The sequence below is a fragment of the Maylandia zebra genome, linkage group LG7 (genome assembly GCF_041146795.1).
Source record: "Maylandia zebra isolate NMK-2024a linkage group LG7, Mzebra_GT3a, whole genome shotgun sequence".
NCBI lineage: Eukaryota > Metazoa > Chordata > Actinopteri > Cichliformes > Cichlidae > Maylandia > Maylandia zebra.
The window spans coordinates 25,360,036-25,504,214 of NC_135173.1; the positions used below are offsets into that span (position 1 = coordinate 25,360,036).

Sequence of the window (144,179 nt, forward strand, 5' to 3'; positions counted from 1 at the left end):
TGTTTAAGTAAATGGCATTTTTTTTGCATCTATACATTATTTCTTTTTGTCTAGATACAAATGGTATTTTAGGTAAAAAAAACAAAAACAAAAACAAAACCCATCATTGTGGGTGTCTTCCCCCCCCTCAAATTCTGCAATTCTTTACATGTGGACAAGGAAGCAAAGTTTTTTATTTCTGAACTGAAAAGTGATTGTGTTTTCAAAAAGCTCTATTGGTCCTTTTAACAGTCAAAACACATCAGAGCAAGATGGTGTGTTATACTGAGTTTATATCTGCTGTAAGATGTGTAGAGTGAAGTTGGGTTGTAACTAAAAAGCTAGCACTCAAAATCCCAACATCCAGCTCTCTCTCTCTCTCTCTCTCTCTCTCTCTCTCTCTCACACACACACACACACACACACATACACACACACAAAGCTAAACTGAAACTAGAGCTGCAAACTCCTGTCACAAAAGTCAATTAGGATTTTCTTAATCCTCAAAAGGAGCTGGTAATAAAGTATACAACACTGTAGGCTGTCTCAAGGAAGCAAAATCGTTGCAGAGCTTTTGCTTTTCAACAGAAGTTGTCCCTAATTTTGTTCCCTGTCTTAGACCCTTAAAAGTAAATAAGATTTGATACATTTTGTACATTTTAATATTGTGCCTTAGAAAATACAGTTTAAAATGGTTACATTACACTCAAATACAGTTTACTTATGTTGGATTATAACCTACTTTCTCTTCTCAGCAGGAAGTGGAACTGCTCATGTGGTAGTAGAGCAACAGGATTAACTGCACAAAAATAAACCACACTATCTTAAGGCAACAACATGCAGAGTTGGCAAAAGTACACACATTTGTGACATAAATAATATTTGTTACACTACGTCTAACACTTCACTTGGACACGTATGTTGTAAAAGAAAAAAACTCTTAATCTCTGAGTGAAGTTATCACACGTTCTTTTCTCTCCTTATGTAACACAGCAGCTTGCTACTGCTATGTTATGCTAGGCTATGGTGCTATATTAAGCTACAGCAGTTAAAACTGTGTGACAAACTGCACAGAATTTTGTGTGTTCGCTGATATTTAATGAGCTATTACGAACATTACAGTTGAAACTGCCTGCCACTTAAAAAAGCATTACTTTTAAAAATATAAGCAATAGAAAGTATTAGTAGTAAAAATAAAAAAATAGTTATCATAAACATAAACATTTAAGGAAAGCATGCAAAATTCTACTAAAGTACAGTAATACAGTATTTGTACTTATTTCCTACTTCTTATATCAGGTCCAACTCGGGATCAGTGCCAAATCTTATAACATGTACGGTGACTGAATGTATACATTTTGGCAAACTCCAAAAAAGAGCTGGTTCTCATGAGTTTTAGAAAGATTACACACAGTATAATTATTGATGCTGTGAAAAAAAGTGTCTGTTAGATTGTTTTCTTCCAGTGCAGCAGTGTAATATTATCCAGATTCAATTCTTTATCACAGTGACAGGAAAAAGCATCTGTCGTTTGTTGTGTTATGTATTATTTGTGTGTAACCAGCTACAGCCCAAACTCCACCTGAGAGCAAGAATAATAGCAGGATAGAGAGAGAAAAGAGAAGAAAGAGGAAAGAGAAAATAAAGAGGGCCCAGTGGGACCATGACAGAATTAACCATAACCAGTTAGTTCTGAATAATCAGTATTATGGTATGCAAATTGAGCATATGGAGGTGAGAGTAAAGAAAAAAGAGAACTTTTTTGTTAAGGTTAGTGTTTCTGAGTTTTCGGGTCGAAATGAAAAGATTTTGTTTTGATTTTAGGAGGACTTTAAAGATAATCCAGGCCTGTTTGCTTTTAATACATGTGTCAAGTTTTACTAGCTGATTTGTTTTTTCTGGGTGGATGTTATATACATAAATATAAACACATGTCTAATAGTATTGCCAGTGAAAAAAATGTAAAACAATGAAAAACATTTCTTTCTGTCAGAACTGTTTATTGTAGAGAGGACCCAAAATTCTGGAAGTGAGAACCCAACAATCAAATGATGAACAAGCCCTTATTTTGGCTTACACAAAAATAATAAAAAAAAATATTAACAAAAAACATAATCAACGTTTGCTTTCTCTTTGCAAAAAAACGTCACTAATCTTTGCTTAAGATGAACAAAATTGCAATGTTGTAAACAAGGCCTTAAACCAATAGATGACATCAAGTGGGCTATGCTCATATTTTATTTTGTATAGATTCAGATTTACCACAAATATATATATATATATATATATATATATATATATATATATATATATATATATATATATGCTGGGGTAATAGGCTGGCCAAAGGAGGAGATAGAAGCCACTGACATAAAGACAAGAAAGCTCCTTACCATGCATGGAGGGTTTCACCCCAAGTCCAGCACCCTGAGGCTGTATGCTAAGCGGAAGGAAGGGGGCCGGGGACTGGTGAGTGTCAGCACCACAGTCCAGGATGAGACAACGAACATCCAAGAATACATTGGGAAGATGGCCCCAACTGACCGAGTGCTCAGTGAATACCTCAGGCAGCAGAAACCCAAGAAAGAGGAGGGAGACGAGGAACCATCATGGAAGGACAGGCCCCTGCACGGTATGTACCACCGGCAGATAGAGGAGGTGGCTGATATCCAGAAATCCTACCAGTGGCTGGACAAAGCTGGACTGAAAGACAGCACAGAGGCACTAATCATGGCAGCACAAGAACAAGCTCTGAGCACAAGATCCATAGAGGCTGGGGTCTATCACACCAGGCAAGACCCCAGGTGCAGGCTGTGCAAAGATGCCCCAGAAACAATCCAGCACATAACAGCAGGGTGCAAGATGCTAGCAGGCAAGGCATACATGGAACGCCATAACCAAGTGGCCGGCATAGTGTACAGGAACATCTGTGCTGAGTATAACCTGGAAGTCCCGAGGTCAAAATGGGAGATGCCCCCAAGGGTGGTGGAGAATGACCGAGCTAAGATCCTGTGGGACTTCCAGATACAGACAGACAAAATGGTGGTGGCTAACCAACCGGACATAGTGGTGGTAGACAAACAGAAGAAGACGGCCGTAGTGATTGATGTAGCGGTTCCGAATGACAGCAATATCAGGAAGAAGGAACACGAGAAGCTGGAGAAATACCAAGGGCTCAGAGAAGAGCTCGAGAGGATGTGGAGGGTGAAGGTAACGGTGGTCCCCGTGGTAATCGGAGCACTAGGTGCGGTGACTCCCAAGCTAGGCGAGTGGCTCCAGCAGATCCCGGGAACAACATCGGAGATCTCTGTCCAGAAGAGCGCAGTCCTGGGAACAGCTAAGATGCTGCGCAGGACCCTCAAGCTCCCAGGCCTCTGGTAGAGGACCCGAGCTTGAAGGATGAACCGCCCGCAGGGGCGTGCTGGGTGTTTTATATATATATATATATATATATATATATATATATATATATATATATATATATATATATATATATATATATATATATGCAGAGGGATTATGGTAAATGCAACTGTTTGTCGGAGGACAGATGGGGTATGTTTTATCCACTGTGGCTAATTTATTGAGATCTTGAACCTTAAGGTCATGAACTTTTCAATTCTGATCCGTTTAAATGATGAGTCCATGCAGGTTAAAGTCACCACCTTTGGTTTTAGGTATTTAAAGTCTGAGCTGGGATTGCATACAGACAGTGTTGGGAAGGTTACTTTTAAAATGTATTCCATTACAGAATACAGAATACATGCCCCAAAATGTATTCTGTAACGTATTCCGTTACGTTACTCAATGACAGTAACGTATTCTGAATACTTTGGATTACTTAATATATTATCATGCTGTTTACAACTACGTGAATGTACTGTTGCTGTGTGATTTATTACTATTACTGAAGGTCCGCGGCTCCGAACCGTAGTAAAGGGACCTCTGGCTAATGCCGTGGGTTCCGTAGCCGAAAAATAGCTTTACTTTGTTGTGTGGGTCAACTTTGCTTGCGAGAGACAGAGAGAGGCGTTGAAAGGCTGCTCCAACGGAACTTATTGTTTTTGGAGGAAAACACGAGCACAGTGTACAGTCGAGTCTTAATAACTTACTTACAACTGGGCTCGTCAGGCACTCTTCTTGGCTGCAGTGGTTATTATTATATTTACATGCTTCCAGCTCTCGTTTCTGCTCGATGACAGCTTGTACTTTTCCTTTTTCTTCCTCCCTCGCTCACAGACACATAACGGGTGTGGCAGTCCATTCTCCCTGCAGCACAGACTACACTGCCTATGATGCTACATTCTTTAGAGCTATATCTGTAGCATTCTGCCTGTTAGCTTAGCACAACAACAACAAAAAGGGCTCTCTCACCCAGGAAACACGCAGAGAGAGAGTCACTCTGTAACCATGGCAACCGTAACGCTGCCGCCTGGAACAACAGAACACAGCTGTCAAACAAAACCCAAACAGTCCTGACCCGCCACAATATGAAACAGGAAAGTACCGTCCTGTAATCAGTTTATTTCAACAAAGTAACTGTATTCTAAATACCACCTTTTTAAACGGTAACTGTAACGGAATACAGTTACTCATATTTTGTACTTTAAATACGTAACGGCGGTACATGTATTCTGTTACTCCCCAACACTGCACACAGATTTGTTTTGTCTGGTTTAAGTTATGACTTCTTTAAAATAATTTTATAAAAAACATTTTGCATTGGTTCGTGTTAGCATGAGTGTTCTGCAGTATTATCTTATATTGTCTTTTACTGGTAAAGTGGAAATAATCCTGATTTAGCTTTTTTGTCTAAATCCAACAAGGTTTTACCACTAAAAACCTACGTTGAGAGCAGGCATAATCACATTTCTAAGAAAATAGAAAACATTAACTGGGTCTGACAGACAGCTGAGAGCTCAAGTGGGAGCTCTCAGCTGCTGGAGGTACTTAGGTATTTTGTTAAAGGATGTCAGACTTTATAGGATAGTAAACGTGTAGTTACAGAATGATATTCATTCTTACTGAAACCTTTATTTGATCTGCATAAGATGACCCTGTGTCCATGATCATATGGCGGAAATAGTTTAGGAAGATGAGGCAAAGAGTGAGAGAAAAGTAGCCAATAAGTGCTCAGCATAAGGCGTTCTCTAAATCATCTTCATAAGGCAGTAAACTGGAAGGTTTTTAAACGGGAGTCCTAAAGTGTGACAATGAAAAAGGTTGATTTATTGAATTATTCGATTTTTTTGTTAATTTATTTCAGTATGAGAAATCACCATAGACTAAATCGTCAATGCATTTGGTTGATTACTCCTATGTCATTAGGAATGGCCACGCTTCAGTCTGCGGTGACCATGGCTACCACACACCATTACTGGCTCTGCCTCTATGCCCATAACTTCCTGAGAGTAACTTACTTCCCTAACAGCAGGCTGCTGTAAAACACACACACACACACACACACACACACACACACACACACACACACACACACACACACACACACACACACACACACACACACTCTTCTGGAAGCTAAGACTGAATGCAGATAACTAATTGTAATAACTGAGACTGTGAGAAAATCAGTTTCGTGGTGTTTACTTTCCCCAAAAGATTGTCATGATATGTTATTGGCTATGACCACATATCGTAACCACATTTCCCTTTTGGTGATTTATGCAGTGCAATGCATAAATCAGAATGCTGAATTTACATAACTTTAAATGACTAGTTGCCCCAAGGAATGAAACTAGTTTGGAAAATTGACCATAGCCGTTCATATACAGTAAACAAATGCAAATTTGATAATGGGGTATCTGGGCAACAAGGGAAGTTAATTCACATAAAAGAAGTTTCAAATAAATTAACTGACCATAACAAAATGCTGTTTAATCACTCTGAGTCAAAAGCTGGATTGGAAGCAATTGCGACTCGGGTTGTAGAGCACTTTGTCCACTATTTGGAAATTCTAGATAAGGTTGCTCCCAAGGACTGCTTTGGGCCCTGAATGCCACAAGTGCTGACACTTGTGTATAAGTCCATGTGTTAGAAACAAAGTGTTTTGTAGAACAAAGGAGCTTGCAAAGAAAAGCGTCTGGACTTCTTTAAGTTGCTTGAAGATGTTTCACCTCTCATCCGAGCATTATTATTATTATTATTATTATTATTATTATTATTGGTGGTGGTGGTGCTTTTGCTGTTTTATTTGTACATTTTTGTATTTTTATTCTATATAATAATGTTTTGGGTCTGAAACTCTACTAGTGGCAAAGTGCATGCCATCATTATCACTTTCTACTTCCTAAGAGCTTCAAACTCGATGACCCAGAGTTGGACCATTTCCAAAAAGGGATCATCCGATTCTAACCTCCTGTCGCAGAGCTTGATTCTTGAGTGTGTGGTGATCAGACGGTCCACACTGTTAGAAGAATGATACACCAGAAGGCATTTCTTTTGTTCGATGATCATTCTCACACTGTTGATAAGCCTTTTTAGTGTGTTATATTAAATGCAATGTTGTTATCCAGAGTGTTGCTAAATCTGTGTGGAAATATCAGTGTGAGCAACAGAAAATGCCAGGCTGGTCAGTGCCAGTATTCTAAGTAACACAGTTTGATGAAAGAAAAAGTTATGTCTTGTGCCTTTGTGCTAATTGATGTTATTTGGAGTTCGCTGGATAAGTGGCCAGGAAAATTGATACATTGAGGAGTTGAACACTTGCTTACCAGCATAGCTGGACTGGCCATCGGGCATTTGCTCGGTGGGCTGCTGGCGATTTTTTGTTTTTATGGGCCGATCGATTTTTTTTTTTTTTTGGAAGGGTATAAATAATGAAAGGTTTGGCCAATTGGTCATGATCGACTCTGGGCTGGACCAATTACAGCCGAGGAGGTCGGATGCACCCTCCCCCTTGTTTAGCAATCTTATAGACGAACTAAAGAAAATGGAGAACAAAAAAAGGAAAGGAGGTGCAGAAAAAATTAGGGCCAAAAAGAAACAAGCCCTTCAGGCAGACGCTGCCAAATGTGTAAAAATAACTGAATTGTTTGGCGGTAGCTATGGCATAGCTTCCACAGATTTAGCAACATCAGCAAGTGGTGGAGGCCAGCAGGTGGATAAGGGAAAGGGGAGGCAAGAGGAGGAGAGACCCGAGGCGGCCGCCGGTCATAGTGGCAGAGGAACTGAACTTCAGGTAAGAAGTAATGACCTGCTGTCTATCTGTGTCAGATATAAACCAAGTTTAGTTGTAGTTTGTTTTCGTTGTGCTGACTTTTTACAGTCGCTTAGAATAACTGGTACTGCGTACTAGCTAGCATGATGGAGTTTATATACTGCTGGGCGGATGCTATGAAGTTACTGATAGTAAATTTTATTTTATGCTTAAGGTTAGTTTCTCAAACTCCTCAAAATCTTAACAAATTGTGCCAATCCTTACATGCTGCACCAGGCTGATTTATCATCAAAAGTGGAGAAGTCTGTGACAGAGGAGACAGGAGAGCAGCAGAGAGAGATGGAGCAAGAGAGAGACATAAAAGAGCAGGAGAGAGAGATGGAGAGATGACTTTATGTCATCCATGAGGGATGCATTTGACATATGTTTCACATATTATAGCCCAACAAGTTACTTATAGCAATTTAAATACGAGCAATCAGTTTTTGGCAAATACCGGAAATCAGTTTTTGGCAGACAATCACTTTTTGGCACAACACCGGCTATTGCAGTTAATAATACAACAGCTTCTTGCCATTTTTTGGGTTTCTTTTTATCGCTGTGTAACTGAGTTCAATTGAAAGTCTGCATGCGCTAGTACCTCTTGCCACAAGTTCCCAGAATCCTTTGCGGTTTTACCCATGAATGACGTCACATTTTTGGTGGGTCAAAATGCCCGGGCCGATTTTTGGTCCCAGTCCAGTCCTGCTTACCAGTGACACTATAGTCATGATCCTGATTATGCATCATCAGTGATTGTATAGTTTCAGAATGTTGTTTTAATTAAGAAGGTGGACTACATATTCAGTGTGAAACATAGTTTCTATCATAAACATGGACGTCATAAAGTATCCCATTGGGAAAATCAATTACTACCACATTCCTTCTGATGAATTAATTCAAATGTTCTCTCTCTCTCCCTTGTCAAGAATTCCACAACAAAAATAATTCCTTAGAAAAATTTCTTGGAACAGCATCCATATCTGATGCCTTGTAGTCAGTCTGCCAGACAGATCAGCATGTGATGCAGAGCAAAGTAGCAGTTAAATTGAAGGCATTATAGGCATTTCAGTTCTCTGGAGCCAGGAGTGATTAGATAAAGTAGATCACTTTATGAGGCCTAAAATTGGTTTAAATGATTAATGAATCTGGCCTTCAGTTACCCTAACCCATTTTTTTGTAGTTTTGCTTCGGTACACTAACACAGGGGGCTTTTAAATCAAACAATGAAGACTGATGACTGAAGGGCAGACTTTCAGTTTTAAATTAAGGAATTTGCTAAAACTAATGCATTAACTATAGTTAATAGGGTTAGGGTTAACCCTAACCCTAACCCACTGCTGTGTATAAAAATAGCTGTAATTGGTAAATATATTTACCAATTACAGCTATTTTTATACACAGCAGTGACCATGTCAACATTCTTACTTAAGAAAAAGGATTGAACTGCTGGCCAGTTCAGCGAAACCAAAAGACCTGAAAGATCGCAAAAGACAACTGATGAAAATCATCATAAATAAAAAATAAAATGCATTCACAACATGAAATCAAATCAAGAACACTCTGGAGGTAGTATCATTGTCAAATTCTGCAATGAAGACGCCTTCAATGATTTCAGAGAGAGGAAGAACAGGATCGAAGGATGAATTTATGTTCTTTGCTTAGATTCAGCCAGAGGTAAAACCGATTAGACAACACCTCACAGGAATAGGAAATGATCCAAAGCAAACTGACAAGTTAATGTCCACGGGTTTTAAACTTAAACTGACAACAAATCATTTTCTTCCCAGTATTGAAAATAACCCTTGTACTTCAGTTATGTTAGTCTGTCCAATTATATTTGTGACTCTGAAAATGGAGGACTGTGTATAAAAATGTCTGTAATTCTGAAACAGTTATTGCATTGTTTTTTTATTAAAGCCTTGAATTAAACTTAAAAATCTGCCCCTCAATCACCACTGTGGTGGTGTACCAATAAAAATCGCTGGTAAGAGTGCATACCATTGCCTTGCCGGTATAGGAAACAAAAAGACACAGACACACATGAATTAATTTTAACACAAGCATGTGTTAATAATAAAGTGCTCTAGCATGAACAGAAATTAGCAGAGACATAAAATATAAATAAGGGACTTAAAGCTCTATCAAAGCATTCTCAGTACTTCATCTTTTTTCACCCGGGGTGTTAATGTTGTAAATAGCAAATCCGTGAAGGACTGTAGAGCAGGAAGCAGGGAAAACAGGCAGTTTTATAACAGCAGCAGACCTACAGGGATCAAGTACAAGGAAAAGAGAGACAGAGAGCCTCTTTATTTTGTGCATCCTCATTTGCTCTTTCTTCTGTCCTCCTGTCTGTTACCTATAAATCAATCTTGTTATGCCGTGTTGAAGGATATCTTGGTTCTTAAAATATATCCCAAAGAGGAGAGAGGCTTGCTGGATGAGGTATAATTTTTTGTATCTTTGAGACTTAAATGAGGAGGTCCAAACTGCAAGAGAGTACAAACCACGGTGAGAGAAACACCACAGAAACACCTTCTTTTTAGTCAAATGCTGTTTTCAGTTATTTAAAATGACCATATATGAGATCAAACTTTCAATCTATCTCAAAAAAAGGAAGCTGCAATGTCTCATTTTCATCATTTATTGTTATCTTGACTTCTCTCTCCTTATGTCTCTTTTTCACCTCCTCCATTCTCAACTTCTTTCTGGAGGGACTAAGACTAAAAGAGAGAAAGTAAGGAGAGGATGTCTCCTCTGGCCTCCATTCTCCTGCATGTGGCCAATTTAAGGCAATCTTCACACTGCAGGTCTTAATGCTCAATTCCCATGTTTTGATCAAATCAGATTTTTTGCGACCACAAATAAATGTGACAGCAAACGCGCTCTAGTGTGAACGGTTCACGGCCCTCAAAGTAGCCCGCTTGAGCAAAAGAAGACGTCACACACAGCGCGCTCTGTTTACGGAAGTAAAAATGGCAGCTACAGAGCTAGTAGGTGTTGCTGCAGCAGTCTATCAATGTCTGCACAGTCGTAACCGGCAGAATTTTGACAAATTTATTAGAGAAAGAAGGACACTGAGAAAATAGAGAGCCCGTGCTTTAACAATGGCCATCTTGTTTGTCTTCTCCAGCGCTGATAATTAGCGTCTGTCTTGTGTCAGTGAAGTAAAAGACGGATTTAATGTGACATGACCGTTCAAACAGCAGTTGCTTTCTAAAACATCAGATATGTATCGGATTCAGTACCACATAGGAAAGTGACCTAGGTTGGATTTGAAAATATCAGATTTGTGCTGTTCACACTGTCATACCATGATCGGATATGGGTCGCATAGGGTCAAAAAAGATGGATTTTATTAAACTATTATTTAATATTTGATCATAAATATTTTGATCCATAAATAAAAAGGATCAAAATATTTGATCCTTTCATGTTTTTAAGATGGTTACTTTTTCTTCACAATTTTTTATGTGTTTTATAAGAAGTTACATTAACTTGTCACATTTAGTTAAAAATGACCTTATATAGAAAAGAAAATTATATGTCATGACCACTGTTACAAACGAGATCATCTGTAGGCTAAATTATTCATGTAAAACTGTGTAAAAAGTGTCAAAGCTTAAATTTTACTGACACCACTCAGAAATCAAGTGTGAAAGTCTGTCTTACTTCATTAAATGTCTGATGCCTCTGCTCCTTTCTCTTTGTGCCCCTTCCTTGCCTCCTGCACTCACACAGTTAGCAGGATGGACTAAACACAAGGAGAGAATTAGAGGAGAGGAATTATGCATAAGCAATTTGGGAATTGACAAAGGAGTAAATACACAGAGGTAGGAGACAACTGTAAATGGGCAAGACCACATTGCCAGGAAACATATGAAGGTAGTCCTTTGCAGTAAAACACATATGAAATTATTTAACAATAAATAAGATAATGTCTTTACATTACTTTAATGATGGTTAAGGAATAAGAAGGTTTACTTTTGTTACTTTTCTCAGAAAGGGGCTCTGTTTGTATTTACATTCATCTAATACCATGCTGTTGAGCTCAGCAGTATCAGCCATCAGAAATTTAATATACCAAAATATTTTGCAAATTCCCCGTCAAGGGAAAAAGCGTTCTTGAAAAAACTTAGATCATTCTTTTTTCCTGTAACGTCTACTGCTTGGCAACAACAACAATGCCAGTGGTACATGTTATTGTATGGATTCTGTCTAGGATTTTATGAAAAAGGGACATCAGGTTGCTGCATCTGATATCTCTGGGTTGGTGTTGCTCCTGTATTATCATAATTACGTCCAACATCAACATTGCAACTGACAATCACTTTGTTATTTTCCACATCGCTTTGGAATGTGATGGAAAAAGAGAGAAATGCCCTTTTTTATTTAAAATGATCTTCTAGGAAAAATGGCAAACATTACAAGTGCAGTTTTTACTAATGTATGCGATATAACAAATATATAGTAAATGTAGGTTACCTGCAAGCCAAATATAGGTTACTCGTGTTGATTTGCTTGAGATAGTTATCTAATACTAACTTAATGCTCAAAAAAGTACACCTACCTAAATCAACAAAAACTATTGATTAACAGGTAAAGGTGGTTCTTATTTATTTAATTTATCAGAACTTGTATCCTTAACCAATGCTAAGGACAAGTTTTAGGGAACGACTTTAAAGCTGGAATATAAGCCAATATACTGATGTTTGTCAAGACAATGGACCACTTTGATTCTCTACATATGATTCACTAATGTCTAATAAATTTAGTCGAGTTGTAATATAATGAATCATTGCTATAATTCGTTTTTTGAATATCTCTATACCAGGACCAGGATCAGGTTACCTGTTGACTTCTATTAAAAATGGTTTCAGCATGAGTGGAGCACTTAAACACAGGATATTAGAGGCCAATCAAAATCCACAATCCAGATCTTTATTGTCAGGCAACAAATCATACAATGGTCATACAAGTGAAACATGAGCAACAAATAAAAAATACACAAATAAAAATTACATCTGAAGGGAAAACAAAATCAAACTACAAAAACAAAAAGATGCAAAACTGGATGGACAGGTTACCTGTAAAGAGTAACAAGGCAACCTGGCAGCTGGAAGAAGGTCAAAGGGTTGAATATATACTGAAGCGAGGATTGTCTGACTAGACATTGTTGTGGCAGAAAACTTTCGGAAATAGAACAAAGTGTGGAAGTAGAGCTGACAGGAATAAAATAAGGTAAGTAGTTCCCAGATTAAACAGGAAATGACAGAACATCAAAACTTCAGAATCGAAATTTTAATGAGCATTTTATTTTTCATGTCTTTTACATTATAGCCATAAGAAAACATGCATTTATTCTAATATTACATTATATTTAGTAACATGTAAATAAATTAGCGAGGCATGGTGCATGGGTGACATAGAAACAAGCATGTTATTAATAATGACCAGTTGCAGTCTTTGCAAAATCACTAAGGCTCAGGGAAAACTAATAAATAATGGCTTCCAATCTTCTGGCCTCCATTGGATTAGTTCAGTATGGTGTACCTTAGAGTAAAGCTGTATAAAGTAGCTTAACTAAGGAGAAACTAACCTGCACCATCTTTTGCCCTAAGCCATGATCTGTTGGTCTTGGTTATACTGTATTTGCAGATTAATTTCCTTTGGTCTGTGTAGTTAACTTGGGGGTACGAACAAAAAAAGAGTAAAGTTCATCCTACTCGTTTTTGAACATAAACATTGTGTAGACATATTCATGCAGCCTTTGTTATTTTTCTCTTTTTTTTCTCTTGTTTGAAATAAACTATTCTTAAAAATCTCTGTTCTGAATGTTCTTAATTTTAGGACTTAATAAAACAAAATTATTTGTAAAAAAAAAAAAATTGGTACTTTTTACTGGTACATTTCTTTTACTTTACAACTTTTTTTTTTTAACTTCCATGGTGGGATTCAAGCAAAACACACACCCTCCCCTCCCTACATTAAAAAAAAAAAAATTTAAACCCACAAACGAGCACCTGTATCTCACTTTCTTAATGACCCTACTACTAATGCAAGCTTGCATAGAGTAGACAGGCTTAGTTTACTATTCTCCTGCATTTAGGAGACCTTTGAGCTCAGAGATGGCATGCATTCAAGGCAGGTCACGTTTCAAAGGGTTGATAAACCCTGGGGCAGGTAATACCCTGACAGACTTTCTGTAATGCCTCACGTTTGGAACATTGTGTCTGAAGGTGTCTCTTCACATAATGAATGCTCACATCTGTCAATTCAACTCAATCCTGATTAGGATTTGGTAATCATGTTAGCTTTGCGCCAGTGTAGCTGCAAGGGTTGCCCACCATTTTAAATATCTATCTGTGCCACTGGCTTATTCCTTGACCAGGTGACTTGCTGACAAACTTGGCACTTTTGCTAGCCACATGGCTTTTACATATGGTACTCACAGTGTGTGACCTGATTTGCACTTGCTATGCCACTGAAGCTGTTGGTAAAACATGTTACACTACTTTTAACACCTGTCTTAGACTACGTCCACACTAATGCTTTTTCGTTTAAAAACGCATCGTCTTCTCTCCGTTTTGACGTCCCGTCCACACTGAGATGGCGTTTTCGCTGAAGGAAAACGCAAAAAACACATACATTTGAAAACAGTGCTTTCGCATATATGGACAGCAAAAACTGAGACTTTTTGAAAACGATGACACATTTTAGTCATGTGTTGCAGTCATGTGACCAGTTAAACTAAGATAGCGGAGGGCATTATACAGCAGTCGTTTTGTTTGCTCTCAATTTTGACAGCCCTATTACAGATTAATATCAGTTTGTACATGCTCCAGAAAGCTTTTCTTCAAATTCTTTAATTCTCACTCACTTTTGCAACTTTGTACTTTTGTGTTACTTGCAGCAGCAAAAAACAAAAAAATACTTGCTGCTTTTCCTCGACATTCTGCCGCAACATTTCAAAGAGCCGGAAAGCAAATAAAAGGCAGACAGAAATGAGGCAGGTCGAATCTTCTTGCGTTTCACGCATGCGCTGCACTGGAACATAAGCGTTTTCGGCCATTGCAATGTGGACGCACAACTCTGTGAAAATGACTGAAAACGAAAACACATTTTCAAATCTATCCGGGCTAATGTGGACGTAGCCTTAGATACCAATGTTCTGAAAGAAGTGACAAATTACACACCATGAGCTCCCTTTAATTGATCCTACACTAGTAACTGTCATTCATCCCTATTCTCTGTTCATAGTGCTTGGAGCTGGATAATGAGTGTCTGCTTTTTGGAATTTCATTCTTTTTACTGAGTGCTATGGATATTTTTTGTAATGCACCTGATCAGAAATATTAAACATCACACAAAATGTCAGATCTCCAAAAATGTCTTAAACAACACGAGAAAACGATGCAATGCCAGTCCTTACTGTAGAATGTATCATAGGTTGTATTTCTGAAAGAGGAAGAGATTTCAAAGATTCCTGTTCAGACCAGGGAGGGGTGAAGACAAAACATCAGTCAAAAATAAACATCAAAGAATTCAGAAATACCAAAACATGAGATGAGAGATGAAATAGCCTTTATTTGTCATTTGCAGGCCTTTTGCCCACAACCGAGATGACAGACCTTGCCGACTGTACGTACAATACACAAACATCACATTGGGGAGACAGGTCAGGCTAGGTAGCGAGGAAAAAAACATCGAAATGTGTAACACAAAAGGGTAAAGTGTGTCAATAGCATTCAGAGACCAGTTGATCAAATCCATAATTCTCTTTAGGTTTTAGAAACAGACTGTGAGAGAGTGTTCCAGGGAAAGTAATACAAAAAAACACAAGACTAGACAAGGACATAAGAGCTAAGCAGGAAAGATAAGGGAGAGGAGAGGAGAAAAAGTGCGTCCGCCTCCCCCGAGAGCCAAAAAGAAGTGCAGACACATACTGTAAGTACTCGGGCTTTATGTTTGAATCCACTAACAAAAAGATTTAAGCATTTAAGCACATGTTTATACTGTGAGACCCTGATGGGAGTCTCTTATGCTGCATAAACCTGCCTTAATCATTGGCTCTAGAAGCTCTCCATGTTTATCTTAAAGCAATTAACCTTTGCCTCAGCAGTTGCCCTGTCTCTGTAACTGGGCAGCATGCTGTGAGACAGACATGCATGTAAAAGGTTACTGTAAATGCTGCTACACATATGTTCAACCCATTTTCTTTGTTTTTAACATTTTAGCATAACGTGTTTAATATCTTTTTTAGCATTTAAAAAATAATGTAGCATATTTTTTAAAAAACTAGATGCTGTGCAATTATTGCTGTTAACTCAGTAAAGTTCTGCCAACTAACAATGGACTCTACATGAGGGAAGTTGACTTTTAACTGGGATAAAAAAATAAATATTTCTGTTTACACATTAATTCTTATAATCCTACTCTGACCTTTGTAGTTGGTGAGGACTGGATGTCTCTCTGCCCCTGGCGCCGATTAAAATATCAACCACTAATTCACAATTAGTTGTGCATATTGAATATTGCACAGGAGAAGTACTGGAATCTTTAACTGTTAATCTGTGCCATTTTCAAGATTTTGAATATTCAGATTTATTAATTAATTCTATATTCTGCTGTATTCGTCACTAAATATCATCCCCCTAACCTTAGACATGGTTCAGAGGAAATTGATGGATTTCTTTCCAAATATACAACATAAATTGCCCTATGTCTGTGAAGGTTCTCAGTCATCCAGGTCATCGTAGTCAAAGGAGCTTGCAAAGAAAAGCGTCTGGACTTCTTTAAGTTGCTTGAAGACGTTTCACCTCTCATCCGAGAAGCTTCTTCAGTTCTGAGGTCAAATGGTGGAGAGTTGGGACCCACACCCAGTTTCACACCTTGGCTCAGGCGATTAGAGGATCATCAGGGGGTCCTTTTGTCCCTCTGTGGGGGGATACTCCCACTAGGTTTATATCTGGGACTCTCCACCATTTGACCTCAGAACTGAAGAAGCTTCTCGGATGAGAGGTGAAACGTCTTCAAGCAACTTAAAGAAGTCCAGATGCTTTTCTTTGCAAGCTCCTTTGAATAAATTGGCCTAATTGACATAATTTGATGTATCATTAGTTCAGGGGATATAAATATTCACACTGACAACAGCAACAATGAAAAGTGATATAAAACAGACAATCCCTTTATTAGAATGTTTTGACTTTAAATAGCATGTGAATGGACCCATTCATACAAAAGGTCACACACTTGCTCTAATTGTTTCCAAACGCCTTGATGTCACATTTACAAATGTTCAAAATGTTGCTCTCTCGAATCATTATTGTGTGTTTTATTTGTCTTGTCAAAACAAATACCAACCGATTAATTAACGAGCATTACATCAATGGCATCACAGGTGACATATTTATCAGCGAACTTTCAAAGCACACATTACAAGTACTGTTATCATATCATTAAATGCTGCATAATTTCTCCGATGCAATTTCTCAAATAATTAATTATATTGATTTTGCCAGAAATGTAGATATACATAATCCACCTAAAGTTCCTGGAAGAAACAAAGGAAAGGTAAAGATGGCAGAAATAAAATGCTCCAGACCTTTTATTCAGCTCACAAGTCAATTGGTTTAAGAGTTGGTCAGGTCATGTTTTTCACTGGTACTCATCATACCAAAAGTGCAAACGTTTTTGTGTTTTAATTCGTAGCTTTGGAACTGCTCAAATAAAAATTCAAAGGATTTTCCTTTGGGTCTATCACCGGTCTGTTACACGTTAACCTTCACATAGTCCTGCTTGGTGCTGTCATAAAAAATCTCAATATATCCCATCATTCTTATGCACATGACACTGCTTCACCTAACCTGAACCCTTTTCCTAACATGATCTAACCTTTTTTTTTTTTAACAAACTAATAAGCTGCACTGATGACATTAACTCTGGATGTCTAGAAACTTTATAGAATTTTTTTTAGAACAGAATTATTTGTAGTCAGTTAGTTCACATTTATCTTTCCTGCCTCTGAAACACAGCAAAGAAGTCAGAAACCTTGGCATCATTTTGAACAGCGATCACAGTTTTAATAGTAATAATAATAATAATAATACATTTTATTTAAATAGCGCCTTTCAAAGCACCCAAGGACACTGTACAACAGATAAAAACTGGAAATATACACAATGATAAAAATAGAAGATAAAAGTTAAAACATACAGAAATTTAAGAATAGGCAATTTTAAACAGATGAGTTTTGAGGGTGGACTTAAAAAGAGAGAATGAACTAATATTTCTGAGGTCCGGGGGTAGGGAATTCCAAAGTCGAGGGGCAGAGCAGCTAAAGGCCCTCCCTCCCATTGTGATCAGACGAGCAGAGGGAACAGAGAGAGAAAGAGAAGATGAAGATCTGAGGCAGCGGGATGGGACCTTCATCTGTAATAAGTCAGAGAGGTACGGTGGAGAGAGAGAATGAATAGCCTTGAATATATACAGAATTATTTTAAAATGGATGCGAAATTTGACCGGGAGCCAGTGAAGTTGCTTCAGGATTGGGGAGATGTGGTGGGTAGAAGAAGTCCTAGTAATAATACGGGCAGCAGAGTTCTGGACACGTTGGAGCTTGTTGATAGATTTTTGTGTAAGGCCAAATAATAATGAGTTGCAGTAGTCAATTCTAGAGATAACAAGATTATGGATGAGAATGGCAGTGGCGTGAGGTGTGAGGAAGGGGCGGAGGCGATTAATGTTACGGAGTTGGAAATATGCTGCATGTGTAATATTATTGATATGTGAGTTAAAGGATAATGTGCTATCGAGAATGACACCCAAGCTTTTCACAGAGGGAGAGATAGGGACCAGCGAGTTATTGATGGTGAGAGAGAAATTGTTAATTCTGGATAGCAGTCGTTTAGTGCCAACCAGAAGAAGTTCCGATTTATTGCTGTTGAGTTTAAGAAAGTTGGAGGAGAACCAAGAATTAAGTTCAGCTAGACAGAGGATGAGGGAGGGTGGAGGAAGAGTAGAGTCAGGTTTGGTAGAGAGATAGAGCTGGGTGTCATCGGCGTAGCAGTGGAACTGAATATTATATTTACGAAAAATATGTCCGAGTGGAAGAAGGTAGATGATGAAAAGAAGGGGCCCGAGGACAGATCCCTGGGGCACCCCAGTGGATAAAGGAGAAAGCTGAGAAGTGAAGGATTTTAATTGAATGAACTGAGTGCGGTCAGATAGGTATGATTTAAACCAGGCTAGTGGAGTGTGAGAGAGACCAATAGAAGCTAATCTGCTAAGGAGAATGGGATGAGAGATGGTGTCAAAAGCTGCACTCAGATCAAGAAGGATAAGGATGGAGAGGAGACCAGAATCAGCTGCTATAAGAAGGTCGTTTGTTATTTTTATAAGAGCAGTTTCAGTGCTATGTAGAGGACGAAAGCCAGACTGGAACTGTTCGTAAAGGTTATTATCAGTTAGGTGAAGATGGACTTGTGAAGCAACTATTCTTTCAAGGATTTTTGAGAGAAATGGTAGATTGGAGATAGGACGAAAATTATTAAAGTTGTTGGGATCTAGACCAGTTTTTTTCAGAATTGGGGTAATAGCAGCAACTTTGAAGGAAGCAGGAACAGTTCCAGTGGTGAGTGAAGAGTGAATAATAGCAGATATGAGGGGAAGGAGAGGGAGTAAGCAGGCTTTGACGAGGACAGTGGGGATAGGATCGAGCTGGCAGGTAGAAGGCTTTGATTTATGGATGAGATCAGCAATATCAGCTAAGGATGGAAGTTGAAAAAAAGAGAGGAAGTGAGAAGGGGGAGAAGTTAGGACAGAGAAGCTACATTGAGCATTAGGGTCCAGGTCTAAGTGTATTTTATGAATTTTATCAATAAAGAATAGCATTAGAGCATCACAGAAGTTAGATGAATAGAGATGAGCAGGGAGAGATAATAAGGTCTGCTGCCAGAGTCGTTACACGTACATGGAAATTTGAACATGTGCTGAAGTGCTTAACTACTTCATTGGCTCCCAGTTCAAAAAGTTAATTTTAAACTTTATGAACTAAACGTTCGCTGCCTTACTGCTCACTGTCTGCAACCCAGTTAAACAACATCAGGTGTCCCCCGAATTAGAGCTACATGTCGTGAGGGTGGTTTCTGTTACTGTGCTCCTATATTTGTAACAAGTTGCCTGCTGACCTGAGGTAAGTTACAGCTGTGCCTGCATTCAAAAAACGACTCAATAAGTCAAAAGCTGAGTGTCTGTGAGTGTGTGTGCATGTTAGCTGTTTTAACTATTATAAGATTTCTTTTTCAGCTGTCATTATAAACCTATATAGATTTGTGTTTATTTTTACTCTTTGTAGTAAGCAGATTGAATTTGAGTATGACGAATTCTGCAACATGACTAAAGTTGCCATTACCATGATTTGGTCAAACATTGCAAATATTTTAGTATTTCTAGTATGTTGTTTGTATGCCCACAATTTTTTCCTTGTTGCTCCTTGTTTGTTGTGTGTCTGAACATCTGGATTGTTTTTTGGACTTTACTTTTGCCATATTTGGATTTGTTTGCCTCCTCTGCCTTCCTGTGTACAGCTTTCTGGATTAAAGATCTGGATTTTTGGGTGTCCTGCTTGTGGGTCTTGCTCCTTCATGATCATTATAATTAACTGTTTACTCTTAAAAAGCTATAAAATAATCACTAATATAAAAAACATTAATAAGCAACAATCTCAACTCGTCACATTTTAATACAACCTGTTCAAGTTCAAACAAAATGAAACAGTGAAAATGAAGCAGGACACAAACATCAGCGATATTGCAAAAAAAACAACAAAAAAACATCCTAATGTTTATAAATGCACTACCTATAAATTGCTATTTTAATTGCAACCATCCATATAATTAATTAATTAAACATAATATAAAAACAAACTAGTAACCAATTAGCACAAATATTGTTTCAGTGTTTGTTTTCGGTAAGTGCGATTATGTTAAAGAATCAGCGGCTTTATGTCTCCACTGGGTTTTCAGTCTAAAAGATAGTTTCAGAAGCACGATGACAGTTTAAAGCCGCAGCAGCTTGACCTCTGCCTATTGATGCCAATGTACACTGTATGTCTGTGAAGGTTCTCAGTCATCCAGGTCATTGTAGTCAAAAGAGCTTGCAAAGAAAAGCGTCTGGACTTCTTTAAGTTGCTTGAAGACGTTTCACCTTTCATCCGAGAAGCTTCTTCAGTTCTAAGGTCAAATGGTGGAGAGTCCCAGATATAAACCTAGTGGGAGAATCCCCCCACAGAGGGACAAAAGGACCCCCTGATGAAACTGGTTCACCCGAAAGACAAAACGCCAAAACACAAACTTAATAATGTGGTGTATGCTGTACAGTGCAGCGAGGAATGCTCAGACCTCTACATTGGAGAGACCAAACAGCCACTTCACAAGCGCATGGCACAACACAGAAGAGCCACCTCCACAGGACAAGACTCAGCAGTCCATCTGCATCTTAAGTATAAAGGACACTCTTTCGAGGATGCCAATGTTCACATTTTGGACAGAGAGGACAGATGGTTTGAAAGAGGAGTGAAAGAAGCCATCTATGTCCACTGTGAGCGACCATCTTTGAACAGAGGCGGGGGTTTACGACACCAACTGTCTGCCATCTATAATCCAGTTTTGAGATCCCTTCCCAGACGCCTTAACGCCCACTCATATCCTGGGCCATCTGACCTCAGGAATTCGCATGATAAGGTGGGGCCAGGTTTCACAATGAACACACCCGAAACTCTGGCTGATTGGGACCCACACCCAGTTTCACACCTTGGCTCAGGCGATTAGAGGATCATCAGGGGGTCCTTTTGTCCCTCTGTGGGGGGATACTCCCACTAGGTTTATATCTGGGACTCTCCACCATTTGACCTTAGAACTGAAGAAGCTTCTCGGATGAGCAAGCAACTTAAAGAAGTCCAGACGCTTTTCTTTGCAAGCTCCTATGTACACTGTAATGTGAATTTGAAATTCTGTAATGTGAAACACTTCTATTTGTTTCAAAGATTCAACTCTTTAGAAATAATTAACCAGATCAACAAAAATGGGAAACTGAAACTTCAGCAGAAAGGTGACACTGTGAAAACACTGTCAGCAGTGAAGTTTAAAATGAACCGTAATAGCACTGAAGAAATAAGGTAAGTGTCATGTACACTTATTTTGTCATTGAGAATATTCCATCCAATTAAGACTTCTTTGTTCTAATGGGGCTAACAGGCCAACATTAATGTTGCACACTGAGCTACCACATCATTACATGGTTGCCTCCTACTGGGTGGTGTTGTAAGAAGGGAGGAAGGGGAGGCACTGGAAACATCTAAACCTTTTCAAAACCTTGTTGCAGAAAGGTATATCATAGCATGACTGGTCATGCATGTTTTTGCTTCCATCTTGCACCTTGTCCTGCCAGCTCTTGATACCTCTCTCTTTGTCAGTACCTGAAAAAGATGGGATGAGGTTAGATGATAGAGCTTACTTTATAATTGATTGTCTTTAACACAAGTATTCTGTCATTCACCTGGAATGGTGTTATCCAGTATGAATCCAAAAAATCCACCGATGAACATATGTGTGGTAAAAAGCACTACAATCAATTGGTCCAGCTCTTTTATTCCTTTAGAGACAAGAACAAACAAAACAAGTCGTTAACCTTTATTAGCCAAAGATAAAAGAACTATAAATCTTGTACAAGATTATCGTTGCGCTTGCCTCTTCCATATGAAGGCAAGGATTCATTCTTTTTAAAACTAAATCAAGGCTTAATCATCCATCCACCCATTTCCTTAACTTCTTATGCAGTTTAGATCACAAGGGTGCTGGAGCCTATCTTAGCTGACATGCCAGTCCAGCATAGGGCCAACACAGAGAGACAGACAGCATTCACTCTTACTCAGTTTACTGTGTGAGGAAGCCAGAATGCCTGGTATGCACTTTTACCACGGTTGCTGAGTTTACCATACACATTTTTTTTTGTGTGGTGTTTGGTTGTATTCAAGCATCTTAGAAGCAAACGGGTGAATCCCTATATGTCTGACTGAGATGGATTTGTCTGAGATATTTTATATTTTATCAGTGGCCTGTAAACTGTTTGTGGTATTTTTTGACAGTTAAAAACTTTCTTTGTTTGAGGTTTTCAAAACATTCGACTTCACATAGACACAAATAAATGAATATATTAAAGTATCTTAACTTGCTCTTCACTGGGAGTTGCACTGTGCTCTTGTTTATATAAAATTTTTAACTGGAGAGTGGATCAACTTGGTGAGGTTATCTGGTTATGGCTTACCGAGAAATGTCTATTTCAAATTAATTAATTGTATTCACACATTAGGCTAAAAACTTGATAGTGCCAAGAGAAAGGATTTTTAAATCTTATCAAACCTTATTAAAACTTAAAAAAAATCACATTTAACAGGATATTTTGTATAAGTAACTTGTATGTTCCCTTGACCACTGAAATCAAAGACAAGCTAGATAATGCTTCCAAATAACTATTCAAATCACTTCCCGGATACAGTTAAAAATGGACTGACTTTTTGAAGCAATCTGGGTCAGTACAGAATGTGATGTCACTAGGTTGTTTGGTTGCTAATAGATTCCCATTAGTTTATGTTAGCTAGTTAGTGACAAAACCAATAACGCCATGGAAAGTGTTTAATTCAAGTCAGTTCTATAGAAATAAAACTAAAGTGGCTTCATGGTGCTTCATATTGTAAGGTAAAGACCCTACAACAGGGGTTCTCAAACTTTTAGGGGCCAGGGACCCCATACAGGGGGTAAAATATTTCCAAGGACCCCCTTATAACTCTCATGCTTTGAGATGAGATGCCACTTTAGCTTGGCTGGCTTCATTGCTTCATTTTCTAGCACTTGAAGACACACAATGCATTTTGGTCTTCCATCAACATTCTCGATAAAGCCAAACTCGAGGGGACTGTTGTCACTGGCACATGTTTTTAAGTGCCACTATGCGCCAGGTGACACTATGTGTTTTCACAGACCCCCAATCTGCACCTTGCATACCCCTAGAGGTCTGGGGACCTCACTTTGATAGCCACTGCCCTACAATAATAGAGAGAAAACCCCAACAATGAAATGAGCAATCACTTTGAGCAATCACTTTGAGCAATCACTTGGCAACAGTGGGAAGGAAAAACCCCTTTTAACAGGAAGAAAAGTCCAAGAAGGAAGTGGCTGCCTGCCACCACTGGTTGAGTTTAATGAAAGGAAGAGAGAATTAAAAAAAGCACACTGTGAAAAGAGCCAGAGATTAAGTAAATCAAGGTGAACTCAAACTTAAAAGTGGTCTGATACTGTCCTTCCTGTGTTTTTTCTTTGTCTGGTGGGTAAACTGAGAGGGGCAATTAACTAGCAGAGCAGATGTCCACTAGATGTGATCAGTACCATTTTATGCCATAAAATACTTTCTTTACCCAAGCACATCCAAACATAACTAAGTTTCTTACCAAAGCACGATCAGGAATCCTACCATCCAGTGATATGTTCATCTAAGATAACTCTTTATTGTCATTGCACAGTCATACATAGTACAGTAGTACAATGAAATCCATCCATCCCTCCATTCATTTTCTTTCGCCTATCAGGAGCAGGGTCATGAGGGCAGAAACCCAAGCAGAGAAGCCCAGACTCACTGTCCTCAGCCTCCTCCTCTGCTTATCCAGGGGAATAACACCAAGACACTTTCAGGCCAGCCAAGAGATGTAATCTCTCCTGTTTGTCCTAAGTCTGCCCTGGGGCCTCCTCTCAGTGGGATATGCCCAGAACACCTCAACCAGGAGACACCTAGGAGGCATCCTTATCAGATGTGCAAACCACTTCAGCTCGCTCCTTTTGATGAGCATGTCCACGGAACAAAAAAAATCTCCCTGTGGACATGCTCATGCATTCTAGGATTATCAGTTATGCTTCAGTTTCTTGTGTGATATATAAGTAGTAAACTGGTTGGATATGCTTTTGAGAGAAGAAAAACTATTTTATTGCATAAAATAGCACTGATCGCATCTTGTAGACATATATCTGCCAGTTGATTGAACTGCTCAGTCTGTCCACTCAACCTAACAACAAAAATCACACACAGAGGGGACAGTGTCGGACAGTTTGTCTGTGTGGTGAATCAACCGTGAGCCTGACTCAAACAAGCTCTTTTGCACATAGTCTTCATTTATTAAACTGCTCGACAAACTCTAACACTACAGTCAGCAGGAGAATTTTCCCATTACAGTGCAGCTAGCCAACAATAAAGAACAACTTACTGCTTAGGAGACAGAGAGTAAAGTTGATTGTAAAACAAATTAGTTTTTTAACATAAAAGTTATTGCTACAGCCAGGGGCGATTTAAAAGTGACACCCCCGAGACTGCTTTTTACTTTTAGTTTCCCTGTTTTCTATTGAGTTATCAATTCTGTTACTAGCTAGCTAATGCAAGACTATTAGCAGCAACCAACCAACTTAGTGATCTCACATTCTGTACTGGCACAAGATGGTGCTACGCATGCTCTAAAAATTGTAACTCTAAATACTTATTTCTTAAATCAACATTCACAGATAGTGCTAAATCTTAGAGTATTTTAAGTTGGGCTCCATGGTTTATTACACATTAATACACAACCACAGCAAAGTGTGTAATAGACAGGCTGGTCCAAATCGAGAACTGGATACACATGCAGAATCTGCATTACCAACAGGGGGAGATAATATATTTAAAGTCAGGAAGTCAGTAGTGAGCACAGAAAGGTATGATTTACATTCTTGGGTCGTTAATCGACAGAAATGATAAAGCTAGTTGGCTAATATGTATTTACATATGAATAATGTCTGTTTAAAATGTGTTCCCATGATTATTTCAATGTTAGTTTGAAATAAAATATCTCACTCTGCTGGTTCTGCAGCTTACTGCAACTTTGCATGCGTCTCCATTTCATGCTTTGGAGAGGCAAAGTATAAAATGGCGAACTGGCGTGTCTGTTGCACATTTTGCCGTGATACTGTCATGTCCACTTTAAGGTGATTGCTTTCTTTATTAACATACAAAAAGTCTGCCTTTATAATAATTTTATAGTGGCCAGGAAGTCATGATGATAAAGCCATGATGTAAAATCTGCTTATGTATTAACCACAGTATATGTGACAGTATGTGTGACTGATTACTTCTTTTTGCTGCACTGCCCCATTACACTGGACCTTAGGGTTCCCCCACCTACCAAATCCTATTTTAACTCTTTTTTTTTTATTAAGATTTGTACCATATCAACCCTTATTTATTTTCTTAGGATTGGGGTATAGAGGAAGGACATGACTTCCAGAAAACAGTTTGGAGAAACATGGTGCAGCGGTGCACAAGGAGATGACCTAGAAGGGGACAACGTCAATGTAAAACTAGCTACTATCTGATGCCAATAGTAAAAATACATATATTTTTGTAACTGATGAACTGATGTAAATTAATCTTTTACATGGAGACATTTTAAGTGAAGTGGATAATAAGAAACAGAACATGTAGTAGCATTCTAAAAGTGTCATGAATCGCTGTGCGGCAGGCAGGAGTTGGACCCAAAATGCAAGACTCACAGACTCAGGGGATGAACTCAAAAATCACAGCTTTATTTGCTGGTAGGACAAACATACAAACTAAACTAAACTAAACTAACCTAAACTAAACTGGGGAAACAACAAACTAAGAACTCACAGAGAGACACAGGGCGATCCACACAGCATGAGGGACGACACGACACTGACTCAGAGAAACACAGGGTTTAAATACAATGGGAAGTAACGAGGGGAATGAGACACAGAAGGAGAGCACAGCTGGGAGAAATCAGAACTGATGAGACAAGGGAGCAAAGTAGGATACACTCACATGAGACACAGACCTTCAAAGTAAAACAGGAATTAGCACAGATGCAAACTAGACTAGGGGAGACAGCAACTAAGAAACACAGAGGGCAGCTACTAAATAATCAGAGAACTAAACAGAATACAAGAACACCAAACTAAGACACTACACTAAAGAACAAGCTAGGACAACAACGAGAACTAAGAACATAATACAGAAAACTCAGAGGCACAAGAAACTCAAAACACTGGGTCACTGACCCAGGACCGTGACAAAAAGAGCAAATTTGCTGGTAGTTTAATAAAAGCCACATTGTTGAAACAAAGTGGTAACATAGGTACAATTTGCCTGTAGCACCTCACAAGAGTGTCCTGTGACATTGACAAAAGAGCCACGGATGTTTAGATATATGGATTTGTAAAGGTTTCTGTTGACCAAGGGGCACCGTTTTTAATCACTAGAGACCACTAAGATACTATAAAATCCTGAGTCAGAGTTGGCTTTTCATGTGGCATGTGTGACCATGAGCACATGGTGGAATACAGAGGGCCATTCAAAATGGAAATGCCTGCAAGTCCAAGGCCGTGCTTTCATAATCCTTCTCAGGCAATAAACTGCATAATGAAGTTGTACTGAATTGAATCAAGAACTGCAAACAGCGCTGACGTAGTTTGACTCTGAAAAAACTCTTGTTCAAATAACCCATCCCAAAACATATACACACAAAGGAACACACACACATTTCCTGCCCAAAACGACAGCAGTCAAAAGTTCAAGGCATCCACAGAGTTGATTTTAAATCCAACAGCTTGTACATCGAAAGACGTCGGGATGAGCAAGAGTTTGTTTACAAAGAGCATTGACAGGTTTCCTCTTGTCTGGTGCTATCAGCTAATGTTGAGGCTGGGGACAGACTCTGGAGCAAGAGTGCTTTATCTGAGCTGGGCAGATTACAGCCAGTTACATGGGGGCAAGCCAAGAGGATTGGGAGGTAAGCAGCCTAGACCAGAGAAAACCAGACAAGCCCTCATGCCCAGTATTGCACTCTGGATTAACACTTTCTTGGGAGACACTAGCATCACATGACACATAGGATCAAGGTCTCATGTCTGCGGAGAAGAACTGTTTAATCTTGAAGATTGCTCTTTTGATGGCGCTTCATAGGAGGTGGTCACAAAGCCTATGAATCAGCTAATCAAAATGTCATCAAAATAATGTACTTATCAGTTGTCAACCTGTGACGATCTATAACTCTCTTACTTCTAAGATCTCTGACTGATCATATTTATTTCACATTGTGTAATTTCATCTATTAGATTAATGTTTGGATTGATGACTGCATTAGTGTAAGCTGAGAGTGATCTATCAGTTGCATATGAATGCATATTTTATTATGTTTATGTAATGTAGAAAAACATTTAAAGTATTACAAAACAATTTTACCCTATTCACCTTTCGCATTTAGCTTTATTATTATTATTTTTCCCCTTTCTGCTTTTTCACTATTGTTTTTCCCTGTTTAGTCATTCCTCTTACCAATAGGCCAATAGGCAATAATGTCAATGAAGAATTTGTGCACACTACATAAACAGAAGTGCAAGTAAACCTAGAGTTATCTATGATTATACCCTTGGAATGTTTTATAGATTTGACCTAGGCACTGTGAAACCTTTATAAGATGTATGTGATGGGATTACCATATTACAAATACTTACGAAGTTGCAGTGCTTTTTTTCTTTAAATTGTTTGCAAAATTGTCAGAGACCTGATTGAAGTTGGCAATATCTGCAATCAGCAAATTCCAGTATAACATAGAAAAAACTATATTTTTACAAATGAAATCTAGAGTAATTGTTAAAAACTAACAAACAAGAAACCCCCCAAAAATATTTCAAGCATTAGGTTCTTTTCTGATGTTTTCTGCAATCTGCACATCCCTAGATGTAGAAGTTTTCCAAAGAAGCTAAAGTCACATATAACCAAGCCAAGCCCTTAAAATTCTATTCTCAAAGCTGCCGACAACATCTACAGTTTTACACTTTAAATAAATGTGATTCCAACCCAGCCTCCTTCTTGTGCTAAGAAGAAAAGTCATGCATGGATGTACAAAGAATCAAGCTCAAGAGCCTTATCAGTGCCCCCTACTGGCTGTTATGCTGGTTTTATCCTATTCAACCCATATAAAACATGCCTTAAAAGACTGGACTCCAAACTGAATGTTTTTCTGTCCTAAGTACATAAAGGTAAAACCAAAGATTCCCAAAACACATTTAGTCTAAAAGACAATTTGCCACCTTTAGCCTAAAGACTAAATGTAAAATGTTTGCCATCTGGGCCTGTGGGATTTTGGAACACCTTGGCATTAGGAGCTTAGGCTGGCAAAACTACTGCATCTTTTCAAGGGTAATCTCTAAGTGTCTGTGGGAACACAGCCTGGAATTCACCGTAAGAGGACTATGTCACTGGATGTTTTATTTTTTGTCATTGTTTACTGATTTTGTTTTGATTAATAAAAAATAAAATGGTCAAACTTGTGTAATATCTCAAGCAGAAATCTTACAAAAGTGTCCCACAGCACAACTATTTGAACAATTATAAATGTTATTAAAGCACCATAGCTTAGTTTCTTCAATTATGCACTAGATGTTTAGAGCACTTTCTATTGTGATTCCTGTTAGATAAAATCATAAAGGAGGTGGTGAAATAAATGATAGATCACACCCAGTGTGGGTACAGACAAAGAGTTTGTCATGGTACAGTGGCTACTGTGTACTGAACTGAGAAGAAAATGACGTGAAACTGCTGCTTTCCAACATTTTTAATGCTCATTGATGCATAGTAACAAACTAGCGCTGTGCCATAACAAACAGACATGGGTTGTGTGGGCTTAAATAGACAAAAGAGCAGGTGCATGTGCCATCTTGTGTATTTTATCGTCCTATTTTGTTGATATTATGCTGTGAAATAAATTATTATAAACCAGGCTGAATAAGCTAAAATAGTACAGTGTGTTAGCAAGCTACATTCTTTGCTGTCTCTATAGGTATCAGATATCTTTTGTGCTTGAATTTTTCTCTGCACTCGTCATGTGATACCTGGGCATCGGGGTGCCAGAGCTGGGCCATGTACTATGAAACAAGTTCAGCATACACATGATATTCAATACCTGGCTTCACTTACCCTGCCAATTGTGTTAAGCAGTCACATGAAGGTGGTTATTAGCTCAGTAAGCCCAAGGTTTCCTAATCTAGCTATGCACACATTCACATGAAAGACGTGGCATATGACCAACCAGATGACCATTAGAAACATGGTCAGATTTTTGTTTTATCAACAAAGTGTCTGATTTCACAAACGAAAGGAAAACTATTTAAAATATAAAGACATTAATAACATGATACAGCAGTGACACAGTTGCTGCAGACAATGATATCAGTTACTCTTAAAACAACTTTTGCTATCTATGCATCTGAAACTAATTTCTGGAAAATTGATTGGTCAGTGAGCAGCGATTTTATACGCTACTGAGCTATAACCTGCTTCCGAGCAGGTTAGTTCTGCAGCATATTTATAGCTTGATAGGCCCTAACCATACTTTGTACTATTTTGGAGGACTGTACTATGTACAGGATTGATTTTTTTTTTCATGTCCTAAGAATAACATCCATCCATCCATCCATCCATTTGCTTCCGCTTATCCTTTTCAGGGTCGCGGGGGGCGCTGGAGCCTATCCCAGCTGTCATAGGGCGAGAGGCAGGTTACACTCTGGACAGGTCGCCAGTCTGTCGCAGGGCTAACACATAGGGACAGACAACCATTCACACTCACATTCACTCGCACATTCACACCTAGTGGCAATTTGGATTATTCAATTAACCTATCCCCACAAGCTGCATGTCTTTGGACGGTGGGAGGAAGCCGGAGTACCCGGAGAGAACCCACGCAAACACGGGGAGAACATGCAAACTCCACACAGAAAGACCCCGGCCTGATGGTGGAATTGAACTCAGGACCTTCTTTTTTTTTTTTTTTTTTTTTTTTTTTTTTTTTCTGGAAGTGACATCAGAAACAGCAGCATGTGACATCACGTGATGGCGGAGCTTCAGTTCATCCTTTGTCATCCTTTTCTTTTTTCTTTTTTTTTTTTAATAGGACAGGGGGAAAGAATGAAAGAAAGAGGGGGAGAGGAAGAAAGAAAACCAAAGGGGAGAAGAGACGGTGAGAAGGGGGGGAAGAGAGAGAAAAAAAAAAAAACAAAACTCCTGGGTCACCTGTATGGAGAGAAAGAAAAACAAAAAAAACAGGGGAGACAGCAAACAACAAAGAGCAACATAATAATAAAAAAAAAAAAGCACCATCACAATAAACTAGCTAGTCATAGATATCAATAGTTACTAAATAATAAACGATATTGTGCAGCACGCAAGATAGACAGCGCACAGTGTGCTTTGAGGCAGCAGCCAAGAAAGCTGTAGTCCGCATCTGTGAATACCCATGTGTACACCTGTGTGCATACCTGTGTGGATCAGCATGCTTGCATTCCAAAGGTTTCTCCATGTAATGATCTGCTAGAGAGTGTGGGGAGCCACAGCCCTGTCCTCTATGGTATCAAGCAGGTATGGAGGAGATCAAAACTCCAGACATCCAGAGGCCCCCAGAACACAAGAGACCAAGGAAGACCCACAGAGGGGCAGCCGCGCCACTGTCCCAGTAAGAGCTAAGGAGAGTCCCAGATGAGGGCTCACCCAGCAGCCGCGGAGCAGAAGCCAGGGGGAGTTGCAGTGACGCGCCCGTGAGCTCCGCTGGCAGCCAGCTGTGCCTGAGTGACCGAGCCCCAGGCCGAGAGGCCGGGGGCACCCCACCTCCAAAGTGGCCCGAGCGAGCCCCAATAAGCGGCCGCCAAGGAGTGAGCCGGTGTGTACCCGGACGCCCACCCCCAGATACAAAGAACCACCAACGCACCGATACCTGAGGGAGTCCGCCACCGGCAGGGGAAGTGGTGGTGGGTGGAGATAGGCCTCCAAACCTTGGAGGGCCCGAGATGTCCCCAGAGAGGTGGCGTCTGATACCCAACCTGACATATAGACACAGACATACAGGCACACACAGACACAAACATCCATTCCCACCCTCATGCTCTCATATGTACTTCACACTCAACCGACGTGGAGACAGACATAAAGGGACGCTGTATACACGATCACACTCCCCAAGCGTACTCTACTAACCGGGTCTAGGTACCCTTGCCCCTGGAGGGGGGGACTGCACCCAGACTCAGGACCTTCTTGCTGTGCGGCAACAGTGCTAACCACCGTGCCACCGTGCTGCCCTAAGAATAACATATATACATATATAAATGACAACAGTTTCTCAGTTAATGACTCAGTCAGTGAGGTCGACTGTAGCAAGGTGTACAGAGTATAGACACAGAATCCAAATGTAGGACATAGAAGGCTGACTTGAACAACAAATGATGAGTCTTTAATATTGGCTATAAACAAAAGTCCAAAGCACATTTCTAGCGTTAACTGAACTTCCAAAACACTACCTCGATCACTTAAATTACACAATTGAAAGTATATGTGTATTGTTTGTGTATTTATACACAGGCACTCATATATATTCAAATAATTAAAAAAAAAAGTTCATTTACCTGTTACTACCACACACCTGTAAGAACCATCGCCTTAGATCGAAAAGCGTGGAAGATAATCGCTGGTCAAGCAAGAGAACCTGCGGCACCTACAGCAGCGTACTGGTACCGCCGCTGGTTGCCCGCTAAAGGACAAGACTACCACACACCAAATCTGGTCATTGGTACTTGCTGGCTTGTGTAGCCACTAGGTAACAAAAGCTCAACACTCCCCCTAGCATCCTGGAGCATTTCTGTTGTGTTTTGTACGTGTTTTGGAGTTCGTACGTGTTTTGGAGTTTGTACGTGCTTTGTCTCTAGGGGCCACCGTAAATAGACTTTTATTTATTCACTCCACATAAAATGTAATAAATAAATCATACAATACAAAAACCAACTATTAACATTTCAACTTTTAACTATTAAAATTTTCAGCTTTTTCCTTTTAAACAAATTTAAAGTGAAACAACACAAAACACTGCAAACCACAACACAATAAAATATAAATATGAAAAAGTATGAAAACAAAAGGAAGATGCACATTCTCTTTCATATGGGCCTGCATGAATAAACTTTGAATCCTTTATCTTCCGCAACTGAAAATAGTTGTGGATGATCATTACACCTTTCTAATGTGACGTTGTTGTGCCTGGCGAGTGTAACTACCGCCCCTCCCCCCTCTTCCCAGCGCAAAGCACAAGGCTCGCGTGTGGAGTGAAGCGGGAAAAAAAGTGCAAGAGAGAGGGTGAGAGAAAGAAGAAAACCCCGGCTTGCGTCGTTCACTTCAAAGAGTCTGCTCTAAGAGCCGTTTCGTTCTCGACCGACACATCACTAATTAAGACAAGCAATAAGCAAGAAAACACAGAGCTGCACAGGAGCAACACAACTAATGCTTTAACAATATATACAAAAAGAGTTGATTACATGCAGACTGCAAAGGAACAAGACATAGGTAAAACTAAACACACAGAACTAACACAGGACACAAGAGGGGAAAAAAGAAAATAACATAAAATACTAAACAGAGAGAAAAGATGAGTCAAATTAACATGAAAACACAGACAAAGGAGCAGTGTTACTCCAGTGATGTAAAGCAGAGGAGTGAGACAGAAGAAGAAACGATTCAGGAAACAACCACAACAATAAATCACAGAATGAGGCATGAAAACTAGACAGGAACCAGAAAAATAACATAAAAGCTCAGGATACTGAGAAAACAAAGAAATTATGAGCCAAAACAGAAACGTATTATAAGAACATCATGTTATATTGGAATTAGATATCAAAGATTCAACAATATCACAAGGAGTCAAACTCAATATTAAAATAATAAATCAGCTCAGTAATCCAGAAATTAAAGTAGTTTAAACTTCACACACAAAAACAATAAAACACAAACAGGCACACAAGCTCAAGGATGAGCTCAAAAAATGAAACCTCACTATTGGCTGGTTTAGAATACTATTTAGTTAGATTCAACAAACAAATTTTTTTTTTTTAGTTTACTGGAGTAATTTATGTTCTTTCAACAGAAAAAAAGGTTTGTGGATTTACTTTAAAAAGTTATGTCAAATAGCTCCACTCAACCTTTCGGTGGAAGTAACTCCTGATTTTTATTTAAAAAGTTGAACCAAGTCCTGACGTTAGCCTGCCAAAACGGAGTGTCGTACTGAAAGAACACATGTGAATCAGGTAAAACCAGCGGTTCCCAAACTTTTTTTGCTGGGCCCCCCTTTGTTTTACAAGAAAAATGTTCGTGCCCCCCCGGGCGTGCGTGCACGCACAAACACATCCTCCAACCACACACACCCATATTTTGCTCCATTGTGGTTTATTTCACACCTCAAACATTTAGTAAACAATTAAGCAAATACAAGTAATTTGCAATAAATTACAGGTAGAAAGAAAGTAAACTACTAACTCTTTTACACTAACGTCCGCACCTACACGGGTATTTTTGAAAACGTAGCTGTTTCGTCCACACGTAAACGATGTTTCGAATCACCGAAAACTGAGATTTTTTAAAACTCCTTTTTTGCGTTTACGTGTGGACGAGGAATACAAAGTTTGTCACGCAACGTCAAAGGTATGTGCTTTATTTCACATTACACTGTGCGCCACGTTATTGTTTACGTGAGATGAATTGCAGATAGGGACAAAATACTGTTACTGTTAAATTGACTATGCGCACGCTTACATACACGCAGTTACTGTCCCTCTATTTAGAAAGCCAGAGGCGTCACGGTGTGATTATTTTACGTGTAGTTGTTTTTTTCCCTGTGTTATAATATTCAACATTGCTATCAATACATTTTTCAATAAATGCCTCTCTGTGCAAAATGGGTTTAAAAACATAAACAACTGTGGCATACTGTTTGTCTGTGATTTGAACTGAGGGAACAAATCGTGGCAGGATCTGTCTGATATTATTTGTATCCCACTGTAACTTTACTGTATAAATAGCTAACATCTCCAAAATGTCAGGAGAAGTTTAGTCATTACAACAAGTGTTTGTGAACTAAAAATCAAGAATGTGGGATATTATTTGTCCGTGATTTGAAGAGCGTCCGTGATTTGAAGAGCCCAGCGCTGCTCCCAACGAAGGGAAAAGCAGTTTTGCAGTGGAGACCTACCTTGCCACTTGTGCAGGTGAAACCAAAGGGCAGATATGCTTCACCATATTTTCTAGTCTTTGGCTTAGAATGAAGTTGGTTTGGAAACATATTCAGCGATGCTTCATCTCCTGCTTTGTGTTTGTGTGGGCACCTGTGCTAGCAGTGTCCAAGCATGGTTTTTTTTTTTCTCCTTTTCATACCGTGCCCCCATACGTGGGCGGGCCCCACACTTTGGGAAGCTCTGGAGTAAAACTAAAGTAAACTAAAAAATAAATAAATAAATAATAATTTTAATTTGTTCAGTAAATTCAAGCAAAGAAGACTTTGAGTGTGTTTTCACAGGTTGGATGGTACCACTTGACATTAAAAAAAACCACACACTTTTTGACAGACTATGTTTCACAGTCAATATGTAGATTATTTTAACTGTATTTCTATACTTTCATGCAAATACTGATTTTAAAGCCCTAAAAGTGTGTGTGTGTGTGTGTGTGTCTGTGTGTGTGTGTGTGTGTGTTAAAATCACCAGTGTCAATGATGCCAGGATTGGATTGAAACCAGGTGGGTAGAACCAGACCGCTGAAGGTTGAAAAGCCCAGGATGACGAGGTTACGTGAAGAGTTAAGATCCACATACTGGAGAGAGAAAAGAAGACAGGATGGTGTGTGAAATAGGGTGAGAAAGAAAGAAAGAGAGACAGAAATAATGTGATACAAATTTGCTAAAACTGGTTTATTGACTCTCAGATGCAAGCCATTATTTTGTTGATCTGTTTCAGCTAGCTGACATTTCTGCTGTGGAAGTTCACTAAAATGAGATTAGGAATAATCAGGAAAAAAAGAGACCCAAATTCTATTTTGGTATGGGATTCACATTTATTTGGTCATGACAGGTTAACACGGGTCACAGTGAGGTCAGTGTAGATATATATATATATATATATCTGTGTGTGTGCGGATGTATGTATAAGACTATATTACCTGCCTATAATAATGAAACATGATACACAATAGTGTTACAACAGTACAAAACGAAATAGCTACAAAATATAGCTTGGGAAAACACCGTCATTTTTCATCTTTACAAAAACTGATAGAGCAAGTTCTTTAGCCAAAAAATACCATAGAGGGGTGGAACTAATAATACAGTTGTGCAACAATTCAGTTAAGGTATTTGCATTTACTGTATTTTCTAGCAAGTACTTCCTTAAACGCCGTCTCACTTATGTTTTTCAACAATTAATTAGTCTCGAAGTCGGAGACTTTTATAACAGCTAAAAATTCACAGTGTTTAGTTTTCAGTTCTCATTTAGGCATTAAGAAATATGTTTGTGGTTGAAAAACAAACACTCAAAAACCTTTTTTGGAATATCATTAAATTACTATCTTCTTGTCTGTATGTTTGTCCAATATGTTTGCTGTAATCAAACTGAAATAGCTTGATACGGGAAAGGTGATTACTATTGACCCTTACTCACTCAACCTAACCTTGAAATCACATATTACTGTACTTACATTAAATTTCATGTATTACGGATTACACTTACAGTGCGCTAACAACTGCCAAGCTCAATATCTAACATCAAAGCAGTTTTACAATATTGAGACATTTTTGTGCAGCAGATTTCTTAAAGGTTGCTTAAAGTGCCAAATGGTAGACAAGTTAATGACAATAAAAAGCAAATAAAGTTTTTATTACACACATGATCCTTATTTTCTGTTTTTGCCTGTATTCTAGATAGATTTAACAACACCGCTCACTGTGGAACCAGTGAGTCCAAGAAAGCCTTAATAGAGATGGTGTTTTGTTTAGCAGTGTTGTTTTATTTGAAGGGGTTAAGGATTAGGGCATCTTATTAAGCTATGCTCTAGTTACTCTGAATAAAAAAAAAGGTGCACCAAATAAAAGACAAATGCAATTTGATATGCTGTGAAATTAATTGTGTTTACCTGGAGGTTGGATATCCCAACTGCTGCAATCATTCCAAACATAATAAGGAACATGCCCCCAATGACTGGATCTGGGATAGTGATAAAAATTGCTCCAAACTTTCCAAAGATTCCGAGGATGATCATCAGAATTCCAGTTGTCTGGAGGACCAGCCTGCTACCAACCTAACATAAAAACAGAGCACAGGGACTCACTGTAAGGTGTACACAAGAAAACTTAAACCATCATTATTTTTGCAAGGATGTTGGAAGAATCTCTGGGTCTCACTGGACATGTGACATGACAACACAGGAAGAGTGGTTAAGCGTTTCGATGCCATAATATTAAATAATAACTATATCTGAAATTGTCCTGTGATAAGACAGGGTGTACATGTTTTTAACAGGTGTGTACATACTAATCGCAATTTTTTTTTAATTGAAAATACAGTAACCTGCACTTTCAAACAAGACATGAATACAAGTGGATTTAGATTACCATTAACCAATGCACAAACAAACATATATACATAATACATATAAATCCATCTTGAATGTTGTCAGTAGTCAAAAGTAAACTTGGTTTTGGTCCCTTTCAGTAATTGGTGAAAATCTCCCAAAGGTGTTCTTTTTAAATGGTGTGTGGTAGGACTTGACTTAAGCGGTCAAAGAAGTGCAGGAGACTGATGCTGCCCAGTGTAGCAAGTGATTTATTCACCATTTTGTGACCCAAATAATATTTACAAAAAAACAAATAAGAAACTCAACTCTATAACTAACTCAGTTCAAATAAACATAACTGAACTTAAATCAACAGAAATTAAGGTCAAACTGCACACAGCTACACTGACCTGAACCTTTCTTCTCAAACACCCGAGTTCTGCTTAAATAGTCCACTTAACCAAACGATTTCTCCTCTGGACTATTCCATTCGGTAGGTAAGATGAACATAATTATATTCAAACCTCTACTACTACTCTTTACTGGCAACATGAACTCTGTGGTGTAATCAATACATATTACAACAATAAATCTATTTCTTCATAAACCCTCTAAAATCAACTTTATTAAATTATAAGAGTTCTTCCCCTCCCGCACTTGGTCTCTTCCTGTGACCTCAGATGAACCCAGAAGCTATAAAGCAGGAAGTAAAACTACATTTCCTCCTTTTGTTTCTGGAAGACAGGTAGGTAAGGTAAGTTCTAAACAATACAAATTAACAGTTGAAATAAAGAACATGTTAACTTAACAAACTTGTAGGAATTGATTTAAACCAAGATGTTATATTATATAATCTGTAAAAGTGCAAAACATAAACAAACCCGGGATAGTAGATGTTTGCCTATTGCAGATTACATGTGAAATATGGTTAAATCAAAACAAGAATGTTAACTAAGAATATGGACAAGTGGTACTCTCACCCACTTTGTCACATGGTACCTATAGAGTATATTGATGTCATTGTCAAGTTGTTCAAGGAACAGTTTAAAAATATTTTTGTGCGTTGGGACATAGTATATTACCCTGCTGGAAACATCCCATTTAATATGGGGACCCCATGAAGTCTTTGGTTGGTGTAACCCACTAAAAGTGGTGTAAACCACTTTTATTCCCTGGCTTTTTGTCATCTCTTTTGATTGTTTTAAATGTACACCACTTTGCTCAACAGCTGTTGTTTTAAATGTGCTATATAAGTACATTTGACTTTGACTAACCCATGTGATTTGAAGTGATGTGTATTCAGAAATACTATTCTGACTAAGACCCTCAGGGTGTACACCGCACCCCTAGCGTCGTTGCCCACCTCTCAATTTTAAAAACACGTAGACACTGAGGGATATCAGGAGGGGCTATGCGCTTACCTGCTGCTCTCTGGCAGGTAGCTCCATGCCCTCCTGGGTTTTAATTAAATGCACCTTAGAACACACATGCATCAACACTACATAGGAGCGGGCGGAGGGAGGTTTGGAGTCTTCTCACACCCCTGTTCTCTCCGACCTGCTGGAGCGGGGGGCCAGGAGGAGGAGTTGGCCGTCCGACTGGGGTCTGGAGTGTGGGGCCTCCCTGCTGCTGCGGAGTCGGGGCGGTCTGCCTCTCCCCACCGCAGGGAAAAGGGTAACACCACCTGGGTCTGGGTGCAGTTTCCCCCTCCAGGGGCAAGGGTACCTAGACCCGGTTCTTAGAGTACGCTTGGGGAGTGTGATTGTGTGTACAATGTCTCTCTGTCTGTCTCCACATTGGTTGAGTGTTGAGTAATTGCATATGAGAAGATTAGTGAGTTACATTTGCCCTCTTAACTTCAGGCAGCCTGGCCATTCTCCTCTGACACCTGACATCAACAAGGCCAAGATAAGTACTGTTCAGTAGTAATCCCAGTAGATCATCCATTTCTCAAATACTGAAACCAACAACCATGTAAAAAACTACTTGAATTACCTTTACCCCTATTCTGATGCTTGATTAGAACTTCTGCAGGCTGGTGAGTGTATATTGGCACTTACAACAGCAATTTACAAAATCTGAGCTTTAACTTCTGCTATGAATCAAAACAGGGCTGCTTTGACTCTGTAAATTGAAAAAAAAAAAAAAAAACAGTGACTGCTCCATCAGTTAAACTGTATATGGTTGTCAGTGTCATGGTCCTGGGTCGTTAGACCCAGCGTTTTGTGTTTACTGTTCCTATTGTCCTGTGTTCTAGTATTTATTCTGATTTTGGTATTTTGTTCAATAGTTCTCAGGGTTTTGATTCTTAGTGTTTTTTTTTATTCCTGCCTGTGTGCTTTCCCGGTGCTGTGTTTGTGTTCCTGAGTTTGTTTGTAAAACTGTTTATGATTTCCTGTTTTACTTTGAAGTTCTGTGTCTTGTCATGCCCATTAAGTTCAGCTGTGTGTTCCTCCTGTGTGTTCTTTCCTGATTACCTTGTGTCTGTACTTATAGTGTGCTTCTACCTATGCACCCCATGGGTTCGTCTGTGTTATTTTGCGTAATCTGGTGTTCTCAACGTCTCTCTGCTCCTCATCCCGTGTGTCTCCGTATATTATGATTTCAGGTTTGGTTTCTAGTTTTCCCAGTTTAGTTTTTGTCTAGCTTGTTCCACATTTCCTGTTTGCCACTTGCCACACTGTAAATAAAATTCCCTCACATCACCACCACTGTCTGCAACTTGGGTCCTCCTTCAATACATCACACGACTGCTTCCCCAGCTGTGACAGTTAAATATGTAGTTTAGTCTGCAGCACAAACAGTAAGACTCACAAACAACAACAATGCAATATAACTAAATCATTCGTGTCTATAGCCTTCCTCTCCCATTAATTGTATCACAAGACCATAATCTAAAGGTCAAATAAAATCATATTTCACCCTGCTTGCCCTGCTCACTATCTCTGCTTCCACTGAGTCCATCCAAAAGTTAAAACGGTAGTTATCCACTAAAATACAAATGTATAACTTATAAAAAATCTTACTTGTATAATCGCAGTTCTACTGAACTATTTCTGTATATAGTATGGATCTGCCAAGGCTGTTAACTGCTCCAACCACCCATCTGTATGGAAAAATATTTACAGATATTTCAGTCACATGGCCATTAATAGTATGTGTTATTATTATTTTTAGGCTGTTTCAGTGAATATTTTAGAATACTAAATTAACATCAAACTCTCTTCTTACAACTACAAATATGCAGCTAGTATTTATATTAATGGCTATGTACATATATCACCACCAAAGCTCTCAGACAGATGAATCACCATTGTTTGACATGAATCAACATTATTTGTGCATTGCAAAGTTAATTTAGTTTTCTCTCCTTTCATTTTTTTATGGGGTAGGGGCATCATATGCCCAGATAATACAGGGCACAGGACATCATATTAAGTGAGGAATGAATGTTACTTATAGATACTTTAATGACAATAACATCTGTATCCTAAAAATGTTTTATTGCATAATAATAAAATAAAATGAATACAAAATTTAAGAAATCTTTATTGCAGTCACTTATTATTTAAGTGTTCAAATTCTTTGTGACAAATTATCCAAGTACACAATAGATACTGTGTGTGTCTCACCAGAGTTAGAGGGGTTAGTTTAGACCAGACAACTTAATGTAGCAACTTCAGTAACAAAACTACAGATAGTACTTCTGAGGACAGTCGTCTGAGGAAATTCAGTTATAAATTTGCTCCTCTATGCCTTTAAATGTCTTCATTTACTCAAATGCATGCCAAATTACCACAAAAGCTGATTGACATATGTGACTAATTGCACTTCAGAATTTCAGAATTTATGTAGTCTTGCAGCCATTTTAGGAAACCCTACCAAAACTGGTGTGAAGACATGTATATTAACATGTTTAACTCTTACCTGGCAATGAATTAAGTGTCTGTAGGTAATGTGAAAGATTTGTTCATTGTAATATATCTGGATGCACACTCTGTGTCATAGTCCTTCTGTCCTCCTGGTAGTCCTGCCAGTTTTTCTTTCTCTCCAACTTGGCTTTCTCTTATTCCTCTTGACTGTTTGTGTGCCTATATGTGTGTGGGCGTGCATGTGTGGTAACCACACCTTAATTTCAGAGGCAGAATCCTCTTGTTTTTTGCACTCCAGCCTGGTATACCTACGGTAATCAACTCACCTGCTCCTCATCTGGTGATCAGTTGGCTCCCTTCAAATATGGAGGACATTATTATGCCCCTCTGCAGCCCCTAATCTCTTTGCAGTGGCAGTGCAAGAGTGTTCAGCTGTTGCTAATCAATCACACCTAGTCAGGTGTGGATAAAGGCATACTTGAAGTGGGCTTTCATAAAGGCTCACCAGTCTTTGTCTTAGTGGTACCAGCTACAGTATTTTAGCCACCTTCTTATGCAATTTAAAATAAAACCTCTGTGAAATTCTGGTATTAGTCTCCAAATTTATGTTGTGGCTTTTGAGCTGAGTCGTAAAATAAATGGGGGCTTGTCCAGGATAGTTTGGACATTTTTGTGGAGACAGAATATCAGTTTTTTGTGTCTATGCTTGATCGTTTAACTCTTAGTGGTAGATACTCATCCCTGTTCTGTAAATCTGTTCACCTGTGTAAATGTCATCCTTCTCTCTTTGGATTTATGCATGAGAGTTGGAGAAAGAAAACTGTTTCACTATCAAGTCTAAAGATGGAGTGGAATCTATCGGCCCATCAGCTTGGATTCTGTATATAGAAACTCTGGATGTCTTCCCTTTATTGAAAGACACTGTAAATACGTTTTTTCACATCACTGTCAATAAATTCACCAAACTGCATTCTGAGTCTGTGTTTGAGTCCTGGCTGTGTGACAGAATGCTCGAGCCAAAAATGGGCTCAGTGGACTCAACTGTGTTCTTGTCGCCGGCTTGTCCAGCAGGAAACTCAGCTGGCAAAACACAAAGCTCTGCTGCTCCACATATCAACAGAACAAGATATATGGGAAGAGCATGTTTTGAGGGGAGCATATTTTCATAAATTATTGGAAAAAATGAAGTCTGAGACTGTACAGTCTGTCCAAGCTGGAACAGGAGGCCATGGAGAAGTACATCACCCTCAGATGCCTGAGTCTCTGACGTGGTAGACTGAATCCATGATTTGTAATTGGTGGCATATGGTCTGGTTCACTTGCTATTCCAGCACTGACTGGACAATAACCTTCATCCAATGTCTGTTCTGCTGGTCCTCTCTCAAGAATGATGTCCAGGAATATGTGTCTGCTTGCCAGGTTTGTGCTAAAAATAAGGTTTGCAGCTCTCCACCCACGGGACTCCTCCGATCTTTTCCTACACCTGGGAGGCCTTGCCCTGGCCTTTCCCCGCTCGCCAGATAACATAGTCATCCTTACTATACTTTTCTAAAGCAGCCTACTTCATCAGCTTACCCAAACTGTATCCTCACTGGATGCCCAAGTAATGACTCAGCATAAGAATTCTTTGGGACATCTTGTTGGATTGTGGTCCTCAAATTACCTCCTGGGTGTGAAAAGAGTTTTGCTCTGCCCTGGGAACCCAGGTTAGTCTTTTTTCTGGGTTTTACCTGCAGACATTATGACCAGGTGGAGAGGATAAACCAGAAGCTGGAGGCCTCCCTCTGATGCACAGTGTCCATGAATCCCTCCACCTGGAGCTCCCAGATAGCATGGGAAGAATATGCCCATAACTCCCTGACATCATCAGCAACTAGGCGATCAGCCACCCTCGTTTCCCTCTGTGGAAGGAGAGTGTTCTGTACTGTCTGTGCAACACAATTTCTGCACATGTCCGCGGCTCTGGAGGGTGACACAGGTAGCTCTGCTTCGGACAAATGAGCAGAATAAATAAAGTGCCGATCATTGCAAGACATCCAAACCCTATTGCTTAACAGGTTAAAAGATTTTGGCTTTCCACCAAGCATGTTCTGTTACGGATTCAATCTTGCAGACTCTCCTACTTTCATTGGACCACTTGAGATTTACTCTTTATTTAACCATGAATGTGCATGGAACATGGTCGTCGGAGTCCATGTTTCTCGGATGGTATTACAAGACAGGACATGCCAGGGTTACAAGAGCATTCTAAATTCAGGAAATTTGGATAAAATACAGGGTCATCTACTAATTGGTTCCATTGTTCCATTTTTCCTTGGGAATGACAAAGAGTTGTCTTGTCACATATGAATTCGTGTGTGTGTGATTGATAAACCACTTGAGGGTACCAGTTTAGCACACTGGGTTTAACAGGCAAACCATATACTGTAACGCCCCATGTCTTCCTCCTTGCGTTCCTGTCTTTTCTTTACTATTCTTTTGGACTAAAGGTTTAAAAGTCCCCCAAATGTTTGTTATGTTTTGAATCAAATGAATTAAAAATCTTACAAATTGCCTTCTTCAAGAGATCTACAACCAGATAAGAGATTGTATATACCTTTGTAATGCCCAGTGCAGCAATGTTTTGGCTGTAGGAAGTGGTGCCATTTCCAGTTCCCCACAGAGCAGCAAGTATGCAGCCAATACCTTCTACGGCGATGCCTCGGTTGACAGCGTGTATGGGTGGTGGAGGGGCACCAGACAAGCGAGCACAAGCATAGTAGTCACCAATAGATTCCATGGTCGATGCCAAGACCCCGGCCATCATACCCAGCACTGATGACAAACTCACTGTGGGCACACCCCATTGGCCTGTGGATGCAGAGGAGGCATACTTAAGCTTTCCTAAACTATAGGAACAGGAAGACTGAAATCATGTCAGTGGCTACAGTACCTAATAGATGAATCAGTCATTGTCAGTTTTAATAAACATGAAGATTTATTTATTTGCCTGAGTAAAAAATTGTAGTTTGAGTGCCCATTAGTTTAGTTTGATCAAACCATTTTTGTGCTTTTTAATTGTTTAACTTATTTTAACACTCTGGATACTTTAAATCATGTCGGCAATGATGACACCTGGTCTGTTGGAGCTCACTTGCATTCACATGTCATATTACATTTCATTTAAATTAATTTTTTTAAAGAGAACATTTTCTTAAATGCAAAAAATTATAAACACTTTCAAGTAGAGTCAAACCCAAATAAAATAAGATATATATGTATAAACTAAAGTATCTTTTTTTTTTTAAATCTTTACTCATTTTGGAAGGTTTTATGAGTTTTTGTACATGTGTTGCAATGCGTTAAAGTGTGCAAGTGAATGAGTGAATGAAGAGACACAACCATATCAGCATTCTGAAGTTTGCTCTGTTCTTCAAAGTTTTTGTGCTGTTGAAAACAAGATGTTATGATGCTGTAGACGTTAATTAATATTAACAATAATTCATGGTCCAACCTAAAATCCCTCAGGTCAGTGGAGTTTTACAGGCCCATGTATATTTTTATTGGCTTGTGCAAAAAGCTTTAATATATATATTTTTAATTATTAGTGCAATTTAATTGAGACAGTATTTTATATTACTTTACTTTCAATCAATGTTACGAAAACCTTGAAATACACACCATGCTCCCCTTTAGGTTCACCCCTGTTCCCTTCCATCTAAAATAGGAAAGCTGTCGTCAGCCTTCAGCAAGATGTATAATTTAACCATAGTATCAGACTAAGTCAGCATCTCATCTGCATATTTTAATGTAGCCTTACTTCTGATTTATTTACTAGATTATATTTATATATTGACTCTTTCCCTAATTGATCTTTTTTACTTAACTTCAGTAATTACTTCCTCTGAACCATCGGCATGTCTTTTAGAGCCCATTCCCACAAGACTACTCAAAGTCCTACCCCAATATCAAAAATTATTGAAAAAGTAGTTGTAAAGAGAACTGAAGAGTTTCAGCTATGAAACAATAGAGAAACAGCATTATTTAATGTTACAAATGAACTTTTAATGCCCTCTGACAATGGACTCATCTGTGTGCTTGTCTAATTTCCCCTTGTGGGACAATAAAGAAAATTGAATTGAATTGTCCTGCTAGACCTCAGTGCACCATTTGATACTGTTCACTTTAAATGTTTTATTACAGAGAATTTCCCATGCTTTAGGTATTAGAGGTACTGCAATGCAGTGGTTTGAATCATGTCTATCTAACAGACTTTAATTTGTCCATGTAAATGGCAAGTCCTCTTCACACACAAAGGTTAATTATTGAGTTTCAATGGTTCAGTGCTTGGACCTGTTTACAATGTACACATTTCCAATATTTTATTTTAATTTTTTCAGCATAGAAAACTCCATCAACAAACAAATACAGCTCAGGCGCTGAGATGATAGGACAAGAAATAGCACAATAATAATAGTCAATAGGGAAAGACAAAAGAAAAAAGAAAGAAAACATTAAAATCAGAAACTACCAGTATCCATAACAAATTAAATGTCATGAATATGTAATAAACAGGGAAATTGCAGTGCCATGGTACATGTTTATACAACGTGAGCTTTCTCAAGATGAGAACAAAACGGAGTCCAGGATTTTGAGAAAACATTTGCTGCAGGTGTTTGCAGGTATCGAACTTTTTCCAGCTGAATGACTGATAACATGTCATTGAGCCAGACACTGAAGGAGGGAGGAGCAGCGGACTTCCATTCCTTTAGAATAAGTCTTTTCGCAATCATCATTCCGAGGTCGATTGGCACCCGCACAGTCGCAGGGATAGTTCTGGAACGTACACAGCACAAAAACTGCAATTTCTGGATTGGGTAAGATGGAAATCCCATAAGCTTTAGAGTACCAATCAAATATTTTGGACCAAAAATTGGTCAATGAGGGGCAATGCCAGAAAGCGTGAGCCAATGTGCTCTCTGATGTTTTACATCTGTCACATATGGGGGAAGTTGAAGGATAAATTTTGTGTAGTCGAACCTTGGAATAATGTAGCCGATGGACAATTTTAAATTGTATTAATTGATGTCTGCTGTTAACAGAGCAGGAATGAATTTTTGATAGGCATTTGTCCCACATTGATTCTGATATTTCTATGCCCAATTCCTCCCTCCAAGCGTCTCTTATCCTCGTAGTCTGCACTTCAATGCTGTCATCAAACAAACGTACAATTGTAGAAATCAAATGTTTGGAGTAAGGAGGGCTCAGGAACACCTTAAAAAGGTTATGTTCATGTGGAACATCTTGGTAATTCTTCATATTGGATTGCATAAAATGCCTGACTTGTAGGTAACGGTAAAAATGTGAATGCGGTAAATCAAATTTTTGCTTAAGTTGATAAAATGATGCAAATTTTCCATCTATATAAAGATCTTTGAATTTGAGTAAGCCCTTCTCCTTCCAAACATAGTAGGATTTATCATCCCAAGGAGGCAAAAAGGCATGGTTATCACATATTGGTGCCTGCACAGAGGAGTTTGGCAGTTCAAAAAAACCTCTAACTTGGTTTAAAATCCGCACAGATTGTTTCGGAACAAACCCCAGTTTCTTAAGACTCTCAGCCCTCCCTACTTTTGAGAGAAGCAGGGCCTCTAGAGAGGAGCCCCTTACAATGCCAGCCTCCATTTTAACCCAAAGGGGGATGTTGAAATCACCAAGATCTGAGGATGTCTGCTGCCAGAAGGTCAAGGCTCTTAGATTTGCAGCCCAGTAATAATGTTTAAATATTGGTAAACTCAGACCTCCCTCCAATTTGGATTTTTGTAGATGTAATTTTGAAATCCTAGGATTCTTGTTGTTCCATATGTAAGAAGTAATAATTGAGTCCAACTCCTTAAAGAAAGAGGAAGTGAGATAAATAGGAAGATTTTGGCAAAGATACAGAAATCGAGGAAGAGAGACCATTTTTATGGAATTTATACGACCAACCATAGATAGGGGAAGAATTTTCCATGACTCGATGTTATGCTTTAATGTTGACAAGAATTCAGCAAAGTTCAAGCTAAAAATTAATTTGGGATCTTTAGGAACAGTTAATCCAAGGCATGTGAGATGGTCGTTAACTATCTTGAATGGAACGTTACAAAGAAAACTCGGTGAACCGGTTTTAGATAAAGGCATAAGTTCACTTTTAACCCAGTTAATTGTATATCCTGAAATTTTGCCAAATGAGGTGACCAGATTAAGAAGGGATGGTACAGAGTCTTCTGCATTACGCAGGTATAATAGTACATCATCTGCGTACAAACTAATAACAGTTTCAACCCCTCTGACCAAGAGCCCTTGTATTTTTGGATGTGCTCTTATCTTAATCGCAAGGGGCTCTAATGCCAGAGCAAATAGAGCAGGAGACAGGGGGCAGCCCTGCTGAACAGAGCGCTGCAAAGGAAATGGCGCCGACCTCTCTCCATTTGTGAGAACTGAACAGGTTGGATTTGCGTATACAAATTTTACCCAAGATATAAATATTTCACCAAACCCAAACTTCCGTAATGACTCGAACATATAAAACCACTCAACCTGATCAAAGGCTTTGTGTGCATCAAGAGCTAAAATTGCTGCTCCTGCCGAACTACCATGGTCAGAATAGATGGTGTTGAGAAGACCTCTAACATTGAAAAAAGAAAGTCTGCCAGGGATAAATCCCGTTTGATCGGGGTGAATAATAGAGGTCAAGTACTTGTTCAGTCTAGTTGCTAAAATTTTGGTTATCACTTTTCAATCAAAAATTTGAAGAGCAATTGGCCTGAAGTTAGCAGGATCTGAGTCATCTCTGCCTTTCTTCAAGATTAACGAAATATTTGCTTCATACAGAGTTTGGGGTAGTACGCCCCTGTTTTTAGAATCACGCATCATCCTAAGCAAGAATGGAGCAAGACCATCACAAAATTTCTTATAAAATTCTATGCCAAAACCGTCAGGGCCTGAAGCCTTCCCAGATGCAAATGACTTAATAGCAGCTACCACTTCTTGCAATGTAAAGTCCGAATCGAGTTGATCTCTGGCAGCTTCATCTAGCCTAGGCAGACTGAGAGAATCAAAAAAGTCATTTAAGGCAGACTGTGTTACATTCAGCTGGGATGAGTACAACTCCTGATAGAACTCTCTGAAGTGCTCATTAATTTCTATAGGGCTTGTTAGAAAAGCACCAGATTTAGATCTTATTTTGTGAATTGCTCTCGAAGCTCGTGTTCCTTTTAGTTGTTGCGCTAGCAATTTACCGGGTTTGTCTCCTATCTCAAAATGTTTATGTTTCAGCTTCAGTAGTAGGTTGGTAACCTGGTCACTCATAATTGCATTGTATTCGTATTTGAGTTTTAATATCTCTCTGTAATCCTCAGGTGATTTAGAATTCTGGTAAGCCCTTTCTAGACGAGGAATGGCACTATTAATTTCAGAAAGTTGCTTCATCTTCTCCTTTTTGAGGCCTGAGCTATAGGAAATAATTTCACCACGCATTACGACTTTTAATGTTTCCCACAGTGTTGAATCAGAGACCTCTCCGTTGTCATTTGAGTCAAGAAAGTCCTTGAGTTTGGGTGTCAATGTACACATTTCCATTAGGTAGTATTATTCCATTAGGCATAGCATACTTTTTTTTAAATACAGAAAAAGTTGGATATGTAAACCAAATGACATACACCAATTAGTTCAACTCCAGGAGTGTCTTAAAGACATAAAGAGTTCTAAGACGTCTAATTTCACTTTACTTCTAAATTCTGATGAAACTAGGGTTATTGCACTTGACCCTAAAAATCTTACAAATATGGTGTCCAACCAGATGCTTACTCTGGATGGCATTACCTCCAGTAACACTGGCAGGAATCCTGGAGTTGTTTTTGACCAAGATATGTGGTTTCTTTCATTTGCGCAACATCTATAATATTTAGAAACATTCTGTCTCAGATACTGAAAAAGTAGTAAATACACGTATTACTTCTAGACTGGACTACTGTCATTTGTTATTATCAGGATGTCTTAAAAGCTCTCAGAGAAGTTTTCAGTTGATCCATAATGCTGCAACGAGAGTAGTGACAGGGACTAGAAAGAGAGCATATTTCACCCAAACTGGCTTCTCTTCATAGGTTCCCTGTTAAATCCAGAATCAAATTTAAAATCCTTGTCATTACATACAACATTGTCACAACTTTAACACAACAGGCACTAAAGCAGGGGTGGGAACTCCAGGCCTCAGTGGCCGGTGTCCTGCAGGTTTTAGATGTGTCCTTGATCCAACACAGCTGGTTTAAATGACCAAATTACCTCTTCAACATGTCTTGAAGTTCTCCAGAGGCCCGGCAATGAACTAATCACTTCATTCAGATGTGTTGGTCCAGGGTGATATCTAAAATCTGCAGGACACCGGCCCTTGAGGCCTGGAGTTCCCCATCGCTGCACTAGAGGATGCATTTATTTTTAAATCTGGCTCGCCAGTAGACTTTTTTAGCTATTGAAAAGATGATTTTCCCAGCATCTTTGAGAATTTGCAACATAAAACTTTGTTTTCAGTTCCTTGATATTTGGGGAAATCTCTTCCTTTAGCAATCTCCTGAGCAATTTTCCATTGATTAAAGGTATAAAAGGTATATATCTATTTCTACTGTACCAAAATCTTCAGATTATCACCAGCTAAACCCAATAAAACCCAAACATGCTAATTAAACTTATTTAACATTCACTATCTTTATCATTGTCTGCACTATTGCAGTTAATACTGCTTTCAGTCTTCAACTTCTAACATTAAAAACTATCATGTGCTGTCAAAATTCTTTGGGTTCACAACAGGACATCATTAAAAGGCAAGTGTTTTTCCTGCCATCATTTCAAACAATTTTGTGTATTTGTTTGGCAAGTATCGGCAAGTATTTGCTAATCTGCTCATCTGCCTTCACACACATCAAGTTGAGTGACATCCCATGGTTAATGCAAAGGGTTTAATATAATGTTGGCCCACCATTTGCAGCTATAACAGCTTCAAGTGTTCCGGGAATTTTTGACATTCTTCCAGAAGTGCCTGATGTTGTAAGAGAAGGCCTGGCTCACAGTCTCTGCTCTAATTTATCCCAAAGGTGTCAGGTTGAGGTCAGGACTCATGGACCAACGTACAAATTATGGGACCTTGTCCCCTTCTGTACTTTGCGTTGTGACTGGCTTGGATGCAGCTGTTTGGCCATTGAGACCAATTCCATGACATTCTCTATAAATTGCTCTTCTATATACACTGCACTATTCTGAAGGCCACATGAACTTTGGAGGTCTGTAGTGAGGCCAGAAGGTTGATGTCATATATACACTATGCACCTCACCTTTGTTATGATACCAGTAGCAGTTGACGGTGGGATAGTTAATAACGAGGAAATTTCAAGCCTGGACTTGTTGCACAGGTCGCATCCTATAACTGTGTCATGCTGGAATTCCCTGAGCTCCTGAGAGTGACCCATTCGTTCAGAAGAAAAGAAGGAGTAGACGCAGTTTGTACGCTTTCATCCTTGATTTTATATGCCTATGGCCACGATTGGAATATCTGAACTCAGTAATATGGATACTTTTGTACCATCTGTAAACAGCAAATGATAGGTGCAAACAACTAAAGTCCTACAGCTGACTTTCCCAGCATGTTTATTGAATAAAAAAATACTGACATCAAGCTGAACCTGTGAGTTTCCAACAGGGAAATGCATTTTATACCCTTACCTGGACTATATATTGTTCCTGTTACAAAATGATATTGTTTTGCTTTGATCTCCTTTTTGTTTTTGTTTTTAAAAAAGGTCCCAATCCTCTACAAACATGTGTTCTTTCAAACTACAAAACAGACATTCCGCAGTCAAATCCCACATGACTTCTTACCAGTCAGAGCAAACTGACTGTTGGCACAAGGTGTTATGCCCTGAATGATACAGTCAATCAATCTGTCACTCTTCACTTACATACCAAGGTTTTAGCAGATACGCATTAAGCAATCAATCATAAATAAATGTCTAGTTTCATATCTAATCATGTGTGAATCAGTTAACAGCAATTGTGCAACATTTAACCCTTTAAAGCCGGTCGGAGCAGGCACGCTCTGTTTTGCATAACTATTTTTAAATCCTGGTAGAACTGCAACCACGTAAGCTAGCGCAATATTTTTTTTTGCATATGAAACCGGAGGAGTTGTACTTACATCTTATGCCATCAGCTTTTCCTAGGTCACAGTTTCCTTCCACATGTAGCTTTGCAAAAATTGCATAAAAAGCGCTTGCAGCAACAAAAACATAATATTGCCGATCCGATCAGCTGTTCGTAACACTTCCTACGCTGGAATAGAACTATCACATGTCCGCCATTACCTGCCCGAAACAGGGAGTGACGTCATAATCTCGGAAATGTAGTTTTTTACCATCAGGGCCTTGTAAGCCTATACTGGTGTTTTTAAAAAATTATGTTTGACTTTATGACTTTCTGTGTCGTTTCTGGGATGCTTAGGACTCATATTGCACTGCTGGAAATAGTTTATTTTGATGCATATGCTGTTTTTTTTGTTTTGTTTTTTTTGCAAATTTGCACTATAATATTTATTTTCGTTTTTCCTGCAGTACATAAAAATTGTTGTCTTTCAAAAATAAAACTATGAAGACACTCAAAATAAATTTCCTGTGGTTGGAAACTATTTTGTGCAACTATTTTGTAGTTACAGTTTTGAGGGATAAGCCTCTTAAATTTCTGTATTATATGTTAAAAAAGCAAAAACTTCTTTCAACATTTTTTCCAACAATTACTATGCACTTAATGCATACATATTATTAAAATTTGGGCTATAATGGTTGTATTGATGTATAGCAACTTGAAATGCTCCCAAACATGGCACTACAGCATGTAAAAATATAATATAAGCTCTGGCGGACTTGGTTCTATGGTAGGTCTTAAAGGGTTAACTAACCACAGTTTTGCATGTTTATCAAGCGTAGCCTAATGAGAAGCAAGCAAGCCAAATGGTAACATAACTTCTAAGAATTTTTACTTTATTTGTAATACAGCAATAAATGGCAGATCTTTAATAATGCAGTTACTACAGGACTTTTGCAACTTTATATGTTTATGAAGCAAAGTAGTTTCCCTAATAAGGGTATTACAACTACTAAAATTAAAGATTTCTGAGGAAAGGTGTTCAAGAAAATTAAAAAAGTAAACAAAAATATATATATAGTAAAATAAAAGAACTGTTTGAAGTATGATACCTATTCACTTACCAGGATAAGGCACATGGAACCATGGAGAGTTTGTAACAGCATCCAGGTTTATGTCGGTTCTGGCTGAGAAGCCATACTTATCAGACTTTGAAGGCAGGACATCAAAAATGGTCAGCAAGAAACAGATAAGCCAGCCACCACACATGCCAAACAAAACCTGGAATTTGTTATCAAAAACAGAAAAACAAAAAATTTAACTAATACAAAAAATGCAAGTCCGAATTTGTTTTCAGTAACACTTTGAGGTGATAAGATGTTCCACGTGAATCTATCTTAAAACCAATAAACCAGCCCTTTCCATCCACACCCCTTCGTCAAATGTAAGATGGTGGTGACAGCTTAAGCACGATCACATTATTGATCAATTTGGTAGATGTACTTCTGCAGCTGTCATAAATATGAGCCTGAATACATGTGCATACAGTTTGTCTGGGACTCCAGTGGGTTTTTTTTAATCATCGCATTTGTACAGGGATTACATGGGAGAAAAGAACTGTGCACATGAATGCTTTTATTTAGGACATATCGAGGAAAGTGAAAGCATAACTCATAGTCAGGCAAACATGCAAGCAGAATGAGCTCATTATATTATCTAAATTTCTGCCTTAAAGTCATCATGATACATTGATCTGTAGAATCCATGAATGAAGATAACTGAGTGGGATTCATGGAAAGTTCATGGGTAAACTTGAGATAATTAATTCTAGAAGATTTCAGTTACCAAGTATCATATCCATTATAATGATAGCCTAAAAAAGAATATGACTTGACAGAAGATTGTGTGTACTTTTGTTTGTGGGTACACATTATGTGTGGGTACACATTATGTGTACACAATCTTTTCTTAGATAGAAAGAAAAATACCATATTTTATGATAATGAATACTGATGAATAGCTAGAGCAGTTAAGCATTGTTTACTCTAATATCAACAGGCATTTAGATGTTGTTGGTGTTTTCAGACTTTTCTGGAAATATTTCTACCCACCATTTGATCTTTTGCCATTCTTTTAAATCTCTATTTTTTTAGTAGCTTAAAAAGAAAGCCATGGATGATGCTGTCATCAAAACTTTTTTTAATTTTCTTTTATCTGCAGCAGAGATGTAGCTGCTGATATGAAACAGATCTCATTCTAGAAAAATGTTTATTGAAAGCACGCCAAGTTTTGATGCTTGTTGTCTTCTTGGGAGCCACAAAAGGATTGTGTTTCAGCCGAGCACAGACACTTTCAAGGTATCCCATTGCATGAACATGAAAGAGGAAAGAACAACAGCTTAAAAATAAATTATATTATTTTTTCTTTCTATTTTCAAAACGATTTTTTCAAAAGATTTTTTTCCCAGTGTAATGTTATCAGCACTATAGACTGCCATAATAATGTTTAAAAGTAGAGGCAATATCATCCCTACACAGAGTTAAAAGGCAGATTCAACATACTAGTGTTTAACAAAAAGTCAAATTGTAAACTTGTTTTCAGTATACAAATGTTGTCTATTATACAAATAGACAACATTTAGTTTTTTCAAGTCTAACTTGACTGGCAGACTTTGACTTGACTCCACATGATTTCACAACTTATTTTTCATTAAATTTTTTATGAAGCAAGGTTAGGATGGTCGAAACTGTTTTTTTGGGGTCCCATCATTTAATTTGATCTTTTTTATCACAACGGAAAGCAAGTGAAACATATTAGACTTGGAAATTTTGACAACTCACAGAGAACAGCTTGAAGAGTGGATACTGGAACACCATCCATTTTTTATTCTTGTAAGAAACCATTGGAACATCAACGTTGCTGAGATATTGGGAGAACAGTAGAATCAGACCCACTGTGCTATAGGAAAAAAGAAAATGGGATAAAATGTGTTAATCATAGTAATTTCCCCAAAGGCTTGGCCCTTGCTTCCAGCTATTTGTGGAATTTCTTTTTAGCAGGGCATGGTTCACTGTTACAGGGAGGTCAGGGCAAGTGAAAACATGCCACTTTACACAACAGGCATGGCTGGTACTTGACACCTGAAAATGATATGTTTTTGTAACACTTTAAATGTGATGAAAGATGTCATACTGTGCATGAATACTGGTCAGATAGAAGTAAAGAGGTGATTTACAAATAAGCTGTCCATGTCTGCTTCTACAAGCTGCAGGATATGGACTGACACTTCTATTGATGGATGAGGGCCAGAGAGAGACTGCTGAAGTTATGAAGGATATGACTGATTACTATCCATATATGGCACCAGGAGGTGGATGTGCTCAACCTTTTAAAACCCACAAATATCTCTCTATATAATAGGATTAGTCTGCATTATCTCAAGATAGAAATGTTAAATGAAGACAGATTTCACAGGGTAGCACTAGACAGGGCACAATTCTTAGCTGGAGATGTGGATTAACACAGTAGGCATTTATGTTTTAAAAATAAATGAGGGTAAATTTGTCAATATAGAATTAATGTCATGATGCTTGAGACTGATTGTGGTTTTTGAATTTGACCCCATATTTCAGTCTTGGTTAATGGTCGATGTTCATGGTGGTTCTAGTATTTGAAGATTTTATTTTTATTTCTATTTTAGGATTTTGGTTTGGTGTTTTGATTTCTCTCAGTGTCCATTTCAAAATGTCCGCATTCATGTTTGTCAGGCTCTTTTGGCTTCTTGTTGTTTTATTTGTAGGTTTGCATCATTTGTGTGATTAAATACCAAGGGTGAACCAGAAAGCAGAGCCAATGGAAAAGGTAATCAAATAGTTTCACAGCCTTTATTGGCACACAGAAAAGATGGATATAAGTACACAGGGGTCATGGGAGTTACCAAAGAGGAGGAGACTGGCTTCAGAATGATCAGCTCGGAGGAGAGAGAGGACCTCAAATCAAAACAGCGCCCAACTATAAAAGTGCTTTCTAGAACTGGAAGTATCATTTCTACTGGCGGATATGCATTTAAGAGCACGTCTTCCCATGGACTGGTTCTTATGTTGTGCTTTTCTACTTTGCTCTGAGTACTCAAAGCACTATACACTGACTCATTCACCGATTCATACCCGTTCATAAAAGAATTCTTTTTGTATGCTTCTTCTACACAAGAGCTTTCTATCTAACATTCACACATTGCATCGGAGAGCAACTTGGGGTTAGTATCTTGCCCAAGGAGCAGGCAGGGATCGAACCACCAACCTCATGATTAGTAGGTGACTTGCTCTCATAGGTAGAGCGGGTCTTTGTTCTTTGCCAGGTATGGCATAGAACAGAAGGAGAGAGTGTTCGCCCTGGAGGCAATAAGATCTACTTCCGCCTGGCCAAATATATCCCATACCTGAGCTTCTACAAAGAGTGCTTCCAGAGAGAAGAGCCTCAGATGGCCTGTAACATGGGTGGCTCTTAAGAGACAGAAAATGCTTGAGTGCTGGTAAGCACTGGTATGTGGCTCACGCTGCACTGCATTTCAGACTCTTCTCATCGATGCACCATTGCACAGAGACATCTGTGCATACCACCTTGGAAAGTGACATCCTCCGAGTCTGAGAGCACTGGTGCAGCATCCTGGACTCCCTTCAGGGGCAGAGAGCTAGCATAGAAGGTGTGGTTATTGTCACCCTCAACTAAAGGTGATACAATGCCCACAGTGAGAAAGAGTACAGAACTGTAACATCATTTTTAACAGTGTGAGTGGCACTATGACAATGACAGATACCATCTTTAAGATCATTTTGAAATGTGTCACAATCAAATGTAGCCACTGGCAAACAAAAAAAGGAAAAATCAAAGATATTTCCAGCCTGAGGAAAATGTTCTGCAGGTTTGAGGTTAGGAAGCTCCTCTGAAATTTCACAGAGAAACCCAGAGCTTGGATGTTTAACACAGACAGAGCCAGCTGCATCTCTGCACGTACTCTGACCCACCAATCATGTAGATAGGCTAACATGTGGAGGCCCCCCACTCAGAGGTGAGCTAACGCTCCCTTGGCACATTTAATGGAATTGCAAGGAATGAGAGACAGCCCGATGGCAGCAACAGATATTTGCAAGCTACACTCCTGAAAGCACACTTAAGAAACTTATAAACTTACAGTTATGAACCGTATGTACAAAAAGTGCTCAAATATAAATGTGTGATGCATTTAAATCTGTCTTACATCTAATATTTGATCAAATGTCCTTTAGCAAGTTGCATATTCCACAGATGGTTTTGGTAGCTCTTGCCTGACTTTCAAGCATTGTTCACATTTTTGTAGTTTAAGGTTAAGACTTTGAGAAAGGTGTTGCAAAAGCTTACCATTGCCCTGGTTTATCCATTTCACAACCAGTTCATTACACCAGCCCATGTGTGCTTGGGGTCATTGCCCTGTTGTAATACCCAATTGTATCTAAGTTACAACTGATGCTTTCGAGCTATAATGAAGAACTCTGAAGTAGTCTGCCACTGTAATTATTAAGTCCACTGTGTTTTGTACCATTTCCACTGGTACACTGCAGTACGTTGTTATAGCTCTGTGCTTAACAGCTGGTATAGTTTTATTTGGGGTTGAATGCCTGAGCCTCACTCCTCCAACAATACTTGTGTTAACTATGGTCAATTTAATTTCTGTCTAATTTGAACATAAAACCTTTCTTTGCAAGCATTCACTTCAGAGGAATTATGGAAAGCTCAGTATTACCAAAACATTCAGGTCCACGGTGAGTCTATGTCTTTTGTCTTTTAAGATGGCGCCGGTGAGGTCGGCTGCCGTCACGACTGCTCCGACCACTTTTTCTTTGTCTTTGCTTTTTAAGTTAGTTTTCAGCGTTTCTAAATCGGCAAAATCATCACCATTGGGTACATTAGGTATGACAGTGACACTCTTGTTTCTATTGGTATACAATGTACTCACAATTCGAAGTTTTTAACTCCGGATCCGAGCTGGCCGAGTGAGATCTCGAGGGAGAACAAAGGGAAGCGGCGGCGGCCTAGAGGGAAGCGAGCCGGCGTCAGGAACAGGCTGAGAGCTCGTGCACACCGCACACCTCTGCCTAGCATCCTGCTCGCCAACGTCCAGTCACTGGAGAACAAGCTTGACGACCTCAGGGCCAGGATAAAGTTCCAGAGAGACATTCGGGACTGCAATCTCCTCTGCTTCACCGAGACATGGCTGAACCCAGCGGTGCCGGACCACGCCATCCAGCCGGCCGAGTTCTTCTCGGTTCACCGCATGGACAGGACACGGGACTCGGGGAAGTCAAGGGGAGGCGGCGTGTGTTTAATGGTGAACAACAACTGGTGCAACAGTGCGAACGTTGTTCCTCTCACACGCTCCTGCACACCAAATCTGGAACTACTGTCCATCATGTGTCGTCCTTTTTATCTACCTCGGGAATTTACATCGGTCATTGTAAGTGCCGTTTATATTCCACCACAAGCGGACACGGTCACCGCCTTATGCGAGCTGCATGAGGCACTCACACAGCACCAGACACAACACCGGGACGCTGCGCTTATTGTGACGGGGGACTTTAATAGCGCCAACCTCAAACGCGCAGCGCCGAACTTTTATCAACACATCACCTGCCCCACCAGGGGTGAAAGGACACTGGACCACTGCTACACTACGGTCAAGGACGGCTACAAGGCACAATCCCGCCCCCCGTTTGGCAAATCTGATCACGCCGCCATCTTCCTCATGCCAAAATACAAACAAAGGCTGAAACAGGAAGTTCCGGTTCAGAGGAAGGTCGCGCGCTGGACGGATCAATCGGTGGCCGCGTTACAGGACGCACTCGATGACGCAGACTGGGGCATGTTCAGAAACAGCTCCGACGATGACGTCAACGTGTTTACGGAAGCGGTTGTGGGATTCATCGGGAAACTAGCGGATGATACCGTGGAGACAAAGACTATCACAACGTTTCCCAACCAGAAGCCGTGGGTGGATAAAACCATCCGCGACGCTCTGAGATCCCGCACCGCTGCCTACAACACGGGACTCATGACGGGGGACATGGACCTGTACAAAGCCGTGTCATATAACGTGCGGAGGGCGGTGAAAGAGGCGAAGCAGCGCTACGGGAGGAAACTAGAGTCACAACTCCAACAGAGTGACTCTAGGAGCCTGTGGCGGGGACTAAGGACAATAACGGACTATAAAGCACCAACAACCGGTATGACGAACGCGGCCGTGACTTTGGCAGACGAGCTGAACACTTTCTATGCTCGCTTCGAGGCTGCAGCTAAGGTCTCCAACAATGCTAGTGTTAGCGGCGCTAACGGCTGCAGACAGGAAGATACTGCCAGCACCGGAAACGTGCTCGTCATCTCCGAGCATGAAGTAAGGAGAGCCTTCAAGAGAGTGAACACCAGGAAAGCAGCAGGACCAGACGGCATCCCAGGTCGTATCCTCAGAGACTGCGCATACCAGCTAGCTCCTGTGTTCACTGAGATATTCAACATCTCTTTATCTCAGTCGGTGATCCCCACATGCTTCAAAGAGTCCATCATTGTTCCTGTCCCGAAGAAACCCCACCCTGCTTCTCTCAATGACTATCGCCCTGTAGCCCTCACCTCAGTAGTGATGAAGTGCTTTGAACGCCTGGTCAGAGACTTCATCATTTCTTCACTACCAGACACACTGGACCCACTACAGTTCGCTTACCGTCCAAATCGTTCCACAGACGATGCCATCTCTCATCTCCTCCACACATCACTCACTCACTTGGACACTAGAAGGGGGAATTATGTTAAAATGCTCTTCATAGACTACAGCTCTGCATTTAACACCATAATTCCCTCCACACTCACCACCAAGCTGGAGCATCTGGGACTCAGCTCATCTATGTGTCAGTGGATCTCCAACTTCCTAACTGGCAGACCACAGGCAGTAAGGATGGGCGGACATGTCTCAGCCTCCACCACTCTCAGCACTGGAGCCCCCCAGGGGTGTGTTCTGAGCCCCCTGCTGTACTCTTTGTACACATATGACTGTGTGGCCACTACCAGCTCCACCACCATCATCAAGTTTGCTGACGACACCGTCGTGGTGGGCCTGATCTCTGATAACAACGAGACGGCCTACCTGAAGGAGATTAGGAATCTGGAGAACTGGTGCCAGAGGAACAACCTCCTTCTAAACGTCAGTAAGACAAAGGAGCTGATAGTGGACTTCAGCACTAAGCAGGAGAGGAACTACCAGACCCCCGTCATCAACGAGTGCCCAGTGGAGAGAGTGGACAGCTTCAAATACCTCGGAGTTCACATCACGCAGGACCTGTCATGGTCCTGTCACATCAACACTGTGGTGAAAAAGGCCCGACAGCGTCTCTACCACCTCAGACGCTTGAGAGACTTCCAACTGCCCTCCAAGGTGCTCAGGAACTTTTACTCGTGCACCATAGAGAGCATCCTGGCGGGAAACATCTTAACCTGGTTCGGGAACAGCACCATGCAGGACAGACGAGCTCTAGAGAGGGTTGTGCGGTCAGCTGAGCGCACCATCCGCTCCGAGCTCCCTGACCTGCACTCAATCTACAGCAGGCGGTGCTGGACCAAGGCCAGGAAGATCGTGAAGGACCTCAGCCATCCCAACAACAGACTGTTCTCTCTGCTGAGGTCAGGAAAGCGATTCCGCTCCCTGAAGACCAACACAGAGAGACTGAGGAGGAGCTTCTTCCCGCAGGCGATACGGTCTCTCAATCACACCACCACACAGTACTGACCCACACATACAGTTCTTACACACACACTGGACTTTCTGGACTTTGGTTTTGCACAACACTGGTCACTATATTCTTCATTTCCGGTTAATACTTGTACAGCTGCTGTTATTGTGTATATATTTATTTATATTTAGATTTCTTCATACATTCTTATATAGTTCTATATTGTGTATTTTGTTGTACAGTTATTTTATTTTCAACTTTAATTTATATATTTTATCTTATTCTTCCCAGTTAAATTTACCCTTCATTCTAATTTGTGTTGTACAGTTATTTCATTTTTAACCTTAATTTATATTTTATTCCTTCCTAGTTAAATTTACCCTTTTTAATTTTTCATATTTATTTCCTATCTTATTCATAGCCTTTTCCTTTTTTGTTTTCTTTAGGTCACGAGCAGTTGTCCAAGCATTTCACTACATATCGTACTGTGTATGACTGTGTACGTGACAAATAAAAAATTTGAATTTGAATTTGAATTTGAATTTGACAGCAACCATAGAGGCAAGTGGCAAGTAAAGCAACGTGTGAATATGGGTTTCCTGTCCAGTTAGAATTATATGCTTTGATATAATAAAGACAGAATTAGGACTGGTAGACACTTCTGATGAGCTTAGAGACTTCTTTCAACATATTTTCCAACATAAAGCTAATCAGGATTTTAACTCACAGAGCAGCTATTCCCCAGTGGCCTCCAGACTTCTTTCCAGCCTCAGTAAACAGTGACAGACCAATGAGATTGATGGTGGGAGCGATAGCCAGAGGACCAATATATCTTAGCACAAGGCCCACCAGCCCAGATAAGCCTAGTGTGAGCTGAAGGAGAGAGGATACCAGAATGGCTCCCTGGATCTGTGGAAGATAAGACAATAAGGACGTAATGTCATTCCCTATGCCAACATAAAGGTTTCATATCTAAAATTAAATGCTGTGCATCTTTTGCCATTATAATGCTTTCGTTTGACTTTAACCTTTCAAAATTAAGTTTTAGGCCTTTTGCAGAACTCAGTTTTAGAACATGAAACTCTAAAAACTGTTCAAGTTAAAAGTCTGACATTTTCACTGGTTTGACCCAAAATCTGAAATTTAGGACAGATAAAATTGAAACAGACTGTCTATTAGCGATTTAAAAATAGCAGAATTCAAGCAGTTGTGTAATTTGAGCACATGCTAACAAAGAACTTCACATTGACAGCTAGCCACAGTTTCTAAATAGTATGTACTGTGCAGCCTCTGATGAGAAATATCTATCTATCTATCTATCTATCTATCTATCTATCTATCTATCTATCTATCTATCTATCTATCTATCTATCTATCTATCTATCTATCTTCATTGATTGTACTTATTTGTATTTTTGTATTTCCTTCTGATATCTGTACCCGAGCTGAGGTGACGCAGAAATTTCCCCATTGTGGGATCAATAAAGTCTTATCTTATCTTAATGTAGCTTTTCTCTCGTTGGGTTCTTCACACTGTCCTTTTTCCTGTTTGTCGAGGGACTTAAAATGAATTCAACTTCACATTTAAATGTTAAGTCTTGACAACATATTTTTCACTTCTTTGCTTATTTATACCCCCCCCCCCCCCCCCCCCCACACACACACACACACACACCTTGTTTTGTTTTTTTAACCACACAAGTGAACATACCTCACGCATTCTTGTCATCCAGACCTCATCTGAATTTTCCATTTGTAGCGGACTGGTGCCATTATGAAACTGCACCAATGGTTTCACAGGTGCATTTGGCACAGGACACTGCCACTTGGGTAATGCAAGAATTGCCAGGGTTGGTGTGATGAAACTGAATGTGCCACCCTGGAGGATTGGTAACCTGCAAGTCAATAATTTTAAAGTTAAAGGTCAAAGGTCACTTGACCAAATGATGTAAAGTCTCTTCTGATTACGCTTGACTTTGTATACTCAAAGCAAACCTGAAGATAATTTTTATTTTTCAAAATAACTACACTGATTTTACTCTCTCACACAGGTATATACGTATATAGATCAATCTCATGAAATAACAATCCATAAGATTGGCCTAAAAGTTAACTTTAACCTTAAGTGGCAAATGGACAATAATCATGCTGATGTTTTTCTCCACACATAATCATTTAACTGTCAAAATAAATTGCTGCACAGATTAGGCGGACTTATTATTTATAGCTGAGGAGGAACCATGGTTCATTCTTCATTTAGACACTTTAGGAATTGGCAGTTGATTATCACAAATGGAATCCCTTTCCTGATATTTCAAGTTTGTCAAAATATGTGACATTCAATTCATCCTGTCTTCCTCCCTTAGCCCATCAATCATTATCTGACTTGGTGGTATGTGTACCTGTCTGCATAGAGCTTACGACAACCTGTATCGATCAATCGTTTGTTTATTTTCTAGTCTATCTATGATATGACAGTGTTTTTCTGATTTAATTTAATTTACAGCATTTTACAAATCAGTTAGTGCTTGTAAAACCTATCTGCAAATGTATAGTATAGTGTACAATCCATTGGTTTTATTATACTGTAATCTGCCAAAGGGTAGTCAAGCTTTGTTATTACAGAGTCCTGTAATGTATTTTTTGGGAACGAAATCAAATGTTATTTCTTTCCTCTTAGTTTAGACTACACTCGTGTCATAGTTATGTACCTATTTTCCCCGTGCCATATGCTCATAATGAAGAGTGAGAATGCAGTTTGTGTTTAAAACTAATTCAAACATCCAGAGAAAAAATTTCAAACTAAATAAAATACACCCATAGTGTTCATTCTTTAAACAAAGGATTTGGCTGTAGTGCGATATTAATGTTAACCCCTCCTTGGTAGGACTTCCCAGCAAGTCCTGGCAGTAACCTGAATAGAATAGAATAGAATAACCTTTATTGTCATTGTACAGAGTACAACGAAATTGGAGTGCCACTCCCTTGGTGCAAGTTTCAATAATAAATATAAATGTAAAATATAAAAAGTACAAAAAAACCAATCATAAGTACTCAAACAATAGTATGTACAATATATACAGGATAGCATCATTAATATAATGACAGTATGAATAGCAGCATAATATAATGACAGTGACGGTATGGAATAGGTTCAATTGTTTTTGTGCTTATTTACTACGGTGATAGCTCTGGGAAAGAAGCTATCCCTGAATCTGTTTGTCCTGGTTTTATGTGACCTGTACCGTCGGCCTGACGGTAATAGTTCAAACAGTTGGTTGCTGGGGTGAGAGTAGTCCTTGATGATATTGCCAGCTCTGCTGAGGTACCGAGAGTTTGCAGTGACCTCCAGGCTGGGCAGAGAGCAGCCAGTGATCTTCTGGGCTGTGTTGATGACCCTCTGCAGTACTTTCCTGTCCGCAGCTGAGCACCCTGCATACCATGTTGTTATGCCGTACGTTAGGATGCTCTCTATGGTGGCTCTGTAAAATGTCACCAGCAGCCTCTCCTCCAGGTTGTTCCTCCTGAGGACTCTCAGATAGTGGAGACGCTGCTGGGCCTTTTTAACCACCGCCGTGGTATTTGCAGTCCAGGAGAGGTCATCAGAGATCTGCACGCCCAGAAACCTCATGGAGTGTACCCTCTCCACACAGTTCCCGTGAATGTAAAGTGGGGCCGGGTCTGCTCTGCCCTTCCTGAAGTCCAAGATAAGTTCTTTAGTTTTCGTTGTGTTCAGTTGGAGGTTGTTAACTGAACACCACTCACTCAGTCTGTTGACCTCATCTCTGTAGTCCGACTCATCCCCCCTTGAGATGAGTCCAACCACTGTGGTGTCATCCGCGAACTTTATGATGGTGTTTGAGAGATGGGTAGGGGAGCAGTCGGATGTGTAGAGCATAAACAGGAGGGGACTCAAAACACATCCTTGTGGAGACCCGGTGCTGAGTGTGATGGTGCTGGACGGGTGGGGGCCGAGTCTGACAGACTGTGGTCTATTTGTCAGGAAGTCCTTGATCCAGAGGCAGATGGGGGTGGAGAGTCCCAGGTGAGACAGTTTCTGGACCAGGATCTCCGGGATGATATGATTGAATGCTGAGCTGAAGTCCAGAAAGAGCATTCTCACATAGCTTCCTCGGTGCTCCAGGTGACTCAGCGCAGTGCGGAGCACTATGGAGATAGCGTCCTCGGTGGTTCGATTTGTCCTGTAGGCAAATTGGTGGGGGTCCAGAGTGGGAGGCAGACCGGCCCTGATGTGCTGACAGACCAGTCTCTCAAAACACTTCATCACTACAGGCGTAAGTGCAACAGGCCTGTAGTCATTTGGGCTGGCCACAGCTGTCTTCTTGCCGATGGGGATGATGGTGGAGGTTTTGAGGCAGGGTGAGACGGTGTTTGATGACAAGGAAAGGTTGAAGATTTTAGTGAAGACTCCGGTCAGTTCGTCAGCACATGCTCTGAGAACCTTTCCATGTATTCCATCAGGACCTGCTGCCTTCCTGGGATTCACTGACCTTAGAACACACCTCACTTGATGCTCCCTAAGTGTTAGTGTGCCAGTGCTGGGGGCGGGTGGAAGTGGTGTGGCAGCTGAGGGCCTGGTCGTCTCAAAGCGGGCGAAGAAACGGTTTAGATCCTCAGCCAGTGAGGCATCAGTCCTAGATGTTGCCTGGTTATTGCTTCTGCAGTTGGTAATGTGATTGATCCCTTGCCACATTTTTCTGGGGTCGTTGTCAGCAAAGTGATCTTCAATCCTCCTCCTATAGACAGCCTTAGCTTTCCTGATGCCTCTATTCAGGTCTGCCCTGGCCGCCCTATACGCAGCCCTGTCCCCTGACTTGAAGGCAGTGTTGCAGCTTTTTAGGAGGGATTGCACTTCGCTATTCATCCAGGGTTTTTGATTTGGAAACACCCTGACCCTTTTGTTGACGGTGACATTGTCAACACAGTTCCTGATGTACGAGAGTACAGTGTCCGTGTACTCCTGGAGGTTGTGGCTGGAGAATAAATCCCATACAGTTGTTGAGAAGCAGTCCTGCAGTTGAGAAAGGGCTCCTTCAGGCCAGGTTTTTATTGTCTTTGTCTGGGGCTTTGTTTTTCTCAGCAGGGGGGTGTAGGTGGGGGTGAGGGACATGCAGAGGTGGTCAGATCCAGCCAGGTGGGGGAGGGGTGTCGCTCTGAAAGCATGCCTGATGTTTGAATAGACATGGTCCAAAGTGTGTTCTCCTCTCGTAGCAAAGTTCACAAACTGGACAAATTTAGGAAGCACAGTCTTTAGGCACGCTTTGTTAAAGTCGCTTTGTTTGTTTATGGTGTTGAGCAAGAGGCTGAGAGCCGTGCTAACGTTAGCATCCGGCGGTATATAAACAGCTATCACAATAACTACTGTAAACTCCCTCGGGATGTAAAAAGGTCTGCACAAGACTGCCAGAACCTCCAAATCAGGAGAACAGTGTGTGTGAATGATCCTGCTGTTACAACACCACTCGTTATGCACGTAAACACATAGCCCCCCTCCTCTGCTTTTACCTGAGTTGCTGTTTCTGTCATGCCGGTGTAGCGTGGGGCCTGCTAACTCGACTGCAGCGTCGGGAATCAGCGGGTGAAGCCACGTCTCCGTAATAAGAATAATGCTGCAGTTACGTGCAAAGCTTGTGTTGGCTATCTGTAGCTCCAACTCGTCCAGTTTGTGGGTGATGGATCTGGCGTTCGATAGGAAAAGGCTCGGAAGTGCTGGCCGGTGTGAATGTTTGCGTAGCCTAGCATCTGAGCCCGACCGGCATCCCCTCTTCTGCTTTCTTTCCCCCGTCGCCTTCTACGCTTGCTGGGCGGGCAGACCATCCACGGTGACCCTGGCGGTCTCGCTATCGCCACCAGGATGTTGTGTGTTCGCTGATAGTCGCCAGAAACAGACAAACTATATTTAAAACCTAGGTCAATTAGGTTCTGGCGACTGTAAGAGATGGTGGTGTTGCAAACATTCAAAAATATCCACATTAAAAGTAAAAATTAGCACCAAACTGGAGAGCTAAGAGCCGCTGCACCCGTGCGCGCCGCCATCTTGCTAATATGCAAAGCTCATTTTAAGTTTTCTGTAGCCCGATAATAAAAACTGTCAATGCGTTGGAATCCATTCAATCCTTCGAATCACGTTTAAAAACCCACTTGTTTAAGCTAGCCTTTGAAACAAATTCGATTTAAAATTTTTACTCAGTTTGCGTTTGTGCCATACCACTTATCTGAAACTTTTCCGTAATGATAACTGTATTTTCTTCGTCACTCTATTGCTGTAACCCCGCAAATGCGGCTCTTGTGTGAAGCACTTTGATGTACCTTGGTCTTTTAAATCTGCTATAGAAATAAAATTGAAACTTAAACTGAAAAATTAGTGATGGGATTTCCGGGTCTTTTTAGAGAACCGGCTCTTTCGGCTCGGCTCACTAAAAAGAGCCGGCTCTTTCGGCTCCCAACCGGCTCTTCAGGTTGTTTTGTTGCTTTAATTTATTTATTATTAACAACTATATAAAATTATGCACAAAAGGAATTACTAATGTAAAAAAAACCCTGTAGTTTTATATATATATATGTTTATATATAAATATATATAAATATATATATATGGTGGCCCCTAGAGACAAAGCACATACAAACTCCAAAACACACTTCTAGCGTTAACTGAATTTCCAAAGCTACCTAGATCACTTAAATTACACAATTGAAAGCATGTGTGCATTGTTTGTGTATTTATACACAGGCATTCATATATATTCAAATAATTTTAAAAAATGTTTACCTGTTACTACCACACACCAAGTCGTTGGTACTTCCTGGCTTGTGTAGCCACTAGGTAACATAAGCTCAACACTGCCCCTAGCATCCTGGAGCACTTCTGTTGTGAATTGTATGTGCTTCAGGGTTTTTTTTATACACTCCACATAAAATGTAATAAATAAATCATATAATACAAAAACCAACTATTCACATTTCAACTTTTAACTATTTAAATTTTCATCATTTTCCTTTTAAACAAATTTAAAGTGAAACAACACAAAACACTGCAAACACACAATTAAATATAATTATGAAAAAATATGAAAACAAAAGAAGATGCACATTCTCTGTCATATGGGCCTGCATGAATAAACTTTCTGAATCCTTTATCATCTGCAACTGAAAATAGTTGTGGGTGATCACTACACCTTTCTAATGTGTTTCTGGCTCTCTTTCTCTCTCTTTCCCTCGGGCTCTGTTCTGTGAGTGTAACTACCGCCCCTCCCCCCTCTTCCCAGCACAAAGCACAAGACTCGCGTGCTGAGTGAAGCGGAAAAAAGTGCGAGAGAAAGGGTGAGAGAAAGAAAAAAAACAACCCACGGCTCCCAATAAAGATCCGGCTTGCGTCTGTCACTACCCGATCCGTACCGGAAACCCGATCTGTACCCCGCATGTGCAAATCTTACGTCACTTCCTCTCTTTGCCAACATTGCGACATTCAATATATTTGAATGATACAGTTAGCACCCAGTTAGCTCCTAGCATTTCTCAACAGCTCTGCCTCCTTTTCGACTACCGGGACATTTAAACAATGGATAACCCGTATCCGCAACAAATTTTTGCTTTTCTCCTCAACAGAGAGTGTTCCCCGATTGAACAACAGCGCCGTAAAATAAGAAGAATGGTGCCTAATGACAGAGTTAATAATACAGACTTTATAATATGTCACGTGAAGATTCAGCAACCAGATGAAGTGTTTACTGGCAATTGACAGTGATAGCGGACATTATCATCACTTTTGCAACAATCCTCTCCACACAGACAACCATAAACACACTCGATTATCACTAAATCAAATTTAACACACGTTTGTAATGACGCTAATTCAGTTTACAATAGGGTTCATTCGCTCAGTCAGCAGGTGGCGGTATCCTCGTACACTGGGAGTACACTGCCATTAAACGAACAGAAGAAGAAGAAAACCCCTGCACATGCGCGGTACGGATTGGGTAGACCCGATTTGTATGGTCCGACTTTGCACATGCGCAGTAAGGATTAGGAGTCCCGATCTGTCACTATCTTTTTATTTTTTTGTTTTTGTCTACATTATATTAAATGTTTCATTATCGGAAACATTTTAAATGTCACGGCAAGTGAGAAGAGCCGTGTGGAGGAGGAAAAGGAGGATCCACACGCAGGCAGTCGTGAAGGTGTAAAAGGTGATTTATTGAACACAAAAGGAGAGGCAAACGGCAACACGGAGAACTGAACTAAACTGGGAAACAACTAAAACTACAAAGCACAAACCTGAATGAGAATGAGCAGAGAAGAATGATGATGGACAGCAGGGAGAACACACGGGTGAGACATGGTAGATACACAGATGAGGCAGGGTGGAATACACAGGGTAGTAATGAGGAAATGGGCCACAGAAGGGAGACACAGCTGGAAGAGATCAGGGCTAACGAGACATGGGGAACAAAGCTGCACACACTAACATAAGACAAAGACTTTCACAATAAAACAGGAAACATGAATCACAACTCAGAGACATGGACTCAACACAGAGACAGAAAATGAAACATGGAACTGTACTATACATGAAACCACCATTCCTAAAACATGGATAATAGAAACATGAAACTCTAATAATAATAATAATAATAATAATAAACATCACAACAAGAGAATGAGAAACAATCCAAAACACCAAGATAACTGAAACACAAAGTACCAGAGAAACAAAGAATAATCCATGATGCAAAAGTGAACCAAAACATAATAAACTCAAAATACTGGGTCCAACGGACCCAGAACCGTGACATTAAAAGATACTTGTTATTATTAACATCTTAACAGATACTCTGACCTGTAACTATCGTAAAATGCTTCGACCGGAAGTAGACACCTTTCGCGCATGCGGGGTACCGATCGGGTTTCTGGTAAGGATCGGGTAGTGACAGCGTCATTCACTTCAAAGAGTCGGCTGTTAGAGCCATTTCGTTCACGACCGACACATCACTATGAAAAACATCCTCCTTTTCACCCAAGCAGTTTTATTTGATTGCTCTACCAATGGCAATGCTGCTATTTATTTAACAGACTCTTCCTGTTGGATATAAATTTCATATCAGCTATCATTATCTGTTAACTAAGTAACTACTCTGCTACTGAGGATGCCGCTAAAAGATTTGAGAATGCTACATGTAGGACACATACCGCCACATTCTTAAAGAAAAAGAATGTGCATGAGAAAACTGGCTCTTATAATAAACTCAGAAAGAAATCGGAATCCAATCAGTGGAGTTCTTGGAAGAAAACAAACCCCTGGCCTTTGCAAGGTATTGTAACTTTTATATCTAACAGCAAAATAACAAAACATGTAACTATCATTTGCTGTTTTTATTCTTGTTTGTGAATCATAATAACCATAATAAAAAGTGATATGTCAAAGTGTTGAAAAGTGAAGTTGTTCTCTTTCAGAAAGTGTCCTAGCTAGGCAATTAATTACTACTGACATGAGATGTTCTAGAGCAGCGGTCCCCAACCTTTTTTGCGCCACGGACCGGTTTATGCCCGACAATATTTTCATGGACCGGCCTTTAAGGTGTCGCGGATAAATACAACAAAATAAAACTAGTACTGGTACCGAAAAAAAGAAAATTTATTCATAACACACGTGAAAAGACCCAGGAAAACCGAGTAAACGATAAAAACAATAACAAAATAACGCTGAAAACCGATAAAAACCCTGAAAACTATACATTTCACGCCTGAGCCTCAACTCTCGCGGCCCGGTACCAAACGACTCACGGACCGGTACCGGTCCAAGGCCCGGGGGTTGGGGACGGCTGTTCTAGAGATTCCCACAATAAACTAACCCACAGTTTAAGTTCACATGAACCACTACAGGAGCTGGGCTGTTACTTTAGATCCTTTGTGGATGTGTTTTAGGAAGACTTATATTAATCCTCAAAAATCCTCACTGAACAAAGAAATGCTTCCCCAATATCAGGTGTGCCAAACAAATAAAACGCTCACTCATTCTTAGGTGGGGCATTGTCTCAGTTTGCGCACTGCAAAGCTAGTGCCAAAAGATATTACACAAGTGGAAATTCTTGTGTGAACTCTTGTGTCTTCGTCTGCTTTGGTTCACTGAAATCATAAAAGGGTGTTACCTGTTTCCAACAGTCGTCTGCAGCAGCGTACACAATCCTGACACAAAGAATATGGTGGAGATCAGCTGACTTTTAGCAATGTTGTTGTCCTTTATACAGAGCGGTTCAGCCAAGATCAGTGGAACTGCAATGATGCCACCGAAAGCAAGAATGTAATGCTGCAGAAAGTGGAATAATAGAGAGATTTTAAAGGATTAAACATATTTTCTTTTTATACAGATTAATTTATGTTTTTATCTTCATAAAACTCCTTTTTATTTGACTTTAATGCTTGCTGTGTTGTTGTTTTTTATTGAAAAACAGTCACAATGTGCAATGACATAGATGAGAATTAATTTCATACCAGACTGTACTGGATGTCATTATCTCAAAATATCTGCGTACAGATCAAATGCCAAGTGTAATTGAGGAAATGTCTAAATCTAAAACAGTAATACCAGTTTATCTGATGTTCTCTACTCAGTAAGCAATAAGAGTTTCCCTATATCAGTGTTTCTTTGCTTTAAATCATTATGACAAAGGCTATTTCTTGTAACTCAGAACTAGTGTGGTCAGCTAGAATATTAACAATCTTGTATCTGCTACATCAAAACACAACGGCCTGGCTGGCAGGATATGTTCAGTCTCAGATGTCTCACACTTTAATCTAATTTGAGTGATGCACAGACATATATCTGGACTCACTAAGGCTGCTTGCAGCCAAGTACAAAACACATTATATGTCATTGACAACACCATCGGTGTGGTCAGAGCTAATTCTCCTATCAACACAACCTACAATGTCGTCCAGAAAATGTTAAGTGATTTGTAAAAAAAATAAATAAATAAATAATATGGGCAATGGAGCGGGTATCCTTGGTGTTTCACCAATGCTGACAAAAGAAGGTAATGCCACAAGTATTAGCAAAAATGTCATATCCTTTTATGTCTTTGCAGCTGACATTCAAGGCTTTACTATACTTCACACAGGGGTGGAAAACACGGGCATTGTTTGTTTTAATCATTTTCCAAACCTGCAACAATCAGGGAGATATCAGTTCCATGGCAGTGAGGATTCCTTGTGGAATGAGATAGGCTGGTAGAAGTTACTCTTTCCAGATGTCTAAAAGATTTTACATTTTGCCCAACATTCATATTTTGTGGTCAATCCTAATCAGTAACATAAATGGCCTTTTGCCATGTCAAGTTAAAAGACACAATAGAACCTTCAGCATCACTTATTAAAAGATTTGAGTGAGTGGTCATATATATATATATATATATATATATATATATTAGGGGTGCAACGATATTCGTATCGATATTGAACCGTTCGATACAGTGCTTTCGGTTCGGTACGCATATGTATCGAACAATACAACATTTGTTATTTATTTTATCAACTTTCCTTCTGACGATGCTGTCTGTGTTGAGCGCTCAGTGAATCTGCGTTCGACTACTCCGCCAAGGCTCGACAGTGCAGCCTAGGCGGAGTAGTCGAACGTAGATTCACTGAGCGCTCAACACAGACAGCATCGTCAGAAGGAAGAGCGCAGGGCAAGCTAGCGAGACAGAAGTTAAGCTCTCCTTGCAACATGGACCTCCCCCACCCTCATTCAGATCTGGCGTTTGGAATTATTTTGGTTTTCATGTGACGTATGACCCTGAAGGTAAGCGAGTCATGGACTAAAGTAAAACAGTATGTTGGATGTGCCATGCAATGCTCAATTACATGGGTGGGAACTAGTGTGTTAGCTCGTTAACGTGTTGGCCGTCTAGCCCCATGCACGGGGCGATCGGTGGTAGCTCGTTAACGGAGATTTGCCATGTTGTGGCGTTAAGGTCATTTCAACGAGATTAACCTGAAAGCACTAGTGGGAACACAACAAATATGACTGCACATTTACGCCGACATCATCCTAGTGCAAAGACAAGTGGAAGCAGAAAAAAAACAAGCAAGCATGCTACTAACTTTAGCCGAGTCATTTAGACAGCTGTTAGCACATGATTCTCCTTATATGTTTAATATGCTGCTGAGAATATAGCCCAGAAGAAGCGGATAGTATAGCTTTTATTTTGGAAAGAGACATTTCTCTGTAATAAACTCTCTTTTCAAAGATGAGTGATTCCTCAATCAGATACAGGGCTCGCAATATCGCTAGCCCGACGTCCCGGGGCTAGCGATTTTTTTCAGTCGGGCTACCAAAATCTATCTCTGCCCTGCCCGTCGGGCTATTGTAGGAAGGAAAAATATATGTCAATGCTTTTGCATTCTTTCAGAAATGTAGCTGGGTAATTATGTCATTGGCATCGGTGAGCCACTGTCAATATGTGACATATTGCAATCGCGTTTGAATTTGCGCTTGTTTTTTTGCTTTCACTTTGCAATCGCGCAAACTGTGTATAGAGAGCGACAGCACTGATCTGTGAGTGATGATAATTTGTGCACCAATTCTTCTGACATCGTCTTATTAATTGTTAGCTTACTATGCAAACATGACAAGTGAAATCTCACGCAGCAAGCTTAAACGTGAGAGGTTGATCGCGCAGAGAATCGCTGAGCTTATGTGAGTGCGTGTGTAAAAGCAGCAGGATATATATTTGACTACGATGACCTGGATGACTGAGAACCTTCACAGACAGATATATATTTTAGTTCTGCTGAGCCAAATAAGACAGGTCAGGGTGAAGAAGTGACAGCCAAAGAAAAGCTTACCACAAAACGGAGAAGTTATGACAAATCAGACTATAAGGCAAAAAGAAAGTGCAGCTTTATGGTTTCATAGACAAAAGAATTTCTGTGGCTGCAATATGACGAGCTATATAACCAGGGGTGCACATAAGTGGTCAGCAGGTGCGCATTCGCTGTCAAAATAAAAAACACGCACAAGGGTTAGGGTTAAATTTAAAAACTGTACTTTTGAGTTAAAATATATATTTATAATTTTAATAAATGACAAATTAAAAAGGCATGAACATTTTTTTTGTATCGAAAAAATATCGAACCGTGACACCAAAGTATCGAACCGAACCGAACCGTGAATTTTGTGTATCGTTGCACCCCTAATATATATATATGTATGCTAAAATGCTAACAGATTATTTTCAAATAAATACAAATCAATAATATGCTACAGGAGAAAATAAAGTCACCAACATTTTGGTCATTTCAACATGCCAGCCTTGGAGCTTAAATTTAATATATTTTTACAGCATGATCATATTTTCCTTGTCGCTGGTTCAACCAAGGTCACTCAGCCTGAAAGAAAACTGGTATTATTATAACCTTGAAAATATCTAAACTACTAACTTATGACCACACTTTGGATTTTAACCATATTGCAGGTCTTGTAAATAATGTTATTGAATGATTGAAATGCTGTTGCTAATCAGCCATGAAATTAACTCTTGACATTCTAGTCTTTGCTGCATGTCTTACCCACACTCTGGTATGTTATTAATAAAATAAAGTCCCATTTCCAAAAATGTTTTGACACGACTTAAAATAGTTTAACTAAAAATGTAAAGAAAATTACATGTCATATTTAGCTTTCCCTCCCTTTTTACTCAAAATCCCCCTTACTCATTTCTGCTCATGTCTAGAACCGTCTCACACATACAAGCACTCACATGTTAGCGACTTTACACTAAAGTCGCTAACGAGTCACTAAAGAATCAGGGTTAGGGTTACTGACAGACCTTATTGTGAGTAAATACATACTGTTGCCAACACACATTAATTATCACCCCTTTTTAAAGTGAGACATTTTCTTTAACTACATTAATGTCATTTTTTGAATTATTGTTTATTTTTTAGTTCGCAAATGTTGCAACAACAAAAAAGACATTACCATCAACTTGTCAGGATTATGGAAATCTTCTAGTTATAATTTCAACTACATTCACCTCAGCTTTAGTTACACTTCTCTTTCTCTGTATTAAAAAGCTGGAAAACACTGACAAACCCACTTTCCTAACTGTCCAGCACTAAACTGCAGATAAAGGAAGCTGATGGTGCAATATCTATCATTAAGTTACTGAGTTATAGAAAGTTTTTAATTGTCTCAAAAAGAAATTGAGAAGGATGTGGAATTTGGGATTATGAATAATGACTGCTAATTTGACCTCGCATTTGCTGTAGATGTAAATGAGAATTGGTTTAGCCAATGCAACTTTATTTTTACAGAGCTGTAGGTTTGTCTCCTTGCTTTGGCATTGATCTAACATCAAGAGGCTTCATTATAAGAGTAAATGGACTGTTTCTTATATACCCCTTTTCTATTTGAGCACTCAAAGCACTTATTCGCCCATTCACACAAGCACTTTTTTTTCTGCACCTAAGTGCTGTCTTTCTAACAGTCACACTTTCACAGTGAATGTATTGGAAAGCAACTTGGGGTTTACTATATTGCCCAAGGATACCTTGGCACGCAGACTTGAGCAGGCTGGCTTGCCCTACCAACCTTTCAATCAGTAGATGACCGGCTCTACCTCCAGAGCTACAGCCAATCAAAGATGTTCAATAAATGAAAGCAGAATATTTTCCTGCAGTAGTAGCAAGGTTAGATACAGTTTTCTGCTGTGACACTGGGCTAAACCACCAGTGTGTGAATGCGAGAGTGAATGAATAGTGGCATTGTAAAGCGCTTTGGGTGCCTTGAAAAGCGCTATATAAATCCAATCCATTATTATTATTATCCATTAAACAAGTCAGAAGATAGATTTACCTGGAAGCCAAGCAAAATGCAGAGGTACCATGGTGGCCTGTCATTAAGGGAGTAAACTAAATCTATTTTTTTTCCTGTTGTCTCTTCTAGGGTTTCCTCTGTGTGAGACTCCCCAGGATCAGCTGTCAGCTGTGGCTGTTCGTCGTCTTTGTCCTTTAAGAGAAGCACAGCAAAAGTCATTAGTCATTAATTAGTCATTAATTTAGCAATAATTAGTTTAATCCACTGCAATGCATTTCTTCCTCTGCATCATTTCAGCAACTGTTTGAAATTTTAATTACTTTAAATCCCAATTAATTGTATGCACAAGTTTGAATTTATTTAGGATTTTTTTTTTTAATGTATGTATATATTTGAGCTTGTATGTATGTTTTTACATAAAAGGCCAATATACACTCAAATCTTTTAATAAGTGCTCCTGCAAATTGCTGTGAAAGTGTTACTTTCTCAGCTGGAGTTGCTTTTTTTTCCTTACAGATGCTGCCTCCAGTTGGAGCTTGTATTCCATTTCCTTAACTGCTTGCGGTAGTATTGTGCTTCCATATTCTGCCAGATGGCATTACTACATGCATGGTAGTAATGTGGCTCTGTGATCCTCTTGCTTTGCCCCTGCTTTGGCAGTTATGAATCCTGAATTTTTGTTTGTCTGTGACTTCCTGGTGAAATGCAATGCTTGTGCTTTGTGGGAAAACTGAGCTCAGGTTCACTGTCTCACTTACCTGTCTCTTTAAGTTGCTTGCCTGCTTACAAAAGACATATTCCCCTTTTACTCAACTGCCTGTCCAGTCTCCACCACTTTCTTCTTCCACTGTCCCTGGGATCCTCTGGCCTGCCAGTAACAGCTCCCCTATCTTATCTGAGTATTTATCTGTTGCTAATAACTTCTTGCAAAACACGACAGAATTATCTGGCCAAACACTGGACTCAAGAGACTCAGCTGCCATACCTATATGGCTTTATCTAAACAAGGTTTGTCTTTGGGCCAACACAAGCATGTGCAACATTTATTCATGGAGCAGCTATAGACCAAATGTGCACCGTAATTGTGACAAGTAATTCTGGCCTCAGTGACCATAGCCATTCACCCCACTTCTTCCACAGTGATTGGTATCAATTGGGAGAGCTTAAAAAGTGTTAAAGCTTTCCCTCCTATGAAGTTTTTCTTTGTCTAAAAGAAGAGTAAGACTCTTAGGCCATTTTCTGATTGCTGGGGGTTACCAGAGGTTAAATCAAATCACCAGATTACTTCTGTTCAGTTCAGCTTTTGAGGCACCATAATGTTTTTACAAAATTAGATCTGTGTAATGCTTATAAACATAAAAGAAAAGGATGAGTGGAAAACTACTTTTACCACTCATTTGGGACATTTTAAATACTTGGTGATGCCATTTGGTCTTACTAATGCCCTTGCTGGTCTATGTAAAAGCAGAAAAATGTCCAAACAATAGCATTTCTGCTCCTTCTAAAATTGCATGGACACCCTCCATGCAATTATCAGTGCTTTCTTTTTGCTATTTATTATCAGTAATTTATGAAAAAAAAAATAGTACTCTTACTAAACTGGCCTTTAAGTGATTGGCCCCAGATGGTAAGTTAAACCCATGTGGCTTTTTCTCCCAGCATCTGTGCTGCTGAAAGGAAATATGATGTCGGGAAATGTGAGCTACTGGGAGTGTAATGCTACCATTAGACAAGTGCAAATGCTGGTTGGAGGGGATTGAGCAGCTATTTATCTTCTGGAGAGGCCACAAGAATCTCTCTTACTGTACATCTGGTTATGCTATGATGGAGAAAATAGTGTAGGGTCAGAACCCCTGATAGCCTGTCATGAAAATACCCCATACAACGTAATATACAGGGAGTGCAGAATTATTAGGCAAGTTGTATTTTTGAGGAATAATTTTATTATTGAACAACAATCATGTTCTCAATGAACCCAAAAAACTCATTAATATCAAAGCTGAATGTTTTTGGAAGTAGTTTTTAGTTTGTTTTTAGTTTTAGCTATTTTAGGGGGATATCTGTGTGTGCAGGTGACTATTACTGTGCATAATTATTAGGCAACTTAACAAAAAACAAATATATACCCATTACAATTATTTATTTTTACCAGTGAAACCAATATAACATCTCCACATTCACAAATATACATATCTGACATTCAAAAACAAAACAAAAACAAATCAGCGACCAATATAGCCACCTTTCTTTGCAAGGACACTCAAAAGCCTGCCATCCATGGATTCTGTCAGTGTTTTGATCTGTTCACCATCAACATTGCGTGCAGTAGCAACCACAGCCTCCCAGACACTGTTCAGAGAGGTGTACTGTTTTCCCTCCTTGTAAATCTCACATTTGATGATGGACCACAGGTTCTCAATGGGGTTCAGATCAGGTGAACAAGGTGGCCATGTCATTAGTTTTTCTTCTTTTATACCCTTTCTTACCAGCCACGCTGTGGAGTACTTGGACGCGTGTGATGGAGCATTGTCCTGCATGAAAATCATGTTTTTCTTGAAGGATGCAGACTTCTTCCTGTACCACTGCTTGAAAAAGGTGTCTTCCAGAAACTGGCAGTAGGACTGGGAGTTGAGCTTGACTCCATCCTCAACCCGAAAAGGCCCCACAAGCTCATCTTTGATGATACCAGCCCAAACCAGTACTCCACCTCCACCTTGCTGGCGTCTGAGTCGGACTGGAGCGCTCTGCCCTTTACCAATCCAGCCACGGGCCCATCCATCTGGCCCATCAAGACTCACTCTCATTTCATCAGTCCATAAAACCTTAGAAAAATCAGTCTTGAGATATTTCTTGGCCCAGTTTTGACGTTTCAGCTTGTGTGTCTTGTTCAGTGGTGGTCGTCTTTCAGCCTTTCTTACCTTGGCCATGTCTCTGAGTATTGCACACCTTGTGCTTTTGGGCACTCCAGTGATGTTGCAGCTCTGAAATATGGCCAAACTGGTGGCAAGTGGCATCTTGGCAGCTGCACGCTTGACTTTTCTCAGTTCATGGGCAGTTATTTTGCGCCTTGGTTTTTCCACACGCTTCTTGCGACCCTGTTGACTATTTTGAATGAAACGCTTGATTGGTAAATGGCCTGTATTTATATAGCGCTTTACTAGTCCCTAAGGACCCCAAAGCGCTTTACATATCCAGTCATCCACCCATTCACACACACATTCACACGCTTGATTGTTCGATGATCACACTTCAGAAGCTTTGCAATTTTGAGACTGCTGCATCCCTCTGCAAGATATCTCACTAATTTTGACTTTTCTGAGCCTGTCAAGTCCTTCTTTTGACCCATTTTGTCAAAGGAAAGGAAGTTGCCAAATAATTATGCACACCTGATATAGGGTGTTGATGTCATTAGACCACACCCCTTTTCATTACAGAGATGCACATCACCTAATATGCTTAATTGGTAGTAGGCTTTCGAGCCTATACAGCTTGGAGTAAGACAACATGCATGAAGAGGATGATGTGGACAAAATACTCATTTGCCTAATAATTCTGCACTCCCTGTATAAAGGTGTGGATGCAAGATAAGTGGTGAGAAAAGAAACAAAGGGATCAAAGATTTTAATAATATGACTAAAACCACAGAGAGTGTGACAAGGTTGGGCGTCAGCCAATCAAAGAAAAAGAAGACCAAGTAGTCTCATTCCCCACTGTCTTGTCTGCCATGGTGGATTCACAGCCACAGAGCACAGAGAGCCACCGTAAGTTTCCTTCAAATATTTATTTAGTACATTACTACTGTGATTAATGAGAAAACCAACACAGACATGAAAATCCTTCATGACTATTTTAGTTAATGGTATAGGTGTTAGCTAACTAGCCATAAATAATGTGAGTGAAGTGGCCCCCCCACCTTCTTCAAATCCAACAAAAGTGGTATCAAACGTTTGTGCTACGTTTGTGCTGGTTTGTGCTGCAAAAATTTTCGTTTGTGCTGCTATCATTTTAAAGATATTAATAAAAATTTCTAGAGGTCATCAGAGGTCAACCAGCCCCCCCCCCCCCCCCCCCCCCCCACACACACATTAATTGAATCAAACAAAATGAGTGTCAATCAACTGTGCTACGTTTGTGCTGGTTTGTGCTGCTAAAATTGTCGTTTGTGCTGCTTCTGTTTGAAAGATATTAATGAAAAGGTAAAGGTCAAAAGGTCAACCAGCCACCCCATATTAATGGAATCAAACAAAATTGATGTCAAACGTTTGTGCTGGTTTGTGCTGCAAAAATGTTTGTTTGTGCTGCTAACATTTTAAATTTTTAATAAAATAACGTCTTGATGTGTGCTTAATCATCCAGGTAAGTAAATCCCAAAAGGTTGATTCTGTTTATCTGGACATTTTCAGTTGGAGAAACGTTTCATCACTCATCCAAGTGACTTCTTCAGTCTCAGCTGACTGCAGGTTTCCCCAACTTTATAAACAGTACACATTTGCATAGTGAAGGAAACTAGCACCACTGAATGAACAATGGGCTGAGGGGTTAGTTCCATGATTGTTAGTATGCAAATTCTTATGACCATTGATCAATGACAACTAATCAAAGCCTACTGATTAATGGCCATGAGTACCATTCACAGAAAGTGGGGAATGGCTACAATCACAGCATTGTAGGATGGTGAAAGATGTACCCTTGGGCCCCCCCTTCTCGATGGACGAAGCTGTCTCTCAGTCTGTGTGTTCTGGCCCGGAGGCTCTTCAGTATCCTTCCTGATGGCAGCAAACTGAAGACGCTGCTGAAGGGATGAGTGGAGTCACCTGTAATAGAGAGCACCTTCCAGATGAGGCAGGTGCAGCTGCTCTTACTACCCGTTGTCATTTTTTCCTGCAGGAGTCATACTTGTGCTTCTCAGTTTGCAGAGGAAGTAGAGTCGCTGTTGGTCTTCTCCACATTCAGGGACAGGTTGTTGTTGCTTTACCACTCTGCCAGATGGTTAACTTCACCCCTGTAGTAGATCTCGTCGTGGGTCAGCAGAGTAAAGAGAAGGGGGCTCAACACACATCCTTGGGGAGCCCCCGTATTCTGTGTTCTTGGGCTGGAGTTGTTGCTGTCGACCCGTACTGTCTGCTGTCTTCCTGTCAAGAAATCTAGCAGCCAGTTATACAGCAAGGTGCTGATCCCCAGCAGATCCAGTTTGTGAATGAGCTGCTGGGGAATGATGATGCTGAAGGCTGAACTGAAGTCTATGAACAGCGCTCTGACATATGAGTCTCTAGTGTTGAGATGCGTGAGGACTGAGTAAGGGGCAGTTGAAATTCCATCATCACTTGAGCATTTTGACGAAAGCGATAATTTGATTTGATGCATGACTAACCGTTCAAAGCACTTCATAATGATGGAGGTGAGTTTGACAGGACGGTAGTCCTTAAAGCAGGAGGTAGATGACTTCTTGGGAACAGTAATGATGTTGGAGGCTTTGAGGCATGTGGGAACGACAGTACTGATTTTGGCAAGGGATCTCCACACACTGTCTGGGGATTGTGTCACCACGGTCTGCAGAGTAGGCTTGTAGTCTGTGATGGTTTGTATTCCTTGCCACTGCCTCAAGTATCTCTGCTGTCGCTGAAGCTTTGCTGTAGCTGATGCCACGTGACAGGTTTGCCCTTGCTGTTCTTTGGCTCACCTAATTCCCGGCTCTGAAGGCTTGCATTTTTCAACCTTAGGAGCATTTAAACCTGACCTGTGAGCCATGGTTTCTGATTGGCCCGGACAGTGATAGGCCTGGTGTCAAGATCTGGAGGATCGGCAAGGTGCTGATCAGAATCTCTCCACTCCTAGCCCTCCTTCTCTTCTCTTTTTCCCTCTCTCTCCCCCTCTCTTCTTCTCTGCCCTGTTTTGCAGGGGCGGAACGCATGGCGGCTTCACGCCCTCGGTCCACGCCTTCCTGGATTGGGAACACCTGGGCCTCATCAGACCAGCTGGTATATTAGAAGGAGGAGATCAGCTGTTCAATGCTGGATTGTTGTGAAGGCTCTAGTCAGTACACGTCTAGCTCAAGTTTCCTGTGCCTCCGTCTCAGAGACTTAACGAGTGTTTCTTTGTTCCTAGATTCCCCGTGTTTCCCCATGTGGAGTGTGGAAGGAGTGACTGGTCGCTAGCAGAGAAGAGAGAGGTTGAACTGAGCGCGTGTGTGATTTCCCTGTTTTCCCTGGAGCCCTGCCCCTCACGTCTTGTATATAGTACATACACTTGGTGAAGATCTGTAAATAAACCGTCTCTGTTTAAACGCTACTCATGAGTCCTGCGAGTGGATCCTCTAAGCAACCCGTGACACCTGGTCTCTGTGACATCATCAATGCATTTTGGGATGTAGGCAGTAACACTTTCTGTATATTCCTTAAAGTCTGTGGTGTTGTCGTGTGTAGCAGCCTGTGGTGGAAAAGCAGTCTTGCAGTGCCTCTGAGGACCCTTCTGGCCACACCTGTACCTGCTTACGAACTGGTTTGGTGACTTTGACCAGGGGCCTGTGGGAACCCATGGCACACCTAGGTTTCCGCCTGTACTGACCCTTATGCAAAATGGAAGTGGAATTAAGACACAGTTCCAAAAGCAAACACAACTGATCAGTGCTGAGAGTGGTCCTGTTGCTGAGGTTGGGGTGATCCTGTAATCTCTTATGAACTACCTCCAACGCTTCTATGACTGGGCTGCAAGTGAAGACAGATGTAACATCTCTCTCTCACAGGTTATGTTTCTCACTCTTAGGGAAACATAACCTGCACAAACAAAATAATTTGCAGGACAAATGTTTGACATCAATTTTGTTCGATTTGAAGAAGGTAGGGGGGCCAATTTCACTCACATGTGTACTGTTTATAAGGTTGGGGAAACCTGCAGTCAGCTGAGACTGAAGAAGTCACTTGGATGAGTGACAAAACGTTTCTCCAACTGAAAATGTCCAGATAAACAGAATCAACCTTTTGGGATTTACTTACCTGGATGATTAAGTACGCATCAAGATGTTATTTTATTAAAAATTTAAAATGTTAGCAGCACAAACAAACATTTTTGCAGCACAAACCAGCACAAACGTTTGACATCAATTTTGTTTGATTCCATTAATATGGGGTGGCTGGTTGACCTCTGTTGACCTCTAGAAATCTTTGTTAATATCTTTAAAATGATAGTATCACAAACGACAATTTTAGCAGCACAAACCAGCACAAACGTAGCACAGTTGATTGACACCCATTTTGTTTGATTTAATTAATGTGGGGGGGCTGGTTGACCTCTGATGACCTCTAGAAATTTTTATTAATATCTTTAAAATGATAGTAGCACAAACGAAAATTTTTGCAGCACAAACCAGCACAAACGTAGCACAAACGTTTGATACCACTTTTGTTGGATTTGAAGAAGGTGGGGGGGGGCAACTTCACTCACATCCATAAATACACTGATCAGTGTGCTGCCCTGACATTAGCTTTCGCTCTGAAATTTGACAGACATTCTGTCCATATTTCAGCAGTCATTTTACTCAGTTTGCTCCGCTGTTGGCAGTAAAAGCGCATTTTACTTCACCTCAGAGCCCTCATTCTGTATCACAGCATTGTGACTCAGGGGCATCAGTACATCACACCTTAAGTCACTGTGGAGGCGTGTGGTTTGTGGCTCAGTTCTAGGGGAGGGATGGACCAGTGTGTTCAGTTTTGTGGTGTCGGCTGGAGAAAGAGTGTTTAAAAAGCATTATATAAACTGGATAAACTGTCTGGGTTGTTGCTATAGCGTTCCAAAAACTTAGGCATGTCACGATGGATCCGTGGTCTGCTCAGCCAGTGGAGGTGCAAGCCAAGATAGTGACTGACCTGGTGGGGACACAGCGCCATCTTCTAGACAAGCGGCAGGAACAGTCCAAGCGGCAGATAAGGCTGCTCAAATGTCTGCTTGCTTGGGCTGGCTCCTCACTACCGCTGTTTCTGCTCCCCAGAGTCCGAGCATTGACGCTCCACCCAATGGACAAGAGGGAGCGGAGACGTGCTGGGCACCCGAGAATGAAAAAAAAAATGGCCTGCATTTGTATAGCGCTTTTCTAGTCCTTAAGGACCCCAAAGCGCTTTACACTACATTCAGTCATTCACCCATTCACACACACATTCACACACTGGCGATAGCAAGTTACATTGTAGCCACAGCTGCCCTGAGGCGCACTGACAGAGGCGAGGCTGCCGGACACAGGCGCCACCGGGCCCTCTGACCACCACCAGTAGGCAAACATGGGGTTAGTATCTTGCCCAAGGATATTTGAATGCTCACTGTGGCTGCTGCCTCTGGTAGAAGTGGCAGCTTAGAGCTTAGCCTTTAGGTGGTTGTTAGGAATTGCTTTCTCAACATCCAGCAAATCATCATGGACCGACTGGGACTCTTGCATGAGCATCACTGCTATTGGTTCCTGGAAGGGGAGATGGGGGTGAGAGGTTAGCCATTCGCCTACACTAGGAGGCTCCACAATTGAGTAGCCTGGGGGAAGCTTAGCTGTTGAACATGCTGACACTGATGCAGCTTATGGAGGGGTTCCCAGCATAAACAGCAGAGTCAGTTTGGCTGTCATCAGCCAGCAAGTCTCAAGCTGGCCATAATGCTGGCTAAGGATCACCTTGCAGCAGGGAGCTGGCAGGGACCCACAGCTGATGGCCGATCTCAGCCCCAAGGAGGCCCTGTGGTGCATCCCCATTGCAGCCAGTGGAGTCCAACGTTTAATCACACTTCCACTTCTGATATCTCTCCACGGTCCTGGCATCTAGCGTCTTTGCACCTGCTATCATTAATGGAGGTCCCATTGAAGGCATTGGCATGGACCTCATTGAGCAATTTCACCAGCATCCAAGCAGATAGTGCTTTTTATTATTTCTGGTTGCAACACAATATCCCGAAGCAGTGCCACTGTGCACCATTTCTACAAAGACTCTATTTTTGACTGGTTTTGATCACATGGTTGCAGTTGTACATAGTAAAACAAATAACAATACAAAAATTTGCAGTTCTCGTTATATATTTGAGAAAATGTCCATCCTTGAATTTGTGAATATTTTTTCTATAAATTTAAATCACAAGTATGTGAACATTTTTTACACGCAAGCATTTCAAATTACAAGTTCATATTTTTTCTACACATTCTCTCCTTTTATTTTACAAGCTCTCACATTTACAACATATTTACCCTCATAGTAATGCCAACAGACAGTCAGGTCAAACAAAAGGGGTGCTGAGAGTGAACGGGTCCAACCACCTATGCTGCCAAAGTTTGTTTGGATTTAGAGAACATTAGTATGGACCTAAAATCCAAAATGAAAAGTGTCATTCACAAAGTCCTCTAAAATAATATGAAAACCTGGAGCAGCTCAAACAAGAAATAAACCGCAGTTTAACCTCATTTAACACAAAGCTATAGCGACATTATATTGCCAGATGTATTTGCTCGTCTGGCTTCACAGCTGTATGAACTTGAGTGACAATCTGTTCTTAATCCATAGGATTTAATTTCGTGTTGCACAACTCTTTGCAGGTATAACAGCATCAACTCTTTTGGGAAGCCTGTCCACAAGGTTTAGGGGTGTTAGGCTGTTAGGTTTGTTAGGTTTTGGAGTGTTGGGTTTAGGCTTACAGTCTCCACTCTAATCCATCACAACTATGTTCTGTTGGGTTGACGTCAGGACTCTTTGCAGGCCAGTCAAGTCTTTCCACACTACACCAAACTTGCTCATCCATATCTTTATAGACCTTGCTTTGTGCACTGGTGCAAAGTCATGTTGGAACAGGAAGGGCCATCCCCAAACTGTTCCCACAAAGTTAAGAATATGAAATTTTCCAAAATATCTTGAAATGCTGAACCATTAAGAGTTCCTTTCGTTGGAACTATGGGGCTGAACCCGGCTTTTGAGAAAAACCCAACTCTATAATTTGCCTCCACCAAACTTTATACATGGCACAGTGCAGCCAGATAAGTACAATTCTTCTGGTAACCACCAAAGCTAGACCTGTCCATTGCATTGCCAGATTGAGACGCACAATTTTTACTCCAGAGAACATGTCTCTACAGCTCTAGAGTCTAGTGCCAGTATGCTTTAAACCACTGTATATGATGCTTTGCATTGCACTTGGTGATGTAAGGCTCAGATGGAACTGCTCTGACAAGGAAATCCATTGCATGAAATTCTCCATGCACCGTTCTTGAGCTAATCTAAAAGCTACATAAAGTTTAGAGGTCTGTAGCAAATGACTCTGAAGTGGTGACCTCTGTCCATTATGCACCTGAGCATCAGCTGACGCTGCTTTGTGATTTACAGTTTTTTCTGATTGCTTAAGCACATTTATTGTAACTATTGGCTAATTTTGCAAAACTCTTCACACAAATAAGAAAACCTGTCACCCAATAATCAAAACATTGTAGTTCTCTTGTAAAAGAAAACACAGCTAGATTAACTCTTCACACCTTCGTAAAAATGGTGTTTCCGTATCAAACAGTACACACAAGCCATCATCTACTAAGCACACAATGCGCCAACTGCACACTGATGGTATGAATACAAAACACATCTGGCTTTTGCTTTCTCTGTGCACAAGGTAGGCTATGTCAGTTTGAGCTCATACTTCTGTCATAGATCCATAAGCATAGAGGGATCCAAACTTCAAGTACTGGTGTTTATTCAAACACATCAAAACAAACACAAGTGTTTATTTCCAAGTATAGGATTATTTGCAATCGCCATAATGACTATATGGGTTACTTGGTCTGCAGTGAACATGCTTCCTCTGCCCCCAGCATCTGGTCATCTAGCAATTCTGTAAAGTAACAATTTCAGTATTTTTACATCAATGGTATTGGTGTGTTTCTCATTGGCATATGGCAGTGCTACAAATCTTTGTGCGAAGTGACTATACTCACCGATTCTCATTTCAAGATGTCCTTATGGTACTTGCTACAGTGTAGCGGCTCGAGTTAGGCTGGACCCGTTGGCCAGCTACCCTCAGGGTCATTCCACGGTTGATTACATGGTCCACTATTGTAGCTCTGATGTCATCAGTGATTCTATTTCTTACTCTTCCTACCCTTCCTCTCACCCCTCCTCATCTTCCTCTCCTCCCTCCTCGTCTTCCTCTTGCTCCTCCTTGTCCTTGTCGTCCTCTTCATCCTACTTCTTCACCTCCACGTCCTCTTCCTCGGCCTCCTCTACTTCTCACTCTTTCTGCTCCCTCCATTGTACTCCGCACACACAGCTTACCTGTATTATAGTGCTTAGGCTGATTGCAAAGTGAACTAATTATCTAAAAAAGTTTTCACATGTGAAAGTGTGCCAGACAGTTGGCAAATTAGTGTTAATGATAGCCATACATGTGTATACTTTTGCTAGAAGTGTGTTGGAAATTTGGTAATTGAGTGTTGTGCAGTGAATTGTGCCTACAGTTTTGCAAAGTGTGTGTTACAAAATTGCAAACTGAGTGCAAAGCAGTTTTTGTGCTTTTAGTTTTGCAAACTCAGTGAGTGGTTTTGCTATAAGTCTGAATAGTTTTAGAGATTGTGCTACAGGAATCACAGTTAGGGTTTAAGCATTCAGAAAAAACTGTAATGTGGAATACCACTTTGTGGATGTTTTTCCCAATCGTTTCCACTCTGTTATATATTACTAACAGTTGACTGTGGAATAATAGTATGAAAATTCCATGACTGGACTTGTGACACAGGACATCCTACCACAGTATCACACTGTAATTTGTTGAGCCCCTTAGAACGACCCATTCTTTCACAAACATTTCTAGAAGCAGTCTGCATGCCTAGGTACTTGATTTTGGATTAGAATTTCATTTTTTGATAACATTTCACTTGAACTCTCAAAATGAAGTCCATACAGATGTTGGAGCATGTGAAGAAGGCCACCATTAAGTGAAAAAAACACCATCATTGATAGCTGATACAGGGAGGTTTGAAAGCCTCACCTTTAAACCACCAGTATACCTCTTGCCATTCTGGCGAGATACTGTAGCTTAATTGTTGTCTCATCTTACCCTAAAAATCTTCTCCAGAAAGCATACACTTCAGTTGTGATTGAAGGTATTTATACTGGAGCAGGGGCTTCGTTTTTAGTCTGCATCTTTCCAGTTTAATGATGTTAAACTTTGTAGATCATAGAGCTTCACTGAGTCAAGCTCTAAGAATAATGCCGCCTCCTTAAAATTTTCAAATTCATCTGAGTATTTATTGAACCAGTGAGTTCTTTCAAAGAAATCCTTTTCATTCTTGCAAAGAGAAACTACGAATTCTATTCAATCATGATGCACTAATAAAAAGTTAACAGGCCTTAAACCTGCCAAATCAAAAGACACTTGAGAACCTTCAGCATATTTATTAAAATATCTAAGTGAGTGTATGTATATATATATGAGCCTGTGTGTATGTTTTTAACCCTGTATGGTTTAAAGAAATCCAATATAAATTCGAACTTGTCCACCTAATTCTTGTTTTTTTTTTAAAAAATGCATTAAAGATGTAGAATTCAAAGAAAGAATTAAAAGCCCCAAACTACCATGACATACATGCCCATAATGAGTGTACAGAAATGTCTGACCTTGTATATCATGTTATACAATCTTTCTAGCTTCCTTCTTCTTTTACCAGTCATAGTCCCTTCATTTAGAATCTCACCACTTTCACCTTTGCAATTCTAGCCTTATTTCTCTCTTGCTTCCTCCTAGCATGCCTTCCCTCCTTTCTCACCTTTTGTGTTCTGACAAAAGTGGCACAGTTTTCACCCTATTGGGCAACATTATGAGATGAAGTCATTTTGAATCTGGCCCCCGACCAAACAGGTATGGACATGTCATTCATCTCATTCATTATGTCATTCATTATCATCTAGTGATTCGGTCAATATTTTACTTCTAACACCTCTCCTTGTACAACATTCCCGCCCCGTGCGCCAACAAAAAAGAAAAAAAAGAAAAGAGAGAAAGACAACCCAACCAAAACAACCAAGGACAAAGCAAAGACACTATTGGACACTGTTGTTATGGCGGAATCTTCATGAAATCCATCCATCCATCGCTTTGTCAGTGTACTTAATCACTATGTATTAACAGGGTCTATACTATTGCAACAGCATTCTTTCTACGTGCTTCACATATTAGAACCAGAAGGTTCTAAAATTCACTAAAGTCTTCATCACTAGGTCCACAGTGGGACACAACTGTCTTTGAAACCTGCTGTGTCTCAGAGGTTGTGCTCTGCACTCATGTCTGTGAAGGTTCTCAGTCATCCAGGTCATCGTAGTCAAAGGAGCTTGCAAAGAAAAGCGTCTGGACTTCTTTAAGTTGCCTGAAGATGTTTCACCTCTCATCCGAGAAGCTTCTTCAGTTCTAAGGTCAAATGGCGGAGAGTCCTAGATTTAAACCCAGTGGGAATATCCCCCCAAAGAGGGACAAAAGGACCCCCTGATGATCCTCTAATCACATGAGTCAAGGTGTGAAAACGGGTGTGGGTCACAATCAGCCAGAGTTTCGGGTGAGCTCATTGTGAAACCTGGCCCCACCTTATCATGCGATTTCCTGAAGTGAGATGGCCCAGGATGTGAGTGGACGTTAAGGAGTCTGGGGAGGGAACTCAAAACTGGATTATAGATGGCAGACAGTTGGTGTCGTAAACCACCGCCTCTGTTCTAAGATGGTCGCTCACAGTGGACATAGATGGCTTATTTCACTCCTCTTTCAAACCATCTGTCCTCTCTGTCCAACATGTGAACATTGGCATCCTCGAAAGAGTGACCTTTGTCCTTAAGATGCAGATGGACTGCTGAGTCTTGTCCTGTGGAGGTGGCTCTTCTATGTTGTGCCATGCGCTTGTGAAGTGGCTGTTTGGTCTCTCCAATGTAGAGGTCTGGGCATTCCTCGCTACACTGTACAGCATACACCACATTGTTAAGTCTGTGTTTTGGAGTTTTGTCTTTCGGGTGAACCAGTTTTTGTCTGAGCCAAAATCAGCTTTTAAGTGAAAGGATAAGACAGGTCCATTTCACTATAGATGCCATCCAGATCAAGATCAGCCAGACTCTGCAGGAACTGGAAACCCTTCTACCCTCTCCAATCTTAGAAGAGGTTTACAAGTTTGTGGACAAGGCTCAGCAGGCCCAACACTCTAAAGCAGGGGTGTCAAACTCAAATACACAGTGGGCCAAAATTCAAAACTGGAACAATGTCGCGGGCTAACATTAATATTTATTGAAAAAAAATCTTCCTCCAGATATAAGAATCAATCTTTTCTTATTGACTCAAACAAGTTTTGCTGAAAAACTGAATATGGAACAAGCAAAGCTTAATACTAAACAAAATATATATTAGCTGTATAATACCAGTAGGCCAGCTCTAATAGTAATTTGGTATGGCTTCGCGGGCCAAATGTAATTACACTGCGGGCCAAATCTGGCCCGCGGGCCAGAGTTTGACACCTATGCTCTAAAGGAAAAGAAAGACAACACAGAAAATTTCACACCTTGCTTTCAAAAACACACACTCCTCATTCTGAACCTACACAACTCAGAGAAGAAAACACACCTGAAGACAGGAGAAATGGGTAAAGATCTTTTCAGACCGGAATCTCACTGAACCTGAAAAGAGAGTATTAGCCAAAGTACTCAATTTTGCCATTTCTCCGCAACAGTTGCCCATAGTGGACCTCATCACAGCCACAGAAACTGCCATACAGATGAATAAATTATCACCGACAGAAGCAGAGCAAATCAGGATGAAAGTCTCAGCCACCCTCTCCAGTGCCAAAGTCCCTCCGTCCAACCTCACAATACAAGAAAAGTAGGCCGTCGCTTCCCTGAGCAAAGACCACAACATCACTATTTTACCAGCTGATAAGGGAAGATACACTGTGGTCCTAAACACTACAGATTACCACACAAAGATCATTACTCTCCTCAGTGACAACAATACCTACGAAGCCTTAAAGCGAGACCCCACAAGCAGCTACAAATAAAAAAGAAAAAGAAAAAAGAAAGTTATAGCTTGCCTTCAAGACCTTGAAAAGGACAAAATCATTGACTGCCTTACATATCACCACCTTTACCCAGGGGATGCCATACCCTGCTTTTACGGACTTCCTAAAATCCACAAGGAAGGTGTCCCACGTCAGTAGCATAAACTCAGCTACTTACAACATTTCAAAACACCTTGCTACCATCCTTGCACCTCTCGTGGGGAACACCCCACACCACATCAAGAACTCCACCGAATTCACCGACAAGGTCCAGAAACTTACCCTGAATCCAGATGAAACCATGGTGTCCTTTGATGTAGTCTCTCTCTTCACTTGCATACCCACCACGGAGGCAGTGTAGACTGTCAGAAAACGACTACAAAAAGACAGCTCCTTAGAAGACAGAACCAACTTCACACCCGATCAGATTTTCACACTGTTAGACCTCTGCCTTACCACAACATACTTCAAATACAATGAAGGCTTCTACAGACAAAAACGTGGCTGTGCCATGGGCTCCCCTGTGTCACCTATTGTAGCCAACCTTTACATGGAGGAATTGGAAAGGAAGGCTCTTTCAAAGGAAGAGTACCCAGCCACTGGTACAGATATGTAGACGACTCCTGGGTCAAAATCAAGACACAAGAAGTGGAATCTTTCACTGCGAACATTAACGCCTTGGATAAAAACATCAAGTTCACTAGGGAAGACACAAAGGACGACTGTTTGCCTTTCCTGGACTGCGCTGTGCACATTGAAGAGAATGGCAACCTCAACATCGAAGTTTACCGGAAGCCCACACACACGGACCAGTACCTCCTCTTTGACTCCCATCACTCTCTGGAACACAAACTTGGAGTAATTAGGACCCTACACCACCGGGCAGAACATGTTCCCTCTAAGCCTAAAGGGAAAAAGAAGGAACACACATATGTAGCACTCAAAACATGCGGTTATCCTAATTGGGCGTTCATAAAGTCAGCAAAGAGGCACAGAAAAGAAGATCAGACATCAGCGAGGGAGGATAAGAAAGACAGACGCAACAACATTGTCATCCCCTATGTAGCCGGTGTATCAGAAAAACCTAGGAGAGTTTTCTCCAAGCATGACATCCCGGTGCATTTCAGACCCAGCAACACACTCAGACAAAAACTGGTTCACCCGAAAGACAAAACTCCAAAACACAGACTTAACAATGTGCTGTATGCTGTACAGTGTAGCGAGGAATGCCCAGACCTCTACATTGGAGAGACCAAACAGCCACTTCACAAGCGCATGGCACAACACAGAAGAGCCACCTCCACAGGACAAGACTCAGCAGTCCATTTTGGATCTAAAGGATAAAGGTCACTCTTTCGAGGATGCCAATGTTCACATGTTGGACAGAGAGGACAGATGGTTTGAAAGAGGAGTGAAAGAAGCCATCTATGTCCACTGTGAGCGACCATCTTTGAACAGAGACGGTGGTTTACGACACCAACTGTCTGCCATCTATAATCCAGTTTTGAGTTCCCTCCCCAGACTCCTTAACGTCCACTCACATCCTGGGCCATCTCACCTCAGGAAATCGCATGATAAGGTGGGGCCAGGTTTCACAATGAGCTCACCCGAAACCCTGGCTGATTGTGACCCACACCCGTTTTCACACCTTGACTCATGTGATTAGAGGATCATCAGGGGGTCCTTTTGTCCCTCTTTGGGGGGGTTACTCCCACTGGGTTTAAATCTAGGACTCTCCACCATTTGACCTTAGAACTGAAGAAGCTTCTCGGATGAGAGGTGAAATGTCTTCAAGCAACTTAAAGAAGTCCAGACGCCTTTCTTTGCAAGCTCCTTTGACTGCTCTGCACTCATCTCGTCAAACAAAGTTGACACCTTGTTGTGTGAATGTCACCATTCCATCAGTCTCAACCACTCAGTTGCAAACCCATCTGTACCACATTTCCTCTCCAGCAAGAAGCATCTTCAGACATTTGCTTCAGTTATTATTTGCTTCCATCTAGTGGCTCTCTTCCTGTAACCCAGCATCTACAGATAACAGAAATACATATGACTGGATGTGGGTAAGCTGTTCACGTCAGGGTCAGCTGAACAAATCTTCAGCTGTTGCTGCATTGTTTTTATTTGTCTGGGTTTTGAGTCACTGAGTCAGATTTCTCACTTTAATGTTTAAAATGCTTTTCACTCTACAGACATCTCAATATTAACTGCCAAAAGTCTATTTGATAATGTTTTTAGGTTTGTTTATTATGTAAGATGCTACTTAATAAAATGACTATACACTACATCCTTTCAAAACTGAGGCAAACAATATGCTACAAAACCATGTCTGGGTTTTGATATCCTCTCCAACCTCCACCCGGAGAGGGTAGAGTGCCCACTCTGGGTCAGGTTTGAGTTCCTGCGCAAGTAGAGGAGTTTAAGTATCTCAGGGTCTTGTTCGCGAGTGACAGGAGAAGGGAGCGGGAGATAGACAGCAGGATTGGAGAAATTGCGAATACAAGCAGCGGAAATGGGCTTCCTCCCAAGGGTAATTCAGCCATCTGGGAGGGGCTCAGAGTAGAGCCGCTGCTCCTCCACATCGGAAGGAGCCCGTTGAGGTGGTTCAGGCATCTGATAAGGATGCCTCCTGAGCTTCTCTTGAGTGAGGTGTTCTGGGTATGTCCCACCTGGAGGAGGTTCCAGGGCAGACCTAGGACAAACTGAAGAGATCATATCTCTTATTTGGCTGGCCTGGGGACACCTTGGTGCCAAATAAGCTGGAGGAGGTGGCCGGGGAGAGGGAGGTCTGGGCTTCTCTGCTTAACTTGCTGTCCCCACGACCTGGCCCCGGATAAGATGAAGAAGATGGATGGATGATTTTGATATACTGAGTTAGATTTTTCATTCTCCCATTAAAAGTAATCTCAACACTGTTTGATCACATTAAACAGCCAAAAAAAGGGTCATTTTAATACAGTGCCACACCACTTTTGCTCCAGAGCTCTTGGAATACATTAAAATTGGATTTAGACGACAATAAAACAAGAAGTTAAAGAGACAAGTGAGCTATTCATAGATAAGCTGATTGTTTATTTAACGTTTAACCTCAACCGTTAAGCTATGTACAGGAGTTGCCTGATGGTCAGGTGATCAAGTTCTGCCAAGTGATCGTGGACTGCTGTTAGCTTCTTCAGCAATGTGCTAGTATTGTCTCAATTGACCGACTAACATTAGCTTTCCTGATTCTTCTTCACCACAGGGGCTTTCTTTACTTGCATCCTTGATGCACAACGCCTCTGTCAGTGCGCCCCAGGGCAGCTGTGGCTACAATGTAGCTTGCTATCGCCAGTGTGTGAATGTGTGTGTGAATGGGTGAATGACTGAATGTAGTGTAAAGCGCTTTGGGGTCCTAAAGGACTAGAAAAGCGCTATACAAATGCAGGCCATTTACCATTTATTTACTTGATCTCATACCTGAGACGAGGCAGTTGCTTTATCCTTAGCTCAGCAGATGCTCAGTTAAAATGCTGTTTTCTACCAGAGTTGGCTTATCGTGTCCATGCATCTCACTATTGTTCCCATTGTGCTGGCTGTAGTCTCTGGATCTCTTGCTTTGATTGCACCAGGTGCCAGGTACTTCTCGGTCAGTGTGGATATTGGTCGTCTGTTAATTCATAACTACTCATGGGTTTGGATGCCACAGTACACTTTTTATCAATATGTCCTGGTTCCACAAGAGGACATACTGATGAAAAGTGGCCTTGTTGAGACAGGTGATGTCCGAGCTGTTATTACTTTAGTCGTGTATCTCTTGCTCTTCCAAGGTGTGTGGGGGTGTGTGCATGTGTGTGTGTGTGTTGATTTTCCTTCTCTCAAAGTGACTTTGTTGCTCAAATGAAATATCACATAGGATCATAAATGTATTATAAATCCTACAGACTCAAGGGACACAATAATCTTATAACACTTGTTTTTAGCATGTTTTTGCCAGATAACTATTGTAGAGGTTAAAATTTAAGAGAAAAATATAAGTAGACCTTTCTTCCAAAAAGGCTAAAACAAAACTTTGACAATTGTAGATGCGTGTTGTGTACAATGCACTTTAATAAAACTAACTTAAAAGAGAGACGTGAAATGAAGATGTGATTTTCCCCAAAGGAGGAGGCTTTGATATATAATACAAGGTTAGCTAAATATGATAAACAAGGCCCAGTTTTGCAGATGATGACAGATTCACGTGCTTGCCCATCTGCAGTGGAGTTTGTTTATGTTCCAATTTTCTTTCTTCAGTCAATTGCCATGGGTAGGAAGAGGAAAACATCAGCCTTAAAGTCAGCTGTGTACACTTGAACACCACATGCAGTCTAAACTTTTTTTTCCCCATTTATACACAAACAGCCATGGAGTCCGCTCCACTTACATATCCCTCCTTTTGGGCAACACATGCACCCTTTGTTGATTTCACATTCCAGAGTGGCTTACATTTAGCTCTTAGTGCTGTATTGAAAGGATATCACACTGTAGCTCTTTTTTAACTCTAGTCTGCTAATATAAGCAAACATACAACATTGTCAAAATCTTAAGTAGTGACTCTGTGTTATTATATGTTTTCCATTTGTCTTTGTGACAGAGTTGGAGTCTTATGACACCAAAAAAATCAATCAAGATCAGCCGGTGCGCCGAAAGAAGAAAGAAAATCAATGTGGAAACTTTAGAGCAGATAAAGACAACACATCACTTACCCCAAATGCAGGATTGTCTGTCCCCTGGTCATTGAGTCCAAGCTCTATTGTTTCTTCTGTCGTGAGATGCATTGTGGAAAATCAGGCAAGGTGTTGTAAACTCCGCATAAATACAAAAACACACAAGGTGGGAGTAAATCTCTAACTGAGCACAGAAATAAAAGGGACAACATTAATAAAACATTTCCCTAGTTTCGCTAGGAATGCTGACTATCGCAGTCAGAAAGAGAACGGCTTAGTTATTTTGTAATCTCCTCTTTGGCTCTGAAAACTTTCTGGACTGCTGCTGGGTGAGTGTGAGCTCTAGTTACTCTGACTTTGGGTCATGTGCCTGCTGTTGTGTGATGATGGACCTATTGAGAATAGCGAAGCAAGTTTGTCACATGCATCTTTATTTACACATGAATCATACTGTTATCAAATATTTGCAGGTGAAATATTTAAGGAATTTAACAAAGTGGCAGATTTCAGCTTTTGATGTTCATCTTTGGATTGGATCCATGGATACCATGTTTCCACTTGACACATTACGATACCCGACACTAATTGCAACTGTATTAAAATAAATCACAAATCATTGTATTTTGCTCACTGCACTGAGGCAAAAACTTAATTTAAAAAAACTTTTGAAACTTACTGTGACGCACAATCATCTTTCCTTATAAGCAATATAATTTATTTTCTCCTAGAATTGTTTTTTTGTGGTCTATTAATTTGCAACAGCTCAGTGATAAAGAGATTGACCTCGAGTGCTATCATGAGCAAACTAGTTCAAAGACGTTACATAATTATGCATTTTACGTCCAACATGGAAAAATTAAGTGCTCACACAACAATAAAGCATTTCAGAAGCTTAAATGCAGATTTCTGTATTTCTCCTATAGAAACCTTGCCTTCTCTAACTAAACACCTTATAACTAGACTTGATTCTGCATTTCTCATTGTAACAGTGCTTAACAAATTTATTTGACCACCTCTCGTAAAACAAGAAAACTTAAATGTTTTAGAAATCTATCTAAACCTTTTTTAAAACTAAAACTAATATTGTTATTTATTAGGGAAAACAATGAACTGGAAAATTAATTAATCACCCATAACATTCAACCACTAAAGTTACTTTTTTTTGTTTTTTGTTATGCAGAAGCCAGACAACACACACCATCCAGCCATCCATCCATCTTCTTCCACTTATCGGGAGCTGGGTCACGGGGGCAGCAGCCTAAGCAGAGAAACCTAGACCTCCCTCTCCCCAGCCACCTCCTCCAGCTTGTCCAGGGTAACACCAAGCGTTTCCCAGGCCAACTAAGAGATATAATTTCACCAGCGTGTCCTGGCTCTACCCTGGGGCCTCATCCCGGTGGGACATACCCGGAACAGAAGCATCCTTGTCAGATGCACGAACCTCCTCAATTGGCTCCTTTCGATGTGGCAGAGCCGCTCTAGAGTACTTTGAGCTCTACTCTGGCAGACTCCCTAATAGAGAGGCCAGCCACCCTTTGGAGAAAGCTAATTCCTGCTGCTTGTATCCATGTCACTACCCAAGGCTCGTGACCATAGATGAGCTTGGGGATGTAAATTGACTGGGAGAGGAGCTTTGCCTTTATGCTCAGCTCTCTCTTCACCACGATGGACTGGTACTATGTCTGTATCACTGCAGCCACAGCACCAGCTCTCGTCTCCCCTCACTCATGAACAAGACACCAAGATACTTAAACTCCTCCACTTGGGGCAGTAGCTCATCCCTGACCCAGAGTGGGCACACCACCCTTTTTTGGTGAGGATCTTGGCCTCAGACCTGGAGGTGCTGATTCTCATTCCGGCCGCATCACATTCGGCTGCGAACCGCTCCAGTACGAGCTGGAGTCCACCACCTGATGAAGCCAACAGAACCACATCATCCACGAAAAACTGAGAGGATATTCAGAGACTGGCCAAGTGGAAGCCTCCCACCACCTAGAAATGCTTTAAAATTGTGCAATAAAAATTGTCACTTATTTTGTTCACAAAAGAATTGTGAACAGAATAAGTTAGTAAATTTGGGAGACAAACATCCTCTCTAATTTTACAAAGCATATATTTACAGCTGGATCTGATGACCCTGCAATAAAAAATATGTGCAGGTTTCTAATTATATTGCCCAAGGGAAGCATTTAGAATATAAAATGCATCGATGTCACCACTGAACCCTGTGGAACCCTGTGACTAACTGTTGAGTGTGAGCAAGACTCTATTTACATGCATATACTGGAATCGATTAGATTGATATGATACAAACCATTGGAGTGCAGTACCAATGGTGTTTTAATCTCTGTAACAAAACTCTGTAGTATACTGTGGTCAGCAGTATTGAACGTTGGTCTAGTAGAACAACCACAGAGATGACTCCACTGCCAGAGGCCATAAGTTATCATTCATATCCTTTACTATTGCTGTTTCTGTGCTATAATATACTATAAATCCTGATTGAATAAACCATTCATTAATGTTGCTGTAATTAATGATATCTGTTGAACTGATGTGAATTTCTTTATGGTTTTTCTAATGGTTAAGATTTTGTTTTTGTTGCTAGTTAAACTTGGCTACCTAAGGTTATTCTACGGTGGCTGGGAAGTGCAAATCGCAACAAATTAAAAAACCACAACAAATTAAAAACCCCACAACAAATTACAAAAACCCACAACAAATTACAAAAACCCACAACAAATTACAAAAACCCACAACAAATTAAAAAACCCCACAACAAATTACAAAAACCCACAACAAATTAAAAAAACCCACAACAATTTACAAAAACCGACAGCAAATCAAAAATCCTTGACGGAAAGGGATTGTCTGAAATACCAGAAGTGACGCAACGATTAGCCTAATCCGGTTGTTCAGTGATGACGCGACGAATCCTACTTCCGGGCCTAATATGGCTTTTGTGTTGTTAACATGTTTAATGCTATGTATTTTCTTGTATTTGATCTCAAAAAGCTCCTTAGGATGTAACTACAGCCCAGCCCATGCAGCAGTATATGAATGACTAACTTCATATTATGGATGGATTATCTCAGTTGTTCTCCTGACTGAAGTTTGGTCCTTTCACAGCAGGGGTGTCAAACTCAAATACACAGTGGGCCAAAATTCAAAACTGGAACAAAGTCGCGGGCTAACGTTAATATTTACTGAAAAAAAATCTTCCTCTAGATATAAGAATGAATCTTTTCTTATGGACTCAAACAAGTTTTGCTGAAAAACTGAATATGGAACAAGCAAAGCTTAATACTAAACAATATATATATTAGCTCTATAATACCAGTAGGCCAGCTCCAATAGTAATTTGGTATGGCTTCTTGGGCCAAATGTAATTAGGCTGCGGGCCAGAGTTTGGCACCTATGTTTTACAGCCTCCTGCCATGCGATTACATTTGTTCCTGACCACCGAGAACACTCACGTTAACTGTTATCGAGTGGAAAAAAAGTTAGCCTGTTTATATTATGCTAACATAGCTGTGTCGCTAGCGGTCACGTAGCACATCATTATATACCAGCTAGCCCAACTTCAGTAACCCTACAAACGTCACTGCTGTTTAGTTTTCTGTCTTCATTTATGTTGGAAGTGATAACAGAGGTGTACGTTTTAATTTGTTTCCAAAACCCCGCAGTAAGGACATGCTATATTGCAGAGGTGTGGACTCGAGTCACATGACTTGGACTCGAGTCAGACTCGAGTCATTAATTTTATGACTTTAGACTTGACTTGAAAAAATTTTCTAAGACTTGTGACTTGACTTGGACTTTTACACCAATGACCTGGGACTTGAATTGGACTTGAACCGGTTTACTTGAAAAGACTTGATATTTCACCCCAAATATAAAATTTAACATGCATATTATATAGAGATTGAAAATGTGACGTCATTCAGGGGTAAAACCACAAAGGATTCTGGGAACTCGTGGCAAGAGGTATTAGCACACGCAGGCTTTCAATTGAAATCAGTCACACAGCGATAAAAAGAAACACAAAAATGTCAAGAAGCTGTTGTATTATTAACTGCAATAGCCGGTCGCATGACAGCCACGGGAAGCCGACGGGTAAAGAGATCGGTTGTTATCGGATTACGTCGTTGAAGAGAAATTGTTCGAGCCATGTTTCCGAAGTAACAAAGAGGCGACGGATGGCCTGGATTGCAGCCATTCAAAGACAAAATATAACGTCCCAGAACACTCCAGCTCACAGGTTAGTCTGCTCCAAGCATTCCCACAAAGGTCAGAGTTTTGTAGTAGTTAATACGTCATTTTTCTTAACATAATTGGTGATATAGGTTACAAGCAAGTCTGGCGCTGAACAGAAATTGTCACGCTATGCTCCTTTATTTATTGTGCATAAATAGTGAATTGTCCTGACACAATATTGTGTTTCGCTTCTGTTATTACCATGGTACATTGACAAAAACATATACTTTTATTCACAGGGTAAAACAGGTTTTTGTATCACCAATTTCCCAGTGCGATTACAGCATACAATATTATTGTCACTGCTACATTTCAGTAATGCGAACCAGAAATTATTTCCACTACTAATTAATTACCATTGAGCTCAAAGGTTATATTAATAAACGGTTAACGAATGTGTATTTATGACGACGATTTGTGAGACTGGTAAACTTATGATAGGTACGATGGTCTTTCGTTCTACACTGTGCATTTCAAGGTCCTGTACCCATCTGTCGGTAAACTGTACCTGGGCTTGTTGCAGTGACCTGAAGTTACTAAACTTCATGAGTGTATGCACTCACTCCAAGAACCGTATGATTATAAATATGCATATAAATATGCTACGATGAGATAGCTGACTTCATCTAACTAGCAAATGTTGTCCAGGCTACGTTGGTGATGCAGTTTTTTTAATGTATATGATATTTTTGTCAAGCGATTTTAAAGCCAGTCCTACAACCGCATCCAAGAATAACATGCAGCTTATCTCAGAACCGTCGGTGAAAATTATTCTAGGAGCTAGGTTTAATTGAGCTGCATTTTATAGAGGTGCAATTTCACAATTTGTGTATATTTTCTAAGTTCACTATTTCGTCATGTGTTGAGAAAAACACAGATTTAAAAATTACATGGTCTAATATTTACATTTAGCATATAACTGCAACATTATTTTTTCGTTTTTTTTTAAAGACTCGAAACGACTTGAAATTCAAAATTTCAGACTTGTGACTTTACTCGGACTTTTACACCAGTGACTTGAGACTCGACTCTGACTTGCCTGACATTACTTGAGACTTGACTTTTGACTTGTGGATAAAGACTTGAGACTTACTTGAGACTTGCAAAACAATGACTTGGTCCCACCTCTGCTATATTGTATTTAGATAGAAGCTAGCGAGCTAACTCCCTGCTAACTTCTAACTCTGTTAAATGTCATAAATTCCATTTTCATGGATGCCTGGATGCTAAACTCAATTGTTACACCTGGTAGAGCAGAACGCTGATCATTTTATTAAAGATGAAAGACTTTAGACAGTTTTTCAACTCTCAGTAATGCCATAGTGATCATTTGATATATGGACCTGCAGCGGAGTTTAGGTCCAGACACGGCTAGTGACGTCAGACTGAACAACCGGATTGGGCTTTTGGAGCGTGATGTCACGAGAGGGGGCGTGGCCATGATTTTTGGTTGAGGCGCTATGTTTCTGGGCCAAACAAAGCGCTCCTAAAAGCAGTCAGTGATCACTGTTGGCCTCCCTCTGCTTTTATCACCACTAATCATTTGAAAGCTCAGTTTTTAAAACCTTACGATGTAGCTACAGCCCAGCCTATGCAGCAGTATATGAATGACTAATCCTATACATCCTTGTGGATGAATTATCTCAGTTGCTCTCCTGGCTGAAGTTTGGTCCTTTTACAGCAACCTGCCATGAGATTACAGTGGGGCAAAAAAGTATTTAGTCAGCCACCGATTGTGCAAGTTCCCCCACTTAAAATGATGACAGAGGTCAGTAATTTGCACCAGAGGTACACTTCAACTGTGAGAGACAGAATGTGAAAAAAAATCCATGAATTCACATGGTAGGATTTGTAAAGAATTTATTCGTAAATCAGGGTGGAAAATAAGTATTTGGTCACCTCAAACAAGGAAAATCTCTGGCTCTCACAGACCTGTAACGTCTTCTGTAAGAAGCTTTTCTGTCCCCCACTCGTTACCTGTATGAATGGCACCTGTTTGAACTCATCATCTGTGTAAAAGACACCTGTCCACAGCCTCAAACAGTCAGACTCCAAACTCCGCCATGGCCAAGACCAAAGAGCTTTCGAAGGACACCAGGAAAAGTATTGTAGACCTGCACCAGACTGGGAAGAGTGAATCTACAATAGGCAAGCAGCTTGGTGTGAAAAAATCAACTGTGGGAGCAATCATCAGAAAATGGAAGACATACAAGACCACTGATAATCTCCCTCGATCTGGGGCTCCACGCAAGATCTCATCCCGTGGGGTCAAAATGATCATGAGAACGGTGAGCAAAGATCCCAGAACCACACGGGGGGACCTGGTGAATGACCTGCAGAGAGCTGGGACCAAAGTAACAAAGGTCACCATCAGTAACACACTACGACGGCAGGGAATCAAATCCCGCAGTGCCAGACGTGTTCCGCTGCTGAAGCCAGTGCATGTCCAGGCCCGTCTGAAGTTTGCCAGAGAGCACATGGATGATACAGCAGAGGATTGGGAGAATGTCATGTGGTCAGATGAAACCAAAGTAGAACTTTTTGGTATAAACTCAACTCGTCGTGTTTGGAGGAAGACGAATACTGAGTTGCATCCCAAGAACACCATACCTACTGTGAAGCATGGGGGGTGGAAACATCATGCTATGGGGCTGTTTTTCTGCCAAGGGGACAGGACGACTGATCCGTGTTAAGGACAGAATGAATGGGGCCATGTATCGTGAGATTTTGAGCCAAAACCTCCTTCCATCAGTGAGAACTTTGAAGATGAAACGAGGCTGGGTCTTCCAACATGACAATGATCCAAAACACACCGCCCGGGCAACAAAGGGGTGGCTCCGTAAGAAGCATTTGAAAGTCCTGGAGTGGCCTAGCCAGTCTCCAGACCTCAACCCCATAGAAAATCTGTGGCGGGAGTTGAAAGTCCGTGTTGCTCGGCGACAGCCCCAAAACATCGCTGCTCTCGAGAAGATCTGCATGGAGGAATGGGCCAAAATACCAGCTACTGTGTGTGCAAACCTGGTAAAGACCTATAGTAAACGTTTGACCTCTGTTATTGCCAACAAAGGTTATGTTACAAAGTATTGAGTTGTATTTTTGTTATTGACCAAATACTTATTTTCCACCCTGATTTACGAATAAATTCTTTACAAATCCTACTATGTGGATTCATGGATTTTTTTTTCACATTCTGTCTCTCACAGTTGAAGTGTACCTCTGGTGCAAATTACTGACCTCTGTCATCATTTTAGGCGGGGGAACTTGCACAATCGGTGGCTGACTAAATACTTTTTTGTCCCACTGTATATTTGTTCCAGACCACCGAGAATCCTAACGATAACTTTTATCAAGTGGAAAAAAGTTAGCCTGTTTATATTATGCTAACATAGCTGTGTCGCTAGTGGTGACGTAGCAAATCATTATATATAACCTTCAGTAACCCTAGAAAACGTCACTGCTGTTTAGTTTTCTGCCTTCATTTATGTTGAAAGTGATAGCAGAGCTGTACGTTTGAATTTGTTTCCAAAATCCCTCATTTAGATGGAAGCTAGCGAGCTAACTTCCTGCTAACTTCTAACTCTGTTAAATGTCATAAATTCCGCTTCGTTTTCATGGTTGCCTGGATGATAAACTCAATTGTTACACATGGTAGAGCAGAGCGCTGATCATTTTATTACAGATGAAAGACTTTAGATAGTTTTTCAACTCTCAGTGATTTATGGACCTGCAGCAGCCGTTTGAGCCCATGCTAGTGACGTCAGACTTAAAGACCAGATAAAGAGTGATATGAACATATCTATAACTTACCGGAATGAAAATGTCTGGAGCACACCAACAGATATTTGGAGATGGAAGAGAACTGGATATCAGCTCGTCTCACAGCTGCTATCCAGACTAGACGCCTTCTTTTGGTAACATCTGATACAAGAGGTCTGTGAAGGTTCTCAGTCATCTAGGTCATCGTAGTCAAAGGAGCTTGCAAAGAAAAGTGTCTGGACTTCTTTAAGTTGCTTGAAGACGTTTCACCTCTCATCCGAGAAGCTTCTTCAGTTCTAAGGTCAAATGGTGGAGAGTCCCAGATATAAACCTAGTGGGAGTAACCCCCCCCCAAAGAGGGACAAAAGGACCCCTTGATGATCCTCTAATCGCCTGAGCCAAGGTGTGAAACTGGGCGTGGGTCCAAATCAGCCAGAGTTTCAGGTGTGTTCATTGTGAAACCTGGCCCCACCTTATCATGCGAATTCCTGAGGTGAGATGGCCCAGGATGTGAGTGGGAAGGGATCTCAAAACTGGATTATAGATGGCAGAGAGTTGGTGTCGTAAACCCCCGCCTCTGTTCAAAGATGGTCGCTCACAGTGGACATAGATGGCTTCTTTCACTCCTCTTTCAAACCATCTGTCCTCTCTGTCCAAAATGTGAACATTGGCATCCTCGAAAGAGTGACCTTTATCCTTAAGATGCAGATGGACTGCTGAGTCTTGTCCTGTGGAGGTGGCTCTTCTGTGTTGTGCCATGCGCTTGTGAAGTGGCTGTTTGGTCTCTCCAATGTAGAGGTCTGGGCATTCCTCGCTGCACTGTACAGCATACACCACATTGTTAAGTTTGTGTCTTGGCGTTTTGTCTTTCGGGTGAACCAGTTTCTGTCTGAGCGTGTTGTTGGGTCTGAAATACACTGGGATGTCATGCTTGGAGAAAACTCTCCTGAGTTTCTCTGATACACCGGCTACATAGGGGATGACAATGTTGTTGCGTCTGTCCTTCTTATCCTCCCTCGCTGGTGTCTGGTCTTCTTTTCTGTACCTCTTTGCTGACTTTAAGTCCAGACGCTTTTCTTTGAAAGCTCCTTTGACTCTGATACAAGAGCTGTCTCATGTTGCGCCCAGGTGGGGAAAGAATGAAAAGATAAACCATTTTCAACCTTATTCCCTTGCCGGTCGTGCGATCTAACTTTACAACCGACCGCACAGCAAGTACGAACCATAGCTGGTGTTATCCATGTACTTTCGCTCCTCTTTCGCTAGCGCTTTGTTTGGCGCAGAAACATGGCGCCTCAACCAAAAATCTTGGCCACGCTCCAAAAGCCCTATTAGGCTAATCGTTGCGTCACTTCCGGTATTTCAGACAATCCCTTTCCGTCAAAGATTTTTAATTTGTTGTGGGTTTTTGTAATTTGTTGTGGGTTTTTGTAATTTGTTGTGGGGTTTTTTTAATTTGTTGCGAGTTTTTGTAATTTGTTGTGGGTTTTTGTAATTTGTTGCGGGTTTTTGTAATTTGTTGTGGGGTTTTTTAATTTGTTGTGGGTTTTTGTAATTTGTTGCAGGTTTTTGTAATTTGTTGTGGGTTTTTTTAATTTGTTGCGGGGTTTTTTAATTTGTTGCGGGTTTTTAATTTGTTATGGTTTTTTAATTTGTTGCGATTTGCACTTCCCAGCCACCGTATTATTCCGATAGTCTGATATGTAGGAATCGACGGTTATAAATATATATTTATAGTTTTATTTGGGGTATAGTTTTTTACCCCATCTCTCACCCTCTGATAGCTGGGATAGGCTCTAGCTCCCCCATGACCCTGATAAGGGTAAGTGGAAGGGAATGGGGCGGTGAATGGATGTTTTTTGTTGGGTTTTTTTAATATGTGTAAATCTAATGTAACAGACTATGTTTTTATTCTTGTTTATTTTTAATTGACAGAATTTTTGTGCTGTTGAAATTTTAGATTATGTCATATTAATGACTGACGTTAAATAGCACTGCTGACCAAAGAGCACAAAATGACTAAGGCTTTTAGTTCTGGCATTTTAAACAGCACAGCACAAGAAATTGAAAAATAAGCGTGAAACAACACTCATTTTTCAATTCATAGCTCTATTGGTTAATAAATTAATCCCTTTTCACAGTATGCAAAACATACTATACAAACTATTTTTTCTCATTTTGGAGTGTTATCACTCTATCTGCTGTATCACTTTATATTTTAGCGCATATGCCATTATCTGCCTTGAAGTTTAAGTTGTGGTCTCCAAGTTGCAGCTATTAGAAGTCTGCTTGACAAGAAAAAGTGCAACTGTTTTTATGAAAGGATTTGGTTTAATGTTCTTCTCAGTGTGCACTGCACCATGTTGAGTTGACTGAAAGGAGGTAAAACAGCTTGGGATTGCTGACTTTAACACTTATTTATGGCTTTCTTTATGTAACTACAAAACATACTCAAACAGAGAGACAAAGAGACTCCTTGGTCATGGTTTCTATTTTGCCTAGGTGTTTATAACTGAATAATGCTTGAATTGTATTCATGTCTGGAGAAATAAGAAGTAACAGTCAGCAGGACAGTTTTAAGGTACTCATTTATTTCCCCTTTGATGCTGGTTTTAGTGCATCTTACTTCTTTGGTATCTCAGCTCACACTTAACAGTGTTGCAAAAAATGTAATAAGCCAAAAGAGCACAACTATCTAATGCTGAAGAAAGTTTAAGGTTGTTTGGAATTGTTTTGATTTTCATAATTTGAATATTTTTCATATAGTGTACACACTTGCAGGTTTTATATAAAAATATACTATTAAAATATTTTATATATTGCAGGTAAACATATAGTATAGTTAAAAACATTCTAATGTTAGGACAGTTCTGGCAGACAGCGACGAATGAATGAAACGTGAAAAGAATGGATCAGAGCTTTACTTCAAGGTTTTGATTAACCATGGATCCTTGTGATCCTTGTGCATTCACACAGTAGCTCCATATCCAAGTGAAAACAAGTTACAAGCATGTGCTCCTTACATAGCTAAGGTCAACCCATATATTTTATTAGTGAATATAGTTTTTAAATCCTTGGTGAAAAATCACAGGAAGAAAAGGTGGATAATCTACCAACAAAGTATCCATCAGTGACAAGAATCACTGTCAGTTAATTTAAGGTAACATAAGGTTACCTTAAATTATAATTTCATTTCTATTATTATTATTTTTCAGTCATCTATTTTCTACATTTACATTTATAGCTGTATAGCTGGTATTTTTAGATTTGTTTTTATTGATTTTTTTTGCAAATATTGCTGCTAGGGAGTTGCTTCTAATTTCGTTGAACATCTGATGTTTAGTGGTTAGCACTGTTCCCTCAAAGCAAGAAGGTCCTGACCAGGGCATGCTCCAGCTTCCTCTTACAGTCTAAACACATGCAGTTAGTAGGTTTAGGTTAATTGGCTAATGATCTAAAATGCTTGTAGATGTGATGTGCTGTTTGTCTCTCTGTGTTAGCAATGCAACAAGCTGCTGACCTGTTCATATCCAGTGACCCTGAACAAGATAAACAGTAAAAATCGATGGGTCGACAGTTAAGTTGTTAAGTTGTAGGAAGAAAATTGCCAAGAGCAAACATGGGAACTAGAGTGAAGTTTTAAATTGTTAGTGAAAAAAATAAATAAAGATATGAACTCTGAAAACAAGAAAAAAATGGAAGAAAGAATTTTAAAGATATGACTCAAACAGTTAAAATAGTTTTGCTTTCTGTGGCTGTATTTTGACTAAAGATTAACCTACCGATCAGTTTAGCAGAGTAATAAAGCAAAGCTTTATTAAATTATTTATTAATATTATCTACGCTGGGGAGCTGCTAAGATGCTGCTGAAGAACATATGTCAAATTAATAAAGCCAAAAGTCAGAGTATGAATTTGTAGTGTATGGATCGTTAGCCAAATTGGTATTATAGGGTGCAGTGGTAGTGCAAGAAATACAGAAACTGAATTGTTAAATATTAAGAACAACCATAAAGCACCAGATTTGGTCCAGGAACATCACAGGCACAGGGATTACAGCGATTACATTCAGATTTTCACAGATGGGTCTAAGGAGCCACAGACAGCAACAACTGTTATTTCCACATAAGATCATCACTGGGAGAAGAACATCTAATTCAAGTGTATATGTAGAGGATTTGTGTGCAGTGGCTTGAAGGTGTGAGGAATAGTAAGAAGCTAAAATGCAGTGATTCACTCACTGTCAGCATTATTGTCTATTGATACAGGGACAGCAAGCAAGCACCTAGAGATGGTTTACGAATTTTTATCACATAATTCACGTTTAACTGAACAGGCAAAAAACATCTCATTAATGCGTGTAGAGAAGCAGGGGCTCTAAGAGGAAGGAGCATGTGATTATCAGCAGACTTCAAGCTGGATGCAGTAATTTGAATGGCACGTAAATTGCGTAAGAATGCAACTTAATACTGTAATCAGTGTTAAGAAAGATAAATAGTACAACACGTTTTGATTTCATGCAGGGAAATCGGTGAAGCGAGAAGAGAGCCAAGTAGAGACATGCAAAGTTTAGGGCTAGGGGAGGTCAGTTTAACAAAAAATGTGATCATGTCTGGAGACTCAGCAGAGAGGACAAGAATTTTATTTACTGTCTTGAAAGCGACCAGAGTTGAATATGTCACTAACATGACTATATGGGATGACTTTGTAGGTGAATGACAGATCAAAGAAACTGGAGGGGTGGTTGATAAAATAGAAATAGATGTAAGGGACGTAAAATTTAGAAAGTAAGATTAATTAATACTCAGTAGTTTTGCCTAGGGAACCAAAAAAGAAGTTTGGAGAGGCAACTAACTAAAATTGTCAAAGATAATGGGAGAGGGTGTCTTTATACATGCTCAGTCATTCAGGTAAGGAAATCCTAAAACGTTTATTGTGTTCACGTGGATGAGTGATGAAACATTTCTCCCACTGAAAACACTATGTCCAGATGAACAGAATCAACCTTTTTGAATATTAGAGGGACTAAATTAATGTGGGGAGTGATTACAGGAATGCCAGTGGGCAGCGATCTAGAGAAACCTAAACAAAACATGCATGATAGTGAGAATTACTGACTGAAGAAATCGTCTAAAACAACTATGGGGAGAGAGCTGATAACTTATCAGTGCAGTGAATGAATTCCAAAGGTACAGATTAGACAGTCGGGGGGGGGGGGGGGGGGGGGGGGGGGGGGTGTGATGAACTTTCAGGTTAGACCTTCTGTGCTTCCTCCCCTCAGGTGCTACAAGTGTCAGAGATATGAGCATTGCAGTGTGCAAATGGAAGCAGAGGTGCTCTAAGTGTGGGGGTGAGCACAGATATGGAGACTGTGATAATGCAAAAGATAACTGTGGTAGGCAGCACAGGGTGACCTATGGGGGATGTGAGGTTAGGAGAAAAGATATGGAAATAGAAATAGAAGTTAAAGAAGTTCACAGTATAAGTTGCATAGAAGCTGTAAAGAATTAACGAAAAAAGTTTTGTGAAATAGACATATGACTGACAGGAAAGTCATTGTACACTTACATTGCAGAAGATGATTTTGCTGATTGCTTATCTGATAAATTGCATGGACCAACTGAAACACTAAACAGCAAGACAGAAACAGAACAACAGAAAAAACTGTGAATGGATTAGATTAATTTTTTGTATAAAAGACACGCTCTGGGAGTTAATAAGTGAACCAAGACAGATAAGAAGGCAGGAGGACCAGAAGAGAAGACAATATGATTATTTTAGAGTGGGACACTAAAGGTTTGGAGAAAATTGGAGAATAGTTTAAAGGAATCACTGAATTTCAAAGGAAGGACAACAGAAAATATCTGTACAGAGGAAACCTGGTTAAAACGACAAAGGAGAAGATAATGAAGTAGTATGTATAAACTTTGTAAAATGGGGAATTCAGTATAAAGTCTTTGGAAAAGGAACACATAATATACAACAACTAACATAAAATACATAGAATAACCACTAACTAAATGCTAACATACAACCACTAACAGTAATATCTAACACCAAGTTAGCTGTCAAATATTAGGCTAAGAAAGCATTTGATCCAAAATCTTACTATCATGAAAACGAAACTGGATCTTATTGCTTTGCTGTGAAAGAATTGAGTCAGTCCATGTGTATTTTTTATAAGACAGACCAGGGGCGATTTTAGCCCATTTTTCAAAATGAATCGAAGCACCCCCAAAGATTTCTTACTTTTTTTTTTTACAATATTTGCTGTGTGTGTGTGTCACACTACTAAAAATATAAAAAGCATACAGAACTTGGTTGAGACGTAACATTTTAACAACAAAAGTATAGATAACCACCCTCTCCCAAAATGGTTTGTTCCAGCTCGTCTATCCCCTACGCTGGCTCTAGCACCCTTTCTGCCAGCGCGATGGTGGCTGAGAGGCAGCGGAGCGGAGGTGTAAGTGCCTGGCTTAAAACAGGACATATTAGCTCCATTTAACCCTAAGTTACTCTTTATATAGTTAGGTAGGAGTCAGGCCATGTTTCTTTTTAGCTGAAAAACATTACACCCAGTTAACCTGCAGTGTTGAAAACGTGTTTTCCGACAATGTTTGCTAACCTACAATCCGTCCTGCTCTGTAGTAAAATCAGTGACATTTGGCCGCCCTGTTGCTCCCATTGAAATGTATACAGCCTATTTAAAATCTAAAACTTATAATTGTCCGTAGCCTACTGTTGTTACCACTGTCCTGTTTGAAATGGATACTAACTAGCTAACTGACTGAATGCTCATTAACCTTATAACTCCTGTTGTGTGTGTGTGTGTGTGTGTGTGTGTGTGTACAGAGAGACAGCCAGGTTCATAATGGATATAAGGAAGTTTTTTCAAAAAAAGGAGCCACATTCAGGTAAAAGTGTAAAATCAAATGATCCGTTAATCAAGAATAATGTTGGATCAGTGTTTCAATATTTATATCTTTTATTAGATGTTCATGTGGTTTGGTTATTTGCCTTTTGGTTGAAAGTACACTGATAGATGATTCTTGATAGAATTTTTTTTTCATATTAATTTAATTTTTTCATCTAATTGAATACAATTTATTTGTGTATGATTGTCAGTCCGAAGAGGGAAAGAGGAAAGAGGGGAACGTGAGGAGAAAGTACAAGGTCAGGAAGAACCAGGTAAGAAAACAGACAGGGAACAGTGACAGCCAAAACAGAAACTGTTAAACTGACAAAGAGAAAAAAAATCTGATTTTACTCACACAAACTGGAAGTTGTGTTCTCCCTGTATCAAACAGTGAATGAGGCTGATAACAGATTGTTATGTATTTCCTGACATTTGCATCATATCCACACAGCCTGTGCACTTTGTAGCTTTTCTTTGGAGAGCAGCATAAATCATGCTACTCGCATGAATGTAATGCTCACCATATTTCTGAAAGATGCACCACAGGAAGCAACAGCTATACTAAACCAGTCTGGTTGTCACTTTGTTACAACGCCATCTTTATTACTCCTCTTTTTTTTACAGTTATATTGGAATTGCCATTTTCTGGCAACTGCAATACATCAACAGCCACTTTTGTAAATAAGTCAAGATTGCATCTTGTAACTCTGAGCTGTTGCTGGTTTTCTCTGAGACGGAGATGAACAAAATAATGTTTTAGTTCAATCCTGGTTTCAAAGAGCGGTAGAAAAAATGTCTCAGTTGGCCTTTATGAATATTCCCCATGAACTGTTTCCAAACATAACATTGTTCATCTACTAGTTACAAATACATCAAAAACAAGTTTACTAGCATTTCCACGCCACATTTAAAGAGTCTTTTACTAGTTTGATAAGCATTAAAATCGTTTAACAACACAAAAGTGAAGTAAACCCCATATTCAGCTGTATGTATGATTTAAATGTGTTTTATTGGAGCACACACAAGAACCACTGCAGCCAAACACAATTTCAAAGAAATGTACGTCTCTTTTTAACTGTTTTGTTTGACCAAAAATCCACTGAAAGTTGTTACTGTGCTGGCTTTATAGACATGTGTACCCGCCTTTAAAAACATACACTGTATCACCCTGCTGCAGCTGCAGGAATGCCGCATTTTCTCCATTATCAGCTGTGTCAGTTGACTGGTGATCATGGATGTGTAAGATCACCTCATTGTTCTTGTATAAATGCAGCCATGTTCTATGGCGACCTCCAGAATGAGAGAAAATGTTAAAGTACACACCTGAAACAGGTGCTGTAAAGACACCTGGAGAAAAAAAAAAGTAAACTCCTTTAATTGTTTGTCATTTTCTGAAGAAGCAAGTTTTACACGTATAAATGCAAGAAACACCTCAGTTGAACACTTGTAATATCTTTAAATCTCTTTCATTTTTTCAAAATTCTCGAAAAAGTTTCAGTATTACGAATCTGCAAATGTTATTACTGAATGTAAACATGCATAATCACATGACACATTTTTTGGGCTTTATTTACTTGACTAACACAAAAATGTGAAGAAGAATCTTACCTGTAACTGGGCTGTAGGCATTTCCAATATTTAAAAATGTGTAATCGTAGATCATAGTTACATCTGTGTCAAAGGGCCCAAATGGTGAATCCACTCCAATTCCAACACTGAATATGACCGTGTTTCTCTCTAAGAAAAAAAGAAAAAAAAAACATGTTTATTTCAGATATGTGTTAAAGTATGATTCTTCACATCATTTTATTTCTCCAGATGTTGAAAATCACAAAAAAAACCAACCCAAAAACGTCTGCTTCAGCTTTATTCTTTACCTTTTTGTCCCAGCTGAAGTTTTCCAGCTTGCTTTCAATGTTCATCATCTTGATTTCCAAAGAATTTAATTTTTCTGTCATGGCATTGGTTTTGATAGTATCCTAGGCCACAGCCAGGCCACAAAACAACAAAATCAAAAATAAACTGTTGAGATTCATCTTCCAAATTTCACCACTTAACAGACTTCTGACAAATGATCTCATTTGGTTGCTTTTATGTCATCTACTCATCCGCCATTAATTATTAACATGTACACACATTTTTCTACGTATTTGTTATCTAACTATGTCAACCAAGATCAATGAAAGAAATCAATAAAGAAAGAGCAACACAGCAGTCCACAACCTTTTTTTGTGTCACCGACCAGTTTAATGTCAGAACCAAACCATGAATGTCACAATTAGGGTTGTCAAAAAAAAATTATACTCGGCGATACAAATCCATACTGAAAAGAACATTACTATCGGATTTGGTACTCACTTGCAACAGTATCAATTGGAAGAGTGCCGTTTTCGCCTCCTCCAGCTGACACACAACTTCACAGCCTCACTCACTAGCAGCTGAAAGAGCTGACGTTCACAACACTGAACAAGACCGTATGACGGTCACTAAAGCTCCTGTTTCAACAACATTGACATGTTAAAGAATAATATCTAATAATATATAATTGTGGGATATGTGACTATGGACTAAAGGCAATGGTGCTGTTGCATTATTTCATTTAATGTTAAAACCATGTTATAACAAACCATGTTATAACCAACCATGTTGTAACAACCATGTTATAACCATGTTATAACCAACCATATTATAACCATGTTAAAACCAACCATGTTATAACTGTGTTATGACCAACCATGTTATAACCAACCGTGTTGTAACCATGCTATAACCAACCATGTTATGACCAACCATGTTATAACCATGTTATAACCAACCATGTTATAACCATGTTATAACCAATGGTGTTATAACCAACCATGTTATGACCAACCGTGATATGACCAACCATGTTATAACCATGGTATAACCAACTGTGTTATAACCATGTTATAACCAACAATCTTATAACCATGTTATAACCAATGGTGTTATAACCAACCATGTTATGACCAACCGTGTTATGACCAACCATGTTATAACCAACCGTGTTATAACCATGTTATAATCAACCATTTTATAACCATGTTATAACCAACCCTTTTATGACCAACCATGTTATAACCATGTTATGACCAACCGTGTTATGACCAACCATGTTATAACTATGGTATAACCAACTGTGTTATAACCATGTTATAACCAACAATCTTATAACCATGCTTTAACCAACCATGTTATAACCAACCATGTTATAACCAACCATGTTATAACCATGTTGTAACCAACCATGTTATAACCATGTTGTAACCAACCATGTTATGACCAACCGTGTTATGACCAACCATGTTATAACCATGCTATAACCAACTGTGTTATAACCATGTTATAACCAACCATCTTATAACCATGCTTTAACCAACCATGTTATAACCAATCATGTCATAACCATGTTATAACCAACCGTGTTATAACCATGTTATAACCAACCGTGTTATAACCATGTTATAATCAACGATTTTATAACCATGTTATAACCAACCATGTTATAACCAACCATGTTATGACCAACCGTGTTATGACCAACAATGTTATAACCAACCGTGTTATAACCATGTTATAATCAACCATTTTATAACCATGTTATAACCATGTTATAATCAACCATTTTATAACCATGTTATAACCAACCCTTTTATGACCAACCATGTTATAACCATGTTATAACCAACAATCTTATAACCATGCTATAACCATGTTATAACCAACCATGTTATAACCATGTTGTAACCAACCATGTTATAACCATGTTATGACCAACCGTGTTATGACCAACCATGTTATGACCAAACATGTTATAAACATGTTATAACCAACCATGTTATGACCAACTGTGTTATGACCAACCATGTTATAACCATGCTATAACCAACTGTGTTATAACCATGTTATAACCAACCATCTTATAACCATGCTTTAACCAACCATATTGTAACCAACCATTTTATAACCATGTTATAACCAATAGTGTTATAACCATGTTATAACCAACCATGTTATAACCAACCATATTATAACCATGTTAAAACCAACCATGTTATAACTGTGTTATGACCAACCATGTTATAACCAACCGTGTTGTAACCATGCTATAACCAACCATGTTATGACAAACCGTGTTATGACCAACCATCTTATGACCAACCATGTTATAAACATGTTATAACCAACCATGTTATAACCATGTTATAACCAATGGTGTTATAACCAACCATGTTATGACCAACCGTGTTATGACCAACCATGTTATAACCATGCTATAACCAACTGTGTTATAACCATGTTATAACCAACCATCTTATAACCATGCTTTAAACAACCATGTTATAACCAATCATGTCATAACCATGTTATAAACAACCATGTTATAACCAACCATGTTATGACCAAACATGTTATAAACATGTTATAACCAACCATGTTATAACCATGTTATAACCAACCATGTTATAACCAATGGTGTTATAACCAACCATATTATGACCAACCGTGTTATGACCAACCATGTTATAACCAACCATTTTATAACCATGTTATAACCAACTGTGTTATAACCATGTTATAACCAACAATCTTATAACAATGCTTTAACCAACCATGTTATAACCAATCATGTTATAACCATGTTATAACCAACCGTGTTATAACCATGTTATAACCAACCATGTTATAACCATGTTATAATCAACCATTTTATAACCATGTTATAACCAACCATGTTATAACCATGTTATAACCAATGGTGTTATAACCAACCATGTTATCACCAACCGTGTTATGACCAACCATGTTATAACCAACCGTGTTATAACCATGTTATAATCAACCATTTTATAACCATGTTATAACCATGTTATAATCAACCATTTTATAACCATGTTATAACCAACCCTTTTATGACCAACCATGTTATAACCATGTTATAACCAACCATGTTATAACTATGGTATAACCAACTGTGTTATAACCATGTTATAACCAACAATCTTATAACCATGCTTTAACCAACCATGTTATAACCAACCATGTTATAACCATGTTGTAACCAACCATGTTATAACCATGTTATGACCAACCGTGTTATGACCAACCATGTTATGACCAAACATGTTATAAACATGTTATAACCAACCATGTTATAACCAATGGTATTATAACCAACCATGTTATAACCAATGGTGTTATAACCAACCATGTTATAACCATGCTATAACCAACTGTGTTATAACCATGTTATAACCAACCATCTTATAACCATGCTTTAACCAACCATGTTATAACCAACCGTGTTATAACCATGTTATAACCAACCATGTTATAACCAACCATTTTATAACCATGTTATAACCAATAGTGTTATAACCATGTTATAACCAACCATATTATAACCATGTTAAAACCAACCATGTTATAACTGTGTTATGACCAACCATGTTATAACCAACCGTGTTGTAACCATGCTATAACCAACCATGTTATGACAAACCGTCTTATGACCAACCATGTTATAAACATGTTATAACCAACCATGTTATAACCATGTTATAACCAATGGTGTTATAACCAACCATGTTATGACCAACCGTGTTATGACAACCATGTTATAACCATGTTATAACCAACTGTGTTATAACCATGTTATAACCATAGCATGGCTATAATATGGTTGGTTAAAACATGGTTATAACACGGTTGGTTATAACATGGTTATGACATGGATGGTTATGACATGGTTGGTTATAACAAGGTTGGTTTTAACATGGTTGGTTATACCATGGTTATAACACCGTTTGTTATAACATGGTTATAACAGGGTTGGTAACGGGTAACCGGTTATAACCAACCGTGTTATGACCAACCATGTTATAACCGACCGTGTTATAACCATGTTATAACCAACGGTGTTATAACCATGTTAAAACCAACCATGTTATAACCATGTTATAACCAACTGTGTTATAACCATGTTATAACCAACGGTGTTATAACCATGTTATAACCAACCGTGTTATAACCATGTTATAACCAACCGTGTTATGACCAACCGTGTTATAACCAACCGTGTTATAACCAATCATGTCATAACCATGTTTTAAACAACCATGTTATAACCAACCATGTTGTAACCAACCATGTTATATCCATGTTATAACCAACGGTGTTATAATAACTATGCTATAACCAACCATGGTATAACCAACCATGTTATAACCATGCTATAACCAACAATTTTATAACCAACCGTGTTATAAATAACCATGTTATAACCAATGGTGTTATAACCAATGGTGTTATAACCAACCATGTTATGACCAACCGTGTTATGACCAACCATGTTATAAACATGTTATGACCAACCATGTTATAACCATGCTATAACCAACTGTGTTATAACCATGTTATAACCAACCATGTTATAACCATGCTTTAACCAACCATATTATAAACGTTATAACCAACCATGTTATAACCCTGTTAAAACCAACCGTGTTATGACCAACCATGTTATAACCATGTTATAACCAACCGTGTTATAACCATGTTATAACCATGTTATAACCAACAATCTTATAACCAACCATGTTATAACCATGTTATGACCAACCATGTTATAACTAACGTTGTTATAACCATGTTATAACCAACCATGTTATAACCAACCATGTTATAACCATGTTATAACCAACCATGTTACGACCAACCATGTTATATCCAACCATGTTATAACCAACCGTTTTATAACCAACCGTTTTGTAACCAACCATGTTACAATCATGTTATAACCAACCGTGTTATAACAAACCATGTTAAAACCAATCATGTTATAACCATGCTATAACCAACCTTTCTATAACCAACCATGTTATAACCCACCATGTTATATCCATGTTATAACCAACGGTGTTATAATAACTATGCTATAACCAACCATGGTATAACCAACCATGTTATAACCATGCTATAACCAACAATTTTATAACCAACCATGTTATAACCAACCATGTCGTAACCATGTTATAACCAACCGTGTTATAACCATGTTATAACCAACCATTTTATAACCATGTTATAACCAACCTTTTCATGACCAACCATGTTATTACCAACCATGTTATAACCATGTTATAACCAACCGTGTTATGACAAAGCGTGTTATGACCAACCATGTTATAACCATGTTATAACCAACCGTGTTATAACCAACCGTGTTATAACCATGTTATAACCATGTTATAACCAACCATGTTATAACCAACCATGTTATAACCATGTTATAACCAACCATGTTATGACCAACCATGTTATGACCAAACATGTTATAACCAACGTTGTTATAACCATGTTATAACCAACCATGTTATAACCAACCATGTTAAAACCATGTTATAACCAACCATGTTACGACCAACCATGTTATAACCAACCATGTTATAACCATGCTATAACCAACCATGTTATAACCATGTTATAACCATGCTATAACCAACCATTTTAAAACCAACGGTATTATAATAACCATGTTATAACCAACCATGTTATAACCATGTTATAACCATGCTATAACCAACCATTTTATAACCAAACATGTTATAACCCACCATGTTATAACTATGTTATAACCAACGGTGTTATAACCAACGGTGTTATAACCAATGGTGTTATAAACAACCATGTTATAACCGACCGTGTTATAACAATGTTATAACCAATGGTGTTATAACCATGTTATAACCAACCGTGTTATAACCATGTTATAACCAACCGTGTTATGACCAACCGTGTTATAACCAACCATGTTATAACCAACCGTGTTATAACCAACCATGTTATAACCATGTTATAACCAACCGTTTTATAACCATCCGTTTTGTAACCAACCATGTTACAATCATGTTATAACCAACCGTGTTATAACAAACCATGTTAAAACCAATCATGTTATAACCATGCTATAACAAACCTTTCTATAACCAACCATGTTATAACCAACGGTGTTATAACCATGCTATAACCAACAATTTTATAACCAACCATGTTATAACCAACCATATTATAAACATGTTATGAACACCCTTGTTATAACAACCATGTTATAACCAACCGTGTTATAACCATGTTATAACAACCATGTTATAACCAACCATGTTATAACCATGTTATAACCAACGGTGTTATAACCAACGATGTTATAAACAACCATGTTATAACCGACCGTGTTATAACAATGTTATAACCAACGGTGTTATAACCATGTTAAAACCAACCATGTTATAACCATGTTATAACCAACCATGTTATGACCAACCATGTTATAACCAACGGTGTTATAACCATGTTATAACCAACGGTGTTATAACCATGTTATAACCAACCGTGTTATAACCATGTTATAACCAACCGTGTTATGACCAACCGTGTTATAACCAACCATGTTATAACCAACCGTTTTATAACCAACCGTTTTGTAACCAACCATGTTACAATCATGTTATAACCAACCGTGTTATAACAAACCATGTTAAAACCAATCATGTTATAACCATGTTATAACCAACCTTTCTATAACCAACCATGTTATAACCCACCATGTTATATCCATGTTATAACCAACGGTGTTATAATAACTATGCTATAACCAACCATGGTATAACCAACCATGTTATAACCATGCTATAACCAACAATTTTATAACCAACCATGTTATAACCAACCATATTATAAACATGTTATGAACACCCTTGTTATAACCAACCATGTTAAAACCAAACATGTCAAAACCATGTTATAACCAACCGTGTTATAACCATGTTTTAACCAACCATGTTATAGCCATGCTATAACCATGTTATAACCAACCATGTTACAACTAACCATGTTATAACCAACCGTTTTATAACCAACCATGTTACAACCATGTTATAACCAACCGTGTTATAAATAACCATGTTATAACCAATGGTGTTATAACCAACCATGTTATGACCAACCGTGTTATTACCAACCATGTTATAAACATGTTATGACCAACCATGTTATAACCATGCTTTAACCAACCATATTATAAACATGTTATAACCAACCATGTTATAACCCTGTTAAAACCAACCGTGTTATAACTGTGTTACGACCAACCGTGTTATAACCATGTTATAACCAACCGTGTTATAACCATGTTATAACCATGTTATGACCAACCATGTTATAACTAACGTTGTTATAACCATGTTATAACCAACCATGTTATAACCAACCATGTTATAACCATGTTATAACCAACCATGTTACGACCAACCATGTTATATCCAACCATGTTATAACCATGGTATAACCAACCATGTTATAACCATGGTATAACCAACCATTTTACAACCAACGGTATTATAACAACCATGTTATAACCAACCATGTTATAACCATGTTATAACCAACTGAGTTATGACCATGTTATAACCAACCATGTTATAACCATGCTTTAACCAATCATGTTATAACCAACCATGTTATAACCAACCGTGTTATAACCATGTTATAACCATGTTAAAACAACAGTGTTATAACCATGTTATAACCATGTTATAACCAACCATGTTATAACCAAACGTGTTATGACGAAGCGTGTTATGACCAACCATGTTATGACCAACCATGTTATAACCAACGTTGTTATAACCATGTTATAACCAACCATGTTATAACCAACCATGTTATAACCAACCATGTTATAACCATGCTATAACCAACCATGTTGTGACCAACCATGTTATAACCATGTTATAACCAACCATGTTATAACCATGTTATAACCATGCTATAACCAACAATTTTATAACCAAACATGTTATAACCAACCGTGTTATAACTATGTTATAGCAAACGGTGTTATACTAATGTTATAACCAACCATGTTACAACCAACCATATTATAACCATGCTATAACCAACCGTGTTATTACCAACCATGTTATAACGGACCGTGTTAGAAACATGTTATTGCCAATCGTGTTATACCCAACCGTGTTATAACCATGTTATAACCAATGGTGTTATAACCATTTCATAACCAACCATGTTATAACCATGTTATAACCAACCATGTTATAACCAACCATGTTACAACCAACCGTGTTATAACCATGTTATAAACAACCGTGTTATGACCATGTTATAACCAACCATGTTATAACCATGTTATAACCAATGGTGTTATAACCAACCATGTTATAAACATGTTATGACCAACCATGTTATAACCATGCTATAACCAACTGTGTTATAACCATGGTATAACCAACCATGTTATAACCATGCTTTAACCAACCATGTTATAAACATGTTATAACCAACCATTTTATAACCCTGTTAAAACCAACCATGTTATAACTGTGTTATGACCAACCATGTTATAACCAACCGTGTTATGACCATGCTATAACCAACTGAGTTACGACCATGTTATAACCAACCATGTTATAACCATGCTTTAACCAATCATGTTATAACCAACCATGTTATAACCAACCATGTTATAACCAACCATGTTATAACCAACCATGTTATAACCATGTTATAACCAACTGTGTTATAACCATGTTATAACAACCATGTTATAACCAACCATGTTATAACCAACCATGTTATAACCAACCGTGTTATAACCAACCGTGTTATAACCAACCATGTTACAACCATGTTATAACCAACCGTGTTATAACAAACCATGTTAAAACCAACCATGTTATAACCATGTTATATCCATGTTATATCCATGTTATAACCAACCATGTTATAACCATGCTTTAACCAACCATGTTATAACCAACCATGTTATAACCAACCATGTTATAACCAACCATGTTATAACCAACCATGTTATAACCATGTTATAACCAACCGTGTTATAACCATGTTATAACCAACCATGTTATAACCAACCATGTTATAACCATGTTCTAGCCAACCATGTTATGACCAACCATGTTAGGACCAACCATGTTATAACCATGTTATAACCATGCTATAACCAACCATTTTATAACCAAACATGTCATAACCAACCGTGTTATAACCATGTTATAACCAACGGTGTTACAACCATGTTATAACCAACCATGTTATAACCCTGTTAAAACCAACCATGTTATAACTGTGTTATGACCAACCATGTTATAACCAACCATGTTATGACCAACCGTGTTATGACCAATCATGTTATAACCATGCTATAACCAACTGAGTTATGACCATGTTATAACCAACCATGTTATAACCATGCTTTAACCAATCATGTTATAACCAACCATGTTATAACCAACCATGTTATAACCAACCATGTTATAACCATGTTAAAACTAACTGTGTTATAACCATGTTATAACCAACCATGTTATAACCAACCGTGTTATAACCATGTTATAACCAACCATGTTATAACCAACTGTGTTATAACCATGTTATAACCAACTGTGTTATAACCAACCATTTTATAACCAACCATGTTAAAACCAACCATGTTATAGCCATGCTATAACCAACCATTCTATAACCAACCATGTTATAACCATGTTATAACCAACCGTGTTATAATTAAACATGTTATAACTAGGTTATAACCAACGGTGTTATAACCATGTTATAACCAACCGTGTTATAATGAACCATGTTATAACTATGTTATAACCAACGGTGTTATAACCATGTTATAACCAAGCGTGTTAAAACCAACGGTGTTATAACCAACCATGTTATAACCCTGTTAAAACCAACCATGTTATAACTGTGTTATGACCAACCATGTTATAACCAAACGTGTTATGACGAAGCATGTTATGACCAACCATGTTATGACCAACCATGTTATAACCAACGTTGTTATAACCATGTTATAACCAACCATGTTATAACCAACCATGTTATAACCAACCATGTTATAACCAACCATGTTATAACCATGCTATAACCAACCATGTTGTGACCAACCATGTTATAACCATGGTATAACCAACCATTTTAAAACCAACGGTATTATAACAACCATGTTATAACCAACCATGTTATAACCATGTTATAACCATGCTATAACCAACCATTTTATAACCAAACATGTTATAACCAACCGTGTTATAACTATGTTATAGCAAACAGTGTTATACTAATGTTATAACCAACCATGTTACAACCAACCATATTATAAACATGCTATAACCAACCGTGTTATTACCAACCATGTTATAACGGACCGTGTTAGAAACATGTTATTGCCAATCGTGTTATACCCAACCGTGCTATAACCATGTTATAACCAACCATTTTATAACCATGTTATAACCAACCTTTTCATGACCAACCATGTTATAACCAATGGTGTTATAACCATGTTATAACCAACCATGTTATAACCATGTTATAACCAACCATGTTATAACCAACCATGTTACAACCAACCGTGTTATAACCATGTTATAAACAACCTTGTTATGACCATGTTATAACCAACCATGTTATAACCAATGGTGTTATAACCAACCATGTTATGACCAACCGTGTTATGACCAACCATGTTATAAACATGTTATGACCAACCATGTTATAACCATGCTATAACCAACTGTGTTATAACCATGTTATAACCAACCATGTTATAACCATGCTTTAACCAACCATTTTATAACCCTGTTAAAACCAACCATGTTATAACTGTGTTATGACCAACCATGTTATAACCAACCGTGTTATGACCAACGGTGTTATGACCAACCATGTTATAACCATGCTTTAAACAATCATGTTATAACCAACCATGTTATAACCAACCGTGTTATAACCAACCATGTTATAACCAACCATGTTATAACCATGTTATAACCAACTGTGTTATAACCATGTTATAACCAACCGTGTTATAACCAACCGTGTTATAACCAACCGTGTTATAACCAACCGTGTTATAACCAACCGTGTTATAACCAACCATGTTATAACCATGTTATAACCAACCGTTTTATAACCAACCATGTTACAACCATGTTATAACCAACCGTGTTATAACAAACCATGTTAAAACCAACCATGTTATAACCATGCTATAACCAACCATTCTATAACCAACCATGTTATATCCATGTTATATCCATGTTATAACCAACCATGTTATAACCATGCTTTAACCAACCATGTTATAACCAACCGTGTTATAACCAACCATGTTATAACCAACCATGTTATAACCAACCATGTTATAACCAACCATGTTATAACCAACCATGTTATAACCATGTTATAACCAACCGTGTTATAACCATGTTATAACCAACCATGTGATAACCAACCATGTTATAACCATGTTATAACCAACCATGTTATGACCAACCATGTTAGGACCAACCATGTTATAACCATGTTATAACCATGCTATAACCAACCATTTTATAACCAAACATGTCATAACCAACCGTGTTATAACCATGTTATAACCAACGGTGTTACAACCATGTTATAACCAACCATGTTATCACCAACAGTGTTATAACACGGTTGGTTATAACATGGTTATGACATGGTTGGTTATACCATGGTTGGTTATAAAATGGTTATAACACCGTTTGTTATTACATGGTTATAACACGGTTGGTTATAACATGTTTGGTTATAGCATGGTTGGTTATAACATGTTTATAACACAGTTGGTTATAGCATGGTTATAACATGGTTGGTCATAACATGTTTATAACATGGTTGGTCATAAACACGGTTGGTCATAACATGGCTGGTTATAACATGGTTATAACATGGTTGGTTATAACATGGTTATAACACCATTGGTTATAACATTGTTGGTAATAACATGGTTGGTCATGAAAAGGTTGGTTATAACATGGTTATAAAATGGTTGGTTATAACATGGTTATAACACGGTTTGTTATAACATGGTTAGTTGTAACATGGTTGGTTATAACATGGTTGGTTATAGCATGGTTATAACATGGTTGGTTATAACATGGTTATAACACCGTTGGTTATAACATGGTTATAACATGGTTGGTTATAACATGGATATAACACAGTTGGTTATAGCATGGTTATAACATGGTTGGTCATAACATGTTTATAACATGGTTGGTCATAACACGGTTGGTCAAAACATGGTTGGTTATAACATGGTTATAACATGGTTGGTTATAACATGGTTATAACACCATTGGTTATAACATGGTTGGTAATAACATGGTTGGTCATGAAAAGGTTGGTTATAACATGGTTATAACACGGTTGGTTATAACATGGTTAGTTGTAACATGGTTGGTTATAACATGGTTGGTTATAGCATGGTTATAACATGGTTGGTCATAACATGGTTGGTTATAACATGGTTATAACACCATTGGTTATAACATGGTTGGTAATAACATGGTTGGTCATGAAAAGGTTGGTTATAACATGGTTATAAAATGGTTGGTTATAACATGGTTATAACACGGTTGGTTATAACATGGTTAGTTGTAACATGGTTGGTTATAACATGGTTGGTTATAACATGGTTGGTTATAACATGGCTGGTTATAACATGGTTGGTTATAGCATGGCTATAACATGGTTGGTTAAAACATGGTTATATCACGGTTGGTTATAACATGGTTATGACATGGTTGGTTATAACATGGTTGGTTATAACATGGTTGGTTATAACAAAGTTGGTTTTAACATGGTTGGTTATACCATGGTTATAACACCGTTTGTTATAACATGGTTATAACACGGTTGGTAACCGGTAACCGGTTATAACCAACCGTGTTATGACCAACCATGTTATAACCAACGGTGTTATAACCATGTTAAAACCATCCATGTTATAACCATGTTATAACCAACCATGTTATGACCAACCATGTTATAACCAACGGTGTTATAACCATGTTATAACCAACCATGCTATAACCAACCATTTTATAACTAACCATGGTATAACCTACCGTGTTATAACCATGTTATAACCAACCGTGTTATAACCATGTTATAACAAACGGTGTTATAACCATGGTATAACCAACCATGTTACAACCAACCATGTTATAACCATGCTATAACCAACCATGTTATGACCAACCATGTTATAACCGACCTTGTTATAACAATGTTATAACCAACGGTGTTATAACCATGTGTGACGGAGTTACACCGTCCCGAGCCGCAGACAGCCGATCTGGGCGCATACACGCACCACCATTAGTTTCTACAATCACCGTCGCCGCGCGTCTTTTCGTCGACCGGGCAGATAAACAAAAGGGGTGAGGTGTATATGGTGAGCAGCGCAGAGGGTGGCCAACATATTTTCCCACTTACCTTTTAATAAAGCCGGTCGCAGAGACGTGCTGCGATCGCCGATTATGCGGGGTTATGCAAGCCGATGGCATAGTGTTCCGGGGTTTAAATAATGGGTTCGCGTGCGCTTGGAGGGTCACGTGAACTGCATTATTTTTTGGTTTGTTTTGTGTTATTGTGAAACACTGTAGGCTGCCTGGAAATGGCCATAAATGTCTGTATATACATATATGTATTGTAGGAATACAGCAGGAAATAAGCTGAGGGGGAAAGACTGTTTGATAAAAGAAATAATAAAGAGATGACCATTACGCCTAGTGGGAGGGGCTATGGGGTATAAGAGAAGGCGGTCAGGGCCTACCTGTGTTCTTCTCTCCAGAGAGCTGTTACCGAGAGGGTAACATGCAGACTGTGTTTTGTATATAGATGTTTGTTTGTGATGACTTAAGTCAGTTCTATTTTCTTTGTAAATAACTTTTTGTGCACCTGGGAGGCCGGCAGAATAAATTATCCTCACTGAATGCTTTCTGACTACGCCTGGATTTGTTCGGGAGAAGCTTAGGAGAGGACCCCGCGACACCATGTTATAACCAACCGTGTTATAACCAACCGTGTTATCACCAAGCGTGTTATAAACAACCATGTTATAACCAACCATGCTATACCCACCCGTGTTATAACCATGTTATAACCAACCGTTTTATAACCAACCATGTTACAACCATGTTATAACCAACCATGTTATAACCATGTTAAAACCAACCATGTCATAACCATGCTATAACCAACCATTCTATAACCAACCATGTTATAACCATGTTATAACCAACCGTGTTATAACCAACCATGTTATAACTATGTTATAACCAACGGTGTTATAACCATGTTATAACCAACCGTGTTATAACCAACGGTGTTATAACCAACCATGTTATAACCATGTTATAACCAACCGTGTTATAACCAACCATGTTATAACTATGTTATAACCAATGGTGTTATAACCATGTTATAACCAACGGTTTTATAACAAACGGTGTTATAAACAACCATGTTATAACCGACCGTGTTATAACAATGTTATAACCAATGGTGTTATAACCATGTTATAACCAACCGTGTTATAACCATGTTATAACCAACCGTGTTATGACCAACCGTGTTATAACCAACCATGTTATAACCAACCGTTTTGTAACCAACCGTTTTATAACCAACCATGTTACAACCATGTTATAACCAACCGTGTTATCACACACCATGTTAAAACCAACCATGTTATAACCATGCTATAACCAACCATGTTATAACCAACCATATTATAAACATGTTATGAACACCCTTGTTATAACCAACCATGTTAAAACCAACTTTGTTATAACCAACCATGTTATAACCAACCATGTCATAACCATGTTATAACCATCCATCCATCCATCCATCCATCCATCTTCATCCGCTTATCCGGGTCGGGTCGCGGGGGTAGCAGCCTAAGCAAAGAGGTCCAGACCTCCCTCTCCCCAGCCACCTCCTCCAGCTTGTCCGGGGGAATACCAAGGCGTTCCCAGGCCAGCCGAGAGATATAATCTCTCCAGCGTGTCCTGGGTCTGCCCCGGGGCCTCCTCCCGGTGGGACATGCCTGGAACACCTCGCCCAGGAGGCGCCCAGGGGGCATCCTTGCCAGATGCCCGAACCACCTCAGCTGGCTCCTTTCGATGTGGAGCAGCAGCTGCTCTACTCTAAGCCCCTCCCGGATGGCCGAACTTCTCACCCTATCTCTAAGGGAGAGACCAGCCACCCTTCGGAGGAAGCTCATTTCCGCCGCTTGTATCCGCGATCTCGTTCTTTCGGTCACTACCCACAGCTCGTGGCCATAGGTGAGGGTAGGGACGTAGATCGACCGGTAAATTGAGAGCTTCGCTTTTACACTCAGCTCCCTCTTCACCACGACTGACCGGTGCAGCGTCCGCATTACTGCAGCCGCAGCCCCAATCCGTCTGTCGATCTCCAGCTCCCTTCTCCCATCACTCGCGAACAAGACCCCGAGATACTTGAACTCCTCCACTTGGGGCAGGAACTCATCCCCGACCCGGAGTGGGCACTCCACCCTTTTCCGGCTGAGAACCATGGCCTCAGATTTGGAGGTGCTGATCCTCATTCCCGCTGCGTTACACTCGGCTGCGAACCGCTCCAGTGCGAGCTGGAGGCCCTCACCCGATGAAGCCAACAGAACCACATCATCCGCAAAAATCAGAGATGAGATTCTGAGGCCACCAAAGCGAAAGCCCTCCGCCACTTGGCTGCGCCTAGAAATCCTGTCCATAAAAATTATGAACAGAACCGGAGACAAAGGGCAGCCTTGGCGGAGCCCATCACCCACCGGGAACGAGTCCGACTTATTGCCGGCAATGCGAACCAAGCTCTTGCAACGGTTGTATAGGGATTGAATGGCCCGTAGCAATGGGCCAGACACCCCATACTCGCGCAACACCTCCCACAGGACGCCCCGAGGGACACGGTCGAATGCCTTCTCCAGGTCCACAAAACACATGTAGACTGGTTGGGCAAACTCCCATGCACCCTCAAGTATCCTCGAGAGGACAAAGAGCTGGTCCAGTGTTCCGCGACCAGGACGAAAACCGCATTGTTCCTCCTGTATCCGAGGTTTGACTAGCGGACGAACCCTCCTCTCCAGCACCCTGGCATAGACTTTCCCGGGGAGGCTGAGGAGTGTGATCCCCCTGTAGTTGGAACACACCCTCCGGTCCCCCTTCTTGAAGATGGGGACCACCACCCCGGTCTGCCAGTCCACAGGTACTGCCCCTGATCTCCACGCAACATTGCAGAGACGTGTCAACCAAGACAGCCCTACAACGTCCAGAGCCTTCAGGAACTCGGGGCGGACCTCATCGACACCAGGGGCTCTGCCACCAAGGAGTTGTTTATATATAACCAACCGTGTTATAACCATGTTTTAACCAACCATGTTATAGCCATGCTATAACCAACTATGTTATAACCAACCATGTTACAACTAACCATGTTATAACCAACCGTGTTATAACCATGTTATAACCAACCATTTTATAACCATGTTATAACCAACCTTTTCATGACCAACCATGTTATTACCAACCATGTTATAACCAATGGTGTTATAACCATGTTATAACCAACCATGTTATAACCAACTGTGTTATAACCAACCGTGTTACAACCAACCATGTTACAACCAACCGTGTTACAACCAACCATGTTACAACCAACCGTGTTATAACCAACCGTGTTATGACCAACCGTGTTATGACCAACCGTGTTATGACCAACCGTGTTATGACCAACCATGTTATAAACATGTTACAACCAACCGTGTTATAACCATGTTACAACCAACCGTGTTATAACCATGTTATAACCAACCATGTTATAACCATGCTATAACCAACCATGTTATAACCAACCATATTATAAACATGTTATGAACACCCTTGTTATAACCAACCATGTTAAAACCAACTTTGTTATAACCAACCATGTTATAACCAACCATGTCATAACCATGTTATAACCAACCGTGTTATAACCATGTTTTAACCAACCATGTTATAGCCATGCTATAACCAACTATGTTATAACCAACCATGTTACAACTAACCATGTTATAACCAACCGTGTTATAACCATGTTATAACCAACTGTGCTATAACCATGTTATAACCATGCTTTAACCAACCATGTTATAAACATGTTATAACCAACCATGTTATAACCCTTTTAAAACCAACCATTTTATAACTGTGTTATGACCAACCATGTTATAACCAACCGTGTTATGACCAACCGTGTTATGACCAACCGTGTTATGACCAACCATGTTATAACCATGCTATAACCAACTGAGTTATGACCATGTTACAACCAACCATGTTATAACCATGCTATAACCAACCTTGTTATAACCATGTTATAGCCAACCATGTTATAGCCAACCATGTTATAACCAACCATGTTATAACCAACCATGTTATAACCAACCATGTTATAACCAACCATGTTATAACCAACCATGTTATAACCAACCGTTTCATGACAAACCATGTTATAACCAACCATGTTATAACCATGTTATAACCATGTTATAACCAACTGTGTTATAACCAACCATATTATAACCATGTTATAACCAACCATGTTATGACCAACCATGTTATGACCAACCATGTTATAACCAACGTTGTTATAACCATGTTATAGCTAACCGTGTTATAACACACCGTGTTATAAACATGTTATAACAAATGGTGTTATAACCATGTTATAACCAATGGTGTTATAACCATGTTATAACTGTCAAGTGTTCCTCTGACTGTGAGGTGTCCACACTTGAAAAAGACCAGACTGAATTTCACTCAACTTTATTTAGACCAACTAGTTTGATAGCTGTTAGGTAGCAGCAGGTAAAAAACCTTTCAACACAAAAATAAAGAACATTTCATTAACCATTCAGAACTGTGGTTCTTAAATATACAAAATGTGTCTTCTTTGCATTAACACTTTTTTTTATAAACAATTGTATTTTAAAGTATACATTTTAGAGTTCACAAACATTTTAATAGACTCTAACTAAGGATTTTCTTTACAAAGAATTATTTTCTTTAAATCAAAACCAAACATTTGTTCTCTATTTTTACGATCCACCCAAGGATTTGGGGTAACTATTTTTAATATTAATTAACATAAATATGTGGGAACACTAACTGCACAAACAATTTATTCAAACTTAAACATTCATTTTTGTCAATATAATTTTTTTAACTTAAATGCAGCAACTATTTCCCTAAGCGTAAAACATTTGCACAACTGAGCCTCCATAGTTCCAAATATATGTGCAGCAAATGTGAGCTCAAGCGTTTACCGATAGCCCGTCTTGTTCAAAGTCTTCCTCACAGTGGAAAAGTGGATCGTACTTTGTTTGCTGTCCTCTCAGTATGTCGCACACGGGTCAAATGACTGCTGCATGCATTTTAAGGTCTACTAGGCACGCCCACCCTTGATTGCTCTAATGTGGCTCACCTGGCAGGGCGGCGCACACCAGGCCGTGCTTAGTTGTTGATTGCACCCAAGGTCTAATCAGCGGCCATGCACAAACAGCAGCACCGAACAGGTAGTGGGCAGGAGGAGGAAGAGAGGAATAACAGCCACACCTACTAGGTCAGCGCGACACCTCCCAGTCGATCTTTGCTCAGCACTGCCTGGAAAGATCGCACTCAGGTGGGCTGGTCCCTTGCTTGATCTTCCACCGGTAAAAGGACCACAAGACGCCGGATGTCCCGATGTAAAATGGTGCCCAGCTCAGGACTTGTGGTAGCAGATCTTGGACTCTTGATCGCAATGCTGGAACTTGGAGAGACCCTCACATGCACATCTCGAACGATCCCTTTGGAATCAGGATTCACGCTAATGACTTTTGCGAGTCTGAACTGCCCTCTAAGGGCATTTTGGTCGCAGAGCCAAACTATGTCTCCAACAGCAATGTTTCTCTATGCAGTATGCCACTTACTGCGGATGAACAGGTTTGGTCCAGCGAGTTGGCTCCAGGACCTCCAGAAGTTGTTGACTATGGTTTGTATTTCCTTCAGCCTTTTGAAAGGATAATTTGTGAAGTCGACAGTTTTGAAGTCCCCACTTTGTGTGGCTCGACCAAGCAGCAAACAAAGTACGATCCACTTTTCCACTGTGTTTGCTGTCCTCTCAGTATGTCGCACACGGGTCAAATGACTGCTGCATGCATTTTAAGGTCTACTAGGCACGCCCACCCTTGATTGCTCTAATGTGGCTCACCTGGCAGGGCGGCGCACACCAGGCCGTGCTTAGTTGTTGATTGCACCCAAGGTCTAATCAGCGGCCATGCAGAAAACAGCAGCACCGAACAGGTAGTGGGCAGGAGGAGGAAGAGAGGAATAACAGCCACACCTACTAGGTCAGCGCGACAATAACCAACCGTGTTATAACCATGTTATAACCAACCATTTTATAACCAAACATGCAATAAACAACCGTGTTCTTACCAACCATGTTATAACCGACCGTGTTATAACCATGTTATAGCCAACCGTGTTATAACACACCATGTTATAACACACCGTGTTATGACCAACCATGTTACAACCAACCATGTTATAACCATGTTATAACCAACCGTTTTATAACCAACCATGTTATAACCATGTTATAACTAACCGTGTTATAACCATGTTATAACCAACCATGTTATAACGATGTTATGACCAACCGTGTTATGACCAACCATGTTATTACCATGCTATAACCAACCATTTTATAACCAACCATGTCATAACCAACCGTGTTATAACCATGTTATAACCAACCATGTTATAACCATGTTACAACCAACCATGATATAACTAGCCGTGTTATAACCATGTTATAATCAACCGTGTTATAACCAACCATGTTATAACCATGTTATAACCAACCGTGTTATAACCATGTTATAACCAACCATGTTATAACCAATGTTGTTATAACCATGTTATAACCAATGTTGTTATAACCATGTTATAACCAACGGTGTTAAAACCAACCATGTTATAACCAACCATGTTATAACCAACCATGTTATAACCAATGTTGTTATAACCATGTTATAACCAACCGTGTTATAGCCAACCATGTTATAACCATGTTATAACCAACCGTGTTATAACCGAGAGTCTTATAACCATGTTATAGCCAACCGTGTTATAACCAACCGTGTTATAACCAACCATGTTATAACTAACCATGTTATAAACATGTTATAACCAACCGTGTTATAACCAACCATGTTATAACCAACCGCTTCATAACCAACCATGTTATAACCATGTTACAACAAATCTTGGTATAACCATGTTATGACCAACCGTGTTATGACCAACCATGTTATAACCATGTTATAACCAACCGTGTTATCACCAACTATTTTATAACCAACCATGTTATAACCAACTGTGTTATAACCATGTTATAACCAACCGTGTTTTAACCATGTTATAACAAACGGTGTTATAACCATGTTATAACCAACCATGTTATAACCATGTTATAACCAACCATGTTATAACCAACCATGTTATAACCAACTGTGTTATAACCATGTTATAACCAACCATGTTATAACCATGTTATAACAAACCGTGTTATAACCATGTTATAACTAACAATGTTATAACCATGCTATAACCAACCGTGTTATAACCAACCATGTTATAACCAACCGTTTTATAACCAACCGTTTTATAACCAACCATGTTACAACCATGTTATAACCAACCGTGTTATAACCATGCTATAACCAACCATTCTATAACCAACCATGTTATAACCATGTTATAACCAACCGTGTTATAACCATGCTATAACCAACCATTTTATAACCAACCATGTTATAACCAACCATGTTTTATCCATGTTATAACCAACGGTGTTATAATAACTATGCTATAACCAACCATGTTATAAACATGTTATAACCAACCATGTTATAAACATGTTATAACCAACCATGTTATAAACATGTTATAACCAACCATATTATAACCAACCATGTTACAACCATGTTATAAAAATGTTATAACCAAACATTTTACAACTAACCATGTTATAACCAACCGTGTTATAACCATGTTATAACCATGTTATAACCAACCGTGTTATAACCATGTTATAACAAATGGTGTTAAAACCATTTTATAACCAACCATGTTACAACCATGTTATAACCAACCGTGTTATAACAAACCATGTGAAAACCAACCATGTTATAACCATGCTATAACCAACCATTATATAACCAACCATGTTATAACCATGTTATAACCAACTGTGTTATAACCAACCGTGTTATAACCAACCGTGTTATAACCAACCGTGTTATAACCAACCGTGTTATAACCAACCGTGTTATAACCATGTTATAACCAACCGTGTTATAACCAAACCATGTTATAACCAACCATTTTATAACCATGTTATAACCAACCGTGTTATAACCATGTTATAACAAACCGTGTTATAACCATGTTATAACTAACAATGTTATAACCATGCTATAACCAACCGTGTTATAACCAACCATGTTATAACCAACCGTTTTATAACCAACCGTTTTATAACCAACCATGTTACAACCATGTTATAACCAACCGTGTTATAACCATGCTATAACCAACCATTCTATAACCAACCATGTTATAACCATGTTATAACCAACCGTGTAGTAAATAAAACCATTTTATAACCAACCATGTTATAACCAACCATGTTTTATCCATGTTATAACCAACGGTGTTATAATAACTATGCTATAACCAACCATGGTATAAACATGTTATAACCAACCATGTTATAAACATGTTATAACCAACCATATTATAACCAACCAAGTTACAACCAACCATGTTATAAAAATGTTATAACCAAACATTTTACAACTAACCATGTGTTACGTTTCGGTGTGTCAGTGTTTTGTTTTTGCATGACTTATGTATTTCCTGCTTTACTTTGAAAGTCTGTGTTATCTTAGTGTGTTCATTTTACATTTTCCCTGTCTTGTCAGTTCTAATTTGCCCCAGCTGTGTTTCCCTCCTGTGGTCCATTTCCTGATTGCTCCCTCTATGTATTTAAACCCTGTGTTTCAGTGTGTCATGGTCGCGATCTCCCCCGTGTTGTAAATAGTTTGGTGTTTTGTTGTAAATAAATAGTCTGTTGTAAATAGTTGTGAATGGGTTTGTTAATACTTTCGTCATGGGATATTTTCATTTTGGGATTTTGGTGGAGAGCCTTCGTGGTTTTATTTTCCTTATCTTTGTTTTTCTACGTTGCACCCCGGTTGCCTAGGCCGGGGTGTAACACCATGTTATAACCAACCGTGTTATAACCATGTTATAACCATGTTATAACCAACCGTCTTATAACCATGTTATAACAAATGGTGTTAAAACCATTTTATAACCAACCATGTTAAAACCATGTTATAACCAACCGTGTTATAACAAACCATGTGAAAACCAACCATGTTATAACCATGTTATAACCAACTGTGTTATAACCATGTTATAACCAACCGTGTTATAACAAACCATGTGAAAACCAACCATGTTATAACCATGTTATAACCAACCGTGTTATAACCATGTTATAACCAACCATGTTATAACCAACCATGTTATAACCAACCGTGTTATAACCAACCGTGTTATAACCAACCGTGTTATAACCAACCATGTTACAACCAACCGTGTTATAACCAACCGTGTTATAACCATGTTATAACCAACCGTGTTATAACCAAACCATGTTATAACCAACCATTTTATAACCATGTTAAAACCAACCATGTCATAACCATGCTATAACCAACCATTCTATAACCAACCATGTCATAACCATGTTATAACCAACCGTGTTATAACCAACCATGTTATAACTATGTTACAACCAACGGTGTTATAACCATGTTATAACCAACCGTGTTATAACCAACAGTGTTATAACCAACCATGTTACAACCATGTTATAACCAACCGTGTTATCACACACCATGTTAAAACCAACCATGTTATAACCATGCTATAACAAACCATTCTATAACCAACCATGTTATAACCAACCATGTTATATCCATGTTATAACCAACGGTGTTATAATAACTATGCTATAACCAACCATGGTATAACCAACCATGTTATAAACATGTTATAACCAACCATGTTACAACCAACCATGTTATAACCATGCTATAACCAACCATGTTATAACCAACCATATTATAAACATGTTATGAACACCCTTGTTATAACCAACCATGTTAAAACCAACTTTGTTATAACCAACCATGTTATAACCAACCATGTTATAACCAACCATGTCATAACCATGTTATAACCAACCGTGTTATAACCATGTTTTAACCAACCATGTTATAGCCATGCTATAACCAACTATGTTATAACCAACCATGTTACAACTAACCATGTTATAACCAACCGTGTTATAACCATGTTATAACCAACCATTTTATAACCATGTTATAACCAACCTTTTCATGACCAACCATGTTATTACCAACCATGTTATAACCAATGGTGTTATAACCATGTTATAACCAACCATGTTATAACCAACGATGTTATAACCAACCGTGTTATAACAACCGTGTTATAACAAACCATGTTACAACCAACCGTGTTACAACCAACCGTGTTTCAACCAACCGTGTTATAACCAACCGTGTTATAACCAACCATGTTATAACCATGTTATAACCAATGGTGTTATAACCAACCATGTTATGACCAACCGTGTTATAACCAACCATGTTATAAACATGTTATAACCAACCATGTTATAACCATGTTACAACCAACTGTGTTATAACCAACCGTGTTATAACCGACCGTGTTATAACCAAACCATGTTATAACCAACCATTTTATAACCATGTTAAAACCAACCATGTCATAACCATGCTATAACCAACCGTGTTATAACCAACCATGTTATAACCAACCGTTTTGTAACCAACCGTTTTATAACCAACCATGTTACAACCATGTTATAACCAACCGTGTTATCACACACCATGTTAAAACCAACCATGTTATAACCATGCTATAACAAACCATTCTATAACCAACCATGTTATAACCAACCATGTTATATCCATGTTATAACCAACGGTGTTATAATAACTATGCTATAACCAACCATGGTATAACCAACCATGTTATAAACATGTTATAACCAACCATGTTACAACCAACCATGTTATAACCATGCTATAACCAACCATGTTATAACCAACCATATTATAAACATGTTATGAACACCCTTGTTATAACCAACCATGTTAAAACCAACTTTGTTATAACCAACCATGTTATAACCAACCATGTTATAACCAACCATGTCATAACCATGTTATAAACAACCTTGTTATAACCATGTTTTAACCAACCATGTTATAGCCATGCTATAACCAACTATGTTATAACCAACCATGTTACAACTAACCATGTTATAACCAACCGTGTTATAACCATGTTATAACCAACCATTTTATAACCATGTTATAACCAACCTTTTCATGACCAACCATGTTATTACACACCATGTTATAACCAATGGTGTTATAACCATGTTATAACCAACCATGTTATAACCAACGATGTTATAACCAACGATGTTATAACCAACCGTGTTACAACCGACCGTGTTATAACCAACCGTGTTATAATCAACCATGTTATAACCAACCATGTTATAACCATGTTACAACCAACTGTGTTATAACCAACCGTGTTATAACGGACCTTGTTATAACCATGTTTTAACCAACGTTGTTATAATCATGTTATAACCAACGGTGTTATAACCAACCGTGTTATAACCGACCGTGTTATAACCATGTTATAGCCAACCGTGTTATAACCAAACCATGTTATAACCAACCATTTTATAACCATGTTAAAACCAACCATGTCATAACCATGCTATAACCAACCGTGTTATAACCAACCATGTTATAACCATGTTATAACCAACGGTGTTATAACCATGTTACAACCAACTGTGTTATAACCAACCGTGTTATAACGGACCTTGTTATAACCATGTTTTAAACAACGTTGTTATAATCATGTTATAACCAACGGTGTTATAACCAACCGTGTTATAACCGACCGTGTTATAACCATGTTATAGCCAACCGTGTTATAACCAAACCATGTTATAACCAACCATTTTATAACCATGTTAAAACCAACCATGTCATAACCATGCTATAACCAACCGTGTTATAACCAACCATGTTATAACCATGTTATAACCAACGGTGTTATAACCATGTTATAACCAACCATGTTATAACCATGTTACAACCAACTGTGTTATAACCAACCGTGTTATAACGGACCTTGTTATAACCATGTTTTAAACAACGTTGTTATAATCATGTTATAACCAACGGTGTTATGACCAACCGTGTTATAACCGACCGTGTTATAACCATGTTATAGCCAACCGTGTTATAACCAAACCATGTTATAACCAACCATGTTATAACCATGTTAAAACCAACCATGTCATAACCATGCTATAACCAACCGTGTTATAACCAACCATGTTATAACTATGTTATAACCAACGGTGTTATAACCATGTTATAACCAACCGTGTTATAACCAACCATGTTATAACCAACCATGTTATAACCATGTTATAACCAACCGTGTTATAACCAACCATGTTATAACTATGTTATAACCAATGGTGTTATAACCATGTTATAACCAATGGTGTTATAACCAACGGTGTTATGACCAACCGTGTTATAACCAACCATGTTATAACCAACCGTTTTGTAACCAACCATTTTATAACCAACCATGTTACAACCATGTTATAACCAACCGTGTTATCACACACCATGTTAAAACCAACCATGTTATAACCAACCGTGTTATAACCAACCATGTTATAACCATGTTATAACCAATGGTGTTATAACCAACCATGTTATGACCAACCGTGTTATAACCATGTTACAACCAACCGTGTTATAACCATGTTATAAACAACCGTGTTATGACCAACCATGTTATAAACATGTTATGACCAACCATGTTTTAACCATGCTATAACCAACTGTGTTATAACCATGTTATAACCATGCTTTAACCAACCATATTATAAACATGTTATAACCAACCATGTTATAACCCTTTTAAAACCAACCATTTTATAACTGTGTTATGACCAACCATGTTATAACCAACCGTGTTATGACCAACCGTGTTATGACCAACCATGTTTTAACCATGCTATAACCAACTGAGTTATGACCATGTTACAACCAACCATGTTATAACCATGCTATAACCAACCATGTTATAACCATGTTATAACCAACCATGTTATAACCAACCATGTTATAACCAACCATGTTATAACCAACCTTTTCATGACAAACCATGTTATAACAAACATGTTATAACAACCATGTTATAACCATGTTATAACAATGTTATAACCAACTGTGTTATAACCAACCATGTTATGAACAACCATGTTATGACCAACCATGTTATGACCAACCATGTTATAACCAACGTTGTTATAACCATGTTATAGCTAACCGTGTTATAACACACCGTGTTATAAACATGTTATAACAAATGGTGTTATAACCATGTTATAACCAACGGTGTTATAACCATGTTATAACTGTCAAGTGTTCCTCTGACTGTGAGGTGTCCACACTTGAAAAAGACCAGACTTTGAATTTCACTCAACTTTATTTAGACCAACTAGTTTGATAGCTGTTAGGTAGCAGCAGGTAAAAAACCTTTCAACACAAAAATAAAGAACATTTCATTGACCATTCAGAACTGTGGTTCTTAAATATACAAAATGTGTCTTCTTTGCATTAACACTTTTTTATAAACAATTGTATTTTAAAGTGTACATTTTAGAGTTCACAAACATTTTAATAGACTCTAACTAAGGATTTTCTTTACAAAGAATTATTTTCTTTAAATCAAAACCAAACATTTGTTCTCTATTTTTACGATCCACCCAAGGATTTGGGGTAACTATTTTTAATATTAATTAACATAAATATGTGGGAACACTAACTGCACAAACAATTTATTCAAACTTAAACATTCATTTTTGTCAATATAATTTTTTTAACTTAAATGCAGCAACTATTTCCCTAAGCGTAAAACATTTGCACAACTGAGCTTCCATAGTTCCAAATATATGTGCAGCAAATGTGAGCTCAAGAGCTTACCGATAGCCCGTCTTGTTCAAAGTCTTCCTCACAGTGGAAAAGTGGATGGTACTTTGTTTGTTGTCCTCTCAGTATGTCGCACACGGGTCAAATGACTGCTGCATGCATTTTAAGGTCTACTAGGCACGCCCACCCTTGATTGCTCTAATGTGGCTCACCTGGCAGGGCGGCGCACACCAGGCCGTGCTTAGTTGTTGATTGCACCCAAGGTCTAATCAGCGGCCATGCACAAACAGCAGCACCGAACAGGTAGTGGGCAGGAGGAGGAAGAGAGGAATAACAGCCACACCTACTAGGTCAGCGCGACAATAACCAACCGTCTTATAACCATGTTATAACCAACCATTTTATAACCAAACATGCAATAAACAACCGTGTTCTTACCAACCATGTTATAACCGACCATGTTATAACCATGTTATAACCAACCGTTTTATAACCAACCATGTTATAACCAACCGTGTTATAACCATGCTATAACCAACCATGTTATAACCAACCATGTTATAACGATGTTATAACGATGTTATAACCAACCGTGTTATGACCAACCATGTTATAACCATGCTATAACCAACCATTTTATAACCAACCATGTCATAACCAACCATGTTATAACCATGTTATAACCAACCATGATATAACTAGCCGTGTTATAACCATGTTATAATCAAGCGTGTTATAACCAACCATGTTATAACCATGTTATAACCAACCGTGTTATAACCATGTTATAACCAACCGTGTTATAACCAACCATGTTATAGCCAACTGTGTTATAACCAACCATGTTATAACCAACCGTGTTATAACCATGTTATAACAAATGATGTTATAACCATGTTATAACCAACCGTGTTATAACCATGTTATAACAAACCGTGTTATAACCATGTTATAACTAACAATGTTATAACAATGCTATAACCAACCGTGTTATAACCAACCATGTTATAACCAACCGTGTAGTAAATAAAACCATTTTATAACCAACCATGTTATAACCATGTTTTATCCATGTTATAACCAACGGTGTTATAATAACTATGCTATAACCAACCATGGTATAAACATGTTATAACCAACCATGTTATAAACATGTTATAACCAACCACATTATAACCAACCATGTTACAACCAACCATGTTATAACCATGCTATAACCAACCATGTTATAACCAACCATATTATAAACATGTTATGAACACCCTTGTTATAACCAACCATGTTAAAACCAACTTTGTTATAACCAGCCATGTTATAACCAACCATGTCATAACCATGTTATAACCAACCGTGTTATAACCATGTTTTAACCAACCATGTTATAGCCTTGCTATAACCAACCATGTTATAACCAACCATTTTACAACTAACCATGTTATAACCAACCGTGTTATAACCATGTTATAACCATGTTATAACCAACCGTGTTATAACCATGTTATAACAAATGGTGTTAAAACCATTTTATAACCAACCATGTTATAACCAACCATGTTATAACCATGCTATAACCAACCATGTTACAACCAACCATGTTATAACCAACCGTGTTATGACCAACCATGTTATAACCAACCGTGTTATAACCATGATATAACCAACCATTTTATAACCAACCATGTTATAACCAACCATGTTATAACCCTGTTATAACCAACGCTGTTATAACAACCATATTATAACCAATCATGTTACAACCAACCATGTTATAACCAACCATGTTAAAACCAACCTTGTTATAACCAACCATGTTATAACCATGCTATAACCAACCATGTTATATCCAACTATGTTATAACCAAACGTGTTATCACCAACCATGTCATAACCAACCATGTTATAAACATGTTATAACCAACCATTTTATAACCAACCATGTTATAACCAACCATGTTATAACCCTGTTAAAACCAACGCTGTTATAACAACCATGTTATAACCAAGCATGTTATAACCAACCATGTTATAACCATGTTATAACCAACCATGTTATAACCAACCATTTTAAAACCAACCTTGTTATAACCAACCATGTTATAACCAACCATGTCATAACCATGTTCTAACCAACCATTTTATAATCATGTTATAACCAACTGTGTTATAACCGTCTTATAACCAATCGTGTTATAACCAACCATGTTAAATCAACCATGTTATAACTAGGGATGGGTATCGTTTAGATTTTATCCGATACCGGTGCCAAATCGGTACTTTTGAAACGGTGCCGGTGCTTAAACGGTGCTCAAACCGGTGCTTAAAGAATGGAGAACACAAAATTGGTCCAAAAACCTCTCATGTTCAGCTGTTTTTTGTAAAAAGATAACAATGTTAGCCTTTTCTGCAGCTATGGGGCATATATGGTATCACTCTTGGCTGGAAGCAGTGCTTAAACAATGGAAAAAACACAAACTTTGTCCAAAACCTCTCATGTTTAGCTGTTTTCCTCTTTTTCTTTGGTCATTTTAGCCTTTTTGGCCAGGGTGAAGGGAGTATCTGCCATCAAACAAGAAGACAGCCGCATGTAGCTATGATGATGTTTGCTAGTTCACCTTACATGCATTAATGTAATAACGTGGTTAGCCTACTCAACGTAAATTAGCTACTCACGCAGAGAAGAACGGCTGCTGCTGCCATCATCATCCGTCATTATTTCTGCTACACTGGCAGGGCTAGGGGCCAGGACTCTCCTCTTCCTGTTTTTGGGGGATGTTGCATAACAGGCAACCCACCCGCAGTAGATGTGCACGGTGTGAGGTCTCGCAGCACGCTATCAAATACGGCGCATTTCTGGGCTTTTAAAAAAAAAAACGCTATGCGTTGCCAGGTGTTTCATCGGATTTGAGGTGTTACCTCCTTTGACAGTATCCCAGTATCACCTTAAAGGACTTGTTGCAGGCTGCTGAGTTTGCATATTTTGCTATGAAGTACAGCCAGACTTTTGACCGCTTCGCCTTGGACATTTTTGATCTGTAGCTCTACTCTAACAGAACGTACGTACCTGGCCCCGCCTACTATCCTCGGAAACGTAAAATGATTGGCTAGAAGTCTATCACAGCTCAGGAAAAAAAAGCACCGAAATAAAGCACCGAAATGTGCGCTGCTTTTCGGTCTGGTTACTACCGTTTATGTCAGAACCGGTGCCATCATGGCACCGGACACCGGTACCCATCCCTAGTTATAACCATGTTATAACTAACCGTGTTATGTTGGGCTTGATGTACCTTGCACTCTCTGATGGTTTTCAGCATTCTCACGTCTAACAGGCAAAGGAAGCTTTGGAACACACTTGTAATCTTATGCTGTTGGAAGATAAACAATTAGAGAATGGTAAATTTACATGAACCTCACTCTAAATGGGTTTATATAAATATCATATCTACTATGGCATTGACAAACCTTAGCAGACTCTTTGGGTCCAGCTTGCGCAGTGAAGCACGAACGATTTGCTACTGCACTGGGCATTCCAATGTCCTCCTCAACCCACACATTGCCGTCTTTCGCTGTGTGGCTCTGCCTGGGCTTCCCAGTACCACAGGGCCTCTTCCGTGGAGGCATGTTGGGATCTTTTTCCGTCTCCTTTTCAGATTCTTCTGAGGAGGTATCAGTGGCCTGCTGGACAAATGAAACCTCTCCTCCATCAGAATCTGCTTCATGCATTTCCTGAAGCAAGGCCAAAGCCTGTTGCGCGGAGAGGTTCTTCCTGCGTGGCAGTGATACGGAGGCCATCCTGATGTGCGTTCTCAGAAATGCGAACAAGAAATGATTCTCCCGCCTGGGTCGGTCTGCTTTTATGCACAGCACTGTGCTGTAGTCAAGCAATGCCACTTCCTCACATACACAGTGACAATGGAACAATGGAAGATCTGTGCTGAGAGTCAAGGAAGGTGTGAATGTGTGTCTTTTATATAGGGCTTTGGAGTTGACGTCACGCCGCAATGCATTATGCAGAATCTCCTTATCATATTAAGTGATTCATAATTGTCACTTTATGCTTTCTCCATCTTGAAAGTGATGACATCCTTGCATTACATACTTTAGGTTCATTTTCTGCAAGGCAGGTTTCTGACAGAGAACAGGCAGATTTAGAATATAACATGCAGCGTTCTATAGATGGACACATAAAAAAATGAAAAATTACATGTATGTGCTAACTTTCTAAACACTTTGTTACATTAATGATAAAGTAGATAAAACATATTTACGTCGGCCTTGGCTCATTAGTTCTTGTCTTTAAATGAACTTTGTCTGTGTGTGTTTCAGGTACTGCACTCTCAAAGACTGAATGAACCAGCATTGCAGCCATGGGTCACTGTGAGCATCACAGGAAAGGTTGAAGCCGGAGTCGTGGAGACCTGCACCCACGTCGCTGCTCTTCTGTTTAATGTAGGAGCAACAGTTTTGATCCGTGGCACAAGGACTGTTACAGATGAACCTGCATACTGGGTTTTGCTCGGTAATATGACCAAGATACAGCCAGAGGTTGGCCATAAGATAGACTTCTCCTCTTCAGCTGCCCAAAAAAAGGCTCTTGATCAAAACATAAACAGACCATCCGTATTGACAGGTAAAAGGAGCCGTCCTCAAAAAAGGAAAATCCCACCTGCTACTGTGGAGGAGTTGTCACTGCTATTGGATACTTTGCTGGAACACAGTAAAGCTGTGGGTTGTGGGAATGACCCATAATGTTTTATCTAGGGGTCTAGATTTATGCCTGTAGTGCACTGCAGTGTAAATAATTTGCATTTACTGAATATATACTGACTGAGTCCCACTGTTCAAAAGTTGAATAAAGAAACAAACTAATTTTTGCCTCTTTTTTTTTTTTATTAAAACCACCTTATAGAACATCACATCAGTTACAGTGTAGAATCCATGTCATTTATAGTTTACAAATGACAAAATGTTTACACAAAATCATGAGTGTTTACATGACATCACCCACTACTAACATTACTTTATTTACTGTATCTTTTGAAAAAATACAGCAATTTTAACAGCACAATACTTAAGAATATTTAACAGGAGCAGGTTTCATTTTTCCCTGGTTTTATTATCACACTGTTCACCAAACACAGCAAACCTTCACCATCTTATCCAGAAGGGTCACCTCTTCACCCTTACATGGAAGAAGTAATCTGATTGGCATGGTGGTATGTTTGAAGCAGGTCCCTTGTGTAGCGCTGGAACCCAGTCATGATGTTTCATCCATTTCATAGGCTGGTTTGCTGCAATAATGCCAAATAATTAGCAACTCTATAAATAGAAGGTAGTTCTGCAAAATCACTCAGTAGGATGTTTGTTCTAATTTGCTATGAGCTCAGAGCGCATAGAAAATAAAACTAATAGGCTATAAAGAGTGATATGAACATATTTAGAACTTACCGGAATGAAAATGTCAGGAGCACCAACAGATATTTGGGGATGGAAGAGAACTGGAAGCTGTGAGAAGCTCGTCTCACAGCTGCTATCCAGGCTGGACGCCTTCGTTTGGTAACATCCGATACACGAGCTGCCTCATGTTGCTTCCAGGTTGGGAAAGAATGAAAAGATAAACCCTTTTCAAGCTTATTCTCTTGCCGGTCGTGTGATTGAACATTGCAGCCGACCACACAGCAAATACGAACCATGGCTGTTGTGTGTGCCTTCGCTCCCTTTTCACTTGCGCTAGACCCCCAAAATGGCGGATCGGGCCAAAATCTTTTCCACGCCCACCCCAGTGACATCACGCTCCAAAGCCCTATTTGCAGATCAGTCAATGTGTAGGATATTTTGTATGGATACGGCAGGCCAAAAAAGTTGTAACACAGAGGTTTGGCCTGACTTGGATCTGAGAAACTCTGAGTGAGCAAATGCAAATGTGCCAGGCCTCAAGGATAATGGGTGGTTTGCACAACAAAAGCTGAAGGAGAAACGAGCTGACGACCTGTGAAAATCTCAGCAGGGGTGATTAACACCTCGGGACTTGCACCAGAAAATAAAAAACCCAGTGTCATGGGCTGGGTCTGTGACCCAGTGTTTG

General features: G+C 39.4%; 1 protein-coding gene and 1 long non-coding RNA gene across 2 annotated transcripts; both read right to left on the reverse strand.

Moving 5' to 3' along the window:
• Positions 1-21,133: 21,133 nt before the first annotated feature.
• si:dkey-106n21.1 (solute carrier family 23 member 2) lies at positions 21,134-94,354 on the reverse strand. The gene is made up of 12 exons (XM_014409091.2): positions 94,054-94,354; positions 74,344-74,496; positions 69,638-69,795; positions 61,183-61,366; positions 60,199-60,380; positions 53,562-53,679; positions 51,846-52,002; positions 43,172-43,425; positions 36,284-36,448; positions 34,861-34,969; positions 21,752-21,847; positions 21,134-21,671 (listed from the first exon to the last, which is right to left on the reverse strand). Exons 1-12 carry the CDS (start codon positions 94,123-94,125, stop codon positions 21,502-21,504), a joined length of 1,818 nt encoding a protein of 605 aa, XP_014264577.1. The 5' UTR covers positions 94,126-94,354; the 3' UTR covers positions 21,134-21,501.
• Positions 94,355-109,932: 15,578 nt separating this feature from the next.
• LOC106675256 (uncharacterized) lies at positions 109,933-111,001 on the reverse strand. The gene is made up of 3 exons (XR_013099678.1): positions 110,820-111,001; positions 110,551-110,679; positions 109,933-110,289 (listed from the first exon to the last, which is right to left on the reverse strand). It is a non-coding gene; the product is annotated as an uncharacterized LOC106675256 (long non-coding RNA).
• Between the last annotated feature and the right edge of the window lie 33,178 nt (positions 111,002-144,179).

Bases quoted from the DNA above. Each gene is read 5' to 3' on its own strand.
- si:dkey-106n21.1 (XM_014409091.2), bottom strand. From the start codon at position 94,125: ATGCATCTCACGACAGAAGAAACAATAGAGCTTGGACTCAATGACCAG. The intron at 69,796-74,343 runs GTAAATCTATCT...CACTTTCTGCAG, and splicing joins GCATTTTGCTTGGCTTCCAG to CATTACATTCTTGCTTTCGG. The intron at 61,367-69,637 runs GTAACACCCTTT...ATTGACTTGCAG, and splicing joins CAGACGACTGTTGGAAACAG to GTTACCAATCCTCCAGGGTG.